At 40.9% G+C, this 144179-nt stretch overlaps 1 protein-coding gene and 2 long non-coding RNA genes across 7 annotated transcripts; all 3 read left to right on the top strand.

Moving 5' to 3' along the window:
- The first annotated feature begins 49254 nt into the window (after window positions 1-49254).
- On the top strand, window positions 49255-50880 carry LOC131394476 (uncharacterized). Its single transcript, XR_009216135.1, has 3 exons — window positions 49255-49434; window positions 50116-50187; window positions 50784-50880. It is a non-coding gene; the product is annotated as an uncharacterized LOC131394476 (long non-coding RNA).
- A 177-nt stretch (window positions 50881-51057) lies between these two features.
- LOC131394477 (uncharacterized) lies at window positions 51058-61391 on the top strand. Of its 5 annotated transcripts, none has more exons than XR_009216136.1 (7): window positions 51058-51233; window positions 52181-52320; window positions 53586-53689; window positions 56730-56821; window positions 59305-59340; window positions 60865-61013; window positions 61312-61391. It is a non-coding gene; the product is annotated as an uncharacterized LOC131394477 (long non-coding RNA). The 5 variants fall into 5 exon arrangements; XR_009216137.1 differs by having other exon boundaries at window positions 60865-60986; window positions 61312-61345; XR_009216138.1 differs by lacking the exon at window positions 59305-59340.
- An 11997-nt stretch (window positions 61392-73388) lies between these two features.
- Window positions 73389-139405, top strand: LOC131394475 (centrosomal protein kizuna-like). The gene is given in 10 exon segments (XM_058525847.1): window positions 73389-73986; window positions 74431-74746; window positions 104698-104811; window positions 112517-112632; window positions 112635-112663; window positions 120091-120147; window positions 120774-120939; window positions 122063-122128; window positions 136766-136870; window positions 139281-139405. Coding segments are annotated over 10 exon segments (1659 nt in total). The 3' UTR covers window positions 139373-139405.
- The last annotated feature ends 4774 nt before the right edge of the window (window positions 139406-144179 follow it).

Here is a 144179-nt window from a genome sequence, read left to right as displayed (position 1 = left end):
CAAGATGGTGGCTCTGTATTATTTCAGTTTTCCGTCTCTTTGACCTGATCACTGTCTCTTTTTGAGTGCCCTCTGCAGATTTCTCCTGTATTTGTGATTATGGAAATGGCAATTTAAACCCATTTGATGAGACAATCCACTCTATGTTTGGGGTTGAGGCTCTGAGGAGATCCCACTTGGGTGGCAGCATGAATGCCTTGATGTTTCTATGGAAACTCTGCCCAGCCCTGGAGAACATCTAGAGTCATGGTTTCCATCCGTGGTCAAGGAACCATCTCTATTACACAAGGTCCCTCCAGGAACTGCTGAAGAGGGGTGGGGTGGGACAACAAGAGGAGAGTGGGGAGCTCTGTTATCCACCAGTGTCAACCAGCTGTTGGGTCTGTTTTATATCTTGGGCTTCCACCTACATTTTTGTTTGAAATAAGGATTATATACCAAACACTTGCGTGCGTGCACACACACACACTTTCACACACATACACACACTCACACATGTATGTAATTATAAAATCATGACATCATAACAACACATGATACCTTGCTAAACTGTGAATAGAGACAGGGTCATGTTAACAATAAGAACACAAATTTTACTGGTGTTTAAGGAATCTTGCAAAAATGCCTGTCTTATATAACTTTAGAAACAAATTGGACCAACCATCGTGAAGTCAGACAATGCCATCATAACTTCTGACCACGTTTCTGGTCAAGGTTGTGTCTGTACTACAGGCTTCCCCCCTGCATGGCTGGAGCTCAGAAGCCCTTGAGGTCCAGAACTGAAGTTGTGTCTACACTACAGGTTTCCCTCTGTATGGCTGGAGCTCAGAAGCCCTCAAGGTTCAGAGCTGATGGCGGCTTTGTTGCTAAGTTGGAATGGAAAACTTCCTCCCCGCTTCTGTGATGATCATTCTCAGGAGAGTCCAAAAGCTGTGCCACTTGAACCCTAAACTTCTAGACATGTTGGTGAAAGTGCTGAGGTAGAATCACACATTTTATTCAATTCAGAACAGCAGAGAATATTAGACTGAAGACTAATTCCATCTCCATCATAAGCCTTCTCTTGGGATTAGAAAATAAATATTTAAAAGTCTCTTCCTTCTATCCAGCTTAAAATGTGATCCAACAGTTTAAATAGTCTCCTGAAGAGGATCCCAACGGTCTCTCCAGGAGAACCACTTGGAACATTCAGGTGTCCCTCCTTCCTCCCGCCAGCACGAGCGGCTCCCGTGGATGCTCCTAGGTGGACGGGGTTGGCTACAGCCACACCACCTGTGATGGAGGCACATGGAAGCATCCTCAGGTGCCTCCCCTGCCTCCACTGACCTCTGAAGTGATAGCCCTCTTCCTCTCAGCTGCCTAGTGCTCTGCTGGTGTTTGGTATGAGAGCAATAGGTGCCTTCCCTTGGCTCAGGCAGTGCTCAGTATGTAATGGTCTTTTGCTGACTCCATCCACCTTTGGCTCTTACTGACTGTATATCCCTCCAACTTTCTGCCTAAGTCTCCATCTGGCACCTTGGCCCAGCAAGAAACCCCCAAACTATGCCACATAGTCAGCTTGTCTCACTGTGGGATCAGGTCCTGTTGACAGTAAAAGTTGTTTCTCTTGACTGTAGTATTACTGTCACATGAACCAGGGAGACTCATGAGTGTTGAGCTGAGTGTTCTCCTGTCTGAGCAGGACACACTGGCCTTTCCCCAGGCTGGGATGCCTCTCAAAGTACCAGACAGATTACACACCACTCACCTCTCCCCAGTGCAGTTTTTTTTTTCTTTTTTGCTGAAGAAGATTCACCCTGAGCTAACATCCACTGCCAATCTTCCTCTTTTGTATGTGAGTCAGTGCCACAGCATGGCCACTGACAGACGAGTGGTGTAGGTCTGTGCCCGGAAACTGAACCCAGGCCACCAAAGTGGAGTATGCTGAACTTAACCACTAGGCCACAGGGGCTGGCCCACCAGCCCAGTTCTTAGTATTCCCCAGAACTAATGCTCACATACGTCCTCTCCAAACCAGAAAATTGGAACACACTTAACTTTTACTGCCACCTTCTCTCTCTCTTTCTTCTCCTACCTTCCATTCCCCATGACAATAATAACAGTATTCTACACCAGGCACCTATTAAATGCTTCAATTAATTTTTTACCCACAACAAATTTCAGATAATTACTGCTGCTCTCTTCATTATCTCAACTATACAGTCGAGGAAACTGAGATACAGAGAAGCGATCTGAGCTGCTTACGATCTCAGACCTAGTGAGTGACAAGCCCGGAGCCCTATTGTCAGGCTGCAGACACCATGCTGTTCACCCCCACTCTGTGCTTCCCCTTATCCAAACCCCATGAGGACACTGACACAGGGACAGTGATTGAGCGCGCTTTACAGATGGAGAATGTGCCCAAAGTCACACACTAGTGGCAGTGCTGATGAACCGGCATTTGATGAACCCGAGCAGGGTGGCTCCAGAATCGGTCCTCCTAAGCTGGGGGTTGGCACCCTGCAGCTGTGGGAATTGCAGCCCACCCCTGCAATTCCTTGTAAACAAGTTTCCCTGGCACACAGCCACACCATTTTTCGTACGTGTGGTCTATGGCTGCTTTCCAGCGACAACAGCAGAATTGAGTAGTCGCGAACAAAACCACATGGCTTACAAAGCCTAAAATCTAATTCCTGGCCCTTTACAGAGAAAGTCAGCTGATCTCTGATCTAATCTGCCAGATCACACTGCTCTCACCACACACTAAGCCTTGACTAAAGGCAGAAGTATCTTCCTTTACACTAGGGGAGGGCGTCTGAAGTCTTCTCTGCACAGCATACTGTCTTGCCAAAGAGGATGCAAGTGCCCCATTCTGCTTTGTGATGACAACTGTTGTAGTGACTGAATTTCTGGGTGGAAGGCCAAGGGAGCTAGATTTAAGGGGTATATTCAATGCACGGCTCTCACATTTGCAAGAACACGGTTGTCTCAGTCTTCCATCATGTAGCACTTCTGCTCCATGGAAGCATGCGTGAGTCCAACAGGCTGGACAAAGGGAAACGTGTGGATGACGAAAGCGTTCTCCCCTGGGGACCCCTCACCCCCTGACTACCTACACCTGCTCACTGGGACTCGGTGATCACTTCTGATTTTACTTTCTTTGGTTCTTTGATTTTTCTTCATTTTGGTTCACCCTGGAGGTACTAAACTGTCTTTCAAGAGGGATTTTAGCAGGCTCACCCCTTCACTTTTCCAGATGTGCTCAGTTTTGTCTGAATCCCAGATGACACTCAAGTTGGGACTGATACTATGCTGCATATGCCAGCAACAGAGACTTCAGAGTTCCTCTGGCATAGTGGGAATGTAGCACAAACTGATAATCAATACCCACACCGGTCCCTTCAGAGAGGAGGGGGATAGGAAGCACTAAGAATGTTTATACTTATATGAAAAGGAAAGCCATGAGCTGGATTCCTCTTTGTTAGGTATGCAAGGTCTTGTTGTTTTCACAAGACCCGGACACAAAACCCTTCATTAACACTGATTCATGAATCATAAAATTATCGTTAGGAAAAGTTGGAAAGAGGCACAAGCAAATATCCAAATGACCAAAAACAAAAAATCTATTCTTTGTTTTCATATTAAGTTATATAAATAAAAACCATCTGGTTTTCTACATCTTTTAACAGGCTTCTTAGCTTACAGTAGGTTTTCCAACTACAAGTGGACACAGACGACATGTGTCATGACTTAGAACCGAGGCGTGCAAGCATCGTTAGCACGAAGACTTGAAACAGCGTGCCTCGTGTGCTCTTTGTAATGCTCCTCAGAGACTTGTCAGGGATTCTAAAAATGTTTTTTTTATTTCCAACAAGTGTGTTATGTTTTAACAAAGGCCAATTATTTACTGTTTCTCACTAACAAAAGATATAAGAAAATAGCTGTCATGTGCGAATTTATGATTGACTCCACATAGAACAGACACCCTATTTGCCCCTCAAGACCCTGAAGCCATCACGATGTGCCCTCCAGAACTGCAGAAGGTAGGACACAGCTCACTCCAGGGCTTCCCGTCTCCTGGCTTTTCCAAGGAAGAATGGCCGCCATTTATTTCCAAGCACGCTCTCATAGTCAGGGGGTACTTAGCCTCTGGGAACTGCACATCAGTACTAAGAAGGACTGTGCACGTGAAGGTGCTCCTGAAGCGTCACTGACCAGCAGCTACGCACATGTATGAAGCTGGAGCTGCCCTTGGTCCAAACGGTGATACCACAGTCAGCTCTAAAGGATAAACATGGGATCCTACATTAAGATTTCAACCTCCAAGACTGTCTCTAAACCAGTAGTGCTCTCTGGCTCCTAAGAGGAGCAAATGCAAATCTTCACTGAGGGAGAACATTTTTTCAGTCCATTTAGTATGCAACATATTATGTTGAACCACATGTGAGCTCACAATTAAAAATTACCAAAAACGCTGAAAAAAACCCACTGTGAAAGAGAGTCACAAAAATGAAAATAGCACTGAGACCAAGGAGAAAATGCTATAAAAAATAACCAGACATAATTAAAAATACAAAACTTTTAGACATAAAAATATAATCACTATAATTAAATTCAATGATTAGTTAAAATGAATGAGGAAAGATCAGTAAAATGGAAGATGGCTCTGAAGAAATTACATAAGAGGTAGCCAGAGATACAATGAGATGGTAAATATGATAGAGAGGTTATGTTGTTCAGATCTTTTACGCTCTAGCTGTGTTTCTTTTACTTCTATTAGTTGCTAAGAGGAGAATACTGAAGTGTCCAACTATGATTGTGGACTTTCCCATTTCTCCTTTCAGCTCTATCAATTGTAGTTTTTTTTTTTTTTTTTTTTTTTTTTGTGAGGAGATCAGCCCTGTGCTAACATCCGCCAATCCTCCTCTTTTTTTGCTGAGGAAGACGGCCCTGGGCTAACATCTGTGCCCATCTTCCTCCACTTTATATGGGACGCCGCCACAGCATGGCTTGCCAAGCAGTGCGTCGGTGCACGCCCGGGATCCGAACCAGCGAACCCCGGGCCGCCGCAGCGGAGCGCGCACACTTAACCGCTTGCGCCACCGGGCCGGCCCCAGTTGTAGTTTTTAATCTATTTTTCCAGCTTTATTGAGATATAATTGACAAATAAAATTGTATATATTTAAACTGTACAATGTGATGATTCGATATACATATACTTTGTGAGATGGTTACCACAATCAGGTTAATTAACACATCCATCACCTCACATAGTTACCTTTTACTTTTTGTGGTGAGAATGCTTAAAATATAATCTTTTAGCAAAGTTCAAGTATACAATACAGTATTATTAACTGTAGTCACCATGCTGTACTTTAGATCACCACACTGTACTTAGTCATCTTATAATTGTTCATTCATGTATCTTGAGGCTCTGTTGTTTGGTGCGTACACGTTTTGGGTCACTATGACTTCCCGGTGCGTTGATCTTTTTTGCATTTATGTAATGTCCCTCTTTATCTCTAGTAATTTTCTTTGCCCCAAGGCCTACTTTTTCTGATATTAATATAGCCACTTCTGCTTTTAAAATTAACTGTTACATGGTATATCTTGTTCCATCTTTCTGCTTTCAAGCTAGCTACGTTGTTGAAATTGAAGTGAATTTCTTATAAAGTACATATAGTTAAGTGCTGATTTATTTATCCACTTTGCCAATCTTTGTCTTTTGATTAGTGAATTTAGACTATTTAAATTTAATGTAATTATTGCTATGTTAGTGCTTATCTCTTTCATTTTATGATTTAGTTTCTATTAGTTTTCTTGTTTCTTATTCCTCTGTTAATTGTTTTCTTCCTTTTTTGTGTTACTTGAAGCATTCCATCTTAATTTATTTATAGTATGTTTGTGTGTATCTCTTTGCATAGTTTTCATAGTGGCTGCTCTTGGTATCAATATGCAGAGATGGCTTATCATAATCTGCTGGTATCAGTATTTTACCACTTGGAGTGAAATGCAGAAACGTCACTTCTATTTATATCCCTTTGCTTTCCCTACTTTAAAAATCATTGTCTTGATTATCAGATGGAGTTATAATTTGTGTTATAATCATCAAATATAATTTATAGAACTCATGAGAAAATAGTTTACTGTAGATTCCCATATTTCTGTTCTTTCTGTTGTTCTTTCTTCCATTTTGCTGCTCTAAGATTCTTTCTTTTATCATTTTCTTTATGATTGAAAATTGTCCTTTAGCCAGTCTTAAACAGATTTTCTAGCAATAAATTCTTTTAACTTTCCTTTCATCTGAATATGTCTTTAATTCCATATAATTTCACAAGGTTATTTTTTTTTCAGATGTAGAAATTGCAGCTAACAGTTCTTTTCCTTTGACAATTAAAAAGTGTGCCAAAAAAAAAAAAATGGAGAGAGAGAGAAAGAAAAGAAAAAATATTGTGATACTTCCTCCAGGCTCCATTGCTTTGGAAGAGAAATCCACTGTCATTTGAACGGATGATATCCTAAAAGCAATGTGTTGTTTCTCTCTGGCTGCTTTTAAGATGTTTTCTCTGTCTTGAGTTGTCAAAATTTAATTATGATGTGTTTGGGTGTGGATTTCTTTGGGTTTATTCTATCTGGAGTTTGCTTATTCTCTTGAATATGTGAGTTTGTGTTTTCTGCCAAATTTAGGATGTCATTATTTCTTTGAATTCTCTTTCAGTTCCACTCTTTTTCTCTTCTTTGACTCCAGTAGCATGAGTGTTGGATCTTCTATTATTGTCCCACAGTCCTTCAGACTACTTATTTTTTCTTCAGTCTTCTTTCTGTCTGTTCAGATTGGGTGAACTCTATCTGTCCTTGAGTCCATTGATTCTGTCTTCTGTCATCTCCATTGAGCCCATCCAGGGATTTTCTATTACTATCATTATATTTTTTCAGTTCTATAATGTCCACTTGGTTCTGTTTTATAACTTCTATGTCTTTGCTGAGACTATTTTTTTCTTCTCTTTTTTTATGTTCAGCTAGGATTATTTATTCACAGATAATGTCTATCAGACATGAGTTAGTGTTTCAATAAGCCAGTCATTACTTTAAAGTTAAATTATAGATCCAATTCCACTGTTGCTGACTACCTTCACTCTAAATTTCTTTTTGAAATTTCTACTAATTCAGCACTATGTGAGTAAAACCAAGTTGAGATCATTTTCTCGTTATATACGGAATTTGGTGTTCCACAGAAGGGACTACACTGGTGCCCCAGGTAGAGCTCAAGAGGGATGGTTAGAAGAGAGTCTGCTCACCTTCTCCAACCAAAGAGAGCACCTGTCTTATTTTTCTTATACCTTAAAATTATATGCAGGGTTTCAAATTTAAAAAAATGGAGACATGGGAGGGCTCTTCTGCTAAAATTAGAAAATTACAGGTTTTGATACCTGTGAAATTTTATACATACAACTTAATAACAGACATTGAGACTGAAGGCCCATAAACTCCTATTTGCTGAGATTTTCTACTTTTTCATTTGTTTCAAGAGAATTGGTAATGGATTGTTGAAATATTTTTTTTCTGACAGCTGCCTTAAAATCCTTGTCAGATGATTCCAAGATCTGATTCATCTTGATCTTGGCATCCATTTATTGTCTTTTCTTATTCAAGCTGAGGTTTTCCTGGTTCTTAGAATAATGATGCTTGTCACTGGGTGTCTGAGAGAGGGTGGGGATTCTCAGATCCATTGGGACAAAAGTGCTTCCCTGGCCAGGTACTTGTTGTCATGGAACCCCCATCCAAGTGGCCCTCAGACCCCCTCATGTCTTTGAATGAGGAAGGAGAGCCTCGGGCCTGGGAGACCTAGAAGCTCCTGGGCCAGACCACTTGATGTGGCAGGTCCCTCTTGCCAGTGTCACAAGACTGCCCTACATTCTTGGCAGGAGAGGGGGTGTCAGGCAGCGAGGAGGCAGGGTGATTCCTCTGGCCTCTGGTTGTTGGCAGGAATCCCAGTCAGTCCCATTTCCAGTGGTGGTGTCGTGATCACTTTGTGTGTCACAGGGACGCTGTCAGAACCAGGGGAAGATCCAACCTACCTGGGCTTTGTTCTGCTGTAGGTTTGGGGTCTGGAAATTCTATTGGGTGGGAAGATATAAGATGCCCTGCTGCTGTTTCTCCCATCCTGGGGTAACAAACCTTTTCACCTTTCTCTAACCACATTTCAGAGTTCTCCTTTGGTCCAGTCTTGCATTAATTTCAAGGTGTCTAGTTATACTTATTGGCAAAAGCAGGAAAAAACAGGTCTATACCATCTCGTCCAGACCAGAAGTCTGCTTAAGCTGTAGTTTAAGCTATAGTCTTACAAAATGTCAAGGTAAAAGTCAGTAAAGAAATAGAGTGAATAAATCCTAAATCAGGAGAGTGAAGGGGATAAAAAAGATTAAGAATAAGAACAATATCAAACACTATAGAGTGCTGACTATGTGCTAGGCACACACACTTACACACAAATACATATGCAGCCCCAATATTATGAATATAGTTTTCCATCTCACTGGTTATTTCCAAATTCATATCTCAACATCAAGCTTATTCCTTGGACTCCAGGTCTGCATGAAATTGCCTCATTAAAGTCTCTACTTGTATCAAAGCAGTTCAAACGTAGCATGTCCAAATCTAAACTCTTGATCTTCCCCCAAAAGCAACACCTCCTGCAGAGTTCTCATATTCCTAAATGACTTCTTCCCTCCAGTTGCTCAGGTCAACAATCCTGGTGTCATTACCTCACTCCCTTCTTTCTCTCATCACTCAGATCCAATCCATCAGCAAATCCTGTTGGTGTTACCTTTAGAACATGTTGAAAATCTCCACTTCTTTGCACTTTCACTGCTAACACCCTGCTCCAGGCCATCTTGGATATCTCTGGATGTCGTAATTGTTTCTTACTTAATTACTGTAAGAGCCTCTACATGTTCTCCTTGCTTCACCCCCTATTCCCTTCTGCCCTTTCAACACAGCAGCCAGAAGGATCTCGTTGAAAGTTCAGTTGGATGCACTCACTCTCCTGGCCTGGGTTCCCAAGACTTCCCCTTCCGATGGAGTAAAACCCATCACAGGGTCCCCTAGACCTTGTGTATCGTAACCCCCTCCCCATAACCTCTCTTGTTTCTAATGCTGGATCTTGTCCGTTTGTCTCTCTGGATCAACTCTTAACTCTTTGACATCCTGTTGTGTGCCCAGGAGGATGAACTTTATGACCTTTATCTACAGGGCCCCTTGCCCTCTGGTTTCTGTTGTTGTTAGACTAGGGGCCGCCACAGGACATTGGGGTGTGGAAGAAGAATGAAGGTGGGATTTTATCCTTTCTCCCTTCCTCTTATGTCAAAGGTTGGAGGGCCTGTTCCTCCCTGTGACCACCGGTCCTTTGCAATGACTCACCAGAAGCCGTGGGTCTGGTCGGTCCCGGTAACTGTGCCTTCCCTTCTCCCTTCACACCTACGGGTAGAATGGTTTACCTTAAATCTGACCACACCTTCATATCTCTTTTTTAAATATGTTGCCTTTTTTTGTTTGTTTTGCAAGGGTACCTTTTCCCACTATGCCCATCCCTTGTTCTTTTTGCCCTAACCATGTCGGCCTCTTTCTTCTTAACGTTAACAGCAAGAATGTGCTTGCCTCAAAACCTTGCCTTCTCTATCCTTTCCACCTGGAATATCCAGTGTCTGCATGGACCACTCCCAGGCTGTCTAAATATAACCATCAAGGGCCATCCTCACAACCAAGTCTTGATCATTTTATTTAAAGTTTCAATATCCACTTCCCACCCCAACACCCCAACTTCCCTGTATCTTGGATTATTTTACATAGAAAAGTATAACAACAAATGTGAGTGACTAAGGAAGAGAGCTGATCATGCATGACATTGTGACCTGTAAGGAAGCAGAATCAATAAAGGTCTTCTAACTAGAAGGCACCACACGCAGAGGGTGTTAAATGTATTATTTCCATAGATACCCATGACATTCCTATGAGGCAAGCACTATTATTATTTCCTTTTAGAAATTATTTCCCAAGGTCAAACAGCACATGGTGTCAGGGCAGGGACTGGAAAAACTTCACCATTACTTTAAAATTTCATAAAACATAAAACTAATGTCATCACTTCAAAGCAGCTAAAAGTTTTATATATTGGAGCACTGGAGAAGGCAAAAATTAATACACATTCTTTGACAGTTAGTACATAAATCGCTTCCGTGGTATTATCTCCCTAAGTCACGAAAACTGTGACAATTGTGAGCATGATAGCATTGCCCTAATTACTGCAGCCTCCACTGCAAAATACTTTCAGTGTTTTCTTGTGTTTGCTGAGCCAATTATGAAAAAGTGAACTACAAGAGTTACTGCTCTCTGCTTACCTAAACTCTTGTCAAAATGCCTAAGCAATGATTTGCAAGGCATTGGAGTTACGCGCTCTAAATAAATTCTAAATAAACTGTGGTACACGGCCTTGCTGACGTGGCTGCGGCCGGCGGGAGTGCGTGTAAGCCCGTGTGTGCTTGTTTATCTGCCGCATCTGCAGCTTGACATGTTTAATTTATTATCCCTTATATAACTTCGTTTTGGTGCTTGAACTCCATTCTCATGACTTTATATTGAAAAACACTTTAAAATCTAGGATTTGCATTTCACCGTAGTGATAGAGCCTGGTTATTTATTGCTCGTTTAGCGTGGCATGGCATCCTAAAGAGTCATGTGAAAGGACTCACTGCCATATTAAAGCAAGATTGACGCCCCTCTGTTGACACAGGTTACCTCTGTTGTAAGTAAAAATCGCCAAGGTCAGGTTCACACACTGTAAAACCCCCTGAGGCAGGCTGTTGGCTCTGGTCTGGGGGCCCTGCTGCCCCAGCCTCCCCTCCCCTTTGCTATTGTTACAAAGTTGGTGTGCAAAGAGACTGTGATGGAATCTGCATTCTCTAGTCAAGTCTCTCTTGGGGTGATAGAACACGTATTTGGACCAGTGTTGTCATTAACAATGCAGTTGGTTGTGAAAAGTGTGTGACAATTAAACCTGAGAGTTTTACCTAATCAGTAATGCTTTAGAAAGAAAAAACCCAAACAATTTATTGGCATGTCTTAGGATTCCAGGTGTGAAAAACGAGCCAACTTGCCTTGTACTTGGGTCCCACGTGCATTTGTACAAGCTGCTCCTACACCACGCTCCTCCTCAAACATCCGCCAGCTTTCTAGGCCATCTCAAGCCGACGTTTTCCAGTTCCCTATAAACACTCTCCAGTTCGCAGCTTCCTCCCCTCTTCTGAACCCCTGAGCACTTATTGTCTTGATGGGAAGAAACAGGATGGGAAATGCATCCTAAGTCTTAACCAACGACCACTAACTGCAATGTGACAGCCGAGACACCTAGGGTCCTCACCTCACCTGTCTGAGTCCGTGTTTCTTCATCTTTAAGATGGCAACAGTAATTTGTACCTTTCCCATCCTATAGTGAGGGCGTGTGTTAGTAGGAAGAACAAATGAAGTGCATTAGCTTTTACAAATGAGAAAGAACCAACAGTTCTTGGGTGGAGGTATTACACCTGTGTACACCTGGGCACCCCGAAGCTTAGTGAGGCCTCGTCAATGATCCAAGACCACATAGTTCACAGCACACAGAGCAAGGCTCTGGACCTGTCCACCTGGTCCCCAGCCCTAGACCTTCATCACACAACTCTGCCTCTGGAAGGTCAAATGATCCATACATGACTTGCTGATTTATCGTTAGTCTTCTGAAAATTATTTCTTCTCTTAAATTGCTATTCTCTTGTGCTTTTATTGATCTTTAATGTGTTAGTTTTAGTTCACCAACTAGACCGTGTACTTTGTACTCCGTACAGAGCTTAACCAATTCCTGTAACATACAGGTTTGTAAGTAGAAAATAGTTTAGTTGCTCTTTAATTAGAAAAATTTCGACATTAGAAAATTAAACTCATATCTGCTCATACAGAAAACTCTTAATTTCTCATCCTAGTTTATAATTTCCTGCCTTCTATCTTTGGGTTTAATGTGCTGTTCTTTATCTAGCTTCTGGGGGTGGAAACTTAGATCTTTTATTATAAACTTTTCTTCTTATTAAATATATACACTTAAAGCTATAAAATTTTCTCCAAGCACTGCTTTAGCTACGCCTCACAGGTTTTGACATGCCATATTTTCATTACCTTTCAATTCAAAACATTTTCTTGTTTTGTTGTACTTCTTTTTCTCGTAAATAATATCGACGTGTGTTGCACAATCATTTTAGTTATCCCTCTGTTGTGTTGAAGTTGCATTGTGCAGAAAAACATACTTTCTGTGGTTTTATTTATTATTTATTTACTTTTAATTAGTTGAAACATGCTCTATGGCCCATTCAATTTTAACAGATGTTCCTTGATCATCTGAAAATAGAGTTTATACCGCAGTTGTGTGTATACTGTTCTATATATACCAAGTAAGAAAATTTAATTGTGGCATTCAAATTGATTTTCACACCTTTTTTTTTTTTTTTGGTCTATTTATTCTATCAGCTTGTGACAGAAATGTGTTAATATCTTCAACTATGCTTGTATATATTCCCCTTCTCCCTTTAGTGATGTCAGTTTTTTCTTATACGTATTTAATGATATTATTCAGCGCACATAAGATGATGAGTTTTGTGTCTTCCTGTCTTCCTGTTTTCCTTATGAAATGTCCCCTCTGTCTTGAGTGGAGTAATATTTTTGTCTTTGTCAGTCCACTCTCACATGTGGTAGGGCTACCCCAGCCACCTTTGGAGAACGTTTCCATGGCTCATCTTTTACAGCCATATTGTTCGGTACATTTTTTTTTTGATACATACAATCCTTATCTTTTAATTGGCTCGTTCAGTTTTTCTTTTCTTTCTTTTTTTTTTTAATATTGGGGATTTTTTTTTTTTTTTGGTGAGGAAGATCGGCCCTGAGCTAACATCCATGCCAATCCTCCTCTTTTTGCTGAGGAAGACTGGCCCTGAGCTAACATCTATTGCCAATCCTCCTCCTTTTTTTTTCTCCTTTTCTCCCCAGATCCAAACCCGGGCCGCCAGTAGTGGAGCTCGAGCACTTAACTTAAACTGGGCCGGCCCCCAGTTTTCCATGTTTAATATTGTCACTGGTATAGTTGTATTTGTCTACCATCTTACTATTTGATTCTTTCTCGTCTGTTTTTGTTTCTTTGTTCCATCTTTCTTGTTTTATTTCAGATAAATCAATTATTTTCATCAATCAATTTTTCTCTTTTATTACTTTTTAGTTAATATTCTATTATTATTTTAGCAGTTACCATAGAGATTATAACATGTATCCTTGAGCAACTAATATTTAAATTATCCCTTTTAATATTTCCCTGAAAATGCAAGAAGTTTCCAACAATTAACTCCATTTACTATACTAATGTTGTAATGTAAGATTTTACTTCTACATACCTTAGAAAACTCCCGCCACATTATTATAGTTATTGGTTTAGACAGTTAATATTCTTTTACATTTACACTTTCTGTCATTCTTCATTCCTTCCTGAATATCTGTGCTAACCTCTAGGATCATTTTGGGTTTTTTTCCATGTTGAAGAACTTCCTTTACTATTTCTTTCTAAAGTAGTTCAATGGCAGAACATTTATCAGCTTTTGCTTAACTTGCAATGTCTTTATTTCACCTTATGTCCTTACAGCTTTAAGGAGGTATAATTTTGTTCAAGGTATTGCACATATTTAAAATGCTATTTGATACATGTACACACCCATGACTACATCATCCCAATCAAGATGCCCTAGGTGCCATCACCCAAAGGGTTCCTCCTGTCCTAGGGCCCACTCCTCCAGCATCCCTGTTCTAGGCAATCATCGATCAGATTTCGGTTGCTGTAAAATTTTTTGCACTTTCTAGACTTTCATGTACATGGAGTATTAAAGTGTATACTCTTTCCTACTTTGGCTTCCTTTACTCCACATAACTTCACATTCATCCATCCAACGCACGTGTCAGTAGCTTGTCCCTTTACATGGCTGGGTAGGATTCCGTTTCGTGAGCACAGCACAGTTTGTTTGTTCATCACCTGTTGATGAGCATTTAGAGAATTTCCAAGTTTTGGCTATTACAAATAAAAGGTGATTTGAGTATTTGTACCCAAAAATTTGTGTTCAAATATATTAATTCTAGGAGTAGAATGAGTGAGTCCTATGGTAGATGTATGTTTAATATTTTATGAATTTGCCAGACTGTTTTCCAAAATGGTTTTACATTCCCACCAGGAATGTATGAGTTCAAGTTGCTATCTATCCTTGCAACACTGGATATGTCAGCCATTTAAACATTAGGCATTCAAACAGACAAGTAGTGGTATCTCTTTGTGTTCTTAATCTGCTTTTTTTCTAATAACGAATGCTGCTGAGGATCATTCTACTTGCTCATTTGCCAGTTCTGCATCTTTTTGTTGTTACTGAAGTGTCCCTTAAAATCTTTGCCTGTATTTGTACTGGATTATTTGTTTTCTTACCTTTGCATTGTAAGTTACTTATGTATTCAGAACAAAACCCCTTTGTCAAATATTTGTTTTACAAATATTTTCTCTTAGTCTGTGATATAATTATTAATGATGTCTTTTGAAGGGTAAAAGTTCATAATTTTGATTGTTTCATCTGTAATTTGGGTTTGTTTATGTCTGCTTTAGGAAAATTTTGCCAAACAGAAGCTCATTAATCTTTTCTCCTATGGTTTTTCTATAAACACTATCAGCCAACTTGACATTACTGATATTTATAGACGACCTCACCCAACAGCAACAAAATCCATTTTTCTCAGCTTGAAATATTCACTGAGAGAGATGATATTCTGGGCCATAAAGCTAACCCTAAAAATGGTGAAATAATAGAAAATATACAAAATATCTTCTCAGAGCTTAACAAAGTTAACCGGAAATAAAAAACAAAAACATATTTGGAAAATCCCTGAGTATATGGAAACTAAACAACACACTGCTAAATAACTCATGAGTCAAAAAAGAAGTCCCCCACTAAGCTGAGAATAATTTAGGGTAAATGAAAGCACAACATGTGAAAATTCACAGAATGTACCTAAAGCAGAGCTTAGAGAGAAACTTAAGAGTATTAAATGCTTGTGTTAGAAAATAAGAAACATCTAAAATCAGTAATATTATAAACATCTCTGTGCCCATAAATTAAACTACTTATATGAAAATTAAACATATTTCTATGTACAATGATGAACATTTAGAATTTGAATTTTAAAAGTACCACTTACAATATCACCAAAACAAATGGAATACTTAGATATAAATATAACAAAATAAGTGAAGCATCTGTATGCCAAAAACTACAAAACATTGATGAAAGAAAGAAAAAGAATCTAATTAAATGGAGAAAAATGCTATTTCATGGACTGGGAGACTCAGTACTTTAAGATGCTTATCCTCCCAATTGCCCCCAGTTTGGTCAGTGTAATTGCAATCAAATTCCAGCAAGTCTGTTCTTTAGATAACAAACTGAATCTAAAATTCACATAGAAAGACAGAGAAACTATAATAACCACAATAATTCTGGAAAACAAGCAAAGGAACAAAGTTGTAGGACTCCCTCGACCCAATTTCAAGACTTACTGGGTAGCTACAGTAATCAATACAGAGTGATATTGGTGCTGTGATAGGAAAATAGATCTATGGAACAAGAGAGAGTCCAGAAATAGACTCATGCATATACTGACAAGCAACTTTTGGCAGAGGTGCACAGGCACTTCAGTTGAATAAGACAGTCTTTTCAATTAATGGTGTTGGAATTCTTGGATATTCACATGCAAAAGTAAAAAGAACATCGATCCATACCTTGCCCCATATACAAACATTAATTCATAATGAATTATAAACCTAAATGTAAAGTGCAAAATTGTAAAACTTATAGAAGAAAACATCAAAGAAAATCTACGTGACCTTAATTTGGATGATGGGTTTATAGATACAATACCAAAAGTATGACCCACAAAATAAATATTTGCTAAATTTGACTTCATTAAAGTTAAAACAAACTTTTACTTTGCAAAAGACTCTGTAAACATAATGAAAAGACAAGCAACAGACTTGGAGAAACTATTTGCAAATTATATATTTAGTAAGGGACTTGGATCCAGAACATACACACACACACACACACTCTCAACAATACATATTGCCAAAATTAATTTGTTTTTTTTTTAAAGTGACAATACCAAATGCTGGTATGGATGTAGAGCCAGAAGAACTCTCATTCTTTGCTGTCAGGAATGCAAGAATAGTAAGACCACCTTGGATGACAATTGGGCTGTTTCTTATAATGATAAACATACACTTACCATATGGCCCAGAAATCCCTCTCTTAGATTTTTACCTAAATGAATGGAAAATGTATGTTCCTACAAAAAGCTATTTGTAAATGTTTTTATCAAATTTATTTGTAACACCTCAAATTGGAAACAGCCCAGTTGTCCTTCAACAGAGAATGGATAAACAAACCGTGGTCTCTTTACACAGTGGAACACAACTCACAGTAAAAAGAAGTGAGCAATTCACTCTCAAGGAACATGGATGAATTGAACTTGTTTTGGTTACGTGAAAAAGCCAGACCCCAAAGGCTACATATTATATTTTTCCATTTTTATGACATCCTGAAAAAGGCAAAAACACAGGGATGGAAAAGCCATCACTGGTTTCCCAGGGTTTGGGAAGGGGTTGATTACAAACAAGCCACACGGGGAGATGCTTAGAGGGATGGAATTGGTCCGTGTGGTACTGGATGATGGATCTTTGACTCTACGTATTTGTCAAATGCTGTTGAAATGCCACAAGCCATAGAAAACCCAGAGTAAAATTTACTGCATTCAAAGTAAAAAAAAAAATCAATCAGGATTTGAGGGTATGCCAAATGCCAAGACAAAATGCAGATTGTGACAAATGAATCTAATTGTATCACAAATGATAACACAACTCAAAAATTTGGCTCCAGAGTTGGAAGAATCCGGTAGTAAATTCCACGAGGACAGCTTGAGGGGCAGTTAGGTCAGCCACTTGGTGGTGCCAGAGGATCTCACATGAAACGTTGCAAAAACTTTTACATGAAATGACCTATTACAGCAAAGATAGACTGGCCACTCTAATCATCAATATGGGTGAAGAAATTTTACTGAAATTGCAGAACATAATGCTGGAGCATGTCTTCTCATAAACAGTATGTTACTAGTATAACTGAGAAAGTGGGAAATGCACCGGATCCTGAGGCTCAGGGTTCTTTCTTGGCTTTCACACAATTAAGCCGTATAAGTTTCTACTATGTGCTGGTCATTGTTTGATTTTCCTCAGAACTGATTGGAACTTTTACTTGTCAGAGATCTATGGCTTGGACAGTAGGAAAACATGATATATAAATAAATGTTATTAAGTTGGTTCCCAATGTAGAGAACAAATGTGTCTCCACATTGTTGCCAGCATTGTCATTAAAGAGCTCTTAATAAAACCTGTCACTTACTAGGACACCTCATCACCCTCCTTGGATAGAGATATCCAGTGGCGCTGTAGAGTTCAAACCATCCAAAATACCTGGAAATCTTAGGTTTCCTCAATGAAAACTGTTCACATTCATGACCATGAGTCCACACCCTCTGGCGTCAGAAACTCTCCCCAGGTGAAAGTGTCAGAGCTTTCACTGCTACGTAAGGTGCTATCCCCACAATTCTCAACTTCACCTCACTTCACGCAGACAGAGTAAATTACTTTGCAAGGTTCGTACATTAGGCTCAGTCTCATAGCCAGTGAGTACAAGCTGCCTTTTCTCCATATGCTCCAACGAAGCTTCTACTAGACCTAGAACCTGAAGATTTTGTCTTTTTGAAGGGATGAGAAGAAAAGAACAGGCCTTGGAACCATGTTGGAAGGGTTACTGCTTATGACCTCTAGCAGAGCAATTAAACTCCAGAGTAGAGACCTCTGGAGTTATGTCTCCCAGGCGAAAGGCCACAAGATTTTATCCTGAATCGCCTGGACCACCTTCCCATAAGGAAATTTTACAGCAAATGTTGCCGGGGATGTGCCAGAGCCGATGATTTTTGGGAGAAGACGACTTATCCCAAGAACTTCAGATGAAAAATAAAATTGTAAGAATTGGGTAGTTTCAAACCAAGACCCATTGACTATTTTCCAGATGGCCAGATCTGCATGGTTTTAGTCTCTATTTTTCTGGGAATTTTCACTACCTTTTGCTTGTGTAAGGTTCTGTGTGTTAACAGACACTTTTTCCCTCTCAACTACGATGCTTATAATGTTCCTGTCTGTAATATGCCTTTTCATCCCTAGTCCTTCTTGTTATAAGTCTAATTTCTGGTTTTAATATTCTCATAATTTACCTGATTCACACAATCAAAACAACTCTGAGGTTTGTTCTTACTTCCTCTGGGTGCCATACAGACTCTCTTGGTAACAGTGCCTTGTAACACATCATTTGGTTTTCCCAGTAATTGTGCTCAATCAAGCGACATTTTAGATGTGACTTTAATGGTTGTTTCAAGAAACTCTTGTAAACCAATTCACCAAGGGAAACAATTTGCTCATCTGAGCAAAAGTCTCTCCATCAGGACAATATACTCCTAACCTGGCAAAAAGTTCATTTGTCAGACAGCAGTGTTCATATGAAGACGCAGCCAAAACTCTTGTTTCATTGTGCCACCTGTCCTAAATGATCAATTACCAACTACCCAATCCCAATCAATTTTCGCCTTGAAAGCATCACTTAAACCTGCACTTTCTTTCCATTCTGACACAGTCAGCTAAGACTCTACCAAGTGATATTCCATCTTTTTTTTCTGCAATAAATCTAAAAACTTAACTTTGCTTGATCAACAAACTTGTGGTCTTGCATGGAGTTGATAAACACTTAATCCTCACAAAAACATTAATTCAGGCGATTTTAATGGCATGCATTGGATCTCCCTATATTTGTCTTTTTTCCCTTATTATCTTGGCTCTTCCAGGATCCCACCTTTATAGACGATGAGCGATGCGAAGTCCTGAGTACTCTAACCATCCCTGGAGAGACTTTAAGGCCTGAAGAGTCTCAAGAAGCTACAGTATACATTTTTTGCTGTTTTCTTTTATTGTTAATTAGTTCTTATAGCATACATGTGTGTACATGTCTCATACATTCGTTGTGTGTTGTATGCAAAAACAGTATTTTTCTTTTTTCTGTCTTTCTGAAAAGTCTTCCCAGGAAGAAATATGTGTTGGTTGTGTGAGTGTGTGTGCATTGGCACATATGTGTGATGGGGGAGTGGTGGTGGTATTATCTTTATTTTGCTAGTGAAGGTTGTATAATTTGCTCAAGGTCACACAATAAGTTTAAGAACAAGAATTCATAGCTTTTGAAACATTTGGTAAAAATGGAAAAAACTTCAGAAAATTAACTCAAACTCATCTAAAACTCAAATCTCCATGGAAATGTATTCAATAGATTTTACTCATTAGATTTCATTCAAGAAATTCCAGTAGATCCCAAAATACTGAAATTATAAGGGCTAATCTGTTTTTTATGTCACTGAATATTTTAATGATATTATTGAGATATAATGCATACATCATACAAGTCAATACTTTTTAGTTCTCAGTGTTGTGCAACCATAACCACAATATAATTTTGGAACATTTTTATTCTAAAAGAAATATTAGTAATCACTCTCTAATCCACTCCACATCCCTCCCCCCTGCCCTAGGCAGCCACTAATCCACTTTGTGTCTCTGTGGATTTGTCTGTTCTGGACATTTCACATACAGGTAATCTCACAATGTATGGTCTTTTTTTTGTATCTGGCTTCTCTCACTTATTGTAATGCTCTCAAGGTTCACCCTTGTAGTGTGTATCAGTACCTCATTTCTATTGATTGGACTGATTTTTTTTTTTAATCTTTCAAAACTCTGCATTTTCCCTAAGCATGTCTGTAACTGAATTCATGAAACCTTTGAAATACTGTATAAGAAAAGTTTTGAGTTACTATTATCAGAAAGAGTAACACACAAGATTTGAAAAGAATCCATAAAGAAATCTCTTTGAAAAGCTGAACTGTTGGAAGTTAAAATGTCTTGCCTTAAAAGGAGAAATAAAATTAGGATGAAGACACACTACTTTATACTACATTTCATGATGAGAAAAATAGAAGATGTTTATTAGGAAAATCAACTTCTGATCATGCATAATAAGGCATAAACTCTGGCCACAGAGCATTTTGAAGAGGTTACATAATATTCATTAAGTACATATATGGGAACCAAATTTTATTTTAGGAAACAAATTAAAATATTCAAATCCATGCACGGCATGAGAATTACATCCCTATGGGGAAGGAAACAAACTTTCCAGAAAAGGACTGAGAGAAAAAGAAGAGAAAGTCAGAAGGAAGGAACTAAGTTGAGGCTGTGAGTTTTCTGGTTCTTCCTCCCGACCCTGCAATTCCAGTCTTTTCCTTGCCCTCTGAACAAATTAGAATGTATCAAATTCCCCTCCAAATGGGTTAATGCGTTTTCCACACCTCTTTCACTCAGTCTGGATATAGAAACAAAGCGGAGTGGAGAAAGTTCTGACACACACGGCAAAATGTTGGTTTAATCTTCGGATTCACTCTTGAATCTTGGACAAGTCACTGTAGTTCTCTGACCCTCCGATTCCTCATTTATGAAATACAGCAAAAATGTAGAACTTCCCGGCTTGCGATAATGATGAATTCATATGGTAAATTCCTAGTCTGGGGCCTGGCTCGCTGTAGATCCACCATACGTGCCACTTGAAGTAGATCCCAGGGGCTCTTCTCTTTGAGACAAGGACGGTTTAAGAAGAGGAGATTTTTAAATCACTTACCTGCAATTTCTACAAGAAATTTTAAGCACATATGGTTTCCATCTCATTCAGATGAACCATAAATCGTAATTCAATCTCTCTCACTGGCATAGGGATGCTGTGGAAGCAGACTCCAGCCCTCTCCTGTAGCTTTTAATGGACTACTCTCCTTTGCCCCTTCACCTCCCTAAAACCAACTGTTTTAAGGCTTTTAAAATCCCATAATTTAGGCAATTTCCTCACTCCCAGTTGTTGCAATGTGACGCTTTTGGGCATGTAGCTGAGAAGTCATTTTGAAAAAGAAGAATGGATGCTTTTCTTTCTTAATAAAAGCAGTGCTGTTCCTCAAGGGAGGGGCCTCCCCTGGAGCTCAGCGGACACCGCAGAGAAGGGGCCTCTCTCTTTACACCCATGTGGCTTTATGGAGAGGCTCCAGCTCTTGGGTTTGTCGGTGTTTGACAGGTAATGTCCCACTCTCAGTCTTTAGATGGAGTCCTGGTCATCATGCTGAAGGCCACAGTCCTGGATACAAATGGGTTTGAATTCACTATCCACACGTGAGTGTCCTTCCCCCATGTCCTCACCAACACTTAGCACGGGCAGTCTTTTTAATGTGAGCTGTCTCATAGACATGTAGCAGCACCTCACTGTTATAATGTACAATTCCTTAATGGCTAATGACATGGAGCATCTTTCATGTGTTTATTTTCCATCTATATATTTTCTTTGGTGACATGACTGTTAAAATCTTCTGCCTATTTTTGATTGGTAGTTTGTTTTCTTATTATTGTGTTTTGGGAGTCCTTATATATTTAAAGTATAAGACTTTTCTCAGATATGTGGTTTGCAAATGTTTTCCCCCAGTTCGTGGCTTACATTTTCAATGTCTCAATATTAGAGTCTTTTGACAGACATATATTCTTCTTCTTGATTTTGTCCAATTTATCAATTGCATTTCTTTTATACATCAAGCTTTTGCTGTCAAATTTTAAATATCTTTGCCTAACTCAAGGTCACAAAGATTTTCTCCAATGATGTTTACTAGATTTTTATAGGTTTGTATTTCACATTGTCTATAATCTATTTTGAGTTTTCTTTTTTTTACATTGTGTGAGATATAGATTAAATTTAATTTTTGCATAGGATATCCAATTTTTCCAGCACCATTTGTTGACAGGCTATTTTTTACCTCTCCTGAATTATCTTTGCATCTTTCTTAAAATCAATAGACCACAGATATGTGAGTCCATTTCTGGACTGCCTATTCTGTTTGTATAACCCTGTGTCAGCATCACACTGTTTTGTTTACTGTGTCTTTATAGTAAGCTTTGAAATTAAGCAGTGTGAATTTTGCAATTTTGTTGTCCTTTAAAGTTGTTTGGGTAATTTATGTACTTTGTATTTCCAAATAAAGTTTAAAATAAGGTTCTCAGTTCTTACAAAAAAAAAAAGCCTCCTGGGATTTTGACTGAAATTTCATTGACTCTATAGATTAACTTGGGAAGAATTCAACAACATTGAGTCTTCAGCACCATGACCATAGTGTGACTTTTCATTTAATAATTCTTCTTTAATTTCTCTCAGCAATGTTTTATAATTTTAAATGTACAAGTCTTGCACATCTGTTCACAGATTTATCCCTAAGTGTTTTGCAATGATGATGCTATTATAAATTATACCATACGTTCAATTCCAATTTCTGATTGTCAATTGCTAGCATTTGGGTTATACCTGATTTTTTATATATTTATCTTGTATCCTTCAACCTTTTTATACTCACTTACTTATTCTAATAACATTTCTGTGTTTTCATAGGATTTTCTACATAGGTAATCATCTTGTTTTCAAATAAAGTCAATTTTACTTTTTCATTTTCAGTCTGGATGACATGCATTTCTTTTCTTACCTTAATGTACTAGCTAGAACTTTCAGTGCAATGTTGAATAGAAGTGATGAGAGTGGAGGTCCTTGCCATTTTTCTGAGCCTGCGGCAAGTGTTCAGTCTTTCATCTTTAGGAATTATGTCAGCTGTATGTTTTATGTAGATGTTCTTTATCAAGTTGAGAACGTTCTCTTCTATTCCTCGTTTGTTGACAGTGTTTATTAGAATGAATGTTAGATATTTTCAAATGCTTTCTCTGCATCTATTGAGATAATCATATGTATATATATATTTTTTTATTACTAAGGTGATTTGCATTAATTGATGTTAAAATAACTTTGTATTCCTGGGCTAAACCTCACTTTATTATGATTATATTACTCTTTTTATGTATTTCTAAATTGTATTCAGGTCTTTTGCATTATTTAGATGAAGAGTGTTGGTCTGCAAGTTCTTTTCTTGTACTGGTTTTGGTATCAGAGCAATCTTGGCCCTGTAGAATGAACTGGGGTGTATTGGCACCTCTTAAGTTTCTGGAAGAATCTGTGTAAAATTGGTATTGTTCCCTAAATGTTTGGTAGAATTCACCAGTGAAACCATCTGGGCCTGAAATTTTCTTTGTAGGAAGAATTTTAGTACAAATTTATTTTCTTTACTAGGTTATCTATTTCTTCCTGAGCGAGCTTTGGTAGTAGGACTCTTTCAGGGGTTTATTTTTTTAATTTCATTGAATTGCTGAATGTATTGGCATAAAATTGGCTATAACAGTCTCTCATTATATATTTAATATCTGTGGGATCTGTAGTGCTTGCTCCTCTGTCACTCCCAATATTGGTAGGTTGTCTTCTCTCTCTCTTTCTTTCCTGATCAGCCTAGGAGGAGGCTTATCAATTTTATTGAACTTCTCAATGCATCAGCTTTTTGTTTCACTCATCTTTCTCTCATTTTTCTGTTTTTCAGAATTTCACTGATTTCCACTCCGATCAATGGCATTTGCCTTCTTCAGCTTACTTTCATTTCATTTGCTCTTCGGTTTCTAGATTCCTAACCTGGAAGCTGAGGTCATTGATGGAGAGCTTTCTTTTATTCTAGTGTGGGCACTTACTGCTGTAACTGCCCCATCTGTCCATCACTGCATCTGGCTGGTTTGGACATGTCCTGCTGTCATTCTGTTACAAGCATCCCTTATTTCTTGCTTGATTCATTCTTTGACACATGGGTTATTTAGAAATATTAACTCCTTTTCAAATATTTGGGGATTTTTAACATACCTTTCTACTATGAATTTTCTGCTATTAATAACTCAGTTAATATATATTTTTTTCCCTCAGAGAGCAAACTTGTATGATTTGAATATTCTCAAACATATTGAGACTTATCTTTTGCCCAGAACATGGTCTATCTTGGTAAATGTTCCTTGCGCAAGTGGAAAGATGCCTCATTGTGCTGTTTTAGTGTGGAGTGTTTTCATTAGGCTAAGTGGGTTGATAATGTTGAGCAGGTCTTCTCTATCAGTGTTGATTTTCTGTCTATTGTTGTATCAATTAGAGATTGGTACATACATACTTCTATGTACTTCTTCACACACTGAAATCTCTGAGTCCACATGGATACTTATCATCATAATCCAGCACCCAGGGTTCATTCTTGCTTCCTCCTTTTCCATATTTCCATATTTGTAACTTCTCCTATGTGTAAATTTGTAATTTTTCTGATGTGTGCACTCCCTGATGTGTTCAGTCCCACTGTCACTTAACCTCGACCTCCAGGTGGACACCCTCCTCGCCCCCTGGAGCCCCACATCCCCTGAGGGACCACTGCCCCACTCTCCCTTGCCACACTGGTCCAGGCAACAGCTTGGTGTGGAGGCCCATCTCCTACTGTGTGGTGGCACACACACCAGGCACCCAGTTCCTTGTATGTCCTCACCCACCTCAGGTCGGACCCTCCCATGGACCACCCCCATGGACTATGCTGTGGCTGGGACTTCAGAGTCCACGTGTTTCTTAGAAAGCCATATCTGTGAGAGAAAGGAGGAGGAAGCAGGAATGTGTAGTGGGAGAGGTTGCCATGTAGGCCTGGTAAAACCTCAGTGCACTCACGGAGAGCTCTGGAGCAGATATTTACCTGACAACCTTATCTCGGGTGAACCACTGTGCCTGCTCTCTACACCCTGGTGTGGCCAAGTCACTGGCTGTGGCTGCCTCAGGAAGAGTATTCCCTCACATCAGGCTGGCTCTGGAGCCAGAGAAGAGGTAGAGGGAGCTGCAGCCGAAGGTCTTGGCTCGCCTCCTTCCCTGCAGTTGGGCAGCAAGCCTTTCCTCAGGGGAGTCAGGTGGTGGTCTCCACAGCCCTGCATAGGCTGTCTCCTTGCCATCCTCAGCCTGCCTGTTCCCCAGCACTCTGTGCCAGGCCACCCCAGCTGGCCTGGACACCCTCCTCACACACTTGCCCTCTTTCACCCCAAACTAGCTGGCCCCTCCTGGGACCACTGTCCTCACCCCACTGTGATTCTGACACAGCATTGAGCCATCCCCACATGTGGACATGTGGATGCCCTCCTCACCCTGCTGGGGTTCTATCCATCCAAGCCAAGCCCCTTCCATGGGGATGTTCACTCTCTGCACTTTGCTGCCCCCTCCCTACAGATACCCCCTCACCTGGCCTGGGCCCTGGCACCCCACGCTGGGCTGCCCCTTCCACTTGGCACCCCCTTCTTCGCACAGCAGGCTTACACTCCTCCCTAAGCCTCCATAGCTCCTTGCTCATAGCTGAAGATGCAGGGCCACCAGTGGCTCAGGCACTTCACGCTCCCAGGTCTACTCCCAATCTGGATGTCATTCAGAGAGCCCAGCTGCCCACTGGTCTCTTCCACCAAAAAGCAGATGGTGTACATTACCCAGAACAGCTGAACTGAGGACCAGCTCCAACACCGAGTGGCCGGCGACCACAGTGACGGAATCAGCTTCACACTCCATGGCCCCGGCGTGTCCGGGAGGTAATCACCTCCGCAGCCCAGAGGATGGCTTTGTTGTGAATTCTGAGATGTCCTGGGTAGCCTCAAGCTTAAGGACTAACGGCTGTCTTTATTTTGTAGTAGACTTGTTAGAATTTTTGTCAGCTGATAGAATTAGGGGCTGAGCAGCACTCTGCTCTGGGGAGAGGTCCAACCAGTGCCGTCTGAGTTCGTCCCCGGGGGAGGGTCCTTGCTGGAGCCAGGAGCAGAGGTGAGCACTGTCAGAGGGATCTTCTCTGAGGAAACTCATCTGGTCCGTGTTTCCTCACCATGTGTTGGACTTCCATAACTGGCCCTGGAGCTGGGAGGGGACAGGGAGTAGGGATGACCTGGGTGGTGGAGGAGAGGAGAAGAGAAGGTCTGGAAGTCCAGCCTCCCGAGGATGCCACCTGATGAAAGGGGAAGTGCAGAGAGGACCGAGTGCCATTTTCTGACTCCGTGTGTGTTGCTGATTAGCTAGACCTAAGCCTGCTCTCTGGTAACTGACATTCCCAGCCAGAGGGATGCGCACAGTGTGACTGAAGGGTCACACATGTCGAGCACACAGCACTGCACCTGTGCATCAAGTTACTCTGAAGTATCTCAGTTGCCTGTGTGAGCTTGTCACACTATGGGAAACGGGGTGCTGCCAGCTTGGCCTAGAGCCCCCTAATTCTAAGAACTCTACTTCTTTTTTTATTTTTTTTTTTGTGAGGAAGATCAGCCCTGAGCTAGCATCCGTGCTAATCCTCCTCCTTTTTTGCTGAGGAAGACCGGCTCTGAGCTAACATCTATTGCCAATCCTCCTCCCTTTTATCCTCAAAGCCCCAGCAGATAGCCGTATGTCACAGTTGCACATCCTTCCAGTTGCTGCACGTGGGACGTGGCCTCAGCATGGCCGGAGAAGCAGCGTGTCGGTGCGCGCCCGGGATCCGAACCCGGGCCGCCAGTAGCGGAGCGCACGCACTCAACCGCCAAGCCACGGGGCCGGCCCCCAAGCACTCTACTTCTGATTGTGAAGGGCAATCCTGCAAAATTCCTAATCAGGTTACAGCTGATGTCTGATTTTAGAGAGCCTTTGGAGGATCCTCTCTATCTGTTTTTAACAGTCGTTTGAGCTGTCTCTGAGTTTCCACACCAATTTGGTCTGCTGCTCTTTACTTCTCAGAATTCCATCAACAAGAACACAGAGTAACTGTCTAGAGAAATCTACATTGATGGATATTGGGGAAGTGGATTAAAATTACCCAGACACAGAGGCGTGAAGGGCCCAGGACAGGTTATGGATGGAGATGTCAGTGGTCTGCACTGTTGAGGGGCCTGCATCTCTAACCCTGAGTCTGAACTGTATTGTGGATTCACTCTCTCTAAGTTCCTTTTAGGATTAATACGCCTTACTTCACTTCTGATATGCCTTAGAAATTCCACTCAAGCCATCACACTCTTCTCCTTGGATTCCACTGGGGCCTGCTCGGCTTCAGCAGACATAGAACACGAAGGTCCTGTTTCCGTCGCCGTACACCAATGGTCACTCCATTCCCATTACATGCCCCTCGGTAACCCCCTAGTGACACCTCTCTAGAGACATGCAGTCTGACACAACTCTGTTTTGGTTAGAATCCAATCTCAGCTCTTCTTCCTACTCACTCCTGCCATCCCTTGACCTTCTTCAACAGCTCTCATGGCAACAGACCCCTTCTTGGTCCAGCTCCTGAGCACTATCTCCCATATGCTTTCTTTTGGGGAGCTCCTCACCGTGCTCTCACTATGAAAGGGAGCAAGGCCCCTCTTGGGAAAAGTCCGAGATTCCACCCAGGTAGTGATGCAGGTGAAGATCTCTCAAATGAACACGTTAGAAGACAGGGGTCAGGAGAAAACATTGGGCATTATTGTGCATCAGAGAGAAGGTTGCTCCATGGTCTAATGGAATCTATGGTAGAAGAATATATTTCATAAAAGAGTTTTTACTGTATTTGGAAAAGTTCATGCTTTAGCCAAATGAATCAGAAATGGCTTTTTAAAAATTTTTTGCCAAAAGCGTCCATATGTTTTCAGATGCATTAGCAAAGCAAAAGCACAGAAACATTAATTTGCTAAAAGTAGGGCAAAACCACATTCTTTCCCTGGAAAAACTCAAGAGTTGGGGAAAAGAATTGGACTTGTCATTTTGGATCCACTGAGAAAAAATTGCCATCTGGACAAAAACTGGCTCGAGAATGGAACACGACCATCTCCTTTCTTCCAGCAGAGTTTACCTCTCAACAGGCTTTGCCCTCGCTGTGGAATGCTCTCTTCAGTCCTGTCGGTGGTGCCTTTATGATGACATGGGAAAATGCATAATAAGCACGAGTGTGACACAAATAAAGCATGTTTTCAAATAGTTAGCTCAAGGCTGCAGTGTTTTTTAAAAGAGTTGGACGACTTTGTACTTTTAGAGTACATTTGAGTGGATCATTTCAAATGATCACATTATGATGCAAAGCTCTTGGTTAAGAGCCAAGAGCAAGCTTGTCACTGCAGAAACCAGAGCCTGAAGGGTCACTTGTGGCAGTAGGGGGACACCCTGCACACTACCTTCTTTAGGAAAGACTCCGAGAGAATACACACAATTTGATCCAGCCAAATGCTTGAGCTGGTTGATAGTGCTCTCCCGCTCCCCAAGTCAATTCTTTGGAAAAGTGCATTTGTAAATGTGTTTCTAAATTTAGCCACTCTTCTATATCCAGGCCAAGTTTTCATGGTGGAATCCAAAGCAATCCAGCAGTTGATGGAAAATCTGTATTGTATAAGTCCCCCAAACTGTTCAAATGGTCACGAGAAACTACAAGGTGCTTATGCCTTGTGAAGATGCTGCATTCAGTAAGTGTTCAACATACACAAATGGCACATTTTATAAACTTTTACCACTTAGTCAGATCAAGGATAAGGATGGGCTCGCCTGGACCATTCTCCTTGCCGGGGTAACACCTTATATTCATAGAGTAAACACGTGCCAAGTGAAAAGCACAGGATCACTCATTCCACTCATGTGACTTGAATTCCTCCTATGCGCCAGCTGCTGTCTCCAAAGCTGCAGGGCACACCGTGAAACAACAGAATGCCTTCTCTCAAGTAGCTCACATTTCACCGTTCCCCTAGGGGAATAACTGAAACAATTCTTGCAGAAGTACTTTATACTCAAAACGTTTTATCTGGGGACTTGAGAGATTCTGATACGGCCGACTTTGCTCATTGAAGATGAAGAGACTGAGACCCAGAGAGGTGAGCTCAACTCAAGCAAATTCCTCGAAGCCAGTGAAACAGTTATTGTCATTACAGTGCTTTATGGTTATAACTTTGAAATAGTTGCAGAGGATCTAGACAAAGCAAGCTCTCACACCACTTCTGATGGTGCAGTTGATGCAATTACACAGCACAGCAGCTTGTGCTACCTAACAGAACTGAGCATCTGTGTTACTATTTGGTGATGCCAGAGATCCCACTCTAAAGGATGTACTCTCAAATTGCAGCTTTCAACCTTTTTTTATTATGAGGCACAGTTAGAAATACATTTAATATCATAATCCAGGACACAGAGCTCCAATATAAAAGTTTCACAAAATGCTTTTGGCTCTTACTTTGTGCAATGCAATCTGATATTTTTCTTTTTTCTTCCCTTTATTGAATTTCATTTTTTTTAAAAGAATATTTTCATCATGGAGCACATTGATCTAATGATTTACTAACGGGTCAAACTTCAGTTTGAAAAGCACTACCTTTGGAGAATTCTCGTCCTTGTACCCAGGAGGCACTGCAAGAACGCGCGAAGCACCAGTGTCCATAAGAGCAGAAGTGGGAAAACCCCAAATGCCCGTCAACAGGTGAGCTAGTAAGAAAGGATAGTTCTAAAATGGAATATTGAACGTCAGTGAAAGTTTCTAAACTGCAGATTTACCTATCATCGTAAATGATTCTCAAAAGCCAAATGTGTGAAAAACAGTTCTGGAAAGAAATAGACAGCACAGCTCCACTTATTTGTTGGTCAAAACTAGGAAAGCTGAGGAGCAAATTCTTATGCAACAACATATGCACATACGCAACATCATTAAAAAAGAGGGAATGACGAATATAAAATTTAGGGTAACTTCTCCCCGGGTGGAGGAGAGTGTGGAGGAAAGTGGATGCATTTGGAAAGATGAACATTGAGAGTCTCATATGTATAGAAAATATTCTGTGTCTTAAGCTGTGTAGTGGGTATATGGATATTCTTATTTTTACATAAATATATTTTAAACAATATTTATAAATTTTATTATTTTAAATAAAATTCTAAATAATATTTTTTATGTTTACAATTGTACATATATGCATTTTACATATGCAATATAATATAAAATAAAAATATCAAAATTATAAGTAATAAATGTCAGAGAGATAGTCAATATTTTAAATATAATGATTATTATATTAAATAATAGGGTTAGAATTAGGTACAGTGACAAACTATCCAAGAGAGAAGAATATAATCAAATTATCATATATCCACATAAAAGTCTTATAAATTGTGTTTTGAGTGAACATTAAGTGGTAAATTAAGTAAATTAAGTGGTAAATAAATTAAGTGGTAATGACATACTTTGCATAAAAAGTACATATACGGGGCCGACTTGGTGTCATTAAGTTCAAGCACTCCACATCGGCGGCCCGGGGTTCTCGGGTTTGGACCCCGGGTTCAAACCTAAATACCGCTCATCAAACCATGCTGTGGTGGCATCCCACATACAAAATAGAGGAAGACGGGCACAGATGTTAGCTCAGGGACAATCTTCCTCAAGCAAAAAGAGGAAGATTAGCAACAGACATTAGCTCAGGGCCAATCTTCCTCACCAAAAAAAAAAAGTACATGTAGCTATATATGTAGTGTGATGTAATTCTGTGTGTATAATTTTATATTTATATAAAATATTTTTGGGAATTATACCAATGTCATGACATGATGGTGATTTTTATTTTTTTCTATGGGTTTTCAAATGCTACAATGAGCATAAGTTACTTTGTAAGTCAGGAATAGTCAATAAGTCATTTTAAATGAATCAAATTTAGAAGAATGGTCTTGCTCTCTGTGTTAGCTCAGGCTGCTACAGCAGACACCATAGACCAGGCAGCTTAAACAGCAGACATGCATTGCTCACAGTGCTGGAGGCTGGAATCCAAGGTCAAGGCACCTGCAGATTTGGTGTCTGGTGAGAGCTGCTTCCTAGTTTGCAGACGGCCATGTTTTTGCTGTGTCCTCACATTCTCTTCTTATAAGGGCATTAATCCCCTCATGAGGCTCCACCCTCATGACCTTATCTAACCCTAATCACCTCCCAAAGGCCCCACCTCCAAATGTCATCATGTTGGGGATTACGACTTCAGCATATGAACTTGAGGGGAACACAAACATTCGGTTCAGAGCACTCTCTCTTCCCTAATCCCTCCACAAAGTATTAATGAAATGTTAGAAACTTCTACTGTACAGGATAATCTAGCAGGGTCTTTAATGAAGACACCCCATTAAATGAAGACAGGAAAGAACCTTGGTCAGTAGTAGTTCAGCCTCCATAGTTGGTTATGTCAACTCCCTGGGATGAAAATAAAATAAAAATTCACCAAGTGGGAAAGTGGGAATACAGTTTTTGATCCCAGTGCAAAAAAGGGACAAAATGGAAAACTGTAGCACAGGCTAAGAGATCCACTGAACGTGTATTTGCCCACTCAGCTCTCATTTCTGAGAAGATGAAGACAACGAGTGGGGGGCAGGTGTAGACTCTCCTCAGGGAAGATCTGCCAAGCGAAACTGTAAAAATGAAGGTGGTCACACCGTGGAGGAACTTGTTACTGATGAGCTCCGTGAAGTGACTCCAGAGATGCTGAGTTCTCTGCATTGCTGATCAATCACTCCAGCTCTCACAGCACCAGTCTCCAGATACCCACATTCTGTCTAACATTCATGTCACTCTTGAGAAAAAGACACAGAAAAATTATTAATGGAGATTTAAAGTGCAAAAATATTAAAAGATGTTATGACCAAAGTAAGTTATTTTCTAGGAATGGTCTCATGACTACGAGTCTTGCTTATTTTAATCCATCTGACCATCTCCATCTTTTAATTTGAATGTTTGGCCAATTCATTTGTATTATAATTATTCATTTAGCTTGGTGTAAGTCTACCTTCTTGGTATTGCTTTTCCATTAACCTCAGATCTTTTTTTTGTGTGTGAGGAAGATCATCCCTGAGCTAACATCCATGCCAATCCTCCTGTTTTTTTTGCTGAGAAAGACCAGCCCTGAGCTAATTGCCAATCCTCCTCCTTTTTTTCCCTTTTTCTCCCCAAAGCCCCAGTAGAGAGTTGTTGTATGTCATAGTTACACATCCTTCTAGTTGCTGTATGTGGGACGCAGCCTCAGCGTGGCCCAACAAGCAGTGCGTGGGTGCGCGCCTGGGTCTGAACCTGGGCCGCCAGTATCGGAGCACGCACTTAACTGCTAAGCCATGGGCCGTCCCCAACCTGAGATCTTTTTTATTTGATCTTCATTTCATGCTTTCTTTTGGTTTAATCGAGTATTTATAAACATCCCATTTTATTTCCTCTATTGTATTTTTAACTAACTATGCTTGAATTACTTCCTAGGCATTGCTCTAGAACTACAGTGAGTATCTTAATTTCTCGCAGCCAATCTTGAGTTAATATTTCAAAATTTAGGTACAACATAAGATGTTTACCAGGGTTTCCATATATTTCAATAGCACATATGAAATAAACCCCACAATACAATGTTGCAGTTTTTTATCTTAAAGTCAATTTACTTTTTAAAAAGTAAAAAAAAATAAAAAATAATGTTTTCTACGTATGTCCACATTTACCAGTCCTGGAATTCTTTCTAAAGATCCAGGTTGCTACCTATTACAATTGCTCTTCAGCCTGAAGAAATATTTTTACCATTTTTTACAGTGCAAGTCTGCTGGCAACAAATGATCTCAGCTTACATTATTTGAAAATGTTTCATGTCTCTTTATTCTTGAGGATTAATTTCTTTGGTAATAGATTCTGTTAATAGGCTTTTTCTTCCCTTTCATTTTTGAAGAATGATTTCTCTAGTAGTGGATTCTAAGGTAACTGAATTTCTGCTTTTTCTTTCAACACATTAAAGAAGTCCTTACATCGTCATTCGTACTATTGGTGCTTTATATGTAGGTGTTTTCTCCTCTGGCTGATTTTAGGATTTCTTTTTTATCTTTTCTCTTTCACAGTTGGTGATATGCACAGGTGTGGGGTTCTTTGTATATATCCCACTGGGTTTGCTGAGTGTCTTGCATGTATAGCTTGTTTTTCATCACATTTGTGAAAATTTTTCCCTTTTTCTTGGAATGACTTTCCGCTCCTTTCTCTCTCCCTCTCCTGATGCTCTGAGTTCTTGGATGTTAGACCTCTCAATATTGCCACAGGGGTCTTCTGAGCTTCAGTTTAGATAGTTTCCATCTAGATCTCTTTTCAAATTTGCTCATCTTTCTTCAGCATTCTTCATTCTGTGGTTGAGCCTGCCCAATGTATATTTTAATTCAAATATTGTAATTTTGTGATTTAGAATTTCCATTTGTTTCCTTTTTCTATTATGCCTTTGTCTTGACATGAGTACAGCCATGTGTGGCCGCTCCATTGACCTACAGCCACCAGCACAAAGAGAAATACAAAGCTGCTTTCTGCGTGGTGGGAACCGGCCCTTCTCTCACGGAGGGAGTTGCAGGTTGTAACATTTCAAGGCTCTTGGAGCGTCGTAGCACGGGATGGACTGGCCATCTGTGCTGGGCTGGGACGATAACCAAAGAGAACAATGCACCTACACAACTACTGGGCTGGGACGTTAGCCAGGGGGCTCAGTGCACGTACGCCACTGATAACCATTTGTGCATGGAAACACTAAATGCTTGCTCTACAAACTCTGTAATTGCTTACTCTGAAAATTACTGATGGTATAAAAACTGCTGGAAACTGAGCCCCGGTGAGAGTTCCACCTGTGGAAGGGACACCTTGCCCAGGACATGTGATCCTTGCCCAGCCGCGTCGATTGACAGGGCTCTCCCGGCAGTGGGGCGTGGATGTTGTGAGTAACTGATTTGATGTGAAGTAATTGATTTGATATGAAGTAATTGATTTGATGTGTTCTCTTTTCGGTCAACCTGGTGTTTCTCTTTCTGGTTGATTTGTGTCATTTCTCTTCAGCCGATGTGAGTGTTTTCCCTTTCCAGTCGGGCTGATGTTTTTTCCCTCTTAATATTTGACCTATTTGGATCTGTGTGCAGACTGTCGCCTTTACTATCCTCTATATAATAAAATATACCTTCAGTCCATTTGTTTGGAGTGGAAAGTGTCTTTTACGTCTCCGATCGAATCCCCGAACCTCTCATAACATAATTGGCGCTGTGAGCAGGATTCGATTAAGGAAATGGCTTTTCTATTCAAACGAAAGGTAACTGAAGCCAAAGTGGAAGAAATTCCAGGATGGGAGGACCCTCCCTTTTGCACTCTGGCTGGGGAGTGGGCTCGTAGGTCAGGGCTATGTGAAGCTTGGGATGCTCGTCTGCGACGATTTGAACCGTTGGATGTGACCAAAGCTTTGCAGACGGTGGAAAGGAAAAAGAAAGATGATGTTTCTTTCTTGGCACGGCGAGGTTGGTGTTTGCTGACTGCTTATCGTCGGGCTATGGAAGATAGGGATAAAATACAAGGGAGAATGTACTCTTGAAAAAAGAAGTTTCAAATTTACAGTCCCGGCTGATATCACCCAAATAAACTCTCCTTGCCGTGAGCCTGGCATTCTAGTTTTATTTGGCCCCTCTTAAGTGACAAATAGTGAGCCTAAATGTGTATCCAATAATAATTTGGCAAGCAGACCGGGAGGCTCTTTGTCCGTGGCTCGGTGGCCCTGGGCCGGGTGGGATGTCCTGGGAAACAGTCCAGCAGCTGCCTAGGTGATTTGCCCTGGGGACTGCTCCCAGTGCTTTCCATCTGACCTGGCACCGCTGATCCTGGGCACATTTTCTTATGACAGGGAAACAGCCTCTAGAATTATTTGTTTGTTTGCCTATTTGTTTGTTTTTGCTTACACCAAGAACTCCCTTCCCCTCCATCTGGAGTCCTGTCTCTTTAAGAGGCAGGGCTATCCCTACTGGAGTGGGAATAATTGTAGGACTTTTACCCGGAATCTGTTAGATGCATCTATCTGTTCTGTTTGGGATCCCATTTAACTGTCTGTTCTGTATGTTTGTAATTTTGAAGGGGGGAAGTTCCATCTGTCCCCAAGGAGAGCCCTCTGGGCCACCTCTTGGCTAAATGGGCTATATTCAGCTAGGAGCCCATGTCCAAGAAGATAAGTTTTTTATTGTAACACCACATTGCCACAATATTCCATAGACTCCAGAGAGAAAAAGTGACCAAAATGGGGCAATTTCAATTTACCAAAACTGATGTATTTGCTTATGCAATTGGAAAAAGCCAGCTAAAAAGTTAAACCACTAGTGGGAAGCCTATTTTAATCTTTTGAGGTTTTTAAACAAAATTAGAAATACTGTACTACCTCTTTAAGAGAAAATAATTAAGTAATTAAACATGCCAGCAGCCGAAGCTGAATCTGCTGCTCCCCTCCCCTCTCTTGCTGAGCTTCCCCGCTTCAACTCCCCCAGAATTCCTGATCTGAAATTAAACAAGTGAAAATAAGTAAACTTTTGAAGTAATTTGAAATTGGGATGGCTATTCTGGAGAATCTGTTTCAGATGAGTTCACCTTAAGGGTCACCCTTAAAAGAGAGGATTCAAAACCTCTCACGATGAAATGCAATCTTTAATTAATACACAGAGACTTCTAAAAGACAAAGGTATTTCAAAAACAGCCTCCAAAATCTTTTTGGTAACTTGAAGCTTTAGAGTTTTGCTAAATTAAATTGATAAAAATTTATTGAGTCTCTGGGTCGTTTCCATATAAGATAAAACATTAAAAATTGGTTACTAAGCATAAATTTGTCTGCCTATGGTCTCTTATCTCAAAAAAAAAAAACTGAAAGATGCTTACGTTTAATGATAAACATGTTATGTGCATGTTGAGGAATTTTCTATGAGAAAGTACACATTTCTGGAAAGTCTGTATACAAAAAAAGCAAAAGGTATGTTGTCCATAAAGAAGGTATAAAGAATAGAGATATTTATGTTTGTTTTGTTAAGAAAAATAAATTTGTCCTAAAGTACTAAGTAAAGAAAAAAGGCGTAGGACAAATTCTAAATGTAAAAAATAAGTGACAGAAGGTTTGTAAAAGTAAAGCCCTGAGGAGTTTTGCACATGATCAAGTTGGCTAAAGTAAGCTGATAAAAAATTAAAATTTGACTTTCTCTCTTATAAAGGTAATTTTCTTAAACTTTTAGTCTGCTCTTTATATAGAGATTAAAAGGTGTTCTTTTGAGTAAGTCTATGTAAAAGACAAAACACCTATGTTTTATTAAAATAGTTTCCTATGTTCAAAAGGACTGAAGTCTCTCCCTTAAGGTTTTTGTTTTTGTTTTTTGACTGTTTTAACTCTCTGTTTGCCTTTAACTGTTTCTGTTGTCAACTTGATTAAATAAATAACTAGGCATTGTTTCCTATTTGACCAAGTGTTTTAAAATCTTTTGATATTTTTGATAAACTTCTGCCAAAGTTAAAGTTTTTTTAACTTAAAAAAGAAATTACAAAAAGACATATGATTATGATGCCAAAATACAATTGTTACTGTATTTCATGTTGATGCTCACAGTTCTGTAATTTCTACAGAACAAAAGTATAACTCTTACGCTGATCAGCTGGTGCGAAGTCATGCAACACACAACCCAGGCTTAGCACAATGAATCCACGAAAAGAGTGGACACTTGGGAGAATAAACTTCATACAGGTGGGCACAACAAAGGGGAATCCTTGTCACCCATGATGATATTGCCACTGCAGTACAACAATGTCAGTTATGCCAACAGTTACATAAACGGGGAGTTCCACACCCCTACCAAGGTCATATCCAAAAGGGATTATTTCCCGCCCATACATGGCAAATAGATTTTATTGGACCATTGCCAAATTCTTGTGGATATACTTATGCCTGCACTGCTGTTGATACATATGCTGGTTATTTATTGGCTATGCCAGCTAAAGTGGCCACCCAACAGAGTGCCATAAAATTATTAGATACAATTAAGTTATATTATGGAACACCAAGGCAAATTCAGAGTGACAACGGTTCCCACTTTACAGGTAAGTTGATTCAAACCTATACCAAGGAAAATTATATAGAATGGATTTATCATATACCTTATTACCCCCAAGCTGCAGGCCTCATAGAACGAATGAATGGATTGCTTAAACAACAATTGAGGAAACTTGGTCATGGCTCATTAAAGGGGTGGCACAACCATCTAAGTACTGCTCTAAATATGTTAAATAACAGGCCACTAGGCCCTAATGAGACTCCTCTGTCAAGGTTGTTACCAGCAAAGATTACAGAAGTGGCAGCCGCCACCCATGAGCTTATGACCTTAACCTATTGGCCCCTGACTCAGTCTGCTAAACCGCCTTTTCGTGCCACGGCCGAAGCGGCTGGATTGGATTTATCTACTGTTCATTCTATTCAATTGCCCCCTAAGAAGCAGTCTATAGTCCCTACTGGGATAGGGGTACAATTTCCCAAAAATACCTTTGGTTTGTTAAAAGGACGCTCTGGACTGGCAGCAAAAGGTATTGATGTACTGGGAGGAGTCATTGATCCAGATTACCAAGAAAAACCAAAATTTATATTATATAATGGTAGTGACACAGTACTAACTGTAGAGTCTGGAGAACGAGTGCGACAATTATTGGTGCTTCCCCTCTTGACTCCAAATGTGTCACAAGGACAGCCTCCAAGTGAATTAACTAAAAGAGGAATGCAAGGATTTGGGTCTACAGATGGATGGAAACCTGGAGCAAAAGTGTGGGTGACACATCCACCCAATGCGGCTCCCCGTGCTGCAGAAGTAGTGGCCCAAGGGCCCACTGCAACACTCATAGTTATGTATCCAGGAAATAAACAGTTATATCATGTTCCTAAAAATTCTGTTTCTTTGCGTGAATAGATACTCCTGCTGTATTCGCTATGCTGTGCTGCACCTCCATGTCTGCTGCAGACCTACACAGAGGCATTAGTTGCCTCTGTAGGACAACCTTTGACCCTGCACTGTTAGACCAACTGCTCTACACCAGTGGGACCTATAACCTGGACTATGAATGGCGGAGAAATTTGGTCTCAGAAACAGCACGCAACTTCACAATATCAGATAATTTCTCTATTACCCTGCCTTCTGCTACCCTCTGTAATGGGGGCTGATCTGGACTTCTACCAGCTAGTTTGTTAGGCCTAAGTCTTACCTTATCTAATGTTATCTTTGATGCTGTACATGATTTGCAAGATCAAGTTAATAACATTTCATATTCTAAGGGGTTATTTGATTGGCTACCTTGGGGTTTGGGTCCTTTATTGCGAGATAGTTTTATAATTATTGTAGTCATTGGATTTTGGATTCTTGGATGTGCCTTATGTACTTGTGTGTGAAGTTCATTGTCTGTGCGTATGGTGTCTTATGGTTAATGGAGACGGCCACGGCCGAATATGTCTTGACATGAGTACAGCCATGTTTGGCCGCTCCATTGACCTACAGCCACCAGCACAAAAAGAAATATAAAAGCCGCTTTCTGTGTGGTGGGAACTGGCCTTTTCCCGGGAACTGGCCTTTCCCCCACGGAGAGAGTTGCAAGTTGTAACATTTCAAGGCTCTTGGAGCGTCGTAGCACGGGATGGACTGGCCATCTGTGCCGGGCTAGGATGATAACCAAAGAGAACAATGCACGTACACAACTACTGGGCTGGGACATTAGCCAGGGGGCTCAGTGCACATACGCCACTGATAACCATTTGTGCATGGAAACACTAAATGCTTGCTCTGCAAACTCTGTAATTGCTTACTCTGAAAATTACTGATGGTATAAAAACTGCTGGAAACTGAGACCCGGTGAGAGTTCCACCTGTGGAAGGGACACCTCGCCCAGGACGTGTGATCCTTGCCCAGCCGCGTCGATTGACAGGGCTCTCCCGGCAGTGGGGCGTGGATGTTGTGAGTAACTGATTTGATGTGAAGTAATTGATTTGATATGAAGTAATTGATTTGATGTGTTCTCTTTTCGGTCAACCTGGTGTTTCTCCTTCTGGTTGATTTGTGTCATTTCTCTTCAGCCGATGTGGGTGTTTTCCCTTTCCAGTCGGGCTGATGTTTTTTTCTCTCTTAATATTTGACATATTTGGATCTGTTTGCAGACTGTCACCTTTACTATCCTCTATATAATAAAATATACCTTCAGTCCATTTGTTTGGAGTGGAAAGTGTCTTTTACGTCTCCTATCGAATCCCCGAACCTCTCATAACAAGGTGTTACTCATGGGACTGCTGTCATTTCTAGAATTAGAAGTGACTAGGGGGTGCTTGCTGGAGTCCCATAATTTCTAGTTTTGGGGGAATGGAGGTCTTAATGCTCAGACCCCAGCATTTGTGTTTGTGGATGACAGTTGTTATCTGAGGTCTGGTTGCCTCTAGTTTTGGAAGGAACTGGTGATGTCTCTCTAGGGCTTCTGTCACATCTGCTGTTGGATGCAGATTGTGAGCACCATTTGCTGGGGCTCCATAATCTCTAGTCTTGCGGGGTGGAGTGAAGATTTCCTTGGAGGTGCTTCCATCATCGCTATTTTTCGGGTATCAGTTCAACATGTTTTTAAAAGCATTATATTTTGAAAATGTTTAAACTTACATAAAAGATGTAAAAGTATACAGGGTTGTTTTATTCAGTCAATATTCATTATATTTACGTACATTTTCTTTCCTGCTGATGATCATTCCTAACAGTATGTGTCTTTGTGTGGAATTCTTTTCCTTCAGCCTGAAAATTCTCTTTAGAGTTTCTTGAATTTCAGTTCTGCTGCTGTTTAATTGTTCTAGCTTGTTTTTTTTAAACCCCATTTGAAAAATATCTTTAATTTGTCTGCATTTTTGAAGCATATTTTTCTTAAGTCAGAGAATTTTAAATTGGCAGCTTTTTCTCCCCTCCCATTCAACCCTTATCTGTCAGATGTCATTCATGTCTTCTGCTTCCAAAGTTTCTTTTGAAAAGTTTCCAGACTTACTATTGCTCTTTTGAAAGAAACGTGTCCTTTTTCTTTGGTTGCTGTAAAGATTTCTAGTTTGTCTTTCATTTTCTACAATTGTCCATGTTTCTTTACTTTTATTCATAGTTGTTTTGAAGTCCTTGTCTGCTAACTCCAGTATCTGGATTGTCTCTGGGTCTGCTTCTACTGATTTATATATTCATAATTGAGAGCATTTTCCTGCTGCTCTGCATGTCTATTAATCTTTTATTGTGTGCTGGATCTTGTGAACAATACCTCGTAGAAGGTCTTAATCATGTTGCCTTCCTCTAAAGATTAGGTTTGTAGTACGAATGGATCACCCTGAGCCTCTGAAGGCTATGTTTTAGACCCTAAAAGGACATATATATTTCAGTTTTGCACTGACTCCCAAGATGTAGTCCTTACTCTTAGTGTGTGGCACTGACTCTCAGGCTGTGACATTTCTAGGGTCATAATTGAAAGCTAGGACTTGTTTTTCTTTTATCAAGGTCGTTCCACTCCAGATGAATCCAAAAGCCAACCTCCCACTCCTGGCATGTGTGATCTCCGAAATTTCTGCACAATATTCCGTTTTCAGTGGCTTTTCTCTTCTAAGTCTCCTAGATTCATTCCCTGCACGTGCACAAGTTAGGTGTTATTAAAGGACCTGAAGGGGGATTTTTAGTCAGATTTTGGGGGTTTCCTTTTGTGAATCTTTATTTTACACTAGAATATCCTTCAGAGATATTTCATGGTCATGTTGTATTTCCTCTACCGTAGCCCTGGAATCCAGTAGTCCTCAAGAGAGCCCTGGTTCCTTCCTTTTTCTTTAGAATAGTATCTTAGTAACCAATTTCTGGGTGGTTGATAGGTATTCTCATTATTACTGGTGTGTCGTTCTTCTAGGCCTTCTAAGCTGTAAGGCCTTGGAAAGATATGAATCTATACTGTCCTCTACATACACACATTAACTGTCTGTGTCTCTATCTATCTATCTATGTATCTATCTATCCATCCATCCGTGAAAAGCATGAATTGATAATGGTAGCTCTTATTCCAATCCAATGCCTCAGTTGGATTGGAATAAGAGCCAGCCTTCTCTCTTTTCTTGTTTATAACATCTTTCTTTGACTGTGATACACTGGCTCTCATCATCTACAATATGTTTACTTAGTTGTTCATGTCTAGTGTATGCATAAATTAGTTTCAGAATTGCTAACCAATACCCTTCTGAGAAACATTTTTTATGAACTAGACTACAGGATTTCTGATCAGTTCTTTTGATCCAGGCTTACAGGATCTGGTAAAACATAAGTTTCCAAAGTAATTTTGGTTTCCTTTTCATAACCTTCATTGTGGCTATGTTATTCATTTGCAATACATTTAGATTCATTTGTTATAGCTTGTTTTCCATTTTATGTTCCCTTCACTACCTGGTGGATTGATTTTTTTAACCTACAGTAATATCCACTCTGGGATGTACTGTTCTATGGGTCTTGGCAAATGCATAGAGTTGTGTATCCGTCAACACAGTCATGATCTAACATGATACACACATGAACAGTCTTGATAGGACAATTCCATCACTCCCAAATTCCTTTGTGCTTTCCCTTTGTAGTCATCCCCCTCTCTTACTCTTTGCCCCGGAAACCATTGATTTCTTGTCCTTCCCTACAGTTTTGCCTTTCCCCAAATGGCATACAATGGAATCTACAATAAATGGCTTTTCATCTCTGGCTTCTTTCACTTAGGAAAATGAATCTGATTTTAGTGGAGGCATATGTTACACATAGCACAATGCATAGATCTTAGGTGTAGAACTGAATGCATTTTGACAAATGCATACACCTATGTAACCTATACTCCTGTCAAGATATAGAACGTTCTCCTCACCCCATAAAGTTCCTCCATGTCCCTTCTCAGTCAATCCTTGCTCCTGCTTCACCCCTTCTCCACAATCTGAGGTTAGATGCAACCACTGTTCTGATTACTTTTCCTACCACAGATTATTTTTTGACTGTTCTTGGAATTCATACAAATAGAATCATACAATATTTACTCTTTTTTGTGTGTGGCTCATTTTGCTCAGTATAATCCTGCAATGGATTTTAATTAATTCACAATAAAAGATGAAATATATAATGTTTCCTATATACTGGGTGTCTCATAAATGTTTTACATATATTAGCTGATTGAATCCTTCATACAAGTCTGTGAAGTAGTCAATCTCATTGTTCTCATTATACAGATGAAGAAACTTTGGCATAAAAAGTTTGTTACTTGCTTGAGGTAACCATCTCTAAAGAAGAGAACTGAGATTAGGCAGAAGACATTGAACTGTGATAAGTTAAAAACGGAGACCACAGTTGATCCCAATGGGAGCACTGGAGCTGAGGTGGCCCTTCTGGGGTCTCTCAAATTGAGGCAAAGGAATTGGGCCTTTGTATCCGCCCCCCTCTCCCCATGAACCGGTGATTGGAAGTGGGCTGCTATTGGGAGTGGTCACAATCTTAGGTGTGGCACTTTCCTTTGGCCCAAGGAAATCCCCAGAGAGGTTGGCAGTATGAGCCCTTAGAAGAATTTCTGCAGCTACAAGAGCGAGTGACTTAGTCCTGAAATAAGAATCTAGAAAATATACCACTGTCTCCATTATGGTCCACCACTTATGCCACTCAGATGCACTTGCTTCTTACAGTCAGTGCACTAGGATTCTGGTTGGTCTTCTTGACCGGGGAAACTTAGGAAGATCAGTGGGACAAATTACAGACAGCTCTTGACTGCACCTTTTATTCATGCTACAATTGATACTTACAATCCCACTTCTCCTACTGTCCCATTTAGATTCCCCTCACCCTTGACAAGCACTTCTGGTGGTCTGGGTGGCTTACCTGGAGAGAGGATCCAGTTCCTAATCCCTGAGTCATCTGAACACCTGATCACCACACCCTTCACAGGATACAGCTGCTACACTTAATTGTTGGGGAAAGAATATCAAAAGACAGCCCAATGGATTACTTGAAGGCCAAATGTCTTCTTTGCCCTCACTGTATAACAGAAGCCCCTTGTCCTCTGGATGAGTTACTTGTGCCAGAGGCCATAGTGACTTCTTTCATTCTGTTTGCCTCATAAGCAGTAGTAAAGTTCAATGGGACTCTGACTTGGTCTCCTGGTAGAAGTGTCCACCTCTGGGAACCAGGACCTGTTGGTTAATTATTGTTTGCAATTCTTCCCAAGAACCCCATAACCCATCTTACATGAAGAACACCTGCAATGGCAACTATTTTAGACTACACATGGGAGTATCAATGCTTGGATTGCACCTAAGACAGTACAGTAGCTGATGGGATTCCTGGGCAGGGATATGAACTTTCCACCCAGGTGATTGACAAGAGTACATTCTCAGGCAAAAAAGGGCTGCACAGTTCAGAATATCTTCCATTTGCCCCAGTAGATCCACCTTCTCTATCTTGCTTCACCCAGGAAGGTTAGTGAAGATGAACTACGTCAGCGGGCTTTCTTGCCTTATTGCTTTTGGCTGGGTTTGGTCAATGGGGAGCCTAGACATGAAATCAGAAGGATGAAAGAGAGTGACATCTAGTCCTGGCAATTTCTTGCAGGAGAACCTGGGGCTGGATTCTACCCCTGACCTCCTTTCAGCTCCTGGAATGCATTTCCCTCATCTCTTGTTTCTAGAATTCGATAATTTTTCACTATCCTTACCCCTTCAGGCTTAGGGGTTTTGGTAGAGCCCTGCACTTACCATCTCACTGGGTACCAACCACCTTTTGTGGTGTTCTTACATCCTGTCTGCAACTCCAAGAAGCCCCTTTATGAAAACTCTACTTGAATCATCCTAGTCTCAGTGTGTCCTCTGTTTCCTGCTGAGACTCCAACTGATATGCCAACTCATTGATAGCATAAGGAAAAGACCTAATAGTGAACCATAAAACCCAACAACATCAGGACCGACCAAGTCTCTGACCACATCACCTTCTACCCCTCCCTCACTGTCTCCAACTTGATCTACTCCAGTCACACTAGCCTCTGTCTTCCAGACCTTTGCATGAATATATTGCTTTAGTCACACAAATTCGTATGACTCACTATCCCAACTTGTTATGCTATCTGTTCAAGTGCTCCTTAACTAAGAGTTTATCCCTTTCTATTCTATGTAAATTAGCAAGATCTCAATCCCTCTTAACTATCTTAAAATGCTTTCTACATTTTCTATATGACACTTATAATAACATGTTTTCTTGATTTTTCTATAGTCTGTCCTTCCCCTATTAGAACCTAAGTGCTCCAATGGCAAAAGTGGAGTTTCATTCATTGCTACAGACACCAGTGTCTCCAAAAGTGCTTGGCATATAGAATGTACTCAAGGAATATGCTGGTGGTTAAGAGTGTCTACTGTCTGGGCTCAAATTCAGGCTCTACCATTTTCTAGCCAAAGAGCTCAGGCAAGTAACATGCCAGTTTTCTCACATCTGAAGTCGGAATCATACTACTGCACACTTCTTAAGTTTATATTTAATATTCTGTAAGTTAATATTCATAAAGTGTTTAGAAGCGTGCCTGGTCTATCAGAAGAAATGTTTGATCATTTATTAATGTAGTGAAATACTTCGCTATGAAAAAATAAGACCCCTTCATGAAAAGGAACAATTCACAAGAAAAGACCTAATCCTGTATATACTTATTTACATTACACCCAAATATATAACGAAAAAATGACAGAATAACAAATAAGAATCTGTTTATCTATAGCCGTAGTAGAAGACTTCAGTACACCTCTATCACTAGATAGGTTTGAGAAAATAATCTGAATGTAATACTATATTCAAAAACAAAATTAGCTTGAGTTCATGAGAAAGTAGTGTCCTAAGGCTAGAGCAGTCAGCCGGGTCAAATGATGCTGCATGGTGAAGTAAAAAAAAAGTAAAGAATGACCACTGGATTGGGCCTCGTAGAAGCTGCTGATGTTCTTGACGAGAACAGATTGAGTGACATACGTGGACAGACCTGATTGAAGTGGGTTGAAAAGAATGGGAATTGAGGAAGAGGAATATTTGAATACTAACAACCGTTGCAAATGTTTGCCTTGAAGATTAGCAGAGAAATGGCAAAAGAGTTGTTGAGAGAGACTTTGGGTTTAGGAGAGACAGACTTTAAATGGAATGTACTGGAACATGTAGTAACTAAGTGCTGGAGTCCTAGCACAGCACATAGGTCTAAGGAAGAGGTTAGGTGTAAATATATGTGAATTTAGACTTCATTTCATGGGAAACTGATATGAACTGGATAATGGATATCCATTTCCTGAACTGTGCATGAGACCAGTTCTTCAGACATTGGTCAAATAGACCTAAGGGTGAGGTTGGCGATATAGACTGTAAGTACCATTGAGGCTTACCCAAGGCATGGTCAATGACCTCATCCTTGGGTATCACAGGAATCATGCTGGGCTGGTTTTGCCGATTGCAATACCAGCCCTTTCTGATGTTGTGTTTTGATGGATGCAACACCACTCAGTCAATTGCAAGAAACAGAATGTTTGCCTGGGAAAGAAAAAATCCAATCTCGGGATGGGGTAGTTCCCAGAGCCTTGCTGACCCCCATCCCTGATGAAATCTCTGGCACCTTCAGTGGAAGATGTTGCCCAAACGTATTTTTCACCTTTGTCTTTACCAGGGCACAGCGTGCCAGGTGCAGAGCTCCAGGGCAGGGAGGACCCCAGAGCTCCTTAACTGAGAGCAGTGAGCAGTTAGGCCTGGACTGGGGGAGTGACAGGAAGAGGACACCGGAAGCAACTCTGACCCACAGTGACATTGAGGGAAGATCTGAGCCAGTATATATTGCTCTTGGAAATGCCCTAGTTCTGATTAATAACAAATTTTCTTTCCATGGTCTTGAATGGCAGAGCACTTTTAGACACGTGTACCATGCACAGGAGTAAAATTTCCCTGCAGAAGGCTGCACTGCAGGTCTCTTTCCATCTCTGCTCCCTCAGTCACCACTGACTAGAGGCCTTGCCTCAAACTGTTGAGTCAGCTGAGATGTTCTTTCTGCTTCTTCTGCCCCTCCTTGGGAAATTTCCACATTCCATGTGCCTGATGAGTTATTCGAGCGGCTTTGATTACATAAGGCCCAGTGTCTACAAGGAAGGTGACTTGGTGGTCAGTGGGATTTCCCCCTTCTATACATTGACCCAGGATTCAGAAATGCAATGGAAATTTCTTTGTGACTCGTCCAAGCAAAGATGTCACATTTTACGTGTAAGTTCCTGTGTGTGTGTGTGAATCCCTCTGACAGTTATGAAAGTTGAATATAAAAGCTGTGTTGAGATTCTCCCGTAAACTATGAATCATCAGCTCCTTTCTTTTCCTTCAATAATTATTTGTGGCTTCCTTTCTTTTTCCCTTCTGGAATATTTTCCTTCCAAACAGAAGACAGAAATAAGCATCTTTTATTTTCCCCTGCCTTGGAATAATCTCCATTAGTGATTATTTTCTGAAAGCCTAAAGGATGCAAATTGTAGGGAAAAAACACCAAGATCCTACTGCAGTGATCCACAAGCCTTCCTGCTCCTGACCCATATTGTGGGAGGGGAGGGAATCTTTGGGCAAACCATACCTTGGCTAGAAGTTAGTACTAAGAGAAAGTCTCATCATAATGTACAGATTATTCAAAAATGAACTATTTATTGAGATGATATTTATTTTTCTTCAAAATGCATTTACTCAGTATCCTTTATGGTCTAAAATAATTTGGTGTATTCTCTGAAAAATATGTGTTTTTTTCCAGTTTTATTGAGATATTATTGATGTTCACCACTGTATAAATTTAAGGTGTACTGCATAATGGTTTGACTTATATATTTGGTAAAATGATTACCACAATAAATTTAGTTAGCATCTATCATCTCATATAAATATAATAAAACAGAAAAAGCAAAAAAAGAAAAAATATTTTTTTCCTCTTGATGAGAACTCAGGATTTAGTATCTTAACATTCATATGTATCATACAGCGGTGTTAACTATAGTCGTGTTGTACATTTGATCCCTAGTACTGGATCAAAGATCAAGTGTTTAACATATATATACATATATATATATAAAATGGAATTTTCTAGATCTTTTTATTAATTGCTAGCTTAATGATACTGTGGTCAGAGAATGCATTGTGTATAATTTCAATGTTCAAAGGCTTACTTGATGGCCCAGTGTCTGGTCAAATGTATGTATATTCTTTGGGGTTCATAATATACCAGCGTTATTTACATTTATATGTAAATATCTGTTAAGCTTAAGTCTTCCATAACTTTGCATATTTTTTTTGTCTTTAATTTGACCATTTCTAAGAGGATATGTTAAATCTCCAAATCTGGTTGTTCATATATGTACTTATGCACATGGGTCTATAAATAATAGCTTTTTTTCACTTTGGGGGGATATATATAATGACTGTTAGTACTCGATCTTCTCTTCCTTTCACCACATATGGTCACCACATATGTCACATATGACATATGGTCACCACCTTTGATATTTCACATGCTTTTTGCTTTCAACTTGGATTTTATCAGATATTAACAAGGATACCCATGCTTTCTTTTGGTTCATATTTAAATGGAATATCATTTCTACTTATTTTAACCTCTTCTGTGTTTTGCTTCAAGTATTGGAAAGCATGTAGTTGGGTCCTGTGGTAGGTGAAATGTGCCCCCAAAGGTGACCAATTCCTAATCCTTCGAATCTGTGAATATGTTACCTCACATAGAAAGGAGACTTTGCAAGTGTGAAGAAGTCAAGGATCTTGAGATGAGGAGATAATCCTGAATTATCTGGATGGGTCCAATATAATCACAAAGGTCCTTACAAGTGAAAGAATAAGTCAAGAAAGTCAGAGTCAGAGAAGGAGTTATGACAATGGAAACAGAGATTGAAGTGATATGAGGCTGTTACCTAGGAATGTGAGCAGCCTCTAGAAGCTAGAAAATGCAAGGAAATGGACTCTTCTCTAGAGCCTCCAGAAGGAATGCATTCCTGCTGACACCTTTATTTTAGCCAGTGAGACTCATTTTAGATTTCTCTCCTCCCAAAGTATAAGATAATAAATTTTGTGTTATTTTAGGCCTCTAAATCTGTGGTAGTTTCTCAGAGTAGCAATAGGAAATGGATACAAATCCTATTTGTAATCCAATCTGAGTGTTTCTGTGTGACTCAGAATTACAGCATCCCAACATTTTGGTTTTTAAAGCTGTATTCACCAATGAAAATAATATTTTAATGTTAGAGCACCAAAAGCCTATGTTCTGCTGTGCAATCTTCTGGAATTGCATCTTGTACCTCGTCAATTAAATTGTTTCAAAATTAACGTTGGGCTGAACTTAGATGTGTAAGAGAGGAATCAACCCAAAGATAAGCTGTAAAGCTCACTGCTTATGATGGTTTTCTAATCTGTAAAGAAATAGATGAAAAGCTGCAAGTTTACACTGCTCCTCGGACTCTGAATTGTTTTTACTCTTTTAGAAAAACATAGAGTCATAAATTGCTTCTTCCTCTTTATTTTCTCCCTAAGACTATCTCCTTATTTATTATGGTGCAATTTCCCTGCTTCTGGTAGTATGTGTTTCCTAAGTCTGTGAGGCAGGCAGTTTTAGAAAGGTATATTGCAAAAGTTTTGATGATACCATTCTGTACTCGACTTGCCCTTCCTTCAAGTTTTTCTTATGCACTTCCCTGTCCTACCTAGTTTCTTTAATGGATTATAAACTTTTGCTTCATCTCACTATACCTGCGCATGCCCATGACCAACCTCATGTTGGTGCCACTGTGTGAAATAGTGTTTGACTTGTAAACAAATATGCAAATGGATTCTTTCCCCTTAAGCATCCTTTGTGCCTCTTCTTTCCACTAATTCATTTTAGGATATTGATCTATCTCTTTTGAGTCTAGAGTTGTAGGGCTTGATCTTCCAAGGCTTTGGGAACATCTTGTGCGTGTGCTCCAGGTTCCAAAGTCATGAAGAGACAGCCATTGCTCTGGAATGAACAAGTTGCTTAAGTCAAAATGCCACCCTTTACTCTTTTTTTTCCCCACTTGAGTTATGCCTGAAGTGCATGACTTGATCTTTATTTTTAATACTATGGCCTTGGTACAGGTTGAACTTCAAAAACTATCGTTATGTCCTGGTCTTTGTTTTTGCCATCGAGGAGATCAACAGGAGCCCCCAGCGGCTCCCCAACCTGTCTCTGGGTTTCTATGTCTACAATTCCTTCCACAGTGATGTCAGCACCTTGGTGAGCACCCTGAGGTGGTTATCGGGATGGGGTCAGATGATCCCTAATTACACCTGCCAGGCACAGAACAAGAATGTGGCTGTCACTGCAGGAACCACACCAGCATTCTCTGCCCACATTGGGACACTGTTGGAGCTCTACAAAATACCACAGGTATGAGCATGGTGGAGGGATGGATCTGGAGGGACTGACGTTTTCCTCCTTGGTGAAATTCTGTGGCCACTCATGTGGAAAAGAAGAAAGTGGTTTTGCATGTCTCCCTAATAGGAAAAAACCTACCACAGATAGTTCTTGAAATGGTGGATTCATTATTTTGGTGTGTGAATCTGAGAGAAGGATGAAGTAGCCAGAGGCTAGCATCACTGTCTAAAGCAGACCACAGGAGCTTCTGAAAGTGTGGTTGCCCAAATTCTCTCAAAGGAGTGGAAGCTAGATATTCTGAAATAATCATACCCTAGTTACTTATCGAATAGTTAATAAAATTTTATATGTAAACATGTACTTAAAACCACTTTACACTCTTCAAATGCTTTACAAATAGTCACAAATTTAATCCTAATATAAGTCAATGAATAGGTAACGTTATTATGGGACTTTTTAGAGATATAGAAACTAAGATGGATAGAGGTTATTTAACCTTCTCAAGTGCGTTAAGCTAGTCACATTAGAGTCAGGATTTGAACCCAGGCAGTCTGGCTTCAAAGCCAAGCTTCCCCTCAATCACTTCTACCATCAGATAATATTGCTTCATACTCACAGTGTTAGCACCAAGAATGTAAGTTTAGCTAGCTGATCATATGAATTTTGTTGAAATTCTGTTTATTTTTCTTCCAGAGAACTCAATATGGAACACTTTTTCTCTTTTGATTCAGACAACCTATGGAGATTTTGATCCTGTACTGAAAGGTAAGGACTAGTTTTTCGCTCTCTATCAGATAGCTCACAAGGACACATCTCTAGTCTTCAGAATGGTCTCATTGTTGACACATTTTGGCTGGACCTGGGTAGGAATCTTAGTATCAGTTGATAAAAAAGGTGAGCAATTCCTCTGGGAACTTAGAAGAGAGATGACTATGAACGGTGCCTGCCTGTGACTAAGATACCTGTGAGCAAGAGGACGTACACTTCAAAAGATTGGACATGCATAGCCAGAAGCACAGACTCATCAGCCAACGTGTTTATCATTTATGGTGACACAAGTAGATTAATACACAAGTACAATACACAAGTATGGTACACAAGTAGATTAATAAATGTGAGCATTGCAGGAAACCATTATTTAACCACTCAGAAGGTGTGGATCACTACACCACAGTGGGATGCTTCTTTTATTCCACGTCACCACTTTTTCGATACCTACCATGGGAGTCTTTCCTTTGCACACCAGAACTTTGAGATATCTGGATTTAAACACTCTCTATGGACAGTTAGCCCCTCTAAATACCAAGAAGACTTTTTCTTTACCAAATGATGCCTTGAACATTTCAACTGCTCATTTGCAGGAACTGAATGTGGAAATTTTTGGAGTGTCCATTCAATGCCTCCCTGGAGTCTCTGCCAAAGGAAACATTAGACACGACTCTGTCTGGATCCAGCTACTACATCTATGATGCTGTGGATGTGGTGGCTTGAGCCCTCCATGAAATACTTTTTATAAAAGCAGAACAGGGGTCCATAATGGATGCAGGCCAGCTCATGTTTTTCCCTTAGCAGGTAAAATTCTCCCTTAAATAGGATTCTCATTATTGTTCTTTTAGGATCCGAGAGTTATTTTATTTGGGTATTGAATTGTGATTGTCACATTGTCACAGATCAGCAGTGACTTGTGCATAATGAATTACTGTTCTTTCTTACAGGTTGCAAGTAAACCTCTAATGATTGTAGGGTCTAATTAGCAACAGTGTCAACTCTTTTAACTAGAAATAATTGATTAAAAACTTTCACTGTGAGAGGTAAGTGTTCAAGAGAAAACAATGACAATTCATCCCAGGGAATTAAAAAATTCAGGGATTTCCAAAATCTAGTTCTGGCCCTATCTCTTGATATCTTAAATGCTTCCGGGGAAAGGACAATTTATTTGAACTTCCTGCATTTTTCTAGAAAGGCTACTGATAGCTAAATAAATATTTCCCCATTGAAATTTAAAATGACTTCTGGAAGCAAGGAGTTTGATCCCCTTTTTACAGATTAGAACCCCAATATTATGAAATATATTTTAATTCCCCAAGTCCTTATCAATTCTATTTAGATGAATTTGTACATGAACCTAGACTTTTATAAATCCAAAACCTATGAATAATGTGTCATGAAACTCTTGCTTTCAGGTATGAGGAAGTGAATGTCATGTCAGATCTAAATACACACATTTGTTGTGAATATATATTTGTTCATGTATATATACAACCATATATATAGTTATGTATTATACAAATATCAGTTGTACATTTATATAGAAATTATATCAATTAATGCGTGAAGATTCTGTACTAGGAGCTTTCATCTCTTCTCTCTCATTTAATAAAATATTTTGTTCAAAGGTAGGAAGAGCAGGCTGTCTTTGTCTCTTCTTGAGCTCGAGGAAACTCCCTAGCACCCCTAAAGCAAACCTCATTGCTCAAGGTGCAGCTCAGGTTTAGCCCCACAGCACTCCCTGGACGTGGAATCTTCAGGAATGGTTTAAAACTCACCATGTGCTCTCTGAGGGCAGACAAGAATGCCTGCTTCCTTAAGCGTGCAGAATAGTAAACACTCCCCAAATTGAACTTATTCAGAGGATGACTAATATAGAGGGGAAAAAATCTAATTGCTGGGCAACTCATTATCCCCACCAGTTCGAATCTGGGTTTTCTGCCTTCAATTTCCATGCTCATTTCATTTCCCAATTATGTCTCCCTTTTAGCTCCACCCATTCCTAAGAAACACCCAATTTAAAAAAAGCACTGGAGCTCATGTGTCACTGGATGAGAAAAGAAACTCTGTGTCACAGCATGTAATTCTGAACTATATGATTTTCCTAAAGGTCTTGGACTTCAGGTGAAAGTAAGGGAGTTTGTTCCCCAGGAACCACGTGGTCAAGGTTTCATCATACATGAAGAGCTGATAGACTGGGCCATGCGATTCAAAAAGGTTGCAGACAAGTCAATCTTGGATTAATCATCTACATCACAAGATAGAGAGCATATATGAAAATAATGGTGAAATCATTTAACTCATAACAAAATTCTCATTTGTTGATATAATTTTTCTTACTGTCCAAGAGATATTGAAAGGACACTTGTAATTAAAGAGATATTCCGGAATTTTGAAATGCTTTATACATTACAGCAGGACAGTGAGGCTACCAATTTAATAGGATGAGCTGATAAAAAATTGATTGAATTCCCATTTAAGCTGAAAAAGTGTCAATCTCACGTGCTTGCAAATTTATTGCTCTGCATGCATTGTGCCCTGAAGATATAACAGATGCTGACGACCTAGACTTTTGATGATTTAAAGATACAATTCAAATTGTCTTTTGCCATACGCTTTTCTTCCAGAAAACAAATTTTATTCTCTTTAACGAAAATCAAAAGAATTGACATTGAGGGGTTTTTTTAATATTTCAATATTTTATTAATTTTCCTTATATTTCCATCTCTTCATCCCAACTTTATACATTCTTGTAGAAAAATTCACCATCAGAAAAAAAGATTCTTTTGGCTCCCAAGGAACTGCATTCTTCCTCTTCTTCAGATTTCCCTTTAGAACTCAGTCTTGTAAGCCATCCCTCAAGATGCTATATTATATCATTCAAGCCTGTCCCTGTGTCTTTGGTGTATAATCTACCTGACATTAAATACATTACTAAATAAATTCAATAATTACAATTTGTACTAATCAAACAATTCTCATATAAATGCATTGTATGAATTAAAATATTATTTTTTATTAAGGTAAAATCTGCTTATAGTTCAAAAAAGTAATCCTGGAATACCATATTCAGAATCACATTTGTTATTGCCAGATGCCCCATTCCATAAAACAAACAAGTGTCCTAGTCATTGAGATGGAAAATTTTTTAAATCAGTACGTATTTTCGTGTTGGGAACTCTTTTCTGCAGATTGACCTTGATTTTATTTTGCTTTCCCTGGGTGCATCAATCATGTCAAATCTTATAGGTGATCTCTAAGATAAGTTTTGAGATAATTTAAACAATATTATCAATTATTCAATATTATTAAATTAAAAAATATTATCCAATTATATAGTATTGTTCAGTATCATCAATAATTCTCTTCTTTCAAACTCCCCACTCTGGGTGTAGGACGTTCTGTCAGCCAGGATTCAGGAACATCCCTCAGGAAGAGAGAGCTACCTGCTGCTTTGTCTGTGTATTGTGCCCCGAGAGAGAAATATGTAATCAGACAGGTATGAACTGACAAAATTACACAATCACTTTCTCTTACCTCTTCTTTGTCTCCAAATAAAATGTAAAGGATCTGAGAGTAACCAATAGCATCACATTTCTTCATTATTTTCTATTATTTCATTCACTCATTCAATACCTTAATTTAGGAAATCAATACATCGTTTCCATGTTAGGAGTTAACTTGATCTGGCTTCCTTATACTCACATTGTTAGGTTCTGCTGAAGCAGCTCTTCTCAAGGGAATACAACCCTTAAACCACATGTTGTGTTAGGCAAACACTTAGAGATTCCATAGCACCGTATACTCATCTTGATCACAGAATAACACACATGGAATTACAATGGAAGTAAGTGTGGGTGTCTTTAGCACATGCCTCCTATTCATATCTTTACACCCAAGGTGACGAGCACTATGCCTTACACATAGTAGGTGTGCAAAAACCGGAACTAAAGATTCAATAAATGAATGGATATATTATATTATTATTACTCTAGTAGAAGACATAAACAATGAACTGAGCATGCAAACTTGATAAGATAAAGGCCCTGCTTTCCAAGAAATCATAGTGAGGTACATGTGAAAAAAGAATAACAGGGCAATTTGAAAAGTGCCAAAATAAAGGTAGTTAGAGGTTAGCAGAGTCAACAAGAGTAGATAGTGTTACTTGGATAAATCAGATAATTCTTCATGGAAAGCTTATGTTTGAGTTGAGCTTTTAAAAATATGGGGGGATTTTTCAGTTAAAGATGAAGAGGGCCTCTTGGCAATAGATGTTTGAGCAACAAAAGTTATGTAAGATTAATAAGTTCTGGAGACCTACCATCCAACATGGGCGGATAGTTCACAATACTGTATTGTAGACTTAAAAATTTACTAGGAGGGTAGATTTATGTTAAGTATTCCTACCTCAAAAGAAAAAAAGTATTTTAAAAAAGGAAGTTAAATAAAAAAAATAAAGAGGACAGGAGGAAACATTTGGGGGTGATGAATAGGTTAAGGACTTGAGTAGTGATGGTTTCACGGGTGTATATTATCTCCAAACACATTAAGTTGTATACATTAAATATGTACAGCTTTTTGTATGTCAGTCATACCTCAATAAAGTGTTTTTAAAATGTTTTTATGTGGCATATTCAGACATTCAGAATATGACTAATATGACTGGAATGAGATGATAAAAGACTGATCATGGATGATGATGGAATAGGTAAATAATGAAAAAAAATCCCATCATATTTAAAGTACAATATTCCAGTCTTACCAAACAAAACAGCAAACAATTCATATATATTTATTACCAAAGTTATCTCTACATTGCTAAATGTTCTGTCCAGTAAGATAATTCATGAAATAACATATTACAGAAATAATAATGGGCTGGAGGAGAGAGCATGTTTACAAATTATGTTTGTTGTTAGAATGCATCTGGCTATAAATTAAAAAGAAAAAAATCTAAAAGTGTCTTTTAAAAAATATTTATTATATCCCATAAAAAAGACCAGAGTAATTTACTACGATGATTCTTTGTGCCAGAAAAAATAAAAGCACAATTGTTGCATTATAAAGATGGAGAAGGAAATAGGTTTCATTCCATTTGTTATTTACTTGATGAATGATGTCATAGATATCACTTTTTACAAAAAAATAGTGAAAGAATTAAAAAAAAGGCCATGATAGAATGACTCCAGGTTTAGGGAAAGGAATGAAGAAAAGCTATTCAACATCCAGCTACCTGTACAGTCTAGGGGTGCACGGAAAGCATCGCCTCCAGCCCCGCCCCTGGAGCTGACTTCCTCCCACTGTGAAGTCGGCCTGACTTATTCCAGCCCCACCCCCGCCTCCTCCCGCCCCTGGAACTGGTCTCCGCGGACAACCTCCTGGCCTGGTTCCGCCCGCAGCCTGGTCCCGGCTCATTGCCCCGCCCGCACCCTTGGTCCCCCCGACCCCCGGGCCTGGTGTCAATCACACCCTTGTGCCCGCCCACAGCCCGCCCCTAGAACTGGTTCCCGCCCCTAGATTTCGTCCCTGTCCCTGGTGCTGACCCAGCCCGCGGCCCAGCTTCGCACTCACTCTAGACACGGGAGACCTCCCCCGAGGCTGGGGTGCGCGGCCCCGCCCCGCCCGCCGCCTCAACCCGGAGCCCCCAAACGTCCGTCCTCCCCGAACGCCCGCCCGAGACCGGAAGCGGAAGCGCGGGCGGCGCCGTGGATGGAGCGGGAGGTCTGCGCGGTGTGTCCAGTCTTCTCGGCGCGGACGGGATTCCCGTGGACCTTCGGCCGAAGGGGCGACGCGCGGTAAGCGGCGGGCGGTCCCGGCTCCGGTCGCGGTCCAGGGAGGGGCCTGGGCCGCGGGCAGCCCCGTCCCGGCCCGGAGTCCCTCCGTCCCCCCGGAGCCTCGTTTCCCCCGGGCTGTTCCCTCAGGGCGCCCGAGGCTGCTGTTCCTCCCGGCTCCGGGTGCCGCCGGCCCCTCCTCAGAGTCCCCGTCACCGTCCTCCGTGTGATTTTGTCCCCAGGGGGCTTATCCGCGTCTGGAGGCGGTGTTTGGGTTGTTACTAATGGGGGCGCTCCTGGCATCTAGAGGGGGAGGCAGGGATGCTGCTCAGCGTCCTCCAGGGCCCAGGACGGCCCGACAGAGAATCATCCGGCCCCAGATGTCAATGGTGCGGAGGTTGGGAGACCTACTCCAGGGCCTGAAAATCTCCCGAGCCCTGAATGAAGTGTGGGAATTGTTTACCAGTCAGCGAGCCACTTACAGGGGCCATAAATGACAAGCTTGTTTAAAGGGTCCGGAGTCACCAAAAAGTCTCTGTCCAGCCAAGTGAGTTGAGCGACTCAAGTGCACACAGCACGGAGCTGCTTCTCCCATCTTGGGGAGCAGGTGACTGGACAGGAATCGGGAAAATCCAGTCTCAGCCAACAGTTACAGTTAAATCAGTAAATACGAAAAAGAAAAGTAAGTGGGGTGGGCTTTCCTTCCATCACCTGTATTACTCCCTGTAAAAGGCCTCAAAAGCAGTCTTTGTTTTTTTTTTCCGTTAGAAAAGAAAAGTGTCTGTGGGGCTCAAGTTTGAGTTGAAACCAGGCTCAGGGTCCACCTGTCCTCGCTGATCCGTGGATTTCTGTGTGACCAGGTGAGTACCCTGTGGACCTGGTACCAACAGGTTCCAGCAGCCTCCGCTGTGCAGAAGACCTGCCAGTGGGCTTTCCTGGGCTCAGGTTGTCAGCACAAGGACTCACTGAGAGTGAGGGTATCATGAGGAAAATTATTTATGTTTGATGGATTATATTCAAGGGAAAGATGGTAAGGTGTGTGAGGCTCTGTGTGTGTAAATAATTCAGAAAATACAGTTATTTGCAAAGAAGAACACATTAAACAAATATATGTAAATAAGTGTAAATATGTGTAACAGTAAAGAAATATAGACTTACCTGCATTCCGAATTCTCAAAAGTCAGGATTTCATATATAAATATAAATATATAAATGTTTTACGTGTATATGTAGTATTACAAGACATCTCATTAAATATTAGCAGGGATGCTCAGCAACATTCCTCAGGTCTATTCAATTTGACTTCTAAAGACCTGTAAATGCTCCACAAAGATTCAAAATCTTACAGACACCTGGAGAAAAATATGATTTGAACTTCTTTATGTTAGTAACAGAAATGTAAAGTTAAATTGACCAGCAGCCGGATTTATTTTCAGCATATTGTTGTTGTTTATGAGATTTCAAATCATTTGGAGGAATATTAAGCAACACCTTTTAGATAGAAGGGTAGGGCACTAGTCTCCAAAAAGATTGTCCTCTCCACCTCACATTCTAAAGGGAATTAACTTTGCTTCTTGAATCCTTTCTGAAATAACAGTCTGGTGATTCACGTTGAAGACAATCTTGTTAAGTAATTTTATATATAATTGTTGGCCTCTCCTAATTGTGTGTGTATGTCTGTGTGCCTTTTTCATTCTAGCATTCCTGGGACGTTCTTGAGGGAATGTGTGCTTGTCATGCAGTAGATATTCTTTGAGTGCACAATTTATGGTGACCCACCATCCTCATTTATTCAGAACAGAGGGGTTTTCCAGGACACAGGACATTTAGTGTTCAGACCAGGATGGTTCCTCATCTGATGAGCCAGGCCCTGGGCGAGATGCGTGGGGACCTGGAGAACCAAACAGACCTTGTCCCACCTCCATGGGATTTATATTCTGTTAGGGAATTTGGATTGTAGACAGTTCATGATGAGAGTGATGTGGGAGTTTGGCACAAGGGGACTAAACCGGAGGGGGCAGGGAAGCGCTCTTGAGAAGGACTGATATTTAGCTTGAGAGCTGGAGTTGGGACTGGATTTAGGTGGTTGGAGGGTTAGACTGGAGTGAGGGTGTGGGAGTGTGTTCAAGAGAGCGTTTCAGGCAGAGGGACCCGCAGGAGGACACCCCTGAAGCAGAGAGCCTGGTGTGTCCATGACCTGAAAGAGGGATGGCTGAGCCGAGTCAACACAGGGGGAGGGGTGTGAGCCAGACCAGCGAGGGGAACAGGCTGGACCAGGTCAGGCGTGACTTTGGACTCTGTTCTAAGACCAGTGGGAAGACACTGGAGAGGTGCGAGCAGATGGGTGATGTGATTGGCGTTTGGTCTAAGCATGTGGGTTAAAATGGACTTCATGGTTAAGAATGTAAACTTAAGAGGCAGATAGGAGGTGTTGGGAAGAAGGTTACGAATAAGGTGATTGTTCCCTAGGCCTGGATGATGGCTGTGGAGTAGGAAAGAAGTAGAAAGAGAAGACCTTGGAGTGTAGAACCGCGAGAAGGTAACGGTACTTTCTTGCCTGCATGTGTCAGATGGCACAGGGCACTGACTGTGCTCCTCGCTGCTGTCCGTGCAGACCTGCAGGCGCCCCCTCACCCAGGTCTGTGTGTTCACCCCACTTAGCCACTCACAGGCCTCCCTCCACATCTTAAAGGAAGTCAGGCCTTACTTGTGAGGGGGTTGTCTCAGACGGGAGACACCGAGGAGAGCCTCTCCAGACATCAGAGCAGCCCCTTCAGCCTCTCCCTCAGCCTCCTCCCTTCCCCTCTCTCGCTTTCCACACCCAGAAGGACCCCTGCTCAGTATTCCATGTCCCCAGGTTCTCCCTCCCCCAGGCTTGAGAAGGGTGGGCAGCCAGTGGGGTGGACATTGTCTGTACCTTCCACTCTGACCCCCACAGGTCCCGGGCTGAACAGAGAGCAACTCTACTGGGAGCTGAGCCATGAGAGCCAGGGCGTCACCCACCTGGGCTCCTTCATCCTGGACGGGGACAGCCTCTACGTCAGTGTTGAGGGGCTTGGCTACAGCCGTGCTCTCTGTCCCTATCATAGTTCTGTGTTGCCTCCATTGCTCTAAAGTGAGCTGTGATCCATCTCTGTCTCCTTCTGGTCGGGGTGCAGTCTTCTGGGGTGATGACTGGGGCCAGCCACCTTCCATCTCGTTTCATCCCCCCTGAACACCCCTCCCCTCTTCCCCTCTGCTTTCCCCCCTGCTTTCCCCACAAAGCTCCCTACATCCTCCCTCTCCTTTAATCCTTTATGTTCACCCCAACTCTTGCTCAGCTCCTCTCGCCTTCTCTCCACAGCTGACACCTATGGAGCTGTGGCCCTGACTACTACCAGTGAGTATTCCTGGCCCTCATCTCCTGGGTTCCATCCCCATTTGGGGTTGGGGAGCAGTGGTTCTCCTGCACCCGCTGTCCTTGGTGAGAGAAGGACCTGGAAGGGCCCTAACTCATCCCTTCTCTCTCTCCCGTGTTCTGGTGGAGAGTTCCAGCCCAGGGTGAGAAAGCCTTAGTGACAGACATATTCTCCACCACATTCTGACCCCACGTGGTTTTCACTTTAATTCTCCTAAAGCCTTGCCCTTGGTCCTCCTTTTCCAGGTGTCCCATCCATCTGTCCAGTGTTCTGCCCGTCCATCTGTCTCTCCTCTGTGTTCAGTCTCTCTTGTTCACCTATCTCTCTCTCTCGGGCTCCTCTCATCCACAGGCTTGCTCATCCCTCTACTCACACAGTCACCCCTCCCCTCGCTCTCATGTATGCTTCACCTGTGAATGGTGGTCCTGGCACAGCCACTGCTGGAGCCCGGGTGAGCCTGGGGGCTCCTCCCACTCTGTCCCTCCCTGAGACAGCCCTCGCCACAGCTCCCGAGCCGGCCACCACGTCCCTGCATACTTGATCATCACCTGTGCCACCAGAAGCCACCACAGGTGTCTGGGGGCCCCTTTTCCTTCCCAAGAGAAGCTCTCCGGCCCCACTCCTCCACCAGCCAGTTGTGATCCAGGAGCTGGGCAGCCACAGTGTGAGATTCTGGTTTTGAGGAAATGGTGCTGATCACAAAGATTATACCAATGATTCAGTCTGAGGCCAGCCCTCAGAGAGCCCCTAGCCTTGTGAAATTAACACACCAATATAACACTGTGTGGGAGGTTTCGGGGAGAGGCACTGGCATAGTTTGCAGAGGAAGAGCTTGCTAGAGAAAGTTTCACCTGAACAGAGTCTTTAAGAATGAGCAGGAGAGACCCAGGCAGGTAGAGGATGAAGGGTTTTCCTGGCCCAGAGGATTCCGTGAGCAAAGGCTCCAGCCAGAAACAACATGCCCTATGGGGAGAATTGAAACGAATTTGGGTTGCGTGAAGCATGAAGTTTAACCCGCAGTAGATGGATAAAATGAGACTGAAAGGTCAGCAGGAGCCAGATTGAGTAGAGCCTTGAGTGCCAGGTCAAGAAGGTTGAACTAAACACTGAAGGCCATAGGGAGCCATGGGTGGTACTAGAGCAGTGGTGGCCCTAGTGAGGTATTCATTTCAGAAAGATCCTTCTAGTGGTCAATGTAGAACATCCTTTAGACAGAGCATCCAGTGAGCCTGCTGGGGTGTTGGTCCGGGTGAAGGAAGTTAAGTCCCCTGAGCTGGGACAGGGATGGAGAGGGAGTGTATGTGAGGACCAGTGTTCAAGGTGAATGGGTGTTACTGGGAGGGAGGAGGAGCTGAGCAGATGTGCTGGTTCTGACTTGGGTGACCACACGGGTGGGTGGTGGTGCCTCTGGGAGAGAAGACGACAGATGATAATGAGTGCAGGACTCTGGTGTGGTCTCAGGCCAGCTCTCAGTGATGGCCATCGCTCTCCCTCTCGTCTTGCAGCTTTGGGGCACAACCTGAAGACCCTCACAGTCACCTTCCCCATCTCCACCCTCCAGTATTCATCAGACAGGAGCAACGGCTCAGCCACGTTCCACTCCACTGAGAGGGTCCTGCAGAGCCTGGTGAGACCCTGGTTCCAGCAGCTCCTGGTGGGTTAAGTCCCACCCAGCCCCTCCCCCAATCCCTGTCCCTCCTGCTCATCCTCCTCCTCCTTCCTCCCCAGCTGGATCCTTGTTCAAGGAGAGCAGCCGGGGCCCCTTCTACACGTTTCAGACCGGTCTCCCTCAGGTAAGACCCTCCCCTGAGCATTTGCCCCTAATGACCACTTTTGTGACCACCCCTCTCTCAGTCTCCCCACTGTCCTCCCATTTCCTCCTTCCTGTTCTGGCCCCCACTCCAGAGGTTTCAGGACCTCTCTCTCGATTCCCCACGTACCTCTCTCCCCAGGCCTGAGAAGGATGGGGAAGCCACCGGTGTGGACGCTGTCTGCACCCACCGCCGTGACCCCGTGGGCCACCATGCCTCTGTGCTGGGAGCTGACAGTCTCCACGTGTCTGCTCTTCCTCTCGGTGGCTCCAGGCTCTGCACCCTGGAGTTTATGCATGCAGAGAGAACACCAGCTGCATTTCCCCAGCATCAGCTGGAACCTCAGCAACCCGGAGCCCACATCCTCGGAGTACACCGCCCTGCTGAGGGACACCCAGGACCAGGTGGGTTCTCCCCTGTCCCATCTCTCCTTGCCCTGAAGGCACCCTCATTCCTCCGTCTGACTTACATCTGTTACATGGTTGTTTCAGTCCTTCACTTTCCCTGCGTGTCTGGGTTCTCTCAGTTTCCAGAGGTGATGTCCTAGCTGCCTTCCCCATTTCTCACATGGGTAAACTGAAACTCAGAAAAGGGAGTATTGTGCCTAAGGTCACACAATGAGTTAGGGGCAGAGCCAAGATTTGAAGTCAGGTCTCCCTTGCCCCAAGGTCTGTGATCTTTCACCGGCTCCAGTGGCCCCCTGCGTCTCCAGGAGACCTCCATCTCTCCCATTCTCCCTCGCGTTTGTTCTAGGTCACCAAGCTCTACAGAGGCAGCCAGCTGTGAGACATATTCCACTCCTGCCTGGTCACCGACTTGATGTAGGTTGAGGATATTGGAAGCATTGGCTGAGCTGGTGGCTGATGGCTCTGAGCTCCCGTGACACATCCTTGATCTGGAAGTCACTGACATGGTGCCCATTCTCCCCCACATCCCTGTCAGCTAATCCTACCATCTCCTTCCATAGGTTTTCGGGGGTTGAGAAAAGCATTAACATTTGGGGCCACCAACCTCCAGCATCCTCCTCCTCCTCCTCTTTTGGAAACTTTCAACAAATATCAGCAGTCTAACTGTGCTCTCCAATAGTGGAGCCACTAACCACATGGGGCAATTTAAATTTTTTATACACCTCTTGGGATACGATTCACATATTGTGTGTGGGGGGGGCTGTATTTTTTAGGTTTTTGTATATACAATATCTTCACCTCTGCAAAACAAATAGTTTTACCATTTCCCTTCCAATCTGGGTTTCTTTTATTCCTTTTTCTTGCCTAATTGCCCTCATTAGAAACTCTAGTACCTGTGATTAACATATCAGATGAGGGAAGACATCATGGTCTTGTCCCTGGTCTTAGGGGGAAATTTTCAGTCTTTCCGCATTGCATATGGTGTTAGCTGTGGGTTTTTCATTGAAGCTATTTATAGGTTGAGAAAGTTTTTTTCTATTCCTAATTTGTTGAGTGTTTTCTTTTTTAGACATGAAGGGTGTTGTATTTTGTGAAATTCTTTTCTATGTATATGGTCGAGATTACGTGGTATTGGCCGTTATTCTATTAATATGGTGTATTACATAATCAAGTTTTCAGATATTAAGCCACCGCTCCAACTAGAGGTGAGAGATTCAGACGTTCTCAAGTCTGTCCTGGGCATGCCACATCCCTGAGCCCTTGTGGCCTTCTAGATGCCCGCAGATACCCTGGAGATTTTCAAAGCCCCCTGTGGACATCTCATTCCCCCAATTTTTCTTCTAAGTTTTTGGCTCACCTCTTGCCTGCCTCTCCTGGTGTCACTCCCTCAGGCAACTACAATAGAAAACAATTAGCCCTGATTGTTTTTAGCAAGTGCCCTGGGGACAGACTTTCCTCCCTGGGCAAGCTCTGAGTCTAGTAACGACAAGCCCTGAACATGGGGCGTTTTCGGGGAGCTGCCAGGCAGGTCAGCTAGTTGCAGTTGGGTGGGGAGAGGTCTTTTCAGAGCTCCACACCCATTATGGCTGCTGTGCTGCGGGTTGTCTCAGCCACCATGGTTCTGAGACTGACGGTTTTCAAAGTTATGGAGGATATTGTGAGAGCAGGATGGGAATAGTGCAAGTTATAGTGCCACGAAGTTTGCTCCCTTTATCAAGATTCCACCGTGTGTCTTCACTAAACCCTCCTCAGAGTCTTACAAGCCTTTGATTAATTTCTAGACTTCTGAAAAGTTGATTTCGACCATTTTTACCAGTGTTCTCATTGTTTTTATGCATTTGCAGAAGTCCTTACTCCAAAGTTTCAAAAATGTTCTCCCTGTGGTTATTTATTTATAAATTAATTACTTGAAATGAAATTACATGGGAAATTCAGTTCCTCACTCACACACACTAGCCACATTTTAAGTGCTCAATAACAACATGGGGCTAATAATGAGTGTATTTGGTAGTGCAGGCAAATGTTTACATTATTGCAGAAAGTTCTCTTGAACAGGACCCAGAAGCAGGGAATCTAGATTCAGGGTAGAATTCCAGACACCCTTGTTCATCCCTTGTGTCCTTCCAGGTCTGTCCCCCACAGTAACCACACTGGAGTGGACTCCCTGTGTACCTTGTCGCCTTGGCACAGAGACTGGACAGAGTTGCCATCTATGAGGAATTCCTGCAGCTGAGCCAGAATGGTACCCAGCTGCAGAACTTGACCCTGGACAGGAAGAGTGTCCTTGGGGATGGTAAGGCTCCCTGGTCATTGGGAAAGGAAGTGAGGCCTTTCTAGGGACTCTGGATGCCTGGGGCTGAGAGAGCGTTGAACCTTCTCAGGCTGGCAGGAGATGGCATAGTCCCCCAGTCTTTACCCACCGTTGAGAGAGAGAAAAGGACACCAGTGTAATATAGGAGGCCCTCACTTTCTCCTAGACAGCTCTGTGACATAGTAGTCACCTCCCTTCTCTGGACTTTTGTTTCCTCATCTCTGCACTGAAAACCACTGGGCCAGATGGTCAGTGAGGGCCTCCAGCTGTGTGTGAAGCAGACTTACAGGTTTGGGGGTCATGTGGTTACTGATCCACAGGCTATAGTTTGCCAAGTCCCGCTCTAGATGAGCACCAATGTGCTAGAACTTTCTGCAGTGGTGGAATGTTCTATATCTGTGCTGTCCAGTGCATAGCCACATATTGCTGTTGAGTGCTCGAAGGACGGTATTGGGACTGGTCTTTATTGTTACTGAGTTTTAATATTACTGAGGTACCAGAATTTTTATTTTATTTAACTAAAATTAATTTTAATTCAAAAAGAGACTTGTTGCTGCTCCATATCAGACAGCACACCTCTAAGAGGTTGTCTGGCTAGAGGTACAAGAAGGGGGACATGCACCCGCCCCCCAAGCCCACTGGGTGCTGTGTGTCCTACCCTCCTGGAGTTTATGTTGTAGCTGGCAATAACAAGAATAGAGAATTGAAAATTATCAATTAATTGATGTGAAAAAACTCATACTTGCAGGCGGAAATCAGAGAAGTCTTCCCGCAGGATATTACATTGTAGGTTAATCCTAGAAAATGAATATTAAGCAAATAGATAAAGGAGAAGGGGATGAATGTGTTTCTAGGCAGGGAAGAACACTTTTGAGTGGGAATTTACAAATTTAGAGAGATCCCATAGGCTTGCCAACTGTGATGACCCATTCTCCCCCCGGCCGTCATAAGAAAGTCCAGCTCAAATTCAATCCTCTGTGCCCAGAGTTATGAATTTGGTTTAATTTACTAAACTTTTGTTCTGTGATAATGGTCTTGGATTTTGTAGGAATGTGTGGTCACGTTTTAGAGATGGAAACTAAAATGGGGTGAAACATGATGATGTCTACTTGACTTTAATATTTCATTGAAAACATGGGATGAATCAAGGTTGGCAAGTGTTAATAATTTATACATTGATAAAATATTGTTTTAATTGGATGGAATATACATGGTTAAATCTAGATGATGGATGTTTATGAGACTGTTCCCTTTATTTTTCTGTGTCTAAAAAGTTCTGTTAAAAAGAGTGAACCACACTCACATGCATTCTCCATTTGATTCACTTCCAGAATATTCTCCCAACAGAGAGGACACCTTGACTGAGAAGCCTGGTAAACCTGCAGGAAGCCCCAGCCCACGGTAGGGGGTGAGTATCTTGATGCTGTGCCTCATTGAAGAGAACCATGCGCACAGGGTCTTGGATGATGAGGAAAGTTGGCCAACCCTTGTCAAGGACGGTTGAGGCACAGTGGGGTCAGCAGGAGCCCTGGGGCGATGACAGGAGGTGGCTCACCCCACCATTTGTCTCCCCAGACCTCCCCTTCTGGGCCCTCATCCTCATCTGCCTCCCGGGAATCCTGGTGCTCATCACAGGCCTGATCTGCTGTCTCCTGGTAAGCCATGACGTGTTGCTTGTCTTCTTACTATTGGGTTATAAGAGCTCTTTATATATTATAAATACACGTCCTTTGCTAGGGATATGTATTGCAGATGTTTTCTCCCAGTCTGTGTGTGGCTCGCCTTCTCCTTCACAACATGAGTCATTGGGTAAATGAAAGTGACAGTCATCATGAGATTCCACCACACTTGAGGATGGCTAAAAGTAAAAAGACTGACTATCGCAAGTGTTGTTGAAGATTTCAAGTCACTGAAACTCTCATCGAGTGCTGGTGAAAAATAGCTTGGATGCGTCTTTAATAATTACATAAGTCTACCCAGCCATTCCTGCCCTAGGAATCTATCCAAGGGAAATAAACCCGTAGGTCTATACACAGACTTGTACACACATGTAGATAACAACCTATTTATAGTATACAAAAACAGAAAACAACCCAAATGTCCATCTACTGGTGAACGGATACACAAAGTGTGGTATTTCCCCACAGTGGAATACTATATAACCATAAAAAGGATGAATTATTATTTTTTTCTTTTTTAATTATTTTATTGAAATTATAAAGGGTTTTAACATTGTGTAATTTCAGGTGTTCATTATTATTTGTGAATTTCTGTATAGACTGCATCGTGCTCACTAACAGTAGTCTAACTTTTATCCATCACCATGCATATGTGCCCCTTTAACTCTTTCACTCAACCCCCAGCCACCATCCCCTCTGGTAACCACTAATCTGTTCTCTTTATCCCTGTGTATGTTTATCTTCTGCATATGAGTGAAATAATGCATATTTGTCTTTGTCTGGCTTATTTCATTTAACATCTTACCCTCCAGGTCCATCCAGGTTGTTGCAAACAGGACGATCTTGTCTTTTGTTTCTGGCTGAGTTGTATTCCATTGTATATAATACATACCACATCTTCTTTATCCATTCATCTGTAGCAGGGCACTTGGGTTGCTTCCATGTCTTGGCTATTGTGAATAATGCCTCAGTGAACACAGGGGTGCATAAATCTCTTTGAATTGTTGATTTCAGTTTCTTTCGGTGAATACCCAGTAGTGGGATAGCTCAAAAGTATGGTGTTTCTATTTTTAATTTTTTGAGAAATCTCCATACTGTTTTCCCTGGTGGCTGCACCAGTTTGCATTCCCACCAGCAGTGTGTGAGGGTGCCCTTTTCTCCTTATCCTCTCCAACGTTTGTTATTTTTTGTCTTGGGAATTATAGCCATTCTGATAGGTGTAAGGTGATCTCTCATTATAGTTTTGATTTGAATATCCCTAATAATTAGTGATGTTATACATCTTTTCATGTGTCTGTTGGCCTTCTCTATATCTTCTTTGGAAAAATGTCTGTTCATATCCTCTGCCCATTTTTAGATTGGATTGTCTGTTTGTTTCTTGTTGGGTTGTATGAGTTGTTTATATATTTTGGAAATCAATCCCTTGTCAGATATGTGATTTGCAAATATTTTCTCCCAGTTGGTGGGTTTTCTTTTCATTTTTTTTTTTGTGAGGAAGATCAGCCCTGTGCTAACATCGTGCTAATCCTCCTCTTTTTTTTCTGAGGAAGACCGGCTCTGAGCTAACATCTATTGCCAATCCTCCTCCTTTTTTTTTCCCCCAAAGTCCTAGTTGATGGTTGTATGTCATAATTGCAGATCCTTCTAGTTGCTGTATGTGGGACGCAGCCTCAGCATGGCCGGACAAGGGGTGCGTCTGTGCGCGTCCAGGATCCGAACCTGGGCCGCCAGTAGCGGAGCGCACGCAATTAACCACTAAGCCATAGGGCTGGCCCTGTCTTTTCATTTTGTTCATTGTTTCTTTTGCCTTGTAGAAGCCTTTTAGTCTCATGTAGTCCCATTTGTATATTTTTTATTTTCTTTCCCTTGCCTGAGTAGACATGGTATTGGGAAGGGTGCTGCTAAGACCGATGTCAAAGACTGTACTGCGTATATTTTCTTCTAGGAGTTTTATGGTTTCAAGTGTTAGATTCAAGTCTTTTATCCATTTCGAGTTAATTTTTGTGTATGGTGGAAGATAATGATCTACTTTCATTCTTTTGCATGTGGCTGTCCAGTTTTCCCAATAGCATTTATTGAAGAGACTTTCCTTTCTCCATTGTATGATCTTGGCTCCTTTGTCAGAGATTAACTGACCACAGATGTGTGGTTTTCTTTCTGGGCTTTCAGTTCTGTTCCATTGATCTATGAGTCTGCTTTTGTGCCAGTACTATGCCATTTTGATTACTGTAGCTATGTAATATATTTTCAAGTTAGGATTGTGATGCCTCCAGCTTTGTTCTTTCTTCTCAGAATTGCTTTGGTTGTTCGAGGTCTTTTGTTATTCCATGTATATTTTAGGATTCTGTGTTCTATTTCTATGAAGAAGGTCATTGGGATTCTGATTGGGATTGCATTGAATCTGTAGATTACTTTAGGTAATATGGACATTTTAACTGTGTTTATTCTTCCAATCCATGTGCATGGAATATCTTCCACTTACTTCAGGTCATCATTGATTTCTTTCAATAATGTGTTATAGTTTTCATTGTATAGGTCTTTAACCTCTTTGGTTAAATTTATCCCTAGACACTTTTTTCTTTTTGTTGCAATTGTAAATGGGATTGTATTCTTGAGTTCTCTATCTGTTAGTTCATTATTAGAGTATAGAATTGCAACTGATTTGGTAAGTTGATTTTGTATGCTGCAACTTTGCTGTAGTTGTTGATTATTTCTAATAGTTTTCTGATGGATTCTTTAGGGTTTTCTGTAATTACAATCATGTCATCTGCAAACAGCAAGAGTTTCATTTCTTCCTTTCCAATTTGGATTCCTTTTATTTCTTTTTCCGGCCTAATTGCTCTGGCCAAAACCTCCAGTACTATGTTGAATGGGAGTGGCGATAATGGGCACCTTTGTCTTCTTCCTGTTCTCAGAGGAATGGCTTTAAGTTTTTCACCATTAAGTATGATGTTGGCTGTGGGTTTGTGATATATGGCCTTTATTGTGTTGAGGTACTTTCCTTCTATACCCATTTTATTGAGAGTTATTATCATAAATGTATGTTGGATCTTGTCAAATCCTTTCTCTGCATCTGTGGAGAGGATCATGTGACTTTTATTGCTCATTTTGTTAATGTGGTGTATCACATTGATTGATTTGCAGATGTTGAACCATCCCTGCATCCTTGGTATAATTTCCACTTGATCATGGTATATGATCCTTTTAATACATTGCTGTGTTCGATTTGCTGATATTTAGTTGAGTATTTTTGCATCTGTGTTCATCAGTGATATTGGCCTGTAATAGTCCTTCTTTGTGCTATCCTTATCTGCTTTTGCTGTCAGGGTGATGTTGGCCTCATAGAATGAATTAGGAAGTGTTCCATCTTCTTCAACTGTTTGGAATAGTTTGAGAAGCATGGGTATTAAATCTTGTTTGAATATTTGGTACAATTCTCCAGAGAAGCCATCTGGTCCTGGACTTTTGTTTTTTGGGAGGTTTTTGATGAGCATTTTGATCTCTTTACTTGTGATTGGTCTGTTCATTTACTCTATTTCTTCTTGATTCAGTTTTGGGAGGTTGTAGGAATCTAAGAATTTATCTATTTCTTTTAGGTTATCCTATTTGGTGGCATGTAAGTTGTTCAGTGTATTCTCTTACTGTCCTTTGGATTTCTGTGGTATCTGTTGTAATTTCTCCTCTTTCATTTCTAATTTTATGTCTTTGAGCCTTTTCTCTTTTTTTCTTAGTGAGTCTGGCTAAGGGTCTGTCAATTTTGTTTCAGTCTTCTCAAAGAACCAGCTCTTTGTTTCATTGATCCTTTCTACTGTTTTTTTAGTCTCTATTTCATTTATTTCTGCTCTAATTTTTATTATTTCCCTCATTCTGCTGACTTTGGGCTTCATTTGTTCTTCATTTTCTGGTTCTATTAGGTGTAGTTTAAGGTTACTTATTTGGTATTTTTCTTGTTTGTTGAGGTGTGCTTGTATTGCTATGAATTTCCTTCTTAGAACTGCTTTTGCTGCATCCTGTAAGAGTTCTTTTGTTGTCTTTTCATTTTCATTTGTCTTCAGGTATTTTTTGATTTCTCCTTTGATTTGTTCATTGATCCAATGGTTCTTCAGTCACGTGTTCTTTAGTCTCCACATATTTGTGACTTCCCCATCTTTTTTCTTGTAGTTGATTTCTAGTGTCATAGCATTGTGGTCAGAAAAGAGGCTTGATATGATTTCAATCTTAAATTTATTCAGGCTTGCCTTGTTTCACAACATATGGTCTATCTTTGAGAATGTTCCATGTGCACTTAAGAAGAACATGTATTCTGCTGTTTTAGGAGGGTATGCCCTATATATATCAATTAAGTTCATCTGATCATATGTTTCATTTAATTCCACTATTTACTTGTTGCCTTTCTCTGCATGATCTATCCATGGATGTAAGTGGGTTGTTCAGGTCCCCTGTTATTATTGTGTTGCTGTTAATTTCTCCCTTTAGGTCTATTAATAGTTGCTTTATATTCTTTTGTGCTGCTGTGTTAGGTGCATATATCTTTATAAGTGTTATGTCCTCTGGGTGGGAAGTCCCCTTTATCATTATATACTGCCCCTCTTTGTCTCTCATAGTCTTTTTTATCTTGAAGTCTGCTTTGTCTGGTATAAGTATGGCAACACCTAGTTTCTTTTATTTGCCATTTGCTTGGAGTATTGTCTCCCATCCCTTCATTCTGAGCCTGTTTGTTTTTAGAGCTGAGATGTGTTTCCTGGAGGCAGCATATTGTTGGGTCTTGTTTTCTAATCCACCCCAGCACTCTGTGTCTGTTGATTGGAGAATGCAATCAATTTACATTTAGAGTGATTATTGATACATGAGGGCTTAATCCCACCTAATCTATATTTCCATTGTTTCTCTTCCTTTGTGTTTCTGACTACCATTTCATTTTGGGGGTTTTCTGTGGAGGTTTCTCTCTCTTTTTTTTTTTTAATTGATGTTTTAATGGTTTCTAAAATTGTGAAATATTGGGTTGTACATTTTTGTTTGTCCATCACCATATATATGACTCCCTTCACCCCTTGTGCCCACCCCCCACCCCCACTGCCCCTGGTAACCACAGTCCAGTTTTCTCTGTCCATGTGTTGGTTTATATTCCACATATGAGTGAGATCATACAGTGTTTGTCTTTCTCTTTCTGGCTTATTTCACTTAACATATTACGCTCCAGGCCCATCCATGTTGTTGCAAATGGGACGATTTTGTCTTTTTTTATGGCTGAGTAGTATTCCGTTGTATATATATACCACATTTTCTTAATCCAGTCGTCAGTCGAGGGACACTTAGGTTGCTTCCACTTCTTGGCTATGGTGAATAATGCTGCAATGAACATAGGGGTGCATAAGCCTCTTTGGATTGTTGATTTCAGGTGCGTTGGATAGATTCCCAGTAGTGGGATGGCTGGATCATAGGGCATCTCTATTTTTAATTCTTTGAGGAATCTCCATACCGTTTTCCATAGAGGCTGCACCAATTTGCATTCCCACCAGCTGTGTATGAGGGTTCCTGTTTCTCCACATCCTCTCCAACATTTGTTGTTTTTTGTCTTGGTGATTAGACAGAGTTTTTTGAAATGCCTAAAACCAGTAAGTTTCACAGTCTTTGCCAAGGGGCTTTGAGTGTGTCTTCGGGCACACCTTCAGCCCTCATCCAGGCAGTTTACAATTCCACCTTGACCTTTACTAAGTGCTTGCACAGAGCCTCAGGGTGAGCCTGAGGTGAGAGCTTAGGCCCTTCTCAGGACTTTTCCTGAGCATGTCCAAGGCCTGAGCGTGCAGGTGGCCATCTGGATTTCCAGGAGTGTGTTGGAGCTTTTCAAAGCCCCCTATGGACATCTTGTTAACCAGCTTTTCCTTTTAAGGTTTTTAGTTAGCCTGTTGTTTGCCCAACTGTTATCTACTGCCCAACTTTTATATACAGCCTTGATGTTAAACAATTGTCTCTGTTTTTTTTTTTTTTTTTTTTTTTTTTCTGAGGGAGATCAGCCCTGAGCTAACATCTGATGCCAATCCTCCTCTTTTTTCTGAGGAAGACTGGCCCTGAGCTAACATCCGTGCTCATCTTCCTCCACTTTATATGGGACGCCGCCACAGCATGGCTCGACAAGCAGTGCGTCGGTGCATGCTGGGGATCCGAACCGGCGAACCCCGGGCTGCCGCAGCAGAGTGCGTGCACTTAACCGCCTGCGCCACTGGGCCGGCCCCTGTCTCTGATTATTTTTGACAAATACCCCCAAAGAGAAGGCTTTTTGCACTGTGTGAGCTTCAAGTCAAGTCAAAAAAAGACAGTCTTGTGAGTGTAGCCTTCCAGGAAACCACCAGATAAGTCACGTAATGACAGTTCTCTGAGAATGGGGTGTTGAAGGAATTCCATCTCTTTTCCACTCCTTCCAGTAGCTGTTAGACTGCTGGGTTACAGGCTGTGGATTTTCAAAGTTACCGCAGACCTGAAGAGTGGGAAATGAGAATAGGACAAGATAAAGCACCATAAAGTGTACTGTTCCTACCAAGATTCAGTTGTTTTTCTTGAGTAAATGCTCCCCTGATTGCTGCAAGCCTGTGGTTAATCTCCAGAATTCTAAGTTATTTTCCAGTGTCGAAGATGTTTTCCAGTGTCACTGTTTCTTTTATGAAACATAGAATTTTGAGAGGTTCTTATTCTACCATTTTCTCTGACATCTCTGTTCATTTGTTTTTAACATCAAAGTTGTTTCTTTTATTTTTTGGAATAGAAGAGATGGTATATTTGAAGAGAAGCAACACCTGATTCTGTTTCAGCTGTGTTTATGGCATTTTCTGTCTGAACATTTGGGCCTCAGTTTTTCCATATGCAGAAAAGGGGTGCAAATATGTCTCCCCATCTATTCTGTAGGGCTCTGTGAACTAAATGCTACTGTATATGTGGAGATGCTTTGGTCTCTTTGGAAGAAAAGCACTTAAATTCCTCAAGGCTTCAGGGTTGTTACTTCCAGTTCTGCTTCCCACTGTGCGTCCTTGATCAAGCCACTGAACCAATTGCTTCTGTTTCTTTTTCCACCTCTCCCCTCCCCTCTCTCTTTTCAAGGAAGAGACAATGTTCATTCTCCTGATAGACGTGCCAGTAAATTTAAATTGCTTTAAATGTATTTAAAATTATTTGAAAATGTTCAGGAAAAACTGTTGTTGTTATTTGAGGTTGACTAGAAATTATGGCTGTTTGCACATATGCAGAATATTATAATGCAATCTTGAATGTTATTATTGGAGGGTTTTTTATATTACACATATTACCAGAAATAGAGTTTTGAAACCTCTGGTAGTCCTTTGTATGCATCTCTTTCTCTCCCTCTCCCTTTTTTTTTTTTTCCATCAGGTACCTTCCTAGCTCCATCAAATCTGAGCATCTCTGAGGAAAGTGGCTAGAACTCACAGCTGTTTTTTTTGCTTGTGCTAAAATATACATAACATAAAATTTACCATGTTAACCACATTTAAGTGTACAATTCAGTGGCGTTAAGTACATTCACATAGTTGTGCAATGTATGCATTTCTTTTTGAAAAATATAGATTCCATAGTTCCTTGACAATATTTGCTTTGTGAACCAACACTGTTTTTAAAATTAAAGAGTATGGACTATACCAGTTTTTTGCTCATTCATTTTGTAGGAAGCCGTGAGTTTTATAAACATGGTAGCTGTTGATTTCAATGGTGATGCTTCCTTTTCCTCATTTCATTTCTGAAAACAACCTAAACAACCTAATTGTTCATACACAATACATTTAACTCACGTCTCTTTTGGTGCTGCAGGTTGCAATGCAGGCAGGGATTAACTTGGGGACAGCTGTGTCAAGAGGATTGTATCAACCAGCAACAATCTTTATGGGCCGCCAAATGTCAGCCATCTCAAGCGCTGGAGATGTTAGTACAGAGCAGAAATCTCCCCAACCCACGAAGAACTTCAGAACAATTCTTGACCCACGTTCACAGCAACAGACAGCCCAGAGCAGTGATGTGACAGACAGCTATGTAGTCTGCACTAATAGTGGCACACAGTGCTTAAATAAGTCTGACAAAATAGATGGAAGGACATCTCTTCAGATTGGTGAGAAAACGCCAGTCACAGCCAGCCCATTGTCTGAGGAGGAACAGACTCATTGCTTGGAGATAGGAAGCAACTCACGTCACGGCAAGAGTAATTTATCTGAAAGCAAAAAGTCTGCTGAACTCCATTCCCTGTTACGGGGAAGATTACGTCCAGGGAGCAGAACCACTGATTTAAAGTGTGACAGTTCCAGCAGATCAGGGGCATCACAGGGAGAAATACTGACACGGGAACATATTGAAGTCAAGGAAGACAGTGCCAGACTACCAGTCGCTCCGATATCAGTCTCAGAATACTGTGCATCTGAAAGTAAGTGTTCTCAAGAGAAGCATTCTGCTCAGGAAGGTTTCTCAGGTGGGGTGAGAGGCTGAGATTGTTTGCTGATTTTTGTTGGTATTTAGTTTTTCTGGGTGGTAGTGGTCTTATGTAAGAACAAAGTGTACTCTCTAATTTTATCTTTTGTCAAAAAACAAAGTACAGTGGTGACTTTGCCAACAAATTCCATTCTAATGAATTCTTAAATATGTATGTGGAAATATTCTTACAAGCGAATTCTCTGATTTTTAAACTCATTGTTATATTTTTAATATATTTAATAAAATATTTTTAATGAGTTTTTAAATACTGTAATTAATCATGGATCGTTTCTACATGTTTTAACTGATAAATAATCCCATTCCGTGAGGTGGAACGTCTTACCTCGCTTCTCCCTGCACTTAGTGATCAGTAGTCTCTTCATATCCCCTCTTCCAGATCATCCTCCTCACGGGGACCCCGAGGCACAGAAGCCCTTCAGGAAAATGCAGCAACAGCAGGAGGAGGAAAGTCTGAGCAGCAGCAGTGACCTCACAGTTGCCGTAAGTGAAGATGATCTGATTTTAGAGAGTCCAGAACCACAGCCAAATCCGAGTGACAAGATGGAGGGAGAAGATGGAATAGAGGCCTTAAAATTAATCCACTCTGAGCAAGAAAGAGGTGCCCTATCCACCGAAAAACATAATTGTATTTTGCAAACTCTAAGCTCTCCTGATTCAAAAAAGGAATCCTCCACTAACTCACCAACAAGAGAGTAAGCCATTGAATTTTTTTTTACTATTCTGTTTTTAATTATAGACATTTTTAGAGATCATTCCACTGGGAATGTATTGTCGAACACTCAGTCATGAATGTATAAGTTCCTTACTCATAAATAATCTCTTAGCAAAGGTCTAATTTGCTTTCTTTTCTTTTTTTATAAAATAGCTTTAAAAGTCTGAATATCATTGAAATCATGGTGATTTGCAGTTTATAATTATATCCAAACAATCCCTGGTTAATTCATAAGTCATTCCCCCCACCCCTACCCTCCAGCCTTTTAAGAAAACAAATCATTTTGAAGTTGTGGTAACACAGAAGGTGACAAACGGTTAAACTTACTAGGAATTCAGCTTTAGAGGCTAGGAACTTTGTATCTAATTAATTTGCTTAATCCTAATATCCCTTGCCATGGTGTCATTTTTGTCATACGATTAAATATGAGTTAATAAGTTCTTCTAAGTGTATATCTAAGCCAGCTTTCCTTTTCTGAATGTAAATATGAGGACACTGGAATCTTTAATGTTAAATAGGAACAACATCAGTGTTATACATTTTGAGCACTTATTATAATATCCAACTCATGAAAGCTCATGTATAATTTTTTATTATTGATTGGAGGTACTAGGTGGAATTGTGTAGAAAACATGGAAACTGTTGAAAACCAATTCTGCAATGAAAAATAACTCTAATAGCATCAAATCTCTTTTAGGAGTGGAAGGAACCTACGTAACAAACTAAGGTAGATCTCGCCTTTTAAAAATGAGGAAATCAAGGCTAGGGGCATAGGAATGACACGGAGGCCGTTGGGGCAGACCTTCCATACAGCCTGCCTCCCCAACCCACATGGCACCACTAGAATTTTCTGTTACACTGTGATGCCATCACTCTTTCTTTCCAACAGTCCCAGCAACAGTGAAAAGCCAAGTGGGCATCCTTGTATATGAGGGGATATGTTCTCTTTTAGAGCAGCGTTGCACCTTTAATGTATTGCCTCTTACCATTCATTATCTACTTATGGTGAAAATTTTAATTTATAGTCTGATTGACTTTAAAGTGATGTTCAAGAAATATTTATTAATAGCACATCCAAGTACAAAGTACTTGTACTGTGGATGGAAGAACCAACATGGTTCCTGTCATTGGGAAATTTGATTTATTAGAGTGGCAAGCCAAATGGATTTTTTTGTGTGTGTGTGAGGAAGATCGGCCCTGAGGTAACATCTGCCAATCCTCCTCTTTTTGCTGAGGAAGACTAGCCCTGGGCTAACATCCATGGCCATCTTCCTCCACTTTATATGGGACGCCGCCACAGCATGGCTTGACAAGTGGTGCGTCAGTGCGCGCCCGGGATCCAAACCAGCGAACCCCGGGCCGCCGCAGCGGAGCGCATGCACTTAACCGCTTGTGCCCCCGGGCTGGCCCCCCATTGGATTTTTCTAGTAAGAATACTTCTCTCGTCAAAGAGGTACAGGTATTATATACTACATCATCAGAAACTTTATTACTAGAGATAGAATGTATCTGTTTTGGGTTTCGTATTTGTAGGCTTCTTTTTATAGCAATTCATTGGACAAGTAAGTAGTTTGGTGGATTAACTGGGGGACTAGCGTACTTACCCAGGACTCAGGCTTTTTCTGAGATGAAAAAAGTTGGGTATGTGTATAGAATTAAGAATGTTCTCTCTCTCCTTCTCCTATATGACTGACTTTTTCCTATGATCTTAAAGCCAAGTTCCTCAGAATTTTGGGATATAGTTTTCCAAAATTTGTTAGAAAATATGGGCATTTGGGGAATTTTTGAATAGTTTGTCCTAATGGAATGGTCCCAGGATGAAAGGTCAGTCAGCAATGGTTGTTTTCTGTCTGTTACCAAATTTGAGCCCATTGATTTTTCTGTGGTAAAAGTACTACCCAGGGGCCGGCCCTGTGGCTTAGCGGTTAAGTGCGCGCACTCCGCTGCTGGCGGCCCAGGTTCGGATCCCAGGCGCAAATGACGCACCGCTTCTCGGGCCATGCTGAGGCCGTGTCCCACATACAGGAACTAGAAGGATTTGCATCTATGACATACAGCTATCTACTGGGGCTTTGGGGGAAAAAATAAATAAATAAATAAACAAAACAAAAAAAAAAGTACTACCCAGGAATAGGTTGAAGGTGGTTTAAATGATCCTGGTTAAACTGCTGACATCCTCACCGCTTTTGAGGCGCTGCGTTCTCTTATTTCCTCTTTAGCATGAGCTCTTCTCCTTGCTCTGAGGGTTAATTATTCATCTGAGACTATAGTGTCATATTTACAGAGCTAATACTATGACCTCAAAGGTTCATTATCTCAGTTTACTTTAGGGTCTGTTGGGGGCCTGGAGAAAAGTCACTTGAATGAATTTTAGTTAACAAAGATCGAGAGATGGGACAAAGGAAGACACATAGAAGGATCTGAACAGGAAAGCGGAACCTCTGATTTGATGAGAATGATGATAGATACTATGTTTGAGCACATCTATGTGCCAGCTGAGTTGCTGACCTTGAACATAAAACTTGGTCTTAAGCTTCCTGGCAGTGAAGGGGAAATAGATGTGCAGTATGCAGCGTAGTTTCCATCTGAGGAGAAAAGTGAAATCAAGGGTGACTTTTGGTGGTGTTTTCTCTTGTTTTTTGTTTGTTTTATTTAAAAAAACTTTTTAACAGCTTTATTGAGATATAATTCACGTACCATACAATCCACCCATTTAAAGTGTATAATTCAAGAGTTTTTGGCATATTATATTATTAATATTTAAATGCTGTGTTAAAATGTATATAACATAAAATTTGCCATTTTTAAGTGTACAATTTAGTGACGTTAATTATGTTCATGATATTGTACAACCATCACCACTACCTATTTCCAAAACTTTTTTGTCCCCCTTCTATATTTGTCCTTTTGGTCTATTTCAATTCACGTAACATTTTCAAGATTCATCCATGTTGTAGCAGGTATCAGAACTTCATTCCTTTTTAGGCTAAATAATATTCCAGTGTATGGATATACCACATTTTGTTTATCCATTCATCTGTTGATGGACATATGGATTGCTTCTCTGTTTAAAAGCCAAGCATCTTTGAGAAGGTTCATGACCCACCCCCATGGATATTTCCAGATAATTGAAGACCAGCTTGTGCTTCCTGCACAGTTCCTTCATTGCAAGCTATAATTCACATTTCTCACAAGGAAGCATATTAGAATGAAGCTGAGTAAAAGCAATGTTGTTAAAAAGGAGGACCTTGAATCTCATTGTTAAAGAGTAGTTTGCTGCAAACATTGGTACAAAGCTCCATGACCTAAAACACCAGACATTTATTATTTTTCAGGTGCCAGGTGGTTGGCCCAGTGTCATTTGGGGCTACAAGAATTATTTGGCCAGGTGTCCCTTATCGTCCAGTAGAGTAGTCCAACCTCAGTCACCTGGTGGTGGTAGCAGGGTTCCCAGCACAGCAAGAGGGCAAGCCCCAGTGCACAAATGCTTTAAAGTGTCTGCTTGTGTCAGGTTTGCTCATGTCCCATTGGCTAAAGAAAGTCACAGGACCCAGCCTAGAGTCAAGAGGTGAAAAAATATAATCCACCTCTTGATGGGATGAGTGGCAAAGTCACATTGCAAATGATTGCACACAGGAATGGGAAGATTACGGTTGCTTTTTGCAATCCACCACAGTACTTGAGGACAAATTCAAATGAAGATAACCTCAGTGTGAGTCAAAAGGGTCAGGAAAGGTTTTATCCCGGGGTGTTGATGCAGCATCTTGAAGGCTGTAAAGGCTTGAATAAGAAGGAGGAGGGAAAGGAGTGAATGAGGTCTGGAGGAAGAGTGCAAGAAGGAATGCAGATACAGAGAACACAAAGGGCGTGGGAGGGCAGAGCAAAGCGTGTGACTAAGGGCTCATTGAGCAGGGCTTGTTGGAGTAAAGGTTTAAAATGTTGCCTGGGTCATGTTTGAGAAAGACCTTGAATATCAGGGTAAAGAATTTAAAGTTCCTTCTCTGTGTTTTCCAGAACTATTGAAGGTTATTTTAAGAGAAGAGTGGTATGGTGAGTAACTTGATTTAGGAGAATTAATCTGACATCATTAGTTTCATCAGGATTAATTGTATACACTGGTGGGCAGAATTCTGAGATGGCCCCTGAGGTTCCTGCCCCCTGATGTACACTCTGTATAATCCCCTCACTTTGCGTGTGGGCAGGACTGTGAGTTTGAAGGATTTCCTTTCTGTGATTAGGCTATGTTACGTGACAGAGGTGAAGAATTTTGCAAACATAATGAAAGTCCCCAAATCAGTTGACTTTGAGGTAATCAAAAAGGAATTGTTCGGGGTGGGCCAGACCTAAACAGATCAACCTTTAAAAGGGACTGGGCACTTACTGAAATCAGATTCAAAGCAGCTGAGATACTCTCCTGTTCACCTGAAGAAGCAAACTTGCCATCTTGTGATGAAGGCCACGTGGCAGACGATGGTATGTGCCCTGTGGGAGCTGAGGGCCTCAGTCCTATAGCCACGAGGACCTGAATTCTGCCAACAACCAGTGAACTTGGAAGAGGACCCTGAGCTTTAAATGAGATTGCCTATGAGGAGATGATAAAGATTAAATGAGATCATAAGGGTGAAGCCGTTATCCAATAGGGCTGGTCTCTTAAAAGAAGAGGAAGAGACACCAGAGCTTTCTTTCTCTGCCATGTGAGGACACAGTGAGAGGTGGCCATCTGCAAGTCTCACTAGGAACCAAATCAGCTGACACCTTGATCTTGGACTTCCCTGCCTCTAGAATTGCAAAAAATAAATTTTTGTTGTCTAAATCACCCAATTTGTGATATTTTGTTATGGCAACCTGAGCAGACTAATAAACCTGGCTAGAGGTTTATCCATTTTGTTGGGTTTTTCCCCAAAGAACCAGCTTTTTGTCTTTTGATTTTCTTTATTGTTTGCCTATTTTCAATTTCATTGGTTTCTGCTCTAAATTTTATTACTTCTTTTCTTCTGCTCACTTTGAATTTAATTTGCTCTTCTCTTTTCTAGTTTCCTAAGGTGGGAGCTTAGATTATTGACTTTTAGAGCTTTCTTCTTTTCTAATGTGTGCATTCAGTGCTATAAATTTCCCTGGAAGCACTGCTTTCACTGCATCCCACAAATTTTGATAAGTTGTATTTTCATTTTCGTTCAGTTCAAAATATTTTTAAATTTCTTCTGAGACTTCCTCTTTTACCCATGTGTTTAGGAGTGTGTTGTTTAATCTCCAAATATTTTGAGATTTCCTAGCTATATTTCTGTTATTGATCTCAGTTTAATTCTGTTGTGGTCTCAGAACATACTTTCTATGACTTCTGTTCTTGTAACTTTGTTGAGGTGTGTTTTATGGCCCAGAATGTGGTTTGTCTTAGCAAACGTTCCATGTGACCATGTGTATTTTGCTGTTGTTGGATGAAGTATCTTATAAATGTCGATTAGATCCAATTTAATGGTGCTATTCAGTTTAGCTATATCCTTGCTGCTTTTTACCTGCTGGATATGTTAGTCACCGACAGAGGTGACTATTCAACTATAATAGTGGCTTTATCTATTTCTCCTTGCAGTTCTATCACTTTTTGCCTGTGTATTTCAATGCTCTGTTGTTAGGTACATACACTTTAAGGATTTTTGTGATATTCCTAGGTGTAGATTTTTTGGGTAATTATCCTACTTGGTGTTCTCTGAGCTTCCTGGATCTGTAGTTTGGTGGTATATGTTGTTAACTTTGGAAAATTCTTAGCCATTATTACTTCAAATATTCCTTCTGCTCCTTTCTCTCTTTCTCCTCCTTCTGGTATTCCCATTACTTGTATGTTACACCCTTTGTAATTATCCTACAATTCTTGGATGTTCTGTCCCATTTTTTTTTCATTCTTCCTTCTCTTTGCATTTCAGTTTGGGAAATTTGTACTGACATATCCTCAAGCTCACTGATTCTTTCCTCAGCTATGTCCAGTCTATTGGTGAGCCCCTCATAGATGGTCTGTTTTGAGTTTGATGTTTAGTTTTTTGGTTTTGAAATTATGTAGACCATTTAAAATTAATTATTTTTTATAAACCCCTGTATTAAAGAACCAAACTGTTCTCTCTTCTAGTTATAGTACCTTAGTTGAAAATCCCATTTTGTAATTCCATTTTGAGTCAACCAAAATTTCCTGAATACCTAGTAGGCCCAAAGCTCTGTACTGTGAGGTATGGGGTTGTAGCAATCTGAAATATGGCTGCAAATTCTTCAACACTCCTCTTATTAAAAGATGGGATCTCTCTCCCCTTCCCTTGAATATGGATGGGCTTATGACTGCTTCAACCAAATAGAGCATGGTAGAATTGATCCTCTATGACTTCCAAAGTTGAGTTATAAAAGGCCGTGCAGTTGCCACTCTTTTTGCTGGAACATGTGTTCTTGGAACCCTGAACCACCATGTAAGAAGTCTGACTATTCTGAGACTGCCGTGGTAAAGAAATTATGTGTAGGTGCTCTAGACTGTGGTTCCAGCTGTGCCCATCCTTGCAGCTATCCCCTCCAAAGTACCAGACATGTAGGCGAAGCCTTCTTGGACCCTCTACCAAGTGCATCCACCAGCTGATATCACTGAATAACCTCTCTCAATAATACCTAAAACAGAAGAATCCACTCAGCCAAGCCCTGACTGATTTTCTGATCCACAAAGTCATTAGATAGAATAAAATGGCGGTGTTTTTTTTTTTTTATTATTGTTTTTTGTGTGTGTGTGTGTGTGTGTAAGGAAGATCAGCCCTGAGCTAACATCCATGCCAATCCTCCTCTTTTTGCTGAGGAAGACTGGCCCTGAGCTAACATGCATGCCCATCTTCCTCTACTTTATATGGGATGCCGCCACAGCATGGCCTGACAAGTGGTGCGTGGTGCCCACCCGGGATCCAAACCCAGGCTGCCAGCAGCGGAGAGCGCACACTTAACCACTACACCACGGGGCCGGCCCCAAAATGGTTGTTGTTTTAAGCTACAAAGCTTTGGGGTAGTTTGTTACGAGTCTATAGATAGCTAGTATAGGACTTTGTTCATTTAACATTAAATATTTACTGAGTACCTACTCTGTCCCAGGCACTACTCTTGCTCTTATGGTATTTATGATCATGCGTGTGGAGGGGAGGAAGAAAACACAAACCAATAAACAATCTGTGTGAAAATATTATGACAAAGAACGAGCAGGTTAAGTGCATAGAGAATGCATAGATGCAATTTAGTGTAGGATACTCAGGGAAAGTCTCTGTGGTGATTTGACATTTGAGAGGAGATCTAAAGTGAGTGAGAGTAAGCCACATTAAATTGTACCCATGCCTTCTCTGTCTATTTAACCTGCTTTATTCTTTGTTACCTTAATTTTCACCCTGGTATATTTGTTTGTTTATCAATTTATGTTTCATTTCTCTCCTTCAGTGTCTTGGAGATGAGTGGGATATATCTTGAGGAAGAGAATACCATGCAGCAGGAACAGCAAGTACAGAGGCCCTCTAGTGGCAGCATACGTGGTGTTTCTAGGAACAGCAAAGAAGCCAGTGCAGCTGGACCACAACAGGTGAGTGAGGAAGGTAGGAGATGGAGTGAGAGAAATATCAGTGGGCCACATCACAAAGGGTCTTGTAGGCTGTAGGAAGAACTTTGGATTGTGCTTCAAGGGAGGTGAAGAACCACTCTGGCTGCTTAATGGAAAATGAACTGTAGGGGACAGGGTGGGAGCAAGGAGACCTGTTTAGAGAATATTACAGTAATCTAGGGAGTAGGTGGTGGTGCCTTGGGTCAGGGTGGCAGCAGTGAGAAGTGTCAAATTCTGGATATACGTATATTTTTTGTGTTTAAAAAAAAATACAGGGCCGGCCCCGTGGCTTAGCGGTTAAGTGCGCGCGCTCCGCTGCTGGCGGCCCAGGTTCAGATCCCGGGCGCGCACCGACGCACCGCTTCTCCGGCCATGCTGAGGCCGCGTCCCACGTACAGCAACTAGAAGGATGTGCAACTATGACATACAACTATCTACTGGGGCTTAGGGGGGGAAAAATAAATAAATAAAATAAAATAAAATAATACATAACATGAGATCTATCCTCTTAACATTTTTTAAGACTTTATTTTTTGGAACAGTTTTAGGTTCACAATAAAATTAAGAATTAGGTACAGAGATTTCCTATATACCGCCTGCCCCTACACATACATAGCCTCCCCCATCATCAATGTACCAAATGTACCACTACACCAGAGTGGTACATTTGTTACAACTGATGAACCTGCATTGACACATCATAATCACCCAAAGTCCACAATTTATATTACAATTCACCCTTGGTATTGTACATTCTATGAGTTTGAACAATGTATAATGACATGTATCCATCATTATAGTATCATAAAGAGTATTTTCACTGCCCTAAAAATCCTGTGTGCTCTACCTATTCATACCCCCACCCCCACCCCCTGCTAACTACTGATCCTTTTACAGTTTATAGTTTTGGCTTTTCCAGAATGTCATATTCTTGAAATCGTATAGTATGTAGCCTTTTCAGATTGGGTTCTTTCACTTAGTAATATGCCTTTGAGGTTCCTCCATGTCTTTTTGCGGCTTGATAGATCATTTCTTTTTAGTGCTGAATAATAATATGTTGTCTTGATGTACTGCAGTTTATCCATTCACCTACTGGAGGACATCTTTGTGACTTCCACATTGTTGGCAATTATGAATAAAGCTGCTGTAGACATCCATGTGCAGGTTTTTGTGTGGATGTAAGTTTTCAGTTCATTTGGGTAAATACCGAAGAGTGCAATTGCTGGATTGTTTGGTAAGACTATGTTTAGTTTTATAAGAGGCTCCCAAACTGTCTCCCAAAGTGGCTGTACCATTTTGCATTCCCATCAGCAATGAATGAGAGTTCTTGTTTCTATAATCCTTGTTAGCATTTGTTATTGTCAGTTTTTTTGGATTTTAGCCATTCTAATAGGTATGTAATGATATCTTCTTGTTTTAATTTGCTGTTCCCTAATGACATATGATGTTGAGTATCTTTTCATATGCTTATTTACCATCTGTATATCTTCTTTGGTGAGGTGTCTGTTCAGATCTTTTCCCGTTTTTTAATTGGGTTATTCGTTTTCTTATTGTTGAGTTTTAAAGAGCTCTTTGTATATTTTGGATATAAGTCCTTTATCAGATGTGTCTTTTGCAAATATTTTCTCCCAGTCTGTGGCTTGTCTTCTCATTCTCTTGATGTTATCTTTTGCAGAGCATAAGTTTTTTAATTTTAACGAAGTCTAGCTTATTAGTTATTTTGTTCGTGGATCATGTCTTTAGTGTTGTGTCTAAAAAGTCATCACCAGGGCCGGGCCCGTGGCTTAGCGGTTAAGTGCGTGCACTCCGCTACTGGCGGCCCGGGTTCAGATCCCGGGCGTGCACTGACGCACTGCTTCTCTGGCCATGCTGAGGCTGCGTCCCACATACAGCAACTAGAAGGATGTGCAACTGTAACATACAACTATCTACTGGGGCTTTGGGGGGAAAAAAAAAAAAGGAGGAGGATTGGCAATAGACGTTAGCGCAGAGCCGGTCGTCCTCAGCAAAAAGAGGAGGATTAGCGTGGATGTTAGCTCAGGGTTGATCTTCCTCAGAAAAAAATAAAAAATAAATAAACAAATAAAAAGTTATCACCATACCCAAAGTCATCTAGACTTTCTCCTATGTTATCTTCTAGGAGTTTTATAGTTTTATATTTTACATTTAGGTCTGTGATCCATTTTGAGTTAATTTTTGTGAAGGGTATAAGATCTGTGTCTAGATTCATTTTTGTTCATGTGGATATCCCGTTCCAGCACCATTTATTGAAAAGTTAACATTTTTACATGTACAGTACAATATTGTTAACTGTAAGCACACTGTTGTATACCATATCCCTAGAACTTTTTCATCTTGAACGACTGAAACGTCATACTCATTGAGCAGTAAATCCTCATTTCCCTCTTCCCCCAGCCCCTGGCAACCGCCATTCTACTTTCTACTTCTATGAATTTGACTACTTCAGATATCTCATATAAGTGGAACCAACCAGTGTTTGTCCTTCTGTGACTGACTTCTTTCGTGTAGCATGATGTCCTCAAGGTTCATCCATGTTGTAGCATCTGACAGGATTTCCTTCTTTTTATGGCTAAATAATATTCCATTGCATGTATATACTACATTTTCTTTATCCATTCATCTGTCGATGACATTTAGTTTGTTTCCCCCTCTTGGCTATAATGCTGCAGTGAATAATGCTGCAGTGAACATGGGAGTGCGGCTGTGTCTCTGAGATCCTGATTTCAGTTCTTTTGGATAAATACCCAGAGTGAGATTGCTGGATCATATGGTAGTTCTATTTTTAATTTTTTGAGGAACTTCCATGCTGTTTTCCATAGCGGCTGCAACATTTTACACTCCCACTAATAGTGCACAGGGTTCCAGTTTTTCCACATCCTCAACAATACTTGTTCTTTTCTTTTCTTTCCTTTTTTTTTTTAATAATGGCCATCCTAACAAGTATGAAGTGATATCTCATTGTGGTTTTGATTTGCATTTCCCCGATGATAAGTAATGTTAAGCATCTTTTCATATACCTGTTGGCCATTTATATATCGTCTTTTGAGAAATATCTATTCAAATCCTTTCTCCATTTTTTAATCAGGTTATTTGGTTTTTTGCAGTTGAGTTGTTAGAGTTCCTTTTGTATTTTGGATGTTAACCTCTTATCAGATATATGGTTTGCAGATATTTTTCCCATTCTGTAGGTTGCCTTTTCACTCTGTTGATTGTTTCCTTTGCTGTGTAGAAATTTTCTAGTTTGATGTAGGCCCACTTATCTATTTTTGCTTTTGTTGCCTGTGCTTTTGATATCATATTTAAGAAATCATTGCTAAGACCAATGTCAGGCAGCTTTTCCCCTATGTTTTCTTCTAGGAGTTTTACAGTTTCAGGTCTTATGTTTAAGTTGATTTTTAAGTCTATTTTGAGTTGATTTTTGTGTATAGTGTAAGATAAGGGTCCAGTTTTATTCTTTTGCATGTGAATAACAGCACCATTTGTTGAAGAGACTATCTTTTCCCCATTGTGCCTCCTTGATGCCCTTGTCAAAGATCAGTTGACTATATATATGTGGATTTATTTCTGGGTTTCTATTCTGTTCCATTTGTCTGTGTGTCTGTGTTTATGCCAGTACCATACTGTTTTGATTATTGTAGCTTTGTAATATGTTTTGCAATCAGTAGATGTGACTCCTCCAGCTTTGTTCATTTTCTCCATGTTATTTTGGCTATTCAGAGTCCTTTGTGGTTCCATATGAATTTTAGGATTGGTTTTTCTATTTCTGTGGAAAATGCCATTGGGATTTTGATAGGGATTGCATTGAATGTGTAGCTCACTTTGGATAGTGTGAACATTTTAACAATATTAAATCTTCCAATCCATGAATATGAGATATCTTTCCATTTGTCTGTGTCTTCTTTAATTTCTTTCAGCTATGTTTTGTAGTTTTTAATGTACAAGTCTTTTGCCTCCTTGGTTAAATTTATTCCTAAGTATTTTATTCTTTTTGATACTATTGTAAATGGGATTGTTTTCTTTGGATTGTTATATAGAAATGCAACTGATTTTTGTATGTTGATTTTGTATCCTGCAACTTTACTGAATCATCAGAGTATAAATGCACTTTAAAGCCGTGGACCCTGAGAAGAACATTAGGCAATGAGTGTGAATAGGAAAGCAGCCCAAGGCCTGGCTCCACATTCAAGGTCAGGAAAATGAGAAGGAAACAGCAAAGGAGTTTGAGGCGAAGCTGCAGGGAAGAATCAAGAGAACCAAGAAGAAGTTGTGCTGCAGATGCCAAGTGGAGTATTTCAAGTGAGGTTTAGAAGGATTAAATAACCCTAGAGGTGCAGCTAGCATTCGAACTGACCGCCGGATGCCAGAATTCATGCTCTTAATTTCTGTGCTCTACCATGCAAATCACAGTCATAATGGTGATGTACCCTTCAATAGCACCCACTCTGTGCCAGGCACTGTTGTGAAGAGCTTTGTTTATAATAATCCATTTATTCCTATCATCATTACCCTTTTACAAAGGAGAAAACTGAGACACAGAGAAGTTATGTTCAAAGTCACAAAGTGGCTCAGTGTACTTTGAGCTCGGCCGTCTGGGTCCAGAGTCTGTATTCTTAACTGATACCCTGGGCTGGTTCCCAGTAACTCTCTACTGCCTAAAAAACTGGAATATCAGAGATAATATTTCATTAGGTTGAATAAGGAAGCTCCAGAAGCAAATGAGATTATTTAATTAGGAAAAGAAAAGAAAACTAAGCGGTGGCAATTTGACCTTTTGCTCTGTCCGTATTGATTTTTGTGCCTTCCAGCCTCAAATAAGCTGAGGAAGTGCTGTGTGCCCTTCTTCAAGCTGAGCAAAGCACTCGCAGAGTTGCTTTGTTCCTTCCCCCCTGGAGTATGGCTGACAGCAAAACGTAATGCTGCCTTTTACACTAAATAAATGAAAGCCTTGGTTTCTCAGGGTCATAAAAATGTGATCACATGAAGTGAATCTCCTCTAGTGATTTTAATTTAGCCCCTCTTCAAAGTTAAATATGGGAAGGAAGTTCTTGCATCTGAAATTCTTGCATAAAACTGTGTTTCTTGTAGCATTTACCTGCAAGTCACTCTAAGCGGAGCTGGCAGCATGTTTATGGATTCAGTGTTCCTTCAGATGTGATGATGCCTTCAGGTGTCTGCTTCACTTGCTTTTTTTCTTCACCACTGTCTCTTGTTTTTCCTGGACCTGACCTCTGCCCCTCAACAAGTGGCCCCCTGAGCTTTTTCTTGCTGCCCCACAAATGATCGCTTTTGTTCCCAAAGTAAGGGTGTGCATTACACTTTTGAAAAGATAACCTGGTGCCAGCAGGTGGGCCTGTCAGTGTATCCCCTTCCTGTTCTGCCTGGCACTTCATTCCCCAGTCTTGCCTGTGCCTCTCCTGTTAGCTCACCTACTTTGATCTGAAAAATCTAAGACTTTCCTTATCTTTATTTTGGTTTAAATTTTTACAAGTCCAGAACCAGGCTTCCAAGAGGGCAGCAGTCCTCAGACCAGATGGTCAGCGAAGTAGGCATTAACTGTCACTCAGTGTCTGTACGGGAGATGTTAAAAGAAGTCTCCATTGACCGACCTGAACCTGGTTCCCCAGCCTTTCCCACCCTTCTCACCATAGGCTTCTGGCCTCAGTCAGAAGAGGTGGGTGCCCTAGAGCAAAGGCAGGAGTCGGGGATACCGAGAACACTCGCAGAGGTTAAAACCAGAGGGACTTGTAACATTTCTTGCAAGACAGGTGCACTGATGAAAATTCTCTCAATTTTTGTCTACTTTTTCTGTTTCTTAAATGCTTATACGTATATTGATGTTTTCATTCATCTTGAGTCAATTTTGAAAATGTAGAGTGTACTAGAAAAATTTTCTAGTTTCTTAATACTTTTCTAAGTTTTCAAATTTGTGGGCAGCTTTTATATTTTACAATTTTTTTCTTTTTTTCTTTTTTTTTTTTTCTGAGGAAGATCATCCCTGAGCTAACATCTGTTGCCAGTCTTCCTGTATCTTGGGTGTGGGTCACCACCACAGCACGGCTGCCGACAAGTGGTGTAGGTCCACGCCCGGGAACTGAACCTGGGCCGCCAAAGCAGAGCATGCCAAACTTAACCACTAGGGCACGGGGCTGGACCCTATATTTTAGAATTTTTACCGTGTCAATAATTATGTTTCTTTTTCATTCATAATTTTATGTCTGCCCAACTTTTTTCATCAATCAATCCTGCATGAGATTTGTCTATTTTATTAATTTCTCCAAATAATCAGATTTCATCCCATCTGTTGCTTTTTAAAAATCTCGTTTGTTTCTGTTATTATCTTTATTATTCCCTTTTTACTTTGCTTGGTTTTACCAGGTGGTTTTTTCTAACTGAGTTGAATGCCTAATTTTCAATCTTTCCCATTTTAGAACATATACTTTTGAGGCTTTAAATTTCCATGTAAGTACTGCTTGACTTGCACCCCACTGGTTTTGACAAATAATGCTATCACTCCCATTCAGTTTTAAGTATTTTAATTTAATTATCTAAATGTTTATAATTATTATATCTTTTTCTTTGACATAGGTATTATGTAAAATGATTTTTGGTTGTTTCTAAACATATTAGGGGAAAAGAGGATTCTCTTTTCATTATAGATTTCCAATTTTATCACATTGTTGGCAGAAAATGTGTTCTGAACAACATCTGTGCTTTGGTCTTTGTTGATTGGCCATAGTAATGGCCAATGTTTATAAATGCCCATAATGCTTGAAAACATGTATATTCACTCTTCATTGGGTAGGGTTCTGTATGTTTCCGTTAGCTCGAGCTTAATAATTACATGATTCTAATCACCTATATATTTACTAATTTTTGTTTCATCTATAAGTTTCTGACCTTTCAAAATCTATTGTTAATTAATATTTTTACTTTCTTTCCAGACAGTATAAGTACCTTAGAGACTGGATCTCCATTTCTTCCCCATGGGTCTGCTTCTGTTTTCTTTTCTTTCTCTCGCTTTTTAATCACTCTTGTCTTGTTTTTCTCAAATCTCTGGCAATTTTTGAATGGATATTGTGTAGGAGCATTTTGGGAGTGATTTGAGGACAAGGAAGTTTTCCTCCTCTAAAGAGGATTTGCATTTGCTTCTGGCAGGCGCCTGGGGCAGAAGTGATCCTGGGTCCCTTTCATCCAGGTTGAAGAATTGAGACAGTGTGAAGCCAGGCCTTGGTCCCTTTGAGGGCCAGACTCAGTTTCACCATTATCCACAGGAAGCAGCCCTTTGAAGTTCCAGTTCAAAGTGTGGGTGATTTATTAGGGTTCCCCTTCGTTGGTAGACCTGGACTTCAGTTTTTATTCTCCCACTCTGTGGGATTGCCTGGAGCTCCACTCAGCTTCTCAGACTCTCAGCTGCCTTTTCTGGAATTGGCACATGCCCTTCAAAGAAAAATTGCCCCAGATGTTAGGCTTATCTCTCTGAATTTCCTTTTTTTCTAGGTTTTGATCCTGTAATTCATCACTGCCTTATCTCTCTAAGCTATCAAAGAGATATTTTTTATACTTTTTTTTGTTCTTAGTGCAAGGATTGGCCTGCATTACCTAGGATGCCTTTACAAGAAGCAGAAGTCCTTGTCATGTGCTCTTTTTAAAATGAATTTTATTATTGAAGTATAGCCTACATACTAGTGAACAAATCATGAGTGTACTGCTCCATTAATTATCACAGAGTGAACACAGCTGGTAACCCCCACCCAGTCAAGAAATAGTATCAGCACCCTGAAGCCTACCTGGTGTCTCTTCTTCCCTTCTCCCTCATAGTCGCTTCCACTTGGCTGCTGCTTCCTTTCTGAAGGCCGGGGAAACCAGATATCGTTTGGCCACTTTCAGTTTTAGTTATGAAATGCATAGCTTTGACAAAGTCATTTCTAATTTAGTTTGTCTTTTACCTTTTAAATCTATTGGTGGAACAGTTTTCTCCCCTTCCATTTCATCTTTCTTTCCTTGTGATGAGCCCTCCCAAGTCTTTTAACAATTTGTCCTTTTAGATTATACACAGTACTTTCTTATTTTATTATGTGTGGTTACTAGAAAGCCTTCCAAACTCATAACCGTCTGCTGACATGGAGAATATGTGATTTCAGAATATTATGTTTTGTACACATTTATGAAAAATTATCCAGAATATGAACCTGTTCCCTTTTATTTCTCCTGTCAGGCTAGCCCTGTCCCTAATTCCCTTTCTTTAACTAGAGATGATCACAAGAAACAAATCAGGAACTTACTGATTTGTTTGGAATGTTCTCTTTCTCTTTCCCTGCTCTAGACCACAGGAAGACTGGCAGAGCCATGACCTTTTGTGATTATAGTCTTGGATCTCCTTTTGACCAGTATCATCTTTTGACTAATTAAATTTGACTTCAAAGTTCTAGTTTACTATCTTCATCAGATTGATTTTTTCAGCTAAAGCACCTGGTACAGTGGCTGGCACATGTTGGCATTTGATAGTTAATGGTAATCTGATAGTGTGGTTCTGGAAGTCAAGATGCAGGGACATACATGACATATAAAGGGAATGGCCAACCTCTTTTTTTTTTTAAGTCAGAAATGAACTTGGCTTCTGTCTCTCCTACTCTGACTCTTAGCAATTTGATAAATTTAATTTCTAGCATCAATGAATCAGAATCCTGACAAAATGGACAGTTTGTTTTATTTAGCCCTTTTCACTGAGAAGTGTTGGGTATGATGCACCGTAAGTAGAGCTTGTGCTTAGCATCAGTACATGAGGTCACCAGCGAGGCTCCAGAACTCTGCGAGTTCAACCAGGAAATCATCATCCAATTGGGTGTGATCAGAAGTTTTCCTAAAAGCTGAGATACCTTCCAGAAACAAGATAATCAGGGCGGAAAATTGATCACAAAGGAAAATCGTAGACCAGGGAGCTGTAAGAGGCTCTCTGAAGCAAGGATGTGTGAGCAGCTGGAAAAGGGTCAGCCTGCAGCTGGGGAAAGGGAAGGCGAGAGGCAGAATTGAGCAATTACGTACTGGGTAGTACTGTTCTGCGGAGAAGGGCGCTGAGTCCGGGGTGCACAACTTGGGAAATGTCCTCTGGAGTGGGACAGTGGTATTTTACCACCCTTCACTGTGGCCTAACTGAAATCTTTAATCTTTTGTTAGAGTTAGGCTTAAGGTTGTTATCTAAACTTGATATGCTAATGTTTATAATAATGGTAATAATTTCGATCATCTTTGAGTGCTTACTGTGTACCCGATGCTGTGCCAGCTGCTTTACATACATTATCTCATCTGCTGCCACAGCCCTATGCAGTGGAGGTGTCGTTACCTGCGCTTTACTGATAAAGAGACCTGGAATCTTTTCTGGGCCTATGTCTGGTGAGAGGAGTTCTCCTGCACTCAGGAGGGGCAGGTGGGCCAGGCTGGCTTTCCTAGTTTTATGGCTCCAGAGCTCCCTCTTCTGTTGTTCTCCCAGAATGTTTGTATGTGGCCTCTTACTTTCTTAGATCCCTTGGCTCTTTTCCCCTCCTCCACTTGAAATGGGAAGATTCTTCCCCTGCTGTTATTGTCCCAGTTAAGTTCAATTTAGAGTTCCCTCCCAGCAGCTTCTCCTCAGTGCAGAGCTCTGCTGAAAGGGCACTTAGACTGCTAAGGTTCTGGAGTGGTAGGGCCCGGATTGCTCCTGCACCTACCGCAGTCCCTCTGTTCTAACCCTTGAAGTGGACCTGCAGCCCCCTTCCAGATGGGCTGCCCTTCTCACCTCAGCCTGCCAGTGAGTACCGCTTGACGATGTGGAGGTTCTTGCATTCTCAGGAACGTCATTCATACTTCTGCTGTCCCTCCACTTCCTTCTGTACAATTGCAGATATAATGGGGGTTTAGTTGCTATCAGTAGTTTGTTCCACTCACTCATATTTTGTCAAATAATTTTGTCATAGATATTATGCATGAATTTTTGGTTTGCTCTCCTAGTTGTGCTATCTTTTTTTTATATTTATATAAGGGAATTCAGGGAGATTTTTAAAAATAAAGGCTGTGCTGCCACTGTTTTCCTAGAATCCCTCTTATCATTTGATATTTAAGTGAGTTACAACATTTTGGGGGACATCTCTCAATGGAGTGTTAAGAGGCCCTATCCCAGCACTCCGAGACCCAAATAAGAGATGTAGAGGGAGGGGAGGGAGGAGGCGATTGGGGAGAGGGAGAAAGGGAGGGCAGGGGGAAAGAGAGACTAGGGAGGCTGATGAGAGAATATAGCAGGCCTGCACTCTGCTAGGGAGGGAACCAGCAGGCCAAATTCCACGAGGGCTGCAGAAAAATTAGACCTCTTTCAATACAAATTTGAGATCTAAAAGTAGTTTATTCTGAGTGGAACAAGTTTACCTATGGTTTCAAAAGTTGGAGAGGAGACTCTAGGGGTCAAGTCTTGGTTGTTTAAGATTCAAATAAGGTAGGAGAGACTGGAATATGGCCAGGTTTCCAAGAAAGTGGGGCTAACAGCAAACAAGCCTCAGGGAGAGGCTATGTGTCAGTGTTGCAGTCAGCAGGCCCAGCTGAGCCTGAATTTAGTCCAGCCCAGGCCCCAGATGTGAGTGTAGAAGCCTCCAGATATTTCCAATCACCTGCGTTCCAGATCACCCCATGATATTCAGACTGAGGTCCCTGACATTGCAGAGCAGAGACAAGCCACCTGCCCTGTGCCCTGTCCAAATTCCTGACCCGCAGAAGCCATGAGCATAACAAAAAGTTGTCGATTGTTGTTTTACACCACTAAATTCAGGTTAGCTATTACAAGCAATAGAAAACCAGAATAGCCATGGTGATTGGTTTGGCTGATTAAAGGAGATTAGCCATTCCAGATTTTAAGAGAGGAATGGCTGGAGCACAGGCCTGGAGACAGACCAGCATGGCCCATGTCTAGGGAACTGTTGGTCACTCCAGCTGAAGGAGTGGCTCATGTGGCAGCGTATAGCACCACTGCAGGCCAGGGGAACACATTCAGGGGCTACAGGGGTCTTTTTCTTATCCCTCAACACCCAGCACATGAACAGCCCCTCGACCCTGCTTTGTGCTAGCCCAGCCACACCAAGAGCAAAGATTCTGCTGTTACTGGTATTTATAAAAAGGAGACATGGTAGGGGAGCAGAGTGACGGGTAGGATCGTCATTTTAAGATACCTCCCTTAAATTCTTTTCAATGAAATGTAAATTTGAATTATGGAAAAGCCATCCATCAGAGTTCTTTTTTCAAACTTGGCTTTCTGGCCTTGTTGAACATTTACCTATTAATTATCTTGATATACCAGGCTGCAAATAACGGGAACACTGTCTCGAACTGCCTTAAACAATAAACACATTTTTGTTTATTTCTGGAAGTCCGGGAGTAAAGCAGGCCCTGGGATTGGTTGATACTGCCCTTCACTTTTGTCATCAAAGACCCAGGTCCTTTCCGTTTCCCTGCTCTGTCATCCTCAGTGCTGACCTCATCCTTAGACCAGGAACAAGATGGTGGCAGCGGTGTTCTTATGGACTGAATTGTGTCCCTGCAGAATTCATATGTTGAAGCCTGAACCCCCAATGTGATGGTATTTGGAGATGGGCCCTTAGTGGGTAATTAAGGTTAGATGAGGTTATGAGGGTCAGGCCCTCGTGATGGGATTAGTGCCCTTATGAGAAGAGACCTGAGAGAGCTCTCCTCCTCTCTCTGCCCTGTGAGGACACAACAAGAAGGCAGCCGTCTGCAAGCTAGGAAGTGGGCCCTCACCAGGAACCAAGCCAGCCAGCGCCTTGATCTTAGACTTGATCAGTTCCTTATGGCTCATCTTCCCTTTTATTCTCTTAAACTTATATTTCTCACCTTTTGAAGAGCAGTTGTTGAGCTATTGGTGATAGGCTTCTAGAAAAACGAAACTTATTTTAAGGTGGGATTTGATAAGGAACATTTGAGCTTGATAACTGAGTGGGAAAGCTTCCATTCAGTGAGGGCTTTTGTGAGGGAATCTGTGCAGATAGGCCAAGCAGATAAGAAAAACTCAAAAAGCAATAAGTGAGACCTTGATATGTTTTCTTGTGCTTTTGTACTGAATCTCACTATTTTGAGTCCCAGTTAGGAGACTTACAGTATTACTTTAACCTACAAGAGAGATGTGAGGAGCACTTCTGAACACCTTGTGTTTAATGGCCTTCAACTAGTTGTCTAACTTTTTTCTATTTTCCTTTGTCAGTGTAAATTCATTTTAATTTGCTTGTCATTTTTGTGGACTGGAAGTGTGTTTGAATCTGCTGCTTAAAACAATGCTAGATTCGTTTTCTTTAGTGCAGTGATTCTCAGATATATTCCAGTAGAATTCTCCTGCGATTGAGTCAAGTGGTCTTTTCCAATTTTTAGGAAAATACATCTTTGTAATTTTGAGAACTTCCTCAAAATTATTTTAATAAAACTTTGGTTACCTGCTATAGCTTGCCTACTGGAAGAGAAAATGAATGAGAGTACCAAATGAATAATAATGAAAAATGTGAAATCAGCTGATCCTGTTAGGTTTGATAGATTGGTTTTTCATCATGGGTATTTGTGTTAGTGGTTTGATTTTTATATTGTATACATATATTCATTGTCCACTAGTAAAAATGGTCCTAATTTGTGTGATGAAATGACGTATATCAGTACTTCATGATATTTTACAGAAAGTTCTAAGAATTCCAGGTGTTCTGCCACCTTAAACATTGAAAAGCACTACTTTCTGGGATAATTGAATCCCTAAAAGAATTTCCAGTGTTGGGTCTGGGATTGATGGTCCTTGCTGATCAGATGTTATATATTACATGGATGTATGCTGGACATGGTTGTTTTGGAGCATTATTACATCTGTAATCATGGGCACAGCTGAAACTGCTTTCTGCTGTTTTGAAAGGTGTACTTACCTGGAATTGGGGATGTGCTTGTCTTACATCCCCTGAACTTGCACACTGACAAGAGAAGCCTTTTCACCTGGCTCCCAGGGCCTACCCAGGAGGGCATTATTTCCTAGCTTGCATCCCGCCTGCCTTTCCTCCCGGTTAATCCCCTTTATTCATTCATAATGATGGTTTGTTATCATTCACTTTCTTGTTTCTTTTGGCTTCCTTTTAGCAGCTTCTTAGGTGAATGAGCATTTGAATAATAAATTGATTCAGCTTCTTCATTTTAATACAGTATTGGCCCTCTGAAGGACCCAGCAGAAAACCAGCACAATTTTGTCAGTAATTCTGTCTTTGATTTCTACCATACTCACATAGCAGGAGGCAAACGTTAATAGCCAAGTGTTCAGTCTCTTTCCTGCTGGTGCCCTCCCAGGGTGCTGCCACTCCCATCTCATTGTCATCATGGAGGTGGGCCCCGAACACTGAGTCAGAACCCAGGGAGGGACCTGCCCTACAGGTCTGAGCTCTTCCTCAGTGGAGGGTGACTGCCCTAGACCCCATTCCCATTCATCAGAGTTAATTGGCTTCTAAGGAGACTCACTTATCCTAGAGAAGTTACATACTAACTTATTTCAGAGTCTGAACGTTGCCTGAGCCCTCAGTAAGCCCATCCACCATCCCATCATGCCTTCTGATTTGCCATCTACCTGGATCCCCTCACGTAGCATAATCTTTGCCAGCCCAGTCTGGTCCTCCTTGTCTCTTCTCTTACAGGTGCACGTACACCCGCACATGCACATACACACATGTGGAGACAGATGGAGAGACGTGTAACAGCAAAAGTCTGGTGTTTTGTTTTATGATCCTATGTTAGTCCTTAAGCTCCAGCAAAGATGATTCTACCCTGAAAATATCAGATGCCCTTTTACAAAAAGCGCCCTCTAGAGTTTAATTATAGAACCAATTATGATAATGTCTAATAAAAAAATTTATTATGTTCATAGTATTCTTTAAATTTAGTCAAAATACAAGGCCTGATTGTATGACATTTCTGAAGGGTGTCGGGGGAAGAGGGGGAATCTCCCTCTGCCCTTTTCCTTAAGGTTCTTATGGCTGGCCAAATAACAAGACAGGTTAGCAGGAGAAAATAATACCAAGTTTAATAACATGTATACATGGGAGAAAGCAGGGACACTGCGTTTCTCAACACAATAGCAGAGATTCTCGTCTTAAATACCATGTCCAACCAAAGACAAGGAGGATGTTGGGGGCGGGGGTGTTAGTTACAGGAGATTATCACTAAAGCACTGTAAACAAGAGTAAGGTTTATTATGCAGTTTTAAGGCCTCACCTTCTACGTTGATAAGTCTCTAGAAATGAGGTCATTCCCTCTCTTCCCAATACAGAGAGGGAGATACCTTTACAAATGGAGACTTCCCTTGTAAATGATTGTCTGGTAACTCCTCGCAGGGCCATCTAGAGCATGTGGCCAGAGAGACAGAACTTCCGATAAGATGGGCTTGTTGGTGCCTTTTCTATTGTAACCTCTATCCTACATTATCTTTATAGCAGTCATGATAATAACTCTTTCCTGAAACAGATCTTTTGTTTTAAATTCTTTAGACAGTTTGGGAGGGGAAACTCAAATATTCTTCCTGAGTTCTCTGAGTCCTTATTGTCTTCAGCTCGAAATAATCCGCATACCAGAGTGGTGCTTCCTGGGGTAGCTTGCCCTGAGCACCCTCAAAGGCATAAAGTTGTACGATAAGACATTGACCCTCCATGTTCTTTTTTGCAGCAGATATTTAAAGCCAGGTCACTTTAGGTGACTGGCTCCATAAATCTGTTGTGTGCACCTCAGATTGGAGGGTGCAGCCAGCACCCTAATGACAACACCCCTCTGGCGACACATCTGTGCTGATTTAAAGGAAATCCAGGGAGCAAGAGTAAATGTTTCCAGTGTTCACCTTCCCAGCAAAGAGGATTTTTATCAACTCAGGTGTTAAGTTTGGGATCCACAGACCTATCAAAGAGCAAATTAAGAACACATCCATTTCAGGGCCGGCCCCGTGGCTTGGCGGTTAAGTGCTCACGCTCCGCTGCTGGTGGCCTGGGTTCGGATCCAGGGCGCGCACCAACGCACCGCTTCTCTGGCCATGCTGAGGCCGTGTCCCACGTACAGCAACTAGAGGGATGTGCATCTATGACATGCAACTATCTACTGGGGCTTTGGGGTAAAAAATAAATAATAAAAAAAAAAAAAGAACACATCCATTTCATAAAGGAACCATCCTTTATGCAGCCATCGCTAATGACTCGGCTGCTAAAATCTCATTATGGGTTCAGGCTGGTTATCTCTGTTTAAGGGTAGAGGGAAACACCCTATTATAAATTCTCTCAGGCCTCCCAGCACCTCATTAAGCAACTTAAAAAAAAAAAAAAGGAAAGGTGATATGGGAGAAGGAGTAGTTCTGAAAATTAAAATGGAAGAGAATGATGTTTTGAATCCAAAGAGGGGGAAAAGGCAAGGGTTTTGCTTGTGAGGCCTCTGCTACAATAAAGAGGACCTTAACGCAGACAGACCGTACCCTACAAAATGCAGCCCATAATTCAAGCTGTCAGCTTAATCACGCTGTTTCCAGGTATAGAGAAGGAGCCCTTGTTTCCTGGGTCAAGAGAGAGAGCCTTGTTTGCTGACCCCTAGCTGCAGCCTGCCGCTGCAGACCGCCCCGCTCTGTTGGCCTTTGTGTTGCTGTCCCCTCCTTCCCTCATTTTTGGCATTGTGTTCCCTTCAAGTGGCCCCCTGGAAGGGACCACCCAGGGGGCTGCACAATGGGGACCAAGGGAGCCACCAAAACATAGGTTTTGTAAGACAGCCCGTTAAAAGAAAAATACTCTTTAACTATGTATGTGTTTGTCCTTTCTACAACTGTTTTGTGTGGCAAACAAAACCCCGTATACAGACTTCTCTGTGGCCGCACATACAGCTGTTCCAGCCATCCGGTGTCAGGCTTGAGATAGTTCCTCCCAGTTGATTTTCCCAGGGCACTAATTCTTGATGTGGTTTATATTTACATGTTTGGATTTATGGTCAGGAAACTTGATATCAGAGTAAACAAATTGCACTGGCTTTATGAAACTATTTTATCAATAGTCTTCAGAATTGGTGGCATTGCTCTTGGGTGAAACTTGTCTGTAATGCTACTTAACAAAAGCTAGCAGGCGGAATTCAGTTCTCAATAGCCATTTACACCTCTGTAAAAGGATTAGCTCTCACCAATTGTTACACTGTTTAAATCTTAATTTGCATCTTTATGGAGGTAGGGCTTCTACAGACCTCTCTGGTTCTCTGTTGTATTTGTGTACCTGTGGGTGGGAGGTCACTGGAGGTTTTCTCTTATTGGTGAAGGTGCTAAATTGCTTCAGGATGACCGGTAAGCTACACAAATTGAATTAGCATATCAGGGTTTGACTGACAACAGCCCGCTTTGGTTCGTTAGTTATATTTTGTAGCAGTTGTGGTCTTTAAGTGTTGGGTGCATGAATGCATTCTGTTACTTCTGTTTAAACTTAACAATTCTCATGGGTCTTAGGAGGATTTTAAATGTTGTTGATTGTAATCAACAAATTTCCTTGGGAATTAAATGTGAAAAACAGAACCAGAACATGATCAAGTGATGGTTTTATTTATTTATTTTTTTAATAGATAGAGATAAAATATGCAACTAAGACTTTATTTATTTATTTATTTATTTATTTATTGGTGAGGAAGATTGTTCCTGAGCTAACATCTGTGCCAGTCTTCCTCTATGTTGTATGTGGGATGCCACCACAGCATGGCTTGATGAGCGGTGTGTAGGTCCGTACCCGGGATCAGAACCTGAGAACCCTGGGCTGCCCAAGCAGAGCACTCGAACTTAACTACTATGCCACCGGGCCAGCCCCAAAGTGATGGTTTTAAAAGTAATCTTTTCTATCCAGGCCATGTGTTCTTAGTTTAAAGATCAAAACCTTCTAATGTTTTGGAAGGAGGGTAGGGTCAAACCCATGAGAAGGAAGAAGTTGAGTGTGCAGGCCAGTGTTCTGCAGGCACTGGAATGGGAAGCAAAGGTCGGTCGTGTTGCCCTTTGCCCACCGTTCTGTATATGGGCTGTTCCTAAACCCCACACTCAGAACTACAGACCACCTCTGCAGATGATGCCTTTTGTCGTTGCTCATTTAGCAATACAATTTCCTTCCCCAAAACGTTGTTCTGGATGTGACCAACTATGGTGCTTTATTATTCTTCAGTCTCATTAAAAATACAGTAAATGTATTTTATAAAACTTTTTAAAAGTAACATTATATTATGTAAATTATGAAGTAAACTCATTACTAGTTATGGGCAGTGATTACCACACCATTTTGAGACTGTTGTTCCCTAGAGAAAATAAAACCTGAAAGTCATGCCTTTAGTGCCGCAACTGAAACATGTCCACTCTGATAGAACACCCACGGGAATGTGTGGAAGTTACCTGGTGGGGTTAAGGAAAAGTTTATTTTCTACAGCCCTCATACAGGGTCATTTTTGCCAAAAAGTAATTCTCAGTTTGCAGTACTGAAAGGAAAAGCATGGCACTTTTTCTCTCTTCCTTGCTTCCAAAAAAAATTGTACCTTCCTTTGAGTGTTCCCATTAGCCTGGAGTGGAGTTGTTTTCTTTTAAATTATCTCTTAAATTCTGTGTGACTGAAAGATGAAAATGAAGCTAGAAAGCAATTACTTTAAATTTGGCCAAAAAAATTTATTTATTATCTGCCTGCACTGTTGGGTAAAATAAAATATACCTCTTTAAAGTGCCTTTTGTGCTTCTAGAGATTACTTGTCATCCATCACGTTTGTCCACTTGCTGGAGGTCACAGAGACAAACTGATGGTAAGGCCCAGTGTGTTAGTGCCAGGCCCGTCTACATATTCCCCAGGAAGGACTGGGCATGGGCTGGTCAGACTGATGCCCCTCCAGCTGGAATTATTTTGATGGGAATGCAAATAGAAGACATGAAAGAAATTGAGGTCTTGAATTCTAGGATAGTGTTTTTTATAACACATAGTCTTTAATCTTTAGCTCCATAGTGTTTGAATTCTTTAATAGAGATTTTTTCAGCAAAGGACTGATGAATATTTTGTAAGCTAAAGTCAGGTATCACGTGGAGAAATAACTAGTAGAAACCCTCAGCACAGACCAACTTGTCTTTTAGCCAGAGAAGGTTCTGAGTTAATCGAGAGTAGACCATAAGCTCTGTGCAGACAGTACTTGTGGCCGTCTTATTGATCGCTCGTTGCCAAGCCATGGACGCCATGGAAGCCCTGGACTGGTCTAACAGCAACCATATAAAAACATACTGTAAAAATAGGTGTCATGGATTTCTCTAATCTAGGTTTAAATCTTGGCCTGTCATTCAACTCATGGTGTTAAGTATGTCTTCAGTATTGTGCTGAGTGCGACATGAAACTTCAAGTAAGATAAAAATTCAGAAGTCCAATTGTTGTTCTCAACAAGCTTTTGGTCTTGTTGAGAAGACTAGACAGACATGACATAACTAGAGAACAGTACAATGTAGGATGTGGTCTGTATTGTGCTAAAGGAATTCAGGGATAAGAAAGATCCCTATGAATGAGGTAGTCAGAGAAGCTCCTAGACAAGTATGAGAAGAGCTAGTCTAAGTAAGCCTGATATTTGGGTTGATCAGATTGGAAAAGAACAAAGGTTATCTGGCATCTGTCCTGACTGGAGAAGCTCCTGGACAAGTATGAGAAGAACTAGTCTAAGTAAGCCTGATATTTGGGTTGATCAGATTGGAAGAGAACAAAGGTTATCTGGCATCTGTCCTGACTGGACAATCAGGTATTATTTAGCACTGGCATACCATGGTGGGGTGGGGGGTGGGCATACAGGCAACAAAGGGTGCATTGTCTGTAGAGCATTTATAAACAGTAATAAAACCACTAAAACTGTTTTCTCTTATCACCATTCCTAAGAATGGTGGAGATAAAATACTCCTCCCTGGAGGGAGGCTGCTCCCACCGGAACACCCTGCCTATACCCCACTGTGGTACCCCAGCATTGGTGAGCGTCTGCTAACTTCCGCCATTGTACCAGCATTTCAGAGGAGGTGCAGAAACATCAAGCCCTGGTCCTTGCTCAGGGTCTACCACCTGGGGCGGGAGGTGAGACTAGAGGCAGTCTAAGCTGGAGACCCCAAGCCTGCAGACCAGCTCTGTTTGTCCAGCATAGTATTTAACCTCCTTTTGAATTAGCTGCCAGATTTTTAAATTTGGGAGATGTCACATAAAAATAAAACTAGCAATTGTGAATTTCCAGCTTCTCTTGAAAACTAGGAAGATCGACGTCACTGAGACACATTCCACTGCGGGAGCTGAGAGTGACTGGCCCTTTGAGTGAGGCACACACCCCAGTTTTTCGAGAGCCCACCCCACCAGCTGTAGGCGCTTGACTTCCCCCCAGCTGAGCCGTGAATGACTGTTCTCCCTCTCTGCCACCCCCACCACTGCTCTCACACTTACACACTCTTCCCCTGCTATCTAGAGCACAAGTTCAGTCTCCTGGCTGTGGTCTGGGTCTCGTGTCTGTCCCCTCACCAACTGCATCTGTGCACGGCTGCCAGGCTAACCCTCTCAAAAACACTGCTTTCAAGAAACCAGCCATAGCTCAGAAATCCGCCAGATTTATTACTATTTTCTCAGCCGAGTTTCATATTGAATTTTATTTCCCATTACTATCTTATCACCACAAACAGCAACCCCCACCTGGCCAGACTTGTGTCCTTGCTGGTCCCGACACCCCTCCTACCATGGCATTTCCTCACACCTTTGCCTGTGCCACCCCTTAGCTTAAAGGGTCATCTCCCCTTCTGTCTAAATCTTGCCCAGCTGAAGTTCCTCCTCCATAGTCAAGCCCTTGTGATGCCAAGGAGCTCTCTGTCTCTCTATTGCCTCACAACTCCTGATTGCCTTCCCAGTGATTATGTGCTCTCCTTTGCTGCTCTGAAATTGGCTTACCTCCGATGGGCCTGTCTTCCTTTTCTTAAGGGCAGGTGTTATTTTGTGAATTGAGTGGTGACGAGATAAAGCCTTCCAGGAAGAATTAGGAACCAGATTTTGCCAAAGGAAAAAGAAGTATTATAGGTACTATAAGTCATATAGGCCAGGAGTCTGGAAGGTTTTTTGTTTGTTTGTTTTTTAATTTATTTTTTAAATTATTTTATTGAGGTCACATTGGCATATAACATTGTATAAATTTCAGGTATACAATATCATATATCAGTTTCTGTATAGATTGCTTTGTGTTCACCACCAATAGTCTAGTTTTTATCTGTGACCATACATATGTGCCCCTTTACTCCTTTCACTCTCCGCCTACTCCCTTCCCCTCTGGTAACCAGTAATCTGTTCTCCGTATCCACGTGTTTATCTTCCACATATGAGTGAAATCATACGGTGTTTATCTTTCTCTGTCTGGCTTATTTTGCCTGGTATAATACCCTCAAGGTCCATCTATTTTGTCACAAATGGCATGATTTTGTCTTTTTTATGGCTGAGTAGTATTCCACTGTATCTATATACTATGTCTTCTTTATCCATTCATCCGTTGATGGGCACTTGGGTTGCTTCCATGTCCTGGCTGTTGTGAATATTGCTGTGATGAACATAGGGATGCATAAATCTCTTTGAATTGTTGCTTTCATGTTTTTGGATGAACACTCAGTAGTGGGATATATGGATCATATGGTATTTCTATTTTTAATTTTATAAGAAATCTCCATACTGTTTTCCATAGTGGCTGCACCAGTTTGCATTTGCACCAGTTATGTATGAGGGTTCCCTTTTCTCCACATCCTCTCCAATATTTGTTATTTCTTGTCTTGTTAATTATAGCCATTCTGATGGATGTAAGGTGAAATCGCATTGTAGTTTTGATTTGCATTTCCCTGATAATTAGTGATGTTGAACATCTTGTCATATGCCTGTTGGCCATTCATGAACAAAATGAAAAAACAACCCACCAACTAGGAGAAAATATTTGCAAATCATATATCCAACAGGGGGTTAATTTCCAAAATATATAAAGAACTCATACAACTCAACAACAAAAAACAAAACAACCCGATCAAAAAATGGGAGGTTTTTGGCAGCAGAGCTCAGAGGTGAAGGATCCAACACAGGATGTGGCCCAGAAGGACTAAGAATCTTAGGCTTAGAGTTTAGACAAGAGCTTGAGACACGGCAAGGAACTGGAGCGCCCATAGGGTGGCCTAGGGTCCAGAATAGGGCTTGAATGGGGGGTGGGGGGGGTGGGGGTGGGGGACGGACATGACACGACATTTATATTTCCTTCCCAGGATAAAAGCCTGCTTCAGAGTCAGGGTGCCTGAGCCTACACTTGTCACTCACCCTCTAATAGACAAACAGAGCACATCTCTTTCATCCTTTTGATATGGATCCAGTAACTTAACCCACTGTTGTACTAACTACAAGTTAGTAAGATGTTGCTAATTAACACATTGCTTTACAAGTTGCTTCATTTTCTTTTTGGAGTACATGTTGAATATTCCCAACTACGTATGTCATCAGCTTCTTTAAAGTAGAAATACTGTTTTGTCTTTGATATCTTCTCCTATAGCTTTTTAGAATCATGCTTTCCCCCAAATGGACATGTTTTTAAAGGAAGTTTCTAACCAGTCTCTTTGGAAGCTACTATGATACCGTGACAGACCTAACCTAAAACAGTGGCCAAATTGTTAGACTAGACCAGTCCCCCAGTAGACTGGAAATAGATAATGAAGGCTAAATCCCTCTTTCCCTCCCTTCCTCTTCTTACTAAAAATAAAGAAAATTGTATTGCAGTGGGATCTGAATGGAGAAATAATAGTCATTTTTCTGCGTTCAGAAATAGAGGACGTAACCAATATCCAGCCAGCAGTTTTCGATTTCTTAGCAGTGACGATTTAAGTAAATTTCACATGAGTTGTGGAGATCTAACTTTGTTATGATTGACAATAGAAAATTAGCCTTTTCTGCCGTTAAGATTATCTAGCATTCCTATCAGTCAGGTGGAATGTGGAATGAGATGGCACAGCTGTCGATTTGAAGGTCATTAAAGTCTTCAAAGGGTTAAAAGTTACTTCCACTGATGGATTTAAAACTGCCACATACACACAAACAAGGTTTTCAAAATGCCCCATTTTACATCTTTGTCGAGAGATAGTCTAGTTGCTGCATTTTTGTGTCTAGATTATATTACAGATATATTTCAATAAACCACGAAGAACCTCCGTAGATTCTAGAAGCTGGGCCATCTGTGCTTAAATAAACATCTCATGCAGCACCTGTTTTATTTTATAGGCTCTATAATCACAGTGACATTCTGAAAGAAGACCTTGAAGCCTGTGGAACAGCTGTCCTTCACCAGCCTCCGAGACTCTTACCTGGAGGTGGCAGCCATGAAAAGCAAGTCAGGTATTATTGGGATGAAATTGCTGCTGTGGAAGGATGGCCATTCTTGTTCCCAGATGCTTCCAAATGAAAACAAAACACTAGTCCACACGGTCACCACTGGGATAGACACTTGTAGTTGTCAGTTTAACTGTTTTATGGACTTGACCATTTACTTCTTTGTAAATGTATTTGTTTCTAATTGTTAATTGGATATATCCACTCAATCCCTACTCATAACAATGTTTTAAGGGCTTACTTGGGGGGAGGGAGCACAGGTAGCCTTCATCTGGTATATTAGCATACCTTCGTGAACAACCCAGGATATAATCTAGTCTAGCCACCACCCTAGAGGGATGTCATTGGCAAGTCCAAACCCCAGATGGATTCCTCAATTTCCAAGGTCATGCTGGTGATACAGGCCCCCAATCTAGAAGATACAGGCCCCCAATCTGCAAGTATGGTCTCTGGACCAGCAGCATCAACAAGACCTGGGAACACGTTTTCCCCTCCCAGGCCTCACTGAATCAGGAATCTGGGGGTAAGACCCAGCCACCTGGGTTTTAATGAGCCCTTAAGGGAACTACCCTCCCTCAGGTTTGAGAGCCACCACTTCAAGGATATCCCTTAAAGGCCATAAAGCTAGGATGAGAGAGAGAGGGGGTTAATTATTTGCAGGGTAGTTGGCCATGTGAACCATGATTCTTGTACATCCTTCCTGAGTCAATCAGAAATCTGTTCTGTACCCTCTACCCACCTTTTAGGTAGTGTGGGTTTCTTTTCATGGCCCCAGAAGCTTTGTGGCATCTGAGCGACTTATTGAGGTCATAGAATTACATATGTGTAATTTGTGTAATGGTTTGTCCAGTGTTGGCACCTGGTCGGTGCCTAATTCATGTTGCATAATTGTTGCCAGTGACCTAACTCTGATTTTTATTTTGGGGACTGACTATATTTCCTTTTATTAAAATATATCCCCACTATTTACTAGCAGAGAACAAATTATTTCTCGAGCATGGTCAGCAGATGAGTGTCTGTGAAAGCCCACCTGAAAGGACCTTGTTTCGCTGAGAGTGAGAGGGGCTTTGGGTCTGGTTATCTTATATCTAACATCATTTTCTCTACCTTCAGTGTGCCACATAGGCTGTTTTATGTTAATGATTTTCTTCAGAGTAGAATTCAGCATAAATCCCACGAAAGCGTGAGAAGTCAAGATGATGGTTTCTAAAAGGACCTTGGCACAAGAAGACTTGGCCAATCATATGTTCCATTTAACAGAGCACAAGATGAGGTTCACAAGTCCTGAAAGTGTGTACATTACCTTCTGCATCTGTACTAGTGATCTCCAAACTGTGGAAAATGCTGGAAATGACCTTCCTGGTCAGTAACTTTTCAACCTGAAGCAGTAAAGGGCAATGCAAGAAAATCCTTTTTCCTGTTTTTTGTTCTTTGTTTTTTTTGTGAGGAAGATCAGCCCTGAGCTAACATTCATGCCAATCCTCCTCTTTTTGCTGAGGAAGACCAGCTCTGAGCTAACATCTATTGCCAATCCTCCTCCGTTTTTTCCCCAAAGCCCCAGTAGATAGTTGTATTTCATAGTTGCACATCCTTCTAGTTGCTGTATGTGGTACGCAGCCTCAGCATGGCCGTTCAAGCGGTACGTCAGTGGGCGCCGGGATCCGAACCTGGGCCGCCAGTAGCGGAGCGCGCGCACTTAACTGCTAACCCACGGGGCCGGCTCCCCCTCTTTCCTGTTGTTTTATCATGCAAGATAAAAAACAGCAGTCTTAAATACTCCTTTACAAGGCGGTGGAAGAAGCTGTCTGGGGCGGAGTCTTTCTGCACTCTGTAGGTCATTTGGTGATTATGTGTTGTGAGGCTCTGTAACCAGGCCCCTGTTTCTTTCTCACTGCTTTTTGTATCTGTTGATATACTATTTTGCATAAACCACAGTTGTGGTATGTGGCATAGAAAGCATATATGCATTTATAATTCTCTGTGCAAACTGACTTGTTAGACTAAATGATTCATTGTGTGACTCTCTCAGCCTACGCTGCCAAACTGTGATTGTGGGTGATGAGATAAAATATCTACATCTACTAGACTAGAGATTTGTATAGTTTCTCAACATGCATAATAGAGCATTGATTTCCATTATGAAAGGTTGCATTTTGCATGACTGTTGGTCTACAGTTATGTATAAATCAGCTTTCCCTAAGAAATGATCCTTCTTTATGACCAACACAAATTTTAAAATTAATATCTGGAGGCTGCAAGACTGCTTCTTTACCACAATCATTTTTTTAAGCCAGATAAAGAAGTCAGGAATGATTACTAATGTCAGTGTTATGTTCTGTTACGATTAGGATTGCCCTTTTATGCCCCATTGTGTGTTGTGACTGGGGGTGCTGTTTAATGCACACTGATTGTCACTGGTTCACTGTCTAGCCTTGGAAAAAGTGCCAAGTGTTTATATGACCTTTGAGAGATAAGCAGTCAGGTCTTTAAATACAGATTCTTTTTAAAGAGTTTTATTTATTTATTTATTTTTGCTGAAGAAGATTAGCCCTGAGCTAACATCTGTTGCCAGTCTTCCTCTTTTTTTGCTTGAGGAAGTTTAGCCCTGAGCTAACATCTGTGCTAATCCTCCTCTATCTTGTATGTGGGTCACTGCCACAGCATGGCTGATGAGTGAGTGGTGTGGATTCACACCTGGGATCCGAACCCGTGAAGCAGGGCTGCCAAAGTGGAGCACGCCAAACTCAACCACTAGGTCACCAGGCCAGCCCCTCTAACAAGTTTTAATCATGGCATCGGGCTCCTTGCTGCTCTTCTTGCTCTAGCCACCCTCTGTGCCCCTCAGCGCCCAGGAATTATTGTTGGACACTCCCCTAAGTGATATATTCCCATCTGCTTTGAGATCTCCCCTGGACCAAAGCAGTCAACTGGTCAACTTGATAAACTATTTCAGAAACACAGATTTGGAGAGAATGATCTACTTTTGTTCCTTAATTGTTAATGACACTGATGTCATTAGAATTCTAAGCCAGGCAGAGTAGGAAGGCTCTAATGGGTTATGAACTCCTTAAAGCCTGTTGAAGAGAACTGTGTTTGGTGTGGCGGCAGCCCTGCTTGTGCCCCTGACCCAACCATGGCTGTCGAGGTCTATCTCTTTACTATAATCTCATCTGCAAAATGGGGTACCTGCCCCACAGCGTACTCTAAAAGATAGTGAGAAGACTTCTGAATTCCTGCTCACAAAGTGAAGCATCTTAAAAGGAAAAAGAACAAAACCGTTCCTATCATCATTATTGATTTTTGTTATATCAGGGATTAAGTGTTCAAAGACCTTCATATGAAAGGTTTACGTTATTAGGTGGAAGACCAAGTTGTTATTTTAGACAATCGTGAATTATTAAAATATAATTCATGTCATTTGGGGTAATTGATAAAAAATTTGTTCATTATTGCCTTCTGGAAAACATATTTTAACATAAAAATGATTACTTAAGTAATTTTATCTTATATGAAATCCATATTGAGAGTACTCATTATTTTATTTTTTTTCCAGGTGCAACTAATTAATTGTCTCTTGTTAGTGGCTACTTTCAGATACAGTTGCCCAATTGTGCTCTCAAACTCATGCTGAAAAATTGAGTCAGCTTTATATTATTTGGATTATAGTATGTAAAAACCTCTTTATTTTATTCTGCCTATTATGTTCAGAATAAAATTCAGGGTACTTACTATTTTGTCTGCATTTAAAACTTTGGTCAAGTTACCAATCTGTTGTAAATCAGTTGTAATTAGGAAATGTTGGTACATTTACTTAAATTGCAGTTTTCTGATTGGAAGCCATTCCAAGTGTATGAAGTTAATTATAGACTGTTTAAAGTCTATTCTTTTATTATCTTTTTAATTAAAGGAGTATATAATTTAGCTGACATTGAACTTTGTTTTTTCTCTGTGGCATTGATGTTATAAATTTTCCAATGTAAAGTAGACGAAAGAGAAAAAAAAAACTCCTTTAAATCCTTTGTACCTTGGGCCGGCCCAGTGGCACAAGCGGTTAAGTGCTCGCGCTCCTCTGTGGCAGCCCGGGGTTCGCTGGCCCGGATCCCAGGTGCACACCAGCGCACCGCTTGTCAGGCCATGCTGTGGCGGTGTCCCATATAAAGTAGAGGAAGATGGGCACAGATGTTAGCTGAGGGCCAGTCTTCCTCAGCAAAAAAGAGGAGGATTGGCATTGGATGTTAGCTCAGGGCTGGTCTTCCTCACACACACACACAAAATCCTTTGTACCACTTTGCAAATTTTCTGATTTGGTGTGTTTATGTAGAAACATGGGCAAGACTCCATGCAAGGAGAGCCATGGCTGTTGTACTCCTCACCCAATTTGTCCTGAAATCAATCTGCATGAAAGCCTGGTTTTGTGCTGTAAGTGTTGGCTTAACTGTTCAGAAGTCACAGAGTCTAGATGCTGTACCTCCTTCCATAGCTCATTTGCTATTTGACCCCATGCAAGTCAATTAATGGGTTTTGTCCTTTTGTGAGGTATGTATAATAATTATAGGAAACCTTAGCTAGTTCTTTCATACCAGAGCCCAAAGGATGGTTACAATTGGTGGGGACATTAGTAGCCTCTTGCCTTGGCTTTGCCTCTGCAGAAGTCACGTGTATCAGTCACCAGCGAGACGGTCTCTGATAATTCAGTCCATCCCAACTACTTGAACTAACTTAATTCACCCTACTTCAACTTGTTTCCAGGTTTAACTCAACCTAAGTAAACATCTTTTCAGACCAGAAGCACAATTGATTTACTCATTATGAGAAATGAAACGGCTGAATGGACTAGAATTTGCTGGTAGCCTGTGATTGCATTTTCCCGGTAGGGAAATCTCTTGTGAAACCAAATGTAGAAAAAGGTTGCTTCATTTACATAGAAACAGAACAAAGGAATTGGGTGCATTATGACATTGGTGAGGTCTAGACAGAACCAAGAAAGGCAAGTTGCTGAAGGGGCTTTCTACCAAACCAGCCAGAAACCTTAGAATCATTCTGGGAAGTTTTTAAATAAGTTCAAGGATTCCGATGACCCATCCCACTTTATTCAACTCTTGGGAAAAACTAGAGTTAGGTCAGGCAAAGATTATAACAATTAAGATTTATTAAAGAAGGTTCTGAATTGTACCTAGACTTATTTTTTTTCCAAATATTTTCTTATGAAAATTTCCAAACATACAGAAAAGTAAAAGGAACTGTGTAATGAGCATCCATATACCCACCACCCAGATTCTACCATTGACATTTGATTGCACTCCCATATGTGTGTCTCTTCATATTTCCATCCATCCATCAGTCACAATCTCTTATTTTTATGCATTTCCAAGTAAGTTGCAGACATTAGTATACTGTTTTTTAACTTTTTACTTTGAAATTTTTAAAACATTCACAAAAGCCGCTATAATAACATAATGAAGTCCCATGTACCCCTCACCCAGATCCACCAGTTGTCAACATTTTGCTAGTCTTGTTTTATCTTTCCCTCATCCACACTTTTTCCTTTGAGTAGTTTAAAAGAGACAACATATTTTACTTATAAATACTCACAAATACTTATATCTCTAACATATAAGGATGTAATACATTACCATTTACCAAGATTCTTTACTTTATCTGATACCTATTTCTTGTGAGTTTGTCTTGATTATCTCAAAAAAGTCATTTTACATTTGCTTTGTTTGTATCAGGATCGAAATGCTATCACCTGTAAACTGCTGGTTCAATCCAGATACATGATGATACTCCAGCCCAGTTATTTTGGCAAGACAATGTCATAGGTGGTGCTTGTACTTCGTTTTTTTTTGTGTGTGTGTGAGGAAGATCAGCGCTGAGCTAACATCCGATGCCAGTCCTCCTCTTTTTTTTTTTTTTTTTTGCTGAGGAAGATTGGCCTTGAGCTAACATCCATGCCCATCTTCCTCTACTTTATACGGGATGCTGCCACAGCATGGCTTGACAAGCGGTGCGTTGGTGCACGCCCGGGATCCGAACCTGCGAACCCCAGGCCACCAAAGCGGAGTGCGTGCACTTAACTACTGCGCCACCAGGCTGCCCCAGTGCTTGTACTTCTTATTACACCCCCCTCAGGCCGCATGTGATGTCTGGTTGTCATGTTGTTAGGAAGACTGGTCTGTGGGTTTGAACATTGATAGACTGATGCTTCAGTATAAAATTTACTGTTATGCATTTTCCACAAAATTATGATCATTTCCTAGATGCATTCATTAATTTGGACTTACAAAATGGTGACTTTTCTAATTTGTTAATTTCTTCTGCATTTATTAGTTGGAAGAACTTTTCCCATCAACTACTTGTTAATTGTGAAATGCATTTTTTGACCACAAAGGCAGGATAAATGCTTGATTCTCTCCCTTTACTTACCAATTTTCAGAATATCAAGTTGTTTCCCTAGCAGCCTCCAAAGGTTTGTTTATTTGTTTATATTTTTAATTTTGGTGAAACACACATGACATAAAATTTACCATCTTAACCATTTTTGAGTGTACAGCTCAGTAGTGTTAAGTGCATTCACATTGTTCTGCAACAGATCTCTAGAACTTTTTCGTCTTACAAAACTGAAACTCATATCCATTAAATAGCTCTCCATTTCTCCCTCTCCCAGCACCTAGCATCACCATTCTGCTTTCTGTTTCTGTGAATGTGACTGCTCTAGGTGTCTTATGTAAGTGGAATCATGCAGTCTTTGTCTTTTTGTGACTGGCTTATTGTACTTAGCATAGTGTCCTTAAGATTCATCCATGTTGTAGAATGTGACAGGATTTCCTTCCTTTTTGAGGCTGAATCCAAAGATTTTTTATTATTTTTAAAACTTTTTATTATTTATTTTTTAAATGAACTTGTAGATTTTTATATATTTGCTGTGTTTAAGTCCATTGCACTCATTGTTCTTTTTGGTGCTCAAATTGTCCCGTCCTTGGCCAGCAGGAACCCTTTCAAGATGGCCTCTGAGGCCTTTTGACATGACTCAGTGGTCTTTGATAGCTTCCGTACTTTCTGGTATGACAAGGTTTTCCAGGCTCGTCTTGTACATTTCCTGCCCCAGAACTAGAACAGGGCATTTCCCTAAGGGAACCTGGTTCCTTTTAGTATCTAAATACCGTAGTCTAGGCAGCAATATAGGCTTCCCTTTAACTCTTTCCTAATAATACCTTAATTTTTAAAAAATTTCATAGTAAGTATATAACAGGAATCAACTGTTGTTGAGATGGAAATGTGATCTGTTTCTCTTAACTACACTTAAGAGGAGGGTGACTATCTGTGCAGTGATTTGAAACCATGGCCGCGCATTAGAATCGCTCTGTGAGCCTTAAAAAATCCCAATGGCTGGACCACACCTCAGGCCAATTTTACTAGACTCTGTAGGGGTGGCATTAGGCACCTGGATTTTGCAAACCTCCCCAGGTAGTTCCAGTATGCAGCCAAAGTTGAGAATGCTCATCTAGCAATGAAATCATAACCAAAATAAAATTAAAAAAGAAATACCAAGACTCTGGAAATTCCCTTAGTCCAGAATATATTAGGTTCTAGACTTTTCTGGATGAACTATCTTCTACCAACTTGATTAAGGGGCCTTTGAAAATATGGGAATCTCATAAGTAACCCAATACTACAAATTTCTAATGTGTCTCCTATTTCTGTGTTATAGATCTGAACAAGCGTCAGCCTCAGGCTTGTTGAGGGCACAGTTGGGTCAGCACATGGCCACCTTGAAAGAACGTGATAATTCTATCACAGAAGAGGTAGCTAAGAAGTCTGAAGTTTTCCAGTCAAAAACGTGGACCAGAGGACAGGGGTTAGTAATTTTTATTTTTTTTAATAAGTTTCAAGATGTACAAATTATTCATTTAAGGAAATAGTCATGTTCTTAACAATGGTTAACATAGTTGAAAAAAGATTAAATAATAGTGAGGTTTTATGGTTGGTTTTAACTTTCTGCTCTCAGGCCTTTTGCATAGTGTTTTATGTAGGAATCTCAACTCCTTACATAACGTTGATTCAGGTTTTGGAGCTAACCTAATTAAGCATATCTACCCCAACATTTTCCAAGGAACTTAGAAGCCTCTTGTGGCATCCTGGTTTTCTTTCTCCACTCCATCCAGACCCGGGAAACAGAGCCGTCTTCCGTGGCTGACGTGTGGGCTGGTGGGCGAGAAGGTCCAAGGGAGTGGAGCCTTGTTGTGCCGGGTCCAGCCTAGGCTAAGGAGTTTGTGTTTAGTTGAGTAGATTTTGAAAAGCCGGTAGAGCTTTTCGAGCGGGGCTGTAATAAGATCTCTGCTGCGCCTTGGGGAGTTCTGTCTGCTTGGAGTGGGACTGAGACGGGGAGGAGCGAGCCCTGCTGTGGGTCAGACAAGACAGCAAGGGGCCTGACTCAGGAGCTGGCACAGAGGGGAGTGTGAGCTGCTGAAGAGACAAGGGAACCGATGGAGCAGACTCCCAAGGAAGGCAGGATGGGCTCCCACCCAGGAGCCCAGATTTAGAGCGTTCCCGTCGTGGTCCTTGTCATTCCCTGGAGAAGCCATATACTCAGAGAGATGGCCTTTCCTTTCCTAAATTTAATGTCTTGTGAACGTGTCTAGTTTCATGTATGTTTTCTCATCCTTATATGTAATATAGGGTTTTCTGGCTTTGATGCTTTTTATTTTTATCGTGCACAAAGTTCGAGGATTCTGCATGTGCCCCTCCCGGAGGCGCGGCTTGCCATCTCTGCACTGAAGTCACACACCTGTGTCGCTGTGCGGTCCAGAGCCTCGGCCATCACCCCTCAAGCCTCTCAGAGCACCTTCAGTCCTTCTCAAGCCCCCCTTTCTTTGCCCCTTTGATTAAAAGAGAGTAGAAGTGCTTTTTTAAGCATTTCAAACATACAAACAGAGAGTGATAAAATGAACCCAGGAATCCCATGCCTACCAGCCCAGACTCACATGTGTTGTTACCATTGCACCCTATTTATTTCAGACCTGCTCCTCCTCTGCCTTCTCCTCATCTTCCCACCCCTCCTCCTTTTCCCCCTCCCTCTTGGCTCCTCTCTCTCCCCCTTTCACGCACCTTCCCTCCCTTCTTCTGCTCTTTCTCTCCTCTTCTTCTCCCCTCCTTTTCTCCTTCTCCTCCTCTCCCTCCTCTAACCTCCTTCCTCCCCAATTTCTTTCTCCTGAAATAAATTATTATGGAGATACAGCCCCTGTGCGCTTCTCCTCAAGCCCCTGCCCCTTTTCAGAGGTAATCTTGTGTTATCCTTCCCACACATATTTTCATTTCACTGAACTTCCTGTGACTCAATAAATAACCTATAGTTTTGTTTTGTTTGAGGTATGATACCAGTTGTGTGAATGTTCTTTGAGAAAGAACCATGTTCTTGAGGAAAAACAGAACCTGTGTTTTTTAGATCTGTTCCACACCTATTGATAAATGTAGATCTTTTTTTTTTTTCTTTCTTTTTTTTTTTTAAGTCAGGAAGATTAGCCCTGAGCTAACATCTGTTGCCAATCCTCCTCTTTTTACTGAGGAAGATTGGCCCTGGGCTAACATCCGTGCCCATCTTCCTCTACTTTATATGTAGGATGCCTGCCACAGGATGGCTTGATGCACCTGCCATGCATATGTCCACGCCTGGGATCCCAACTTGTGAACCCTGGGCCGCTGAAGCGGAGCAGGGGAACTTAACCACTCTGCCACTGGGCTGGCCCAATAAATGTAGATCCTAAGAAGGATTTGTTTTCCGGTTTTGTTGTCCATTTTCTCTAGTACCATTTTGTAACAACATTGTATTCCATTCTTGTTCACTCGAGTAGGTCACATCTCAGCCGTGTCAAGGCTGAAATAAGCAGTGGTCCACTGCCCTTTCCTATCTAGTCATCTTCTTTTAAAAAGGTGTTGTTTATATTAGAAAACATATTCCCAGTTCCAGACAACCAATCCACTCATAATTTTTCAAATAATAACTCCATTATTTTTTTTTTAAAGGATCTCTCAGTGTTGCTTGGTTTTTTGTTTTTTTTTTTTTAATTTTATTTATTTATTTTTTCCCCCAAAGCCCCAGTAGATAGTTGTGTCATAGTTGCACATCCTTCTAGTTGCTGTATGTGGGACGCGGCCTCAGCATGGCCGGAGAAGCCGTGCGTCGGTGCGCGCCCGGGATCTGAACCCGGGCCGCCAGCAGCGGAGCGCGCGCACCCAACCGCCAAGCCACGGGGCCGGCCCAATAACTCCATTATTAATGAGAAGGGGCTGCCCAATTAATAACTTATGAATCAAGTGCTATTCTGCCTCCCCTCGTAGGTTTTTTGTTCCCTTTTAAATCATCCTGATCTCATCTTAGTGACAATCATAAAAATTACCAATAAATTAATCACAAAATCTGTCCTTAAAAATCGAAGTAAGCAGGCAGTTTCTGAAACGGTTAGGTTGTGACTGAAGAAATGCACAGCCGTAAAGAACAATGTTACCAAAATGACGTGGGCAGGGCAAGCCTTGCGAACTTTAGAACAAAATGCTTTTGTGAGTTCTAGGACTGCTTTGATTTACATGTCATGCTTTTACTATTAGCAAAATCAAGTATCTTTGGTTGTTTCCCTGTATTGAAACAATATACACCTTTAGTAAATAGCATGAGTTACATATTTCTCTGTAGATAAAAATCTTAAAAATAAGAGATTTTCAAAATTTAAGAAAGTTCTACTAAAAATTACTTGGCTAAGAGTCTAATGCAGCTCAGAAATATTTACTTTGATCTCTTGGGTAAATGGCTAATTAAACAGTCACGTGTAAATGATGTTTACCTGTGGGTCCCCTTGCTGTCAGCTAGAGTCAGTCCTGTCTCTTGAGTAAATACATCATTAAAGCCGCTGAAACTCAGATTATGTCCCCTTGAGACCAGATAAGATCCACAGCATCCGCATACCCTATTAGGCAATTACATAATTGAGCTGCAGGCTTTTAAATCAGAAAAATTTATAATTACTTTATGTGGAAAAAAAAATGAGTTGGGTGCTTCATTAAAACACAAAGTGCCTTAATACTCCTTCTCTCCTAAGTAATGTCTGTTTCCACCGAGGAGAACTTCTCCAGGGAAAGCAGAGTGGCTTACTGGTGGCACTCATAGAGTGCCCCCACCACACATACCAGAAAGACACATGACTAGTCACAGAAATACCTTCATCTCTCCCTAAGGATCGACTGTTCTCTTGGTCTTCTCTCTTGAATACTCATTTGCTGGCTCATATGAATACTTTCCCCTTTCTTTTAATTGCTGCACAGATAAAATCCCCTTCCTATAACTTAGACATACCTTAGGTGATGATGCTTGCATTTCTCTTTAAACATTGAAAAATTACTTCTGGTGTGCAAGAGGAAGGTTCTTGAGGAAAAAGTCAGTTAAATCTGTGTATTAGGGGAAATTGTCATCTGCTGTCTACATCCGTGGTTTTTAATTCTCCTGCTTTTCTGTCTCTGCATTAACAGCACTGATTTACATACAGAAGGAAATGTAATTTTATTAAATGCTTTCACATTCGCTTTCTGTTTGTATTTGTACCATCCATCGCAGAAATCAGATTCCTTTGGAGCTAGCATGTGTTTTTCTTAAAAAACTAGCAGGAAAAAAAGAAAACCAAACTTGGAATATTAAGGTAAACAAAAAGGAGAAAATAAAATTGCCCGTTGACGTTGTGGTGCATGGTTTTTAATATTTAATATATTGGCAAACATGGGTTGTACTGTTTGTGTCCATAGCTTCTTTTTTTCCCACTTGTCACAAGTGAACTTCCTTTCATACCATCACATGTTCTTCTACATCATTTCCAACAGCTGTGCAGAGACCCCTGTGTGGCTATTCCACTGTCCCTTTAACCAGCCTCTTGTTCAACATTTAAGTTGTTTTTAATTTTTCCTGTAGTAAAAAAATTTCAAAGAACATCTGAGCAATTCAGTTTGTACAAATATCCATGCTATTTCCTTAGAATGAATTCCTAGATGTAGAGTTGTTAGGTCGAAGGGAATGCGTGTCTTTCAGCCTTTTGCTCTGCACTGCCAGATCTCACTCTGGAGGGGTCATCAAAGTCACAAGGAATGGAGGAAAATATATATATATATAATCTGAGCTCTTTATGAAACTGGGTGCTATCAACCTTTTTTTTTTTGAGCACCAAATTGAGAAGTGCAAATGACATCCAATTTTTTTGTTCATTTGACCTTTATATTTACCATTGAGGTCAAACTTTTCCCCTACCTATTTGTGAGCCCTTTGTGGTTCTTCTTTTATAATTTGCCAGTTCGTGTCCTTTGCTCATTTTTCTATTAGGTTAGTAATGTTTTTCTTGTTGACTTGTAAGAATTGTTTTTATATAAATTCGTACAATTTGTTGCAATATTTTGAGCAGTTTGATTTTTGCCTTTCATTTTTCTTAATGATATTTTGGACACAAAGTCTTTTCCGTTATTATCTTCATCTGTCTATTTATGCATTTGAATATCACAGTTAAGTTTCTGGATATAAATTAAGAGGCAGCCTAGATGACTCTTGGGGTTCTAGACCTAGCAGGAACCGTAACTGACCTTTGAGAAAAATTCTGGTAGAATTGAGCCAGTAATTCTAAGTGTCCTGCTAAGTGTAAATCATAGGACGATTTGCCTTTCTAAGATGTCAAATATGACCATCAGTCATTCTACAAATAGTGTGTGCCTTGGCATTGAATTTCTAAGCCTTTTCTCCTGGCTCCTGGGAAGGCAGAAAAGTGAGGAACTAGTTTGTTCTATTGACTTAGGCTCCAGACTGCTGAGAACAGTGAGACAGTCCCCAGTCTCCCTCCTGGGCTCCAAATGTATGAAATCAAAGAGAGCCTTTATTAGCTAACAGATAAGTTGAGACCCAAGCATAGTCTATTCATAAGCACCATCAGGAGGCCCATGGTAAAAGTGTTGTCTGGTGGCATTTTTCAGATAGAGAGCTCCAATTTGCAGAGCCCATTCAGTCCCAGCATGAGCTGTGTAAAGCAGCTTGTTCCCTCTTCTCTGGGCTTTTGTTTCTTTGTAGGTATGGGTTAGTGTTGTCAGTTTCAGACTGCAAGCTCCTTCAAATTGGGGGCTTCCTTAGAAATATGCCTGGCTAAAGCATCTGCAAACAGTACATCCTGAGAATGTATTACAGATGTTTTTCCTGACTCTGCAGAAGTTGTTTTTGACTAGAAACCTCTAACCATTCCTTGTCTGAGATTGACTTTTGTTTCTGTCCCTGCTTATCATTATTACCTGCTTATTAGGGATTTATATTGTGGGTTCCCTTATGAATGACCCATTGGGCAGATCTGCTGCTCTCTTTCTTGGCTCTGTGGTCCAGTAAAGTGAAGCCAACCATTCTCATGTAATTTGACCATCCATCAAAATCCTTATAAAATAAAAGACTCATCTTTGAGAAATTATCTCTAGGATTATCTTAAAAGATGAGTCCTTTTATAAACATCTCTATCAAAAAAGTAAGAGAAATCCTAGAGATAAGAGTATTGAGTAGTGAAGATAAATGGGATAAAATATATGAAATAAGTGAAAACCTGCAGTATGCCCACTACTTTATTTACCTCACCATGGTAAAAAAAAAAAAAAGAGGGCAGAGTGTAGAACTAGTAGCAGTGGTGGTATTCTTATCAAGTATACAAGGACTTATTAGAAAGACATTTGCAGGATTATTATAGCATTTTATTGTGTTCTTTTGAAACCCAGTTGGAACCCAGCTAAAGCAAAAGAGGGTCTTAATATGAAAGAGGTGCACAAAACAGTGAGATAAATTGTGTGTCATCATTGAGGGCCCAGTTACAAGTAATCTGAGTCATTGACAATCCAAAACAGTTTCCATTATCTGCAAATTCTACAGTAAAAAGTGTAGAAAGTCCTTTAACAATTTTATTCTTAAAATATGTGTTAAAACAGTGGCTCTTACGAAGTCATGCCAAGAAATTATTAGTTACAGCTATTGCATAAGGTAATACGACGAAGAAATACATATTTGAGGCTCTCTCAGAATGTTTGAATTATTTTAGGAAAAGAAAATTATAACTTTCACTTCAGAATTTGGGTCAGTTCTTTTTGTTCATATTCTAAAATGCTTTTCATAGATCCAGGATGATTGGGCACACAGAATAGGAGCTTATCTCTCTGTGGAAGCAGACAGACTAGAGCAGGAGAGGTGGAGGTCTGGAAATGAGACAGGCCACAGTGGTCCAGCTTGCGCACTGACAGTTGAGAGATGGCAGGTCAAGGAGGTGACACTATTCTTCACACCTGTCTTCCTGGACAGATTCTGGAAGCAGGTGCAGTACAGTGGTCCATGTAGGCAGCTGGGATTGAGGCATTATGGCAGCCAGTGATGGGAACCAGCCCTGGCCTGAGCTTCGAGGGCAGGACTCTACACCTGAACCCCAGTATGCAGAAACAGGGATACAGTGCAGGTCATCCCAACAGAGAATTGTCACAACTCGAGTAAAATTCAGGGACTACTTTATGTAAATAGAGGAAGAGCTCCTGGTTACTAGAACTGGACCACAGACAGGTGCTGGCTACAAGGCTAACTTGACACCAAGTCCTTCGGCCGAGGAGACTAGAATTCCTTAAATCCCCTAAAATCAGCTGCTCCGGCCCCTAGGATAGGCCGTGGATCCAGGTGGCCAGCTGGTCCAGGGGAGGGCAGAGGGCAGGAGCCTTGCAGGGATATCAAGGCCGATGGCAGTGGCCTTGTATGTTCAAAGCCAAACTTACAAGGCAAGATCTTCCATATTCTGCCTCTGTGATTCTTCCTGTCAGGGCATCTTCATGAGAAGAGATGATTATCTTCCCCCTTGTTCACTAGAGAATTCTGTTGTTACCCCTTCGCTCTCAAACTAAAGATGACCTATGAGGCTTTGTCCAGTTTTGCTCTTCATATTAACTTGTAGAGTCTCGTGTCCATTCTACAGGTTGAGTTGGACATTTCCTTGTATTTACTACTGTTGCCAGAGACCAGGGAAAGGTCAGCACCACCACCGAGATTTCCTCTCCCAGCAGCCTGGGCAAATCACCACTTCCAAGTAGGAAATGAGAGAGAAACACACTCTGGCAGCGGGACAATGTCATCATTGGTTGTTTAACTCTTGTTACCAGTATAGTTTTATTTCTTGGGGGAAGAGTGTTGACCTAGAAATTAAGAGACATGGGTATTTACCTGTCCTGTTAATTTTTACTTTTTCTCTGCCTCTCAAGTTGGCTGTGATAAAATCTGTGCCCACCTCCCTGCCCAGGACACATGAGGCGATATGGGTAAGACAATTTGGTGCCCTTTGAAAACAGATAGGCAGTGTGGCTAGTAAGTTTCCTGAGCTCCCCAGCAGACTTAGCAGCAAAGTGCAGAGTGTGTTTATCCTTGATTGACAATTATGCTTTAAAATAAGGGCAATTCTCTTTTTGCTTAGTGTCTCCTTCTCAGCCACCAAGTTTTTCTACAGTCTTCTCATTTGAGGGAAGTTCAGGGGTCATTTCTGGAAGGATGGGGATACTGCAAGGTCACATTTTTCCACATCTCTTTCTCAATCCAAACCAACAGCATTCATGCAATGAGAGAGTCGATCTTGGATAAACCAGCCCAGGTTCACAAGAGTGGTCACATTTCACATACGTACTTCACAAGCAGAACACTTCAGCATGACATAAGATTCAGGCCACAAAAAAATGTATTATTACAAGTGTAAGTTGTTGTAAAGAATTAAATTATGCTGCAAAATAATCAGATGTTATTTTATCTTGAAGACATTTTAATTTCAATTAAATGTCAGGAAGCAAATTAAATCCAAAGTAAAGCTTAACCTAAAATTATGTCTGAAGGCTGGGTCTTTGAGACCAACGGGAATGTGGCTAGAGTTTATTTTTATTTCTTTTAAACACTGTAGGCAGCAGCGTTATTGAAAAAAGCCCCTACAGAAGAGTGTGACGATAGTTCGGCCGTTCACAGTAATGAATCATCTTGCAGCTTGCCATCTATTCTGAATGACAGTAGTGGAATAAAGGAAGCGAAACCCACTCTATGGCTCAACAGTGTTCTTACAAGGGAACAAGGTAACTGTTGTTAAAGGGTCTGTCCACAGCAAAAACGCATTCAGAGTCAACGCAAACACCCTTTCTCAAGGTGTACCTATAAAAAAGCAGACTCAAGAACACTTCTAATTTTAATATGTATAATATGTTATTTGTTTTATACCACCTTCCAATAAATATATGTTTTCATTCAGTCTAACAGGAATAGGAAACCTAATTGTAGATCTGCTGTCCTGCTGAATTTCCAATAAAATAAGTTTTTATAAATTGAAATCTTAACAGGACTAAGCACTTGGCAGTAGATAATTATTATCATCCCACAAAGATGAAGATGATTCTATGAAAATGAGTCCATCAAGTACTTCACATAGAGTACTGTGAAGTTTTTGATATCACTTAATAGAATTTACTCATAATTGGTAAACATTCTTTTTAATTATAATAGAACCTTTTATAAGTTTAAACAGATGATTAAGAATCAGAGTTTATGCCCCCCAAAACTTAATAACCAATTTTTAGTATCCAGAAATTGTGATTATTATTTTTTTTTAAAGATTTTATTTATTTATTTTTCCCCCCAAAGCCCCAGTAGATAGTTGTCTGTCATAGCTGCACATCCTTCTAGTTGCTGTATGTGGGACGCGGCCTCAGCATGGCCGGAGAAGCGGTACGTCGGTGCGCGCCCAGAATCCGAACCCGGGCCGCCAGCAGCGGAGCGCGCGCACTTAACCGCTAAGCCACGGGGCCGGCCCGAAAATTGTGATTATTTTAACGTTATTGTTAAGACATGCCAATAAACCGCTATAATGTATTCCCAAGAGAGCTATGAGTTGCTCAGGATATATTCAGAAGCTGATACACATGCACAGGATTTGAGGCTCGCTTGTTTTAAGCCCCAGTCAAATTTGATAGATGTCAGGCTAAATCATTTTGCATGAAAGCAACATAGAGATACCTTAGTTTTAGAATAGGTTTCTTTTTAGGAACAGTACTATTTCAGACAAGAAATAAACTAAGCAAAGAAAGGAGGTGGGGAAGCAGTGAAAATAAAAGGAATGGCAGTTAAGAAAAAAAAAAAAGCAAAGGCCTATTCCGTAAATATAACCTTGAAATACACTTTTATTATCTTGTGTTTGATTTTTAGACGTTTCAAGTGGCTGCGGAGACGAGAGCAAGGAAGAGAGCATGGCAGCAAAGATTCCAATCACAGGTAAAGTTATGGTTGCCTAAGAGTTTCAAACACAGGATTCAACCTTGTTTTATAATCAGAACATTCTAGGTTAGTGGTGTGTGGACTCTGCTAAGAGCAAGTATATTCAACTACTACGTGCTGGAGGGGACGATTAATTGTAAGAGCATGATGTGTGCGCTTACATTAGCAGAAACTGAGGTGGAAAATAAGCATGCCTATTGAATTCTTCATGATCATGTTACACAGTTACACGTGTGAGCACCCCATCACATAGCCTTTCAGCACCTGCGTCTGTGTGACAACGTCAGTCTCCGTGGGGAACACCAGTCAGTGTGTGGCCAACTACAGCTGTTTCTGATTTTACTCTTTTCTTTCCTGTGATAATTGAATGTGTCTCATTAAAATAAGAGCAGGAAAAAAAAAAAATGCCAGACAAGAAGCTTGCTTGTGCCTCAGTTACAAAGCCCATGTGATAATTTAAAAATTTTAGCAGTAACGTTTCATCAAGACCTATTAAGATTTCTGCACATGTATTACGCTTGTTTAGCTGGAATCTGAATATCATTACATTTTTAGTTTTAGAATATCAACAGCAGCAATGAGTATTCTGAACAGAGTTCTATTTGTCATACGTCTAAATTTACTAGGATCTTATTTTGTAAAGTGGTACACTACTTCATTATAAATTCAAAGGTCTGACTTTAAATATTTATACAAGTAACCACACCACTGCACTGCGGTACTGAGGCATGCATCTGCATATGTGGTCGTTTTGTTGTTTATAAGCGGAAAAGAATAGCTTTCTTTTATGACAATACAATTCATAGCCTGATGATTAATTTTTTAAACTCATGTTTCTGTGATGAACTCTGGTTTTGAAAAAAGAGTTTATAATAGAGCAATTATTGTATATATTCTGCATCAGATAATATTTCATTCCGAAATACAGAGGTTTTCTTTTCTTTTAAACATTTTCCCAGTGATATGTTTATTGCATTTTTATTCTTCATTTTGAGAAAACTCTGGTAGCGTTCCCTCTTTATTTTTTTGTTAGTAGAAGTGTAGATGATCCCAAATTGCAGATAATCAAGAAGTCATTTGGAGACTTTTCTCTTGCATTTATCTTTGAATGCAGAAGTATCTAATGACCTCTGAATTTATTTCAGTTAAAATTATAAAGACTTATTGGAGAGAAACCAGGAAGTGATCTCGTTGCCCATTCTTGCTTCTCTTTTCAGTATTCTTTCCAGTCATTCCCTGCTGTGAGCAGATGACTGTCCTCAAAATTAGTGCAAACGTTATTTTCTCATAGACTTTCTTTGTAAGAGAAGAGATAGTTAAGTACTGGAGTTTCAAATCTTTCTTTTTTTCTTGTAGAAAGAGGTGTGATGTGCCTAGAAATAATAAGGGCTATTTACCATTAAGATTTTTAAAGAAATTTTAATTCCAACAACCTACCATCAGTCAATTAATAGTTGGCAGTTTTAAAAAAATGCTTTGTGGGGCCAGCCCGGTGGCGTAGTGGTTAAGTTTGCACGCTCTGCTTTGGCGGCCCGGGGTTCATGGGTTCAGATCCTGGGCGCGGACCTACACCCTGCTCATCAAGCCATGCTATGGAGGCATCCTACATACAAAATAGAGGAAGATTGAGAAAGATGTTAGCTCAGAGACAATCTTCCTCAAACAAAAAGAGGAAGATTGGCAACAGATGTTAGCTCAGGGCCAATCTTCCTCACCAAAAAAAAAAAAAAAAAGAAATAAAGAAAAAAATCCTTTGTGCCTGTTGCATGCCAAAGTTTTAGACATATAAAATAACTTGGGAGATATAAAAATAAACTTTCAAAGCCATTTACTTTGAGCATTTCCATTCTGTCCTCGCCACCATACTCTCTTTCTTCTTTGCTCCCCACCCGCTGGACTTCCCATGAAATTAATGTTTGAGGGCCTCATGTGCCTTGACTCTTTAATGCTGTTGTCATGTCTGTGATTGAAACTACTTTGCTCTCTAAGTTCTTTTTTCCCCAGTTTTTTAAATTGAGATATAATTGACATATAACATTGTAATAGTTTAATCTCTAAGTTCTTGACCATTATCTCTTTATTAAATCTTTGTGTCTTTGGCATAATTATTGGAGATTTGGCCTTGGTAGAGTAAAGCAGGTATATAGTTTGATTTAAGATAGAGTCTGGGGCCAGCCCAGTGGCGCAAGTGGTTAAGTACGCGCGCTCCACTGTGGCAGCCCAGGGTTCTCAGGCTCAGATACCGGGAGTGTACCGACGCACTGCTTGTCAAGCCATGCTGTGGCAGCATCCCATATAAAGTAGAGGAAGATGGGCATGGATGTTAGCTCAGGGCCAATCTTCCTCAGCAAAAAAAAGAGGAGGATTGGCATGGGATGTTAGCTCAGGGCTGAGCTTCCTCACAAAGAAAAAAAAAAAAGATAGACTCTGCCTCCCCCTTTATAATAGTTTTATTGAGACTTTCCTGTTTTATGGGCTGCATTCCTTCTAGAATATTCCAAAGAAAAGGAATATTCCAGAGGCTGTTCTCAGGGTTGAGGGGATGTTGCAATTGAGCCTGGGCTTTGGCATCAGCCGTCAGTGTCAGCATTTTACTCCCTGCTCTATTTCTCCACCTCCCTGAGCCTCTGTACTGGGAAAGCAGACATACCACCTGGCAAGATGGTCTTAAAGTTTACATGAGATCGTGTGTGTGCAAGTGCCAGGCGTGTACTACACACTCAATACATGTAAGCTGCGATTTATAATAATAATATTCATGTGAATGTTAGTAGTAGTATTGATCTTCTGCACTGGCCCCACAGTCCCCAGTTTTTCAAACCAATGCCATCTAGTTAAAAGGAATCTCACAAAGCAAACTCAAAGAGGAAAAGAAGCAGGGGGCTGGGGGTACAGTGCCACAGAAAGCATAATCCTGAGACGAGTCTTGGAAAGGCATCTGAACACCACCTTCTGAATTGCGGTAGCCACTTGGGACCAAGACTCGCCCAAGCCCTGTGCTGCCATAATTCCTCCTAGACAGTGCTTCCCAGTGGTACCGCTAAATTAGTTTCTGCAAGAAATTTCCACTTAAGAACTCAATTGATGATTTGAATCCAGAAGGATATTTACCCCATCAAAAAGGAATCTTGAGGAGAGTTGCATGATATTTTTGGAACTTCTAATTAGTCCCGTGGAGAAACCCTTAGAGAAGAATCACAACAACGTGGTGCAGTGGCTCCTGGGGCTCTCACTGGTCAAGGCCCAGCATCTCTGCCTGTGAGTGCCTGTGTGCCATAACTCTTACAGGCTCACAGGTGAGGGCGTTGCAGGGCACACGGTTCCCAGGCGACAGTCCTCCCCTGCTGTGCCGCCTCACCGTGTGGACGGGCGGATGCAGCGTTTCCCCAAGCGTGTTCTGTGCAGGCTCCACCCCGAAAATGCTTCAGGGAATACACATTCTCTGACCAAATCCCGCATAATCGCGCTCTCCCTCTGCAACATGCACAGTGCAGGGAGCACGTTGAAAACTTTTAGACTTTCAGTAAATGACCCATTTAAAGGTGTGAACTTAAAGTTTCAAATAATTATCTTCTATTTGAAAATGGAATCCTTCCTATGAACAGCCAACAGAATTAATATTCTGTGGAACATGTTTTGGGAAATATACACAGATATACACAGAATGTTTTTTAAAACCTTGAGTCTAATGAGGGCACCAGTATTCTTAATACCCTAAAATTATCGTCAACGTTTTCCCATGAGTCCTTTTTGTGGGAATCTCCCTTGTGGATGAGATTGCTTTATAATGAAGCTTTGGCTACTTTAGTGTAACTAAACCCAGTTGATGTTATGATTGAAAGTTACTTGTTAAAGCTGCTTCCTGAATTGACGAATTGACGACCAGCATGTTCCAGTAGTGAGTTTGGACAGTCCAGAAGTGCTCTTCTTTAGTGTGGGTCCTTCTGCGTGACTGTTTGCTTTACAGCCGTCTCAGAGGAGATGTAGTAGAGAAAGACACCGAAGTGAACCCAGGCAGGCACCAGGAGTTTGGGCAGAATGGAGGGGAAGCTCTGAATGATGAGGGCCCTGGGGAAGTTTAACCTGAGAAGGGTACAAAAGCTATCTTTAAATATTTGCGAGGCCTCCACGTACAAGACAGAACGTTGATCAAGCGTAATTTTAGAGTCTCTCAGGGGGCTCTGTGTGTGAGTGGTGCAGGGAAGGAATTCACAGCTCAGTAATGGAAGAACTTTCTAGCTCTTCTTTGAGGCAAAACCAAGCTGAGTGTCTTCCAGGTATAAGATTCTGTGCTGGGTGCTTGAACCATGGCAGGAACCTACTCTCTAGAGGGACACTGTGGAAGGAATTCTTGTTTCTGGAACTGACGTTCCTTCTAATGCTAAGAGACTGTGATTCTCATTCCATATGAAAGAAGTCAAATGTGCCAATATTCTCATTTCTTTATTTCCCTTTCTTATTTGCTTATCACTTCCAAACATAGGTCTCCTTGGCAGAGGGGCTCATCCTTAAAGAGTTTGCTGTCACTCTGAAGGCATCTGCTTTGTTAATCATTTGCAGAGTGTTGGTTTCATAAGTTGAGCTCCTGCAATCTGTGCTAAGATTTACATAGAAACCCTCCCGTACACAGACCCACACACACAACCAGAATAAATATTCCCACAGCCTGTATGATCTGTTGTTGTTAACACAATCTACCCCTTTCATTAGTCTGGTTGTTCACAGTGAAGAATTAAGGTAGAAATCAAAGAATAATTTTGATATCTATGAATGTGTGGTTTTCTCCCTATAATAGATAGTATATCATTTGCATGTATATTACACCTTTACTTTGGCTAAGTCCTGGGAATAAGACTGGGTCCTTGCCCCTCCTAAGTCTTCATCATCTCTGATCCTCACAACAGTCCTGTGGGGTAAACATTAGGGACCCATTCTACAGTCAGTCCAACAGAAACTTAGGAAGGTTGAGTCCTGCTCAAGGCCATATAGCTAGTGTGTTGGATCTTGAATCGAACTCAAACTTCAAGATTTAATCCCTGAACTCCTTCTGTTCCACCAGCCTGCTGCTTTCGTTTTACAAGAGAGGCGACTGCATCAAGGTGTCTGGATTAATTAAACATCAGTGTATATCATCACAAAAGATGAGCTCCACAAGGATGCTTTGCGAGTGATGATGAGCGAAGCTATACCTTTCCTTTCTCTCGTGTTAGGCCTAGAGAGGTGGGCACTTGCAAGGATTTCCGAGTATGGATTTTGCCAGGAGGTGTGTGTGCCCTTTATACAGCGGGGCGAGCCTGAGTACACGTGCAGGACTAGAATACTCAGGTCAGTGCTTCCCTGGAACACTTAGACCAGGATTAAAGCCATGCTTATCTAGATTATGAGGGAAAATCTCATCTGAACTACTTATACCCCCAAGTGAAATTTCCCACGTTGGCAATTTTATTTGTATTCATACTGAATTTACCTCTGAGAGTGAAGTGAGTTTTAGTTTTAGCAAGTGACACAGGTTATGCTAAATGTCATAGAAACCCGTCACCTGACACGGTATCTGGCACACAACACAGTGGGCACTCAGTTTGTCAAACGAATGAATAAAAACGAGTTGGAATCCAAAGATTAAGGAGTTTCCTTAAATGCTTGTTGATTCAGGCCAGAACGCTGTCTCTTTCACTCAGTCACTCTACCAATACTTTCCCCACCCCACGTGCCCATCCTGGCAAAACTCATCTCCTTAAGCTCCGTGTGAAAAGGGCTCTCAGCTTTTATCTGAAGAGGATTAAGCCTCTAAGAATGTCCATTCAGCCTCTCATTCTTTTGACTCCTATTCTCTCGGTCAAGCTGTGTTGAAAGTGGTTGCCTGACAGTGCCGTTTCTCACTGATATTCTTTGGCAAGCTGAAATATTCAATGTCATACTAAGGTATGTCCATTTAGAAGCTGTGAGGGAGGTCAGCCACTTGGGGTTCTGGGCAGTGCTTCTCAAAACGTTATTGCTTGAGTTTTACATCAAATTGGAAAAGGCTGGGAACATACAATAGCCAGGTTGTCATTGGTGACTGGATTTACCCTGGGAGAGAAGACTGTGGTGACAACGTTGGACGCCAGAGTACAGTGGCGTAACACTCCACTAAGGAGACTTTACTAAGAATGTGTCTCACCTGTCCTGTCCCAGAAATGCACGAGGATCAGGAAAGACGTGTTACCTGCCAAGCCTGGGAGCCCCAACTCGTGCAAAACCAGGGGAACCATCTCATGCTGCTGGATTGTCCATTGCAGTCCCTGTGGCCCTGTCTCTGTGGTAGATGTCAGGCTGCTGGGGCTTCCCCTTTGCTGCTACAGCAAAGCGTCTTCACTCATGACATTACAGGGCGGTGGTGTTTGTTTAACATGGTCAGTAAAGAATGAAAGGCACCTTTCTGAAGAGTGTTTTCGATTGGTTGCTCCTGCATTCAAGGAAATTAATTCATAAATGCCTAGAGAAATTCTCCTTGGTCGTTGACAGTAGAATCCTGGGTGGATACCTATGCCCCAGCCACACCCTTGACCAGTTACATCAGAACCTCTAGGGGTGGGGCTCAGGCATCAGTCTTTTATAACACCCCCAGGTGACTCCCCAGGTTTGAGAACCATGGAGCAGGGGGTCTCAAAGCTGAAAGAGCCTTTGTAGGTCATGTTGTGAAACACCTTCATTTTATGCAAGAGACTCAAGTGGGGAGAGAAGAGGTTGGGCTTCAGATACTTTAATAAAATCGAGGATCACGAAGTGTATTATTTTCCTAGGGCTATTGTAACAAAGTACCACAAACTTAAAACAACAGAAATGTATTCTCTCCCAGTTCTGGATGCCAGAAGTCTAAACCAAAGGCCAGCAGTGCCGTGCTCCTGAAGGCTCTAGGGGAGAAGGCTTCCTTGCCTGTTGCAGCTTCTGGTGGCTCTCAGTTTGTGACAGCTTGACTTCAGTCTCTGCCTCCATCAGCACATCACCTTCTTTTCTGTCTCTGTGTCCACTCTTCCTGTCAGGATGCCTGTCATTGGATTTAGGGCCCACCACAAATCTAGGATGATTTCATCTTGAGATCCTTAACTAATTACATCTGCAAAGAACCTATTTCCAAATAAGGTCACATTCTGAGGTTCTGGGTGGACATGAATTTTAGGGGAGACATCATTCAACCCACTGTAGGGGGTGAAGAGAGATTTCTTCATATTTTACATTTCTAACATCTAGTTCATCTTATACATTGATTATTCCTGACCCTACTATAATGCTAATGATAATATTATTGTCTTTATTTCTGATTCTTCTCATTATATAAATCATTGAATGCAAATTGCTAAAAATATTGTTTTTAAAAATATTTAATTATGCCAATAAAATATAGCTTCCTGATCAAGATTACTCAATCTTTGAAAAGTTCAAGATTGCATGACTTGGAGAGTTAAAAATTCCCCTCCCATGGCTGAACAATGTTAAGTGGCAGGCACTATGGTTATAAATTTACATATGAAGTAATACCAGCGGAACTGTTCAGTTCAGTTTTGGAACATTCGTTAAAGTTCAGTTACAAGCCTGACATTTATTTTCAAGTGTAATTGTTGAATTACTCCGTAGAAATTAAGAATGTGATGTAAATTTTTTTTTTTAACTGAGGAAGATTCACCCTGAGCTAACATCTGTTGCCAATCTTCCTCTTGTTTTTGCTTGAGGAAGGCTAGCCCTAGGCTAACATCTGTGCCAGTCTTCCTCTATTTTGTATGTGGGTCGCCGCCACAGCATGGCTGACAAGTTGTATAGGTTGGTACCCAGGATCCGAGCCTGCGAACCCAGGCTGCCGAAGCGGAGCATGCCGAACTTAACCACTATGCCATAGGGCTGGCCCCTAAATATTTATTTTCTGAAGCAGCTTCAGGCAACTCATGTGAAGTAGGAGTTTCTCTTCTCTGTACATCAGCAGTCTCTGAGAGCACAGAGAAACCTTGGCAATAGATTTACAGGCCCACAACACTGGGGGAGTGGAGTTTATTGCAGAAAGTCTGGACATGAAAAGTGATTCTCGTCATGGATCCAACCTATGTATTTCAGGTTCACATTGACTTATGGCCTTTGAAAAAAATCCTAAATATAGATGAGTTTTCTGTATTTTCAGAATTGTGAAGGCACCCATATCCTAATATTTTCTTGTTTTCATTTGAGCAGATTACTAGACAAATGACTTCTGGATTTTCAGTGATAATATTTATCTTTAGAATTAATTTTAGAAATATATGTCACAATTTTTATTTTATTTTACAAAAATGACTGTTTGCTGCATCAGCAACACATCTAGTAACAGTGTGGAAAAAAATTTGCATGGGTGTAGAAATATGTGAAAAGTAACAGCACTGGGAAACTCAGTGGACAGAAAATACTTTTCAAATTTAATTTTTAAATTTCTACATACTTCCTATAGGAATAGTAATTCCCCTTCCTTACTCAAAGATGCCCAGTTCTTTGTTGGTTCAAGGTTGTTTTTCTATTTGTAGTGATGGTATTGTTTGCATCTCCCTTTGTTACTCCTTTTCCGGGCCCAACTTTTCTTTCTTTCATTAGGGATTTCTGCGCAAGCCAGAGGCAGATTCTCTGCCTGGAGACACCCCTAGAGGCTGGTGAACCCTGCCTCTCTCTGGTTCTTGTAATGAGTTGTTAAAAGCACTTTTTCATCAAATATTTTCTTTTTCTTTTTCTTTCTAGATTTAGAAATATTTTAGCAGGTGTACATTTGCATATAAAAGAGAATAAAAGATAAGAAGTTGAGGCTTTTTCTTTCTTCCCTCCTCAACATCATCTCTCTCCTATCTCCCTTTATTCAGCATGTTTTCGCTTTCCTTCTCTGGCTGTTTCCATTTTCTAGACACGAAATGCATATCCAAAAAAAAAAAAAAAACAATCTCAGTGATTCTTCACCACTTTGTAGGAAGATAGATGATTGGGTTTGGCTGGCTTATGTAACAAAGTAGGGAAAAACATATTTATCTCTTTGTGTCATCAGTCTGGAATTAATAGCCAAGGATGGATTTTAACCCCCGGACTCCTTTATTTTATGTTTTAAATTGCAATATTTTCTACTTTTTAAATTAAATCTTGACACAGATTTGAGTGTATAATAGATGCTTGACTGAGAGATCCAGAACTGAAAGCTTGAGCATGCAGATATATTTGTTTCTGTGTGTACCAGAACATTCTAATTGACAATAATTGTATTCTTTAGAAATATTTGTTTTATCTAATTATACGCACTTCTCAATAATTTTCTGAGAGTTTGACATGACTAATGAGCGGAAACGTTTCTCTGGAGTTCTCAGTCACAGGCTGGAAAGTAAAGCCTTAAGGGGCTACCTAGTCCTCGAATTTGCAGACTTAGGGTTTACTTGCAGTTGAGAAGACTCAAGTCTTTTCTCCTTGGAACTGGAGGAACTCAGCCCCCACTTGTCTATAGCAGGCTGATTTGAACTCTAGACTTGTTACTTTTGCTCTTTTGTTCGTTCATTCATTTCGTAACTATAAATCTGCAGGGCAATACAGTGCAGCTTTGAACTGCTTGATTCTTCACTATCCTTCTTCCTTCTAGGAGAGCCTGGGCCTGAGTTACCAGAAACTTCATGCCCGTAGCTTTGCCTACTTGACTTATGAAGTTGGCGTCCTGGCCAAGACCTCTAGGCTTTTCCAGGAGGAGGTCTGAATTGTTCGAGTGCCCCTAGCAAGACGTAGACTCTTGCCTCCAAAGAGTCTGAAGCCTGGTCTATTTGATACAAGCAGCTACTTAAAAACCTCCACACAGCTCTTGCAGCCTGCCTTGATAGTGTGTTCCCGGGTCTCTCAGCTCTGTCAACTACGGAAGCTTTTGCTAACATCTAGCTTATATCCCTTGGCTGAAGTTTTTCTCCGAGTGTTCTTGTGCCACTTTTAGGGAACACAGAAAAAATTGCTCACCACCATCTAGTTTCGAGGTTTCCAATGTGTTCTGTTTGGCCTGTGCAGTGTTGCATTTTTTTTTTTTAAGAAAGGCAGGAGTCTGGCAAGACTAGGCCCACTTTCCCACCTGGCAGCAGTTGGCTGTAGCCGGAGAACAGCTGTCCCCCCTGGCCAGGCATGTGCTCTCCAGCTGGCCAGACTCACTTCTCTGTGCTACCTGCTTGGCCCCAGAGCATCTGCATTTATAATCCTGCCCTGTCCAATCTATGCAATTTCTGTTCTTAAACCCTCTTCCCTTGTTTCTACGCAGGCTATGTAGCCTTTATCCTCTCATTGTTATTTTTTAACCAAACCTTAATTTTGTTTTTCCTTTTTGGGTTGTTTCCCAGTCCTTCAAATGTTTTGTGCAGCTCTTCTGACTAAAACAGGGGTGACTGAGGGTGTGATACATGCCATGGGAGAATGACCACAGCTCTGAGCATCTGCTGCCCGACACAGACCTCCTGTTAGACAGCAGCACCTGCCGCCTGCTCCAACCCCTCTGGCTGGTTTGGTGTCTTGGTCCTGCCTCAGTTAGTGTTTCTTCCTCCAAGTGAATACACTTAATCCTTTCACCTTTTAAACTTCACTTTGCCCTTAAACCACACGAGGAAGCATGCATCGGGGATGGGAGCAGGCCATGTGCCCAGCAGTCCTCAGCTTGATTTTGCCAACCCTCTATTACTTAGGTCAGGGCGGCTATGTCCCAGATAAAAATTGTCCGGGTGAGCTTCACTGACTTTCCGCTTAGAGAAGGGCTACAGAAGGTTTAAAGATCAAATACCAGTAAGGAGCTATGGCTGGGAAGCGGGGTGGGCTCTGGGAGAACGAGACTGGAGAGACAAGCTACATCCCTCCAAAACTGTGTACGGTTGAAAGCAGACTCAGGGCAGCCTTGAAGGGAAAGGCCAGTTACAGAGTCCAAGTCCTTCAAGAAGCAAGGGAAGGGTAGATCCTACAATTCCTCACCCACAAGAAAAGAAACTTTGTAACTATGTATGGTGACTGATGTTAACTAACTGTGGTGATCATTTCACAATATGTACAAATATTGGATCATTATGTTGCATACCTGAAACTAATATAATGCTGTATGTTGATTATACTTCAATTAAAAAAAAAGAATAAGAGGAAGGAAGAGAAGGAAACCAGAATGGAAAGTGTGTGGAACATGGAAATGGCCTTTCTTTTCCAGAGTGGTAAAATAAAATGGTCCCTTGCTGCTAATGTGAATTCACTTCACATTCCTCCTTTGCTAGACTCAGACCAGTGATAATATCCGTACTGTCCTATATTTGGACAGAATACTTAATCCTCCCAAATGTGAAATTAACTCACAACTACTAGCTTTATATTTTTCACGAAAATCTTCTCCTAAAAATAAAAGGCACGTGTTTTCTGAGGAGCAGGAGAGCCAGCTCACTGGAGTCAGATGATTTACCTCACAACAATAGATGAGAGGAAAGCCTAACTCCAGCTTCCAGCTGCCAGGAGCCTTTGTTTACCAAGAAGCTACTCTTTTTTTCTTTTCCTATTCTTTTTTTTTTTTAACTTTTATCTTTGCTCTCTTTTCCTTGACCAAGTCAGTATAATTGAGTGCAGAAATAGCATATGGTCATTATGATCTGGACTTGTATCCTAAAAGCTGAAAAACTTTTTGGTTGATCTTTATAGAATAAAAACAAAACAGAACATTTTTACCTCTTTTACAGTGATTCCTTACCTTTTTAGAATTCTTTGATTTTATTGATACTTCTCCTCTCCCAAAAGTACCTTACCACAAATCTGAAGTAATATAGGTAGTAGGACTGACAGGAGAGTGTTATGATGCTGTCCTAGGACAGTGGGACTAATCTACAGCAAGAAACACTTTCTGTCCTAGGCCAGTACCCAACACATATACACAAGTTATGCAAAACAGTACTTTCCCCTTCTGCATGCATGACATCTGGTGTTTTCTTTATTAAATTTGTCAAAATACTAGTTCAGGTTTGCCCAACTAATATCACAATCCAGCAATGTTAAAAAGTGTTGCCTTAGGATTTATTATTTTCAGAGTTGAGTCCCTGATCTGTACATATTTTAACTATATAGCATTTAATATTTCAAAATATGATGCTCATTTTAAGTACTTATTTTTATCTTGATTGATTCTCAGTAGGGCAAGATAAGTTACATTTGTATTCGTCAGTGTGACGGTAGTTTTAATCCAGTAATAAGGGGCTCATGGTTAAGTTCTTAAATTGAACCAGCAAAAGCAGGAAAGCAGTGATTGCCAGCCTCCGGTGCTGACAGCAGGAGTCCTTTTGTTTGTGGCCATGTTGGAGATGTGGACGTGGATGCTGTTTTGTTATGTCTGTGCTAAAACTCTATTTCTCCAGCCTCTCTTTCATCCAGGCATCCTTGAGCCTTGAGGTAATGGGAAAGTTGTGTCTCTCAGGTTCTTTACGTGATCATTATTTATTGTTTTTCCCAACAGTCTTCCCCACTTTAACTTACAGCAGACACTGTTAACAGTCCTGCAGGGTAAGGGTGTCCTGTGGGTGCCCAGGCTGCTGCTGACCCCTCTGGGGCACCTGGCTTTGCTCCCTGCAGATGCTCTTCTCTGTCCCTACGATGAGCCTGGTTAGATTTTCTCAGCGGTGGGTCCCCCAGCTCATCCTGCTGCCGCCTCCCCTTCCTGACCTTCCCGCCCCTCACTCAGCCCAGAGACCCCACACTCGAATGTGCAAGCCTGAGGGCCAGGGCAGCGCGTGCTGCAGAGGACCAGCTGCCCAACCAAGGCAGTCAGTTATGTGTCTTCTGATTCATTCCTGTAGCCGCTTCTGCAAGGCCTGGACTGGAGAGAAACCATTTTACTGTGAGTTGAACCTATCCACAGACCCACTCAAAATAATGACTAGAATTTGGCCACCTCAAATACATTCATACAACTTGACTTCGAGTCTTGAAACCTGGGTTCAACTAAATTGTTTTTCGTTTGTTTGTTTTCAGAGTTTCTAAAAAGGGACAGTTCAAAAAACTAATTTGCATGCATTTGAAAAGTGTTAACATCGTAGGAGGAATTCAAGAAACTTGTTTCTAGGTAGTAGAAAATTCAGTATTTCTGTGTATTTTTTTCACACCTAAAGCAGTTAATAACAATTTAGCAATATCATATATCCAATCAGTGTTCAGTCAGGAGCCAAGCAGATATCTTTTCAGTTGATGTTTTTTGATGAGTAGCCAAACTGTGCCATTGCACTGCATTTGGCTCATATGTCTCTTAAGTAGCGTCACCATATAATTTATTGTCTAAATTAGGAAACTTTTGATTAACAAAAGACAACTTTATTAATTATTATGCTGGGACAACAGGCAGAAACCTGAATTGTCATGGACAAATTCTACTTTTTATTTTAATTGTGGTAAAAAATACATAACTTTAAATTTACCATCTTAACTGTTCTTAAGTGTGCAGCTCAGTAGTGTTAAGTATATTCACATTGTTGTGCAACAGATCTCTAGAACTTTTTCATCTTGCAATACTGAAACACTATACCCACTAAACACTAATACTCCCTCCCCCTTCTTCCCAGCCCTTAATAACCACCTTTCCACTTTCTGTTTCTATGATTTTGACCACTTTTGTTACTTCATATGAGTGGAATCATACAGTACTTGGCCTCTTGTGACTGGCTTATTTCGCTTAGTATAAGGTCCTCAGGGTTCATCTACACTGTAGTATGTGACAGGATTTCCTTCTTTTTAAAGGCTGCATAATATTCCATTGTATGTACATGCCACATTTTCTTTATCCATTCAACTACTGATGGACATTTGGGTTGCTTCCACCTCTTGGCCATTGTGGAAAATGCTGTGATGAACAAGGGTGTGCCAATAACTCTTTGAGATCCTGTTTTTAGTTCTTTTGGATATATACCCAGAGTGGATTGCTGGATCATATAGTAATTCTATTTTTAATTTGTTGAGGAAGCTCCATACTGTTTTCCCTAATAGCTACACCCACCAGCAGTGCACAAGAGTTCCGATTTGTCCACATCCTCCACAACGCTGATTTTCTGTTCTTTTGATAGTGGCCATCCTGATGGGTGTGAGGTGATATCTCATTGTGGTTTTGATTTACGTTTCCCTGGTGATTAGTGATTTTGAGCATCTTTTCATGTGCTTATTGACCATTTGTATATGGAGAAATGTCTATTCAAGCACTTTGCCCATTTTTAATCGGGTTATTTGATTTTTGTTATTGTTGTCGAGTGGTAGAAGTTCCTTATATATTCTGGATATTAACCCATTTTCAAATATATGATTTCAGTTATTTTCTCCCATTGTGTAGGTTGCCTTTTCACTCTGTTGATTGTTTCCTTTGACATGCAAAAGTTAAGTTTGAGATAGTCCTGTGTGTCTATTTTTAATTTTGTTGACTGTGCTTTTGGTGTCATATCCAAGAAATCGTTGCCAAAACCAATGTCCTGAAGCTTTTCTCCTATGTTTTCTTCTGGGAATTTAATAGTTTTCAGTCTTATGTTTAAGTCTTTAACCCTTTTTGAGTTGATTTTGTGTATGGTATAAGGTAAGGGTCCAACTTCATTCTTTTGCATGTGGATATCCAGTTATCTGTGCCTTTTTTTAAATCTGTAGAAACAAAAGCCTACCAGTTGCTGAAGTGGTCTACCCTTCAGGATAATACAAATCAAACTGAAGACAGGTTCCAAAAGGCAGATGCTTCTGCATCACAACTGTCAGGTAAGTGAGCAGATTCAGCACTCACAGCCAGTGTCTAGGTGACCCAAGGCAGCAGCTAGTGCTGTGCTCAGGGAAGGGTGGTCATTCTTTGAAAGTTTCTGGAGTTTGCTTTGTAATAAGCTATCACTGGATCAGAATCAGCCAGTACTTTTTCAGTCCTTAACAAACAAGAATTTGGAAGAGTCTTCTCTCCTGGATATGTGCCAGCCCTGGCATGGCGATGGTCCTTACAGGCCCTTGGATTATACCTGGCATGTCATGATAGTAACTTGTCACTAAGTACCACAGGAGACACCCCAAATTCTTTCTTTTCCCACATCTTCCAGTTTCTTAATCATCAATGGGGAACATCATCCTGGGCTATTTTCCCTCACCAGAATGTTGGAAAACTTTGGGCTTTTTAAATGAAAAGACTGTAAATCCCAGTAAAGCTAAATTTTAAGCTTAAGTGTAGTTCCTTCAATCTAGGATTTTTGTTTTAATTGTAATTTTCTTTGTTTTCCTATACTTTATTGCATTTTTATTATTTTCATTGGTTTTTATTTTATTACACCTTTTTTTAGTATGTCACTTCAGCTCCCTTTGTGAAAATAAATGGATTCATACAGAAGGAAGTACACCTTAGTCACTTCCTTATCCTTACATAAACCACCATTCCATAATTTCACCCATCAGAATGAACAGTGATCTCTTAACATCACATAATTCCCAGGCCATATCCAGATTTCCCAATTGTCTCAAAGATGTCTATATCAGACAGGCATTTTTTCGAGGGACATATGGTGCATTAGACTTAGCTGTCTGTCTTCAGAGAGCTATTTCCTAGATAATATTAGTGTTAGAATTGGTTGCTGCAAAATTCTGTTATTTTGGTTGTTTTGAGGATTCAGTGAGCCACTGCAGGCGAAATGCCCAGCACAGGGCCTGTTAGAGAGCAGCCCTCAGCGACTGCTGGCCGCGGTGGTGCTGGGTGTTATGTGAACTCCGCGAATGTGAGACATTGTAGTTGGCTGAGGTATGAAGCAGGGCCTCTGCCCCGATGGAGGGCTTCATCACTTTGGAAAGATGTAGCACTCGTGAGCCCTTAACCGTTTGCTTTTCACCACTTTCTTCACATTTGAGTCACAGAATTAGAATCCAGAGAGATTTAGAAAGTATTTATCCAACCCCCTCATTTCACAAAAGGAGGCGACAAGAGAGTAGCACCTCCCTCAGAGCCTTACAGCCAGTTAGCAGACACACGTGGTTGGAAGGTGACTCCACACATCTATGTTTGGTAAGTTTATTTTATATGGATAGTTAATTGGACAAGTTCAAAGGATGAGTAAATTTGACATAAGTTGTAGTCCCTTGGATGTATATCAAAAATGTTGGGGACCGGCCTCATGGCTTAGTGGTTAAGTGCGTGTGCTCCGCTACTGGCGGCCCGGTTCGCATCCCGGGCACACACCGACGCACCGCTTCTGCAGCCATGCTGAGGCCGCATCCCACATACAGTAACTAGAAGGATGCGCAACTATGACATACAACTATCTACTGGGGCTTTGGGGGAAAAAAAGAAGGAGGATTGGCAATAGATGTTAGCTCAGAGCCGGTTTTCCTCAGCAAAAAGAGGAGGATTAGCATGGATGTTAGCTCAGGGCTCATCTTCCTCACACACACAAAAAAATGTTGGTACTATTAATATACTAATGATTAATGTATTTGTTTATTAATTTATTCATAAGTGATACTTTATAGGTTGTATAATCAAGCACCCCTAGATTCAGTTCCCTCACTCCACACTCAAATTTACACTATGTGCTTTGCAAGATTCCACATTTTCCTGCGTTGGGATCATAGAAGTCCTTCTGGTGGTGTCAGCCATCTCTGAGGTCAGATACGGCCTCTGGCGTTTAGTTTACGTGTGGTCACACAATACTTTTCACTCTCACTCTCACTCTCTCGCTCTCACTCTGATCCTGGGGACTTCTCTGAGCTCCAAAGAGAAGCAGGAGGCAGGCTGGCAGGGTGGAGGGAAACGGAAGCCATGTACCCCGTGGTTAGCGTACCCCGCTACTGCTGTTACAGGTAGTGGTGAGGATGGGCACCCTGAACTCAGGAGCCACCCCAAATCTGACTATTGAAGAAGCAGTGCATGTTTCAGTTACTTTCTGCATCAGATGTGTTAGGTCTCTGCCTCTGGACCTGTCACTAAGGAAAGCCACTGCCACCTTGCGCCTTCCTTTCCATGTCTGAAAAGGCCTTATGCTGGTAAGCACATGGAAACCCTCTTCAGGCTGAGCACGGACACATTCTTAAGAGAATGGCTTGGCTGCAGAGGTTACATGCAGGCAAGCAGGTTACAGGATAGAAACTCAGCAAATGCCTTTTGCAGAGACACCCATGCACTCTCTATCCGTGATCTCAGGTGACTGCCAGTTAAGAATCAGACTTGAAGCAGAAACATCCAAGGCTGAAGTCACCCAGGGGGCAGAGGTCAAGGATTGCCCTGCACGCTGATAGCATCATGGGAACAGTCTGGTTCCCCTGGCTCCAGGAAAGAGGTGGATTGTGCATCTTCCCCATCAACTTTTTCAGGCTGGTTAAAGAGTGGCCTTGATGGTTTTCAATGGAGATTCAGTCTCTCCTGGGAGATGGAAAAACAGAGGATTTGGCAGAGGGCTTAAGGGTGGGTGGGGTGGGTAACTGTCATCCAGCGGTGTCAGTTATTTCTGAGACCTGGTTCCCAGCACCCATTATTTTGATGATCCCTTGCTGCCCATGTGTTATAACAAGGTGAATTATCCAGTGCATGGTGCTGTAGTAGAGACCCATGTGCTCACATGTGCATCGTGGTCATTTGGAATAGAGCTCTTCGAATGATTTTATTTTTTATTTTTTGTGGCTTCTAAGTATCACCGGAAAACGCTCCACTTCCTTTCAGAGTTCTATCAACATGTTCCTTGCCTCAGAAGCTCCCTGCCTTCTGTGGCTTGAGCAGCATCTTCTCCTGTTGACATTTGTTTCACCAAAGTTATTGTGAGCCCTCTTCTTCACTCGTTGCTGCGTGGTGGCTGACACTCCCTCTCCATGTTTGTGCTTCTCACAGGTTTGAATATTGGCAGCGGTACATTCAGGACAAAGACAACTAACAAAATCGCTTCGGAAGCTAGTTTTTCATCTAGTGAAGGAAGTCGTTTGTCAAGGTAAAGTCGTGAAAGCCTGTCTAAATAGCGGCAACACGATAAGAAATGTCGCTACGCAATGAATTAAACTCCGGCCGCGTGTTCTTTTGTTTTGTGACTTGATGGAAGGTTATGGTTTGGGGTTTTGTTTATCTAAAATAACAGTTGAAACTTTAGTCTACCTTTGAAAATATTTGCACCAGAGTCAAGTATTGTTTTGCAGCTGTTGTTTCCTTGGTTTAAGACTCAATTGACACCTCAGTGAACCACGAATTAGCGTCTACAGCTGCTCACAGTAGGGCTGCTTAGAGACCACACAATGGAGGGTGTCGGAAAAGGGCAGAGAGAAAAATGTCAGGCCTTAAAGGAAATAAAGTGGCCTGTTTCTTCTTTCTGAGATGGCTGATACATATACTAGCAATTTCTGGTTATTTGTTTTTGTATTCCTATTTCTTACCAAGTACTTGAGCTAAATTATTCTTTCCTTTCCTGATACTTTCTTCCTTATTTTCCATAAAGGACAAAATATATTTTTTCAGTTTTGTTAAACAGTAGCACTTCTTGTAAGTTTTTCAAGCAATGATAAGTGAGTTGTGTGCGAGATTTGTCATCAACATAAAATACTGATCAGGCAAGGGCACTGAGTCACTGGGGAAGAATTTATAGATGGGAATGGAAGCAGTCACCTGCTGAAATACCTCCCTTGTTGCTTTGGGCTAAATATCATTTAAAACAGCCCAAGTCTCCTTTAGTAATAGCATTTCTCATTAAAAAGATGTCCTTTAGATGACTGCATTCCATTTGAATTAGTTGCTTGCCCCTGATGAAATTTTAAAGCAGGAACTTTACATTTCTCATGTTCCTTAATTTTGATGATGAAGTTTAACTTATTTATTCATTTATTTAGGTGCTTCTGCTTTTGGTGTCAGATCTAAGAGTCCATTGCCAAATACAAGGTCATGAAGATTTATGCCTGTGTGTTCTTCTAAGTGTTTTATAGTTTTAGCTCTTCAATTTAAGTGTATGATCCATTTTGAGTAAACTTTTGCTTATGGGATAAGGTTAGGGTCTAACTTCATTCTTTTGCATATAGCTATTCAATTGTCACAGCACCATGGGCACTCTTGTGAAAAATCAGTTGACCATAGGTGTATAGGTTTATTTCTGGTCTTTCAGTTCTGTTCCATTGATCTGTATGTTTGTCCTTGTACCAGTACCACACTGTCTTGACAACTGTTGCTTTGTAGTAACTTTTGCAATTGGGAAGTATGAGTCTTACACTATTTATTCTTCTTTTTCAGAATTGTTTTGTTAGCTGTAGCTTGTTGCCTTAGAATTCCGTATGAATTTAGAATCAACTTCAGAGTATAAGTTTTGGATTTCTTTGGTTAATTTATTCCTGGTTTTGGATACTATTGTGAATGGAATTGTTTTCTTAATTTTACTTTTGGGTTTTTCAATGCAAATGTATAGAAATTCAATTGGGTTTTGTATATTGATCTTGTATCCTGCAACCTTGCTGAACTCATTTATTACTTCTAATAGTTTTTTGGTAGACTCCTTAGGATTTTCTATATACAGGATCACTTCATGCAAATAGAGATAGTTTTACCTCCTCCTTTCCGATATAGATGCCTTTTATTTCTTTTTCTTGCCTAAATGCCCTGGTTAGAACCTCGGCTACAATTTAGAATAGAAATGGCAAGAGTGGAAATCTTTGTCTTGTTCCTAATCTTAAAGGGAAACCATCCAGTATGTCACCATTAAGTATGATGTTAACTGGAGATTTTTTGTAGATGCCCTTTATATTGAGGAACTTCCCTTCTGTTCCTAGTTTATTGAGTTTTTTTTAAATCATGAAAGCGTGTTGGATTTTGTCAAATGCTTTTTCCTACATCTGCTGAGTTGGTCTTGTGATTTTTTGTTTTTCATTCTATTTGTATGATGTATTACATTAATTGTTTTTGGACGTTAAACCAACTTTGCATCCCTAGGATAAATCCCACTTGGTCATGGTGTATAATTCTCTTTATATATTGCTAGATTCAGTTAGCTAGTATTTTGTTGAGGACTTTTACATCCATGTTGGTAAGAGATATTAGTCTGTAGTTTTGTTTTCTTTTTTTTTTTTGGTGAGGAAGATTAGCCCTGAGCTAACATCCGTTGCCAATCTTCCTCTTCTTGCAGAGGACGATTGGCCCTGGGGTAACATCCGTGCCCATCTTCCTCTATTTATTTTTTTTTAATATGGGACACCGCCATAGCATGGCTTGACAAGCGGTCCATCAGTCCATACCCGGGATCCAAACCTGTGAACCCTGGGCCGCCACAGTGGAGCGTGCAAACTTAATCTCTACGCCACCAGGCTGGCCCCTGTAGTTTTGCTTTCTTGTGACATCTTTGTCTGACTTTGGTATCGGGGTAATATTAGCCCCATAAAATGTAGTGGAAAGTGTTTCTTCCTCTTCTTTTTTTTTTTTTTTTGTAAGAATTGGTGTTAATTCTTCCTTGAGTGTTTGGTAGATTTCAGCGGTGAAACCATTTATGCCTGGGCTTTTCTTTGTGCATAGTTTGTGGATTACTGATTCAATCTCTTCACTTATTATAGGTTTATTCAGATTATCTTGAGTCATTTTTGTAGTTTGTATTTTTCTAGTAATTTGTGTATTTCATCTAAGTTATCTAATTTGTGTACTATTATTCATAGTATTTGTTTATAATCCTTTTTGTTTCTGTAAGGTTGGTAATCTTGTCCTGTCTTTTTTTTTTTTCCTTCAGTTTTGTCTTTTTTTTAATTGATGTTTTAATAGTTTTTAACATTGTGAAATTTTGGGTTGTACATGTTTGTTTGTCCATCACCATATATATGTCTCCCTTCAACCCTTGTGCCCACCCCCCACCCCCATTGCCCCTGGTAACCACAATACAGTTTTCTCTGTCCATGTGTTGGTTTATATTCCACATATGAATGAGATCATACAGTGTTTGTCTTTCTCTTTCTGGCTTCCTTCATTTAACATAATACCCTCCAGGCCCATCCATGTTGTTGCAAATGGGACGATTTTGTCTTTTTTTATGGCTGAGTAGTATTCCATTGTATATATACACCACATTTTCTTGATCCAGTCATCAGTCGAGGGACACTTAGGTTGCTTCCACTTCTTGCTATGGTGAATAATGCTGCAATGAACATAGGGGTGCATAAGGCCCTTGGGATTTTTGATTTCAGATTCGTTGGATAGATTCCCAGTAGTGGGATAGCTGGATCATAGGGCATCTCTATTTTTAATTCTTTGAGGAATCTCCATACCGTTCTCCATAGAGGCTGCACCAGTTTGCATTCCCACCAGCTGTGTACGAGGGTTCCTGTTTCTCCACATCCTCTCCAGTGTTTGTTGTTTCTTGGCTTGGTGATTATAGCCATTCTAACGGGCGTGAGGTGATATCTTAGTGTTGTTTTCTCTCTTTTGTTTTTGATTCAAGTAATTTGAATCTTCTCTCTTTTTCTTGGTCAGACTGGACAGAGGTTTGTCAATTGTGTTGATCTCTTCCAAGAACCAGCGTTTTCTGATTTCCCTTTAGATTTCTTCTTCGACTCATTGGTTATTCATGAATGTGTTGTTTAATTCCCACATATTTATGAATTTGCCAGATTTATTCCTACTATTGATTTCTAATTTTATTTTATTATGGTTGGAGAACATACTTTGTATTATTTTTCTGCTTTTAAATTTATTGGGGTTTGTTCTGTAGCCCAACATTTGATCTGTTCTGGAGAATGTTCCCTATGTACTTGAGAATGTATATTCTGTTGTTGGATGGAGTGCTCTGTAGAAGTCTGTTAGATCTGGTTGGTTTGTAGTGTTGTTCAAGTCGTCTATTTCCTTGTTGATCTTCTGTCTAATTGTTCTATACATTATTGAAAGTGGGGTATTGAAGTCTCCAACTATTGTTGAATTGTCTGTTTTCATTTCTATTAAAAGTTTCATGTATTTCAATGCTCCATTAATAGATGCATATATGTTTTTAATTGTTATGTCTTGAACTATTGACCACTTCATCATTATAAAATGTCACTATCTCTAGTACTGATCTGCTCCCTATCAGTAGTTCTGCTTCTTCCCGAATCTCACAGGGATGGG

This window comes from Diceros bicornis, chromosome 30, assembly GCF_020826845.1.
Source record: "Diceros bicornis minor isolate mBicDic1 chromosome 30, mDicBic1.mat.cur, whole genome shotgun sequence".
In the NCBI taxonomy this organism is placed as follows: Eukaryota; Metazoa; Chordata; class Mammalia; order Perissodactyla; family Rhinocerotidae; genus Diceros; species Diceros bicornis.
The sequence above is the reverse complement of the archived record's forward strand: the minus strand, read 5'-3'. Positions and strand labels throughout refer to the sequence as shown.